Here is a 144,179-nt window from a genome sequence, read left to right as displayed (position 1 = left end):
TCCACTGTAGAAAACTGTCATATTCTTGTCGTGACACTAGAAGCTCCCTCAATGATATTTCCTCATTCAAGTTGGTGTTAAAAAAATAACTTTCCGGAATAAATTTTATACTGAATGTTATCTTCCTTATGGTTTAGATCATGGATTCCTGTTACCTGACTATTCTTATTCTTCTCCTTCTTGGAGTTTGAATTTCGAATGAATTTGGCCCTGTTTTATGGCCAAATGCCCTTCCTGACATCAATCCCGTGCGTGTTTTGTTGTAGTTGATAGTGTGGTGCGTTGAGTGTAGATGAATAGACGTACATTCACGGTCAACTCTAATACACATAACTACCGTAGTGGAGAAATAGCGCTGTGCTTGGCCCGGATAATGTGATACGAGAGCGTGGTACGTAACAGCAATGACGTCAGACCTCGTACGGACCGAACGGGTAACAGTTGACTGCAGGATGAGTAACACACGAGACCTCAGCGCGTTTGATCGCGGCCAGATTGTCGGCAGGAGATATATGGATCACTCCATGTCTGTCGTCGAGCAGGAATTAGGCTTCCCAAGGGCCACCGTATCAAGAGCTTAACGTGAGCACGTGAATCCGGTCAAAGCAACCGCCATCAGGATCAACTGTCGTGGAGTACGAAGCTTTGATGACAGGGGTCACCGTCGGCTAGCTCGGATCTCAATACTGGATAGACGGACCACAGGGCAGTAGATCAGTGGTATTCAAAATTTTGGTTGGCATACCTCCAGAATCCAATTGTTTTACCATCGTACCGCCGAAGTACGAGTTTATTGCGATTATACCATAAATAATAAATGACTGCTGTTGGATGCCAAATAATATTAACTGTAATAATAATAATAATAATAATAATAATAATAATAATAATAATCATTATCCGCAGCTTGATTTGAGTATCTATTCCCACTGAGGCATGCAAGAGTTGTGGCCGGGGATTTAGGTTCATATACCCTTCCTGACACCACGGGATTTTCACCTGAAAATCCCACCCTAACAATACCAGGGATCAAGCCACGGTCACCGGGTTGACAGGGAAGAAGCTAAGCTGCTACACCAACCTGTTCCCAAATAATAAAAATAATGTGTTTCTTTTTTTGCATAAATATCGTCGCTGGGCAAAGGAAACATCGTAACTACTTCGGAGTAAAGTTTACAGAAATAGTCCAAAATTGAACGGTCAGCAATGGCCGGAGAACTGTTGGTGGCATTTTCATCTCTTAACGACAGTCCAGTTATTCAACCACTGGAGTCTTCTTTTCCCATCACAGACAACGCGGTAAGCCTTCAGAAGACAGATGAAAAAATGTGATTTTTATTGAGTGGAATTACGGGATTTTCATCGCCTGGCAACGATACACATACGAGTATAATTATTAATGCAACAATTACTACTGTACTATATACAATGCTAGGGAAAAATGAAGTGAATGAGTGGATTTACAAAAGAAAAAGAGCAATGCAGCTCAAACATTTTTACATACCAGGTCAATGCGAGGTACAAACTGGTACATATTTTAGAATGAATACAGGGTATTTCACTCAAAGTGGGGCCGGCCGTTTGGCTGGCGTAGCGCTACGGGTAGATGGGCGAGCTGAGGTCAGACGAGCACATGGCAACTCGCTGAGCTTGGGGCCGGGAGACCGCCCGTATGAATGGCATGTAAATAGCGTGCACTCATAGTCAAAGTAAAATAATGTCTCAGCTTGTCACAGAAGATGTTGCATTTACACATTTCCGGCTTCATCTAAGGAAATCTTCATTCATACGCATTAGTTCATCTACCGAGATAGCCTCAATATCTCTCGTGATATTTTGTTTGTGTTCATCTAGAGTGTGAAAATGGGAGTGTTGGGGGCAGTAATCTCAGACAGGGTAATAGGGCCTATAGTTTTTGAAACCACAATCACTGGGCAGGGATATTGGAATGACATTCTCGTACCATTTTTTAACAATTGACGGACAAAGAACGCCAATCTGGATATTTCCAGCAAGACTCGGCAACCGCGCACACGGATAACGAGTCATTAAGTTTAATTGAGGAAACTTTTGACAACAGGGTAATTAGTAAGCGATTATGGCCTGCAAGATCCCCACATCTTACAGTTTGCGATTTTTATTTATGGCGAATTTTTAAAAATAAGGTTTATGCAACAAAGCCTCACACGCCGACCGGCCCCACTTTGAGTGGAAGACTCAGTACTTCGGAAAGAAAATTGAAACTGCTTACTGAAAACCATTAAAAGCTACGATAAATTTGCGCACCCCATGAGATGACCCCGAGGGTTACGCGCACAGCACTTTGAGGACCACTGCAGTAGATCACTCCAATGTGTGGTACGAGTGCGTCGTCTACCATATGAGGCAATGGATCCCTCTTGCTTGTAGGGTACATTTCAAGCCAATGGTGGTGGTATCCTCGCATAGAGACCATTTATGTGGGACGATATGGGACTGCTAGTACATTTGACAACGTACCTCACCAGCGAACGTTACGGGGACCTGCTAGCGCATCATGTTCACCCCCTTGTTCGACTCCAGCAACATGGAGGTACAGCAAGACAATGCTCCAGCCTATCAGGAGTGGCAATTGGGAATGAGAAGTAGGGGGACGTGGGGGACAAAAATATATAGACAGCTAAAGTACCCCGGTCTGGAATATAGCGGTGGGGAGCGGAGTCGACATCAAAATTTAAACAAATAGGCATAAAATGGTAAGTTTTTGATGCTCTCTGAGCAAATTTCGTTAGAAACATAAAGGTTGACAGTCCACCGATTTACGCGCGGTAATAATAGTACTATACATTAAAAGTTTTGCCTCCAAAGGAACAATAATTACATATGTATTACAGGAGGTCCCTGATTCGATTCCCGGCCAGGTCAGGGATATTTACCTGGACCTGAGGGCTGGTTCAAGGTGCACTCAGCCTACGTGATTAGAATTGAGTAGCTATCGGACGGTGAGATAGCGGCACCGGTCTAGAAAGCCAATAATAACGGCTGAGAGAAATCGTCGTGCTGACCACACGACACCTCGCAATCTGCACGCCTTCGGGTTGAACAGCGGTCGCTTGGTAGGCCAAGGTCCTTGAAGGGCTGTAGTGCCACGGGGTTAGTTAGGTAAGTTTAATAGTACAATTAATAGAAGTTCGGAGTGATTTTACAATTTAACAGTTATTGAATATTTGACTATACACTAATCGTCTACTAATAAAAAGTCCTTATACAGTTGTTTAACACTTGTATAGTTATACAGTGAATAAATCCTGTATAAGCGTTGTATATTTTCTTATTTATAAACGTAGTACCCATTGTAATACTATACAGCACGTATACACACTTTCCAAGTCGTAGGAATATCTTTCTGCAGTTCACTGACATATTTCGCACGTTCACCTCATTTATGATTGCGTCTGCTGGTTGTCTACGAACAAAACTTTCCGGAAAGTCGCGCAGTAGCACGGCATATCAAAAAGGCAGTGGCAGTACAAAGCGAGGCGCCTGGAAATTGGTTTATATTTATATCAACGTTTCTTCATCTTTCTTGTGTAATGAACGCCACGAAAGAAATGGAAAGCTTAATAAAATATCAAGAGCTCCTAAATGGGATAGTACGGAAAACGTAAGCAACTGTAATTGAATCGGTGAGCTTAAAAGGGTACACATTCCAAAATCCTTACTTTTCAGGAGAAAGGATAAACTGTTTTGTAGCTAAAACAAAGATTTAATCAAAAAAGTTTCTATTAGGCATTTATACATCGTATATTTGCGTATTCAACTACAAAGTATGGAAATCATATTACGAACGGTTTTCAAGTTACACCATTTTTTATGTCAAAGAATATGTCCCTTTTATACTGAAATTTGAGAATGATCTTTGTAAAGGCAGGTAATGTATAATAAACTCCCAATTTCAAAAGTCCTTTAAGCAGTAACACATTATTCCCCATTCATTGTCATTCCGTCTCTTTAAAGTGATTAACTTTACGAAGATATCTAGCCCCCATAACCTTGAAGTGGTGTATGTCTTCTATGTTCAAAATATCGTGAAGACCATCAACGTTATCGTCCATTCATTCAATGTGTGTTCAATGTTAAATGGGTAAGTCGGATATTTCACCGCGATTATATTACTGCAGACATTAAATACTACGAAAATAAACTGCTCACTCGTTTCTTTATTCCGCTACTCAACGCTTATATAAGGGTCCTGGTGTGTATAAGTAATTCAATGAATAACTATAACAGATGTACACACAGGAGGCTTATACACGGATTATTAGTGACGATTTTCACATGAATGGTCTATAAACCTTGCATAAAATGTATGCACCGTTTATTAGTAAGGAGATTAACAAAATAAGAGACACTAGATAGAACTGAACAGTCACATTGACTGACGAGGGAACACATACATGTATTACACTCGGATTCGGTTGAAATTTGGTAGGAATATTCGCGGGAGGCAGTAGAATGCTAAGGTGAAAGCTGCATTTGCCCAGCGCAAGTTTAAACACCAAAATTGAACAAATAAATAGTCGTAAAATTAGAAGTGCCGCGGGAGTATCTGGTTGTGGCGGAGAAGTAGGGAGGAGCGAAGCAGCGGACGTCAACCAAGCAGGCTGTAAGGAGCTGCGCCAGCAGCCAGGCAGCGTATACTTAGCGCGTTCCCCTTAACTTCCCGATCGGATGTGCAAAACGTAAATATGAAAAGAGCACATGAAACAAGTGTACAAAGGACGATGTTTGAACAACGATGCCAATAAGGTTTGAAAAATTACGAGTAACAAGAACTCGGGCGTGAATTTCTCAAACCTTGTTAGAGCCTGGTTGGTTCACGTCCACTGCTTCGCTCCTCCCAAACTCTCCGCCACACCCCGATACTCCCGCGGCACTTCTAATTTTACGACTATTTATTTGTTCAATTTTGGCGTTTAAACTTACGCTGGGCACATACAGTTTTCACCTTAGCATTCTACTGCCTCCCAGGAATATTCCTACCAAATTTCAACCGAATCCGAGTGTAACACATGTATGTGTTCCCTCGTTAGTGCGAATATCAGACACGATACGCGTGGCAAGCGGATGACTTTGGCAAAAGTGTGCCCCTGATACGTTTCGTCGCAGAACACGGTACACATTGCTCCGCGGATGGCGCTGTAAGTAGTATAATAAGCGGGTTCTGGCGCCACCACCACCGCAGGCTCCCAGATGCCTCCTCCACCACAGCCAGAGGCCTCCCAGAGGCCTCCTCCACCACCCGCGGGAAATTTGAATTTGTAAACAAAGCCACGTGCTTTTTGACAGCTATCATCGACAACAACGCATCGCTAACCTCAGTACTGCCATCTTGATGGGCCTAAACCTCAGTAGTACCAACTTAACCTAACTAGCGCGTGGTAAACAAAGCCACGTGCTTTTTTGACAGCTGTCATCCGCCATCTTTAAACCACAGAGCACTGTGCTGCCCTCTTTATCGCAGTAGATGTAAATTCGTCACCTGTCATCCGCAGTGCTGCCATCTTGGCGGGCCTAAACCTTAGTGCTACCAACTTAACCTCACTAGCGTAAGATATGAATCGGTAAACAAATCCACGTGCTTTTTTGACAGCTGTCATCCGCCATTTTTAATCTATAGAGCACAGTGCTGCCCCCTTTAGCTACTTACCTTTGAAATGTGGTGGCGGATAATTTGAAAAATGCTTTTTGACAGCAGCCATCTTTGAGCACCATGCTGCCCTCTTTAGCTAGATACCTTTGAAATGTGGTGGCAGGCAATTCCACATGACAGCAGCCATCTTTAATCAAGAGAGCACCATGCTGCCCTCTATGTGGTGGCGGCAAATTCTACATGCTCTTGTTTGGAAACAAACTCACGCGCTTTTTTGACAGCCGTCATCCGCCATCTTTAATCAACAGAGCACAGTGCTGCCCTCTTTAGTTTGAAATGTAGTGGCGGCAAATTCCACGTGCTCTTGTTTGGAAACAAAGCCATGTGCTTTTTTGACAGCTGTCATCCGCCATCTTTAATCAACAGAACACCGTGTTGCCCTCCTTATGGCTACTACCTTAAGCACGTAGTAGCGGACAATTTGAAAAGTTCTGTTAGCTATCATCCGCCATCTTTAATCAAGAGAGCACCGTGCTTCCATCTTTAGCTAGATACCTTTGATATGTGCTGGCGGCAAATTGAAAAATTCCGCGTGCACTTGTTTGGAAACAAACTCACGTGCTTTTTGGACAGCTACCATCCGCCATCTTTAATCAACAGAGCATAGTGCTGCCCTCTTTAGTTTGAAATGTGGTGGCGGCAAATTCCACGTGCTCTTGTTTGGAAACAAAGCCATGTGCTTTTTTTTGACAGGTGTCATCTGCCACCTTTAATCAACAGAGCACCGCGCTGCTATCATGCGGGTAATTTCGTCAGCTGTCATACGCCATCTTTAATCTACAGAGCACCGTGCTGCACTCTTTAGTTGAAATGTGGTGGCGGCAAATTCCACGTACTCTTGTTTGGAAACAAATTCTATGTGCTCTTCAGCTGTCATCCACCATCTTTAATCAAGAGAGCACCGTGCTGCCCTCTTTGTGGTGGCGGATAATTTGAAAAATTCTTTTTTGACAAGCAGCCATCTTTAATCCAGAGAGAACAGTGCTGCCCTCTTTAGCTACTTACCTTTGAGGCGGTTAATTTGAAAAATTGTTTTCGACAAGCAGCCATCTTTAATCCAGAGAGAACAGTGCTGCCCTCTTTAGCTACTTACCTTTGAGGCGGTTAATTTGAAAAATTCTATTTAACAAGCTGCCATCTTTAATGAAAAGAGGATCGTGGTGCTATCTTGCGGGTAAATTTTACGTCACAGCTGTCATCCACCATCTTGCATTGCTAACCATAGTGCTGCCCTCTTTAGCTACTTACCTTTGAAAAAATTTATTTGACAAGCTGTCACCCGCCATCTTGCATCGCAAACCTCAGTGCTGAACTCTTTGTAGTGGCGGATAATTTGAAAAAATCTTTATGACAAGCAGCCATCTTTAATCAACAGAGCACCGTGCTGCCATCTTTAGCTACCGCCATCTTACATCGCTTACCTCGCTGCTGCACTCTTTAGTTGAAATGTGGTGGCGGTAAATTCGAACAAGTTTAATCACGCATCGGAAAAGCTAGAGTAAGGACGTGCTGCAGTGATGACGTCATCATGCATGTTTAGACTTGTCCGTTTTCTTAAGAGTAAGTCGGTGTAAAGGAATGTGGTAGCGGTAAATTCGAACCAGTTTAAACATGCATCGGGAAAGCTAGAGTAAGCACGTGCTGTTGTGATGACGTCATTGTGCATGTTTAGACCTGATCGTTTTTCTTAAGGGTAAGTCGGTGTAAAGCAATGCAATAAGTACAACATTTTTTGAATGCGATCAAATATTTATTTACAAATGTACTACAACCGTGTTCGTTTTTGCTGCTGACAAGGTTGGTGTGCTTCTTAAGAACGTATGCTTCTGAAATGCCTCCTGCAACATTCAAATTAAACAAAAACATTTAGAAATATATTATACTAAGTATGTTATGCTTTACAGAGAAGATCATATACTTCTTACCTTGCTGTTATTCCTTTTCGGAATCATCATCATCATCATGAGGTACTAGAGAAAGTTCATTCATACACTGTGTACAGTGTTCAATCCTCGGATTTGGTCCATCCCAATCATCATCACCATTTTCTCCTCGATGCTTGTAATGTCGTTCACAAGTTCTGCATAATGCTACTTCGATCGACATCTTACTGTGTAGAGGAAGGATGTCCCAAAAATTATGTACGTAAGAGGCAGCGTACGTATATAAAAATCCTGGTGGTAAGTATTGAATAAGATGTTTCGGCATGGACGGTCTATGTTTATAGAACATCTTAATAGCCTCACTCACTCGTGAAAGATAAATAAGATGTTCCGTATGAGCATGCAAACAGCATGCACATTTACCGTTTTGTTCCATAGCGTACGATGTCGAAGCACCCACTAATGAAAATGATAAAGATCTATTCTTATTTATAGTCTCGTAACAATATTCGTTAGCGGATGGTAAGTAACATCACTCATATGAATAATAAGACAATAAGCTGCTGTGTTAGCAGGAATGTTTTCAGATGTTTCAAATTCTAAACGAATATCAACTGGAGATTCTTTTATAGATTCTTCATGATAAGAGCAGTCTATAACTACAATCGGTGCTTTATTTTTAAATTCTTGAGGTGTAAATAGCGGACGCTCTTCTTTCTGATAATACGATGATTGAAATTTACAAAACATATCATAGAGCTTCCCAAACTTATTTTTCTCAAAGTTAATGTCTATGTTTTCGTAGGGATACGTAATTCTGTTGAGATATAGTCTAACGTGTCTTAATTTACAGTGATCAAACAGTGAGCTATCTTTTTCGTGATTGAATTTACGATTAGTTTGAAATCCAAAAATAATGTACAAGGGCTTCTCAGTAAAACGTGATGTTTTAACAGCCCAGCTATGCTTGTTTGTAGGTGGTAACACAGGATATTCATGCGGCTCCCAACTTCTAAAACGTATAGGTAATGGTGTATCATTTTCTATAATCTTGAGCAATCGAAGTTTTTCACGATCAGATAAGGTTACATGTGGAATCCGCCACAGTATACGATGCAGTGTTATTTTCGATTCTACTGGTGTTTCTACTGCTTTAAGAGAATTGTAATCACTTCGATCACGGATTAGAATAAGCTCTTGTTTTGCGTTGATTATAATACGTGTAAAGTCTTCTGCGAATCCAAAAATATGTTTCAGTGATAACATACCCGTAAAAGTTCCATCCTCATTAATCATCCAGTTGTTAGTAGCTTTTTGACACCATCCAGCCATCCGCAAAAGATTACTTTCTTCATCACAGAAAGAAGGGTAGAGTTTCATTGCACTTGTAATACCAACATTCTTCGTTCGATCTATTTCAACATTATTTACTTCATATCGCGCTTCAGAAAAGAGAAAAGCTAGAGCATGGTTGTTTAGTTGTGAAGTGCTTGGTCCACTTCCATCAGACTTTTCTTGTCGTCCTTCAATATAGAGGTAGCTTTCGTGTGGTAAGGTGTAAACATCTTGTTGATTAATAATAAAATGAATTTCATCATTGTTATTTTATCCAAACGTAAAAGGTTGATAGGGATGAAGCTCACTTCGTACTACACCTTCACGACTTTCTACTGTATTCGTAATGTCTAGCATTTCTTCCATTCTGTTGTAGTAGTGTATATCCTAAATCTTGGAGTATCTGCTTATGGGTATCTGTTAACTCGATGAGTCTCTGCACACATGTAGTATGTCTTCGGAATGTACACCGTGTTTTATAGATGGTTTTCATACTGGTTTAAGATGTAGTTTGTAAGCTACGTACGCGTGCTGATCTAAATGAATAAGCTGATTATGTTTACTTACAAGTCTAAGAGTAGTGTTGCTTACGTGTTTTACAGACACAGGATGATAAAGAACCACTGCTGGTTTCTCACAAATAGTATATCCACGTTCCTCTGTAACAATAAAGTCGTGCAGGACGTGTGAAGGTCGTAGATTACTATTCAAGTCTGTAATAATATTACAAGTAATGTTCACATTATAATCATCGAAGAGTTTTATAGGTTGATCAGACTCGTAACGTACGTTCGGTAGGAGCTCCCTCGATGAAAATCCAAGCAGTGGTCCAATCGAATCAGGTTGTGATTTGAAGCCAATCTTAAATGATGATTCAATAACACATTTATGTGTAATGTTGCTTATAGTGATTGAGAATTTGTAATTATGATTACTAAAACTATCTTCCCCAAACTGATCAATTAACGTACTTTCAATATAGTCGTGAATATCGTCCACTGTATAACTACCTGAGAGTAGTGTTAGCACATACTCATCGTAATAGAACTTGTTTACACCATCACGCACATTATAGATTTTATTGTAGCTTTCAAACGATACTAGTCCAAGACTATGCGGCTGATAGCTAAGTTCGATTGGTGGTTTAAAATAGACGGTTGTTTCAGGTCCTTCTCCACGTACAGCAAACGTTCTTTCACTGTTCGTCATCACGTAGACACTAATGCACTTTCTCTACTGTCTGGGTTTGATATAAGAACATAAGACATAATCGTCCGCACATGCGTGTATTAAAGTTTTGCACACGGTTTTTATTGTAAACAATGTCCGCACTGCTTCCGAAATAACGTATGAGCTCAAAAGGAGGAGGTAAGTCTCCATAGCTAACAAAATACCATACTTTAGATTTACGTTTTACATAAGCAACGTAATGAGTTCCAGGTCCACGACTGTCGTCCAAGTTAATTACGGCACTTTCGCGTTCACGTGGGCGTGCTGGTAACTGATCGCGCATATACACTCCTCGAAAATAATGTATTCCTAGTTGTTTAGCAAACGTAAAAACTTCATCATGCGTTAGAGCTCGATATGGCAGTGCATTCAGTAGACGTTTTTTGGAGAAATGTAGATACCAAGCCCTTTCTTGTATGGCGCTAGCTTCATGTTCATACCTTTGCCTCGTAACGCAATTGCCTCCATCGTCTTGTTATGACGTTCACTCTCTTTCAACTGTTGTTTCGCTTCTTCTACAGCTTTGACAGTTCTCGCTACAGCACTAGCACCACCCAGCAATGATCCTACAGCTGCTAAGCCAGCAAACAGCGCAGGAAGAAATCCTCCTCGTTTTGGTACAGGAATAATTCGTGCACGTTTACTAAATATTGCTCTGCACTTTGGAGAAATTCTCGCTCTTGCTGCGCGTAACGCTTTAGTAATAGCTACACGAGGATTGTATTCCCCTTGAATAGCTTTTTGCGCAGCCTTTATAACATCTTTCCATCCAACAGTTTTTACTTTCTTCTTCTTCTTCTTCTTCTTCATGTCGTTTGGATATCGTTGTTTTACCATGCTGGACACGACTTTACTAGACAAGTGCAAATCATAAACGAACCGTTACCTCTTGTTTCGTTTAATATATATATTACTATTACGTACTTTATGATTCCGTTTTCATGAAGATTATAAAGCAGCAAGACACGCTACCTGTTACCGACATTTACCACATCTCTTACCTAGTTCTAGTACAACTACAGGAAAACGTCATGGAACGTTGTTTCCTTTTACTGTTCGATGTATTATATCAGGCCCGTCGGGATGCGGGAAAACAAATCTTTTACTCACACTTATTACTTCTGTAAATGGTGTACGCTTCGAGAATATTTACGTTTTCGCAAAGTCACTCTATCAGCCGCTATATACTATTCTACAAACTGTAATGCACGATCTAGTTAAAGATGGAATAAGATATTTTAAATTTAATTCGCATGAGCAAGTACCATCACCAGACGATGTGCTTCCTAATTCTCTTATGATCTTTGATGATGTCGCAACAGAACAGCAAAACGTTATTCGTGCATTATTTAGTATGGGTCGGCATAAATATGTTGATTGCACCTATTTGTGCCTAACCTATTCTCGTGTGCCTAAGCAGATGATACGCGACAACGCAAATGTTATTGTGCTTTTTCGGCAAGATGAGCGCAACATGCGACATGTGTATAACGATCATGTTAACACTGATATGACATTCGATGACTTTAAACGTATGTGTGCTAAATGTTGGTCATTACACCGTTACAGCTTTTTCAGTGATGTACAGCATGGACGATATCGCATGGGTTTCGATCATTTTATATGCATTAACACAGAATTACAGTAACTACTTGATTAAAAACCATCATCATGTTAACATCTAGCAAGGAGATCACAAAACATATCATCCAAGCTCGAAACAATATTCGACGGAAATTTAAGGAGCTTAAACGTATTCAAGCAGACACGGATTTATTTTTAAAAACACAACTAAGTATACCACTCAAAGAAATTTTTAATTCTACTTCATTACCGCAGTCTACTTCAAGTTTTGCTTCTATGCAAACATCATATCATAAAGAGAAGCATGAAGAAGAAAAGCATGAACAAGATAAGGAAGAGAAGAAGCAGGATGTAGATCAAGAAGAGGAAGATAAGGAAGAAGAAGAAGAAGAAGAAGAACTTAATGATACATCACCATCTAAGCGTGTTGAGTTTTTAACTACAGATGTTATTGCTGAAACACCTACTACATCGACGCAAAATCTACCATCTTTGTCTGAGGTTATGATTACACCAGAGTATCGCAATCAGTTTAGAACTTTTATTCAAGATACCTATGGATCTCCCTTTGCACCTTATATAGAAAAACTTTTTACAGGACAAACTGACACTACATACGGTATTCGCTACGAAGATGACTGTTTCCGGATAGGAAATTCAAATGTTAAGATTAATAACAACAAACTCATTGTAAAAGGTGTTACCTATAAACCTACGAAATGACTCTTAGAACTTCTTTTCTCACGAATACCTGACAAGGATATAATTTTACAAGATGATCTTAAAAAATATAAAGCAATACGTTTTGCTACTGATGCAACACGACGTAATTACAAGAGAACAGATGCTGTAAATGCGAATAAGAGTTACAAGTATCGTGAGTTTATTTCTAAGCTGTTTCCGACGGCACGTAGTCTTGATGTTATCTACAAGCCTTTGTTACCGTATGTGGATGTAAGATACTGGAATGACCCAAACTTATTCGTTGAACGATTACAACTTTTAAGAGCATCGCAAGAGGCTGGTCACACTGGTCACGGATCAGAAATTCTAGAAATTGAAAGAGAACTACGTTATGCCGGTATTATTTTGTAAAGGCTCGTCAAGAGAAGATCTCACCTGTAAAGGTAAACATCGCACATGAGTTACATAAACCAGCACGTCGCACCTACTGTCGCAGACGCGTTATTACACGAGGAAAAGATGATCTCTTGCAAGCAGACTTAGTAGAAATGATTCCATATGCCTCTAGTAATAAGGGGTATAAGTATCTACTTACTGTTATCGATGTGCACCCGAAGTTTGCTTTTGCACAACCCGTGCGTTCTAAAACAGCAGCTCAAGTTAAAGAAGCATTTAAACATATTGTTGAAGAATCGAAACGCTGCCCAAGGCTTCTTCAAACTGATCAAGGTAAAGAGTTTTACAACAAGGATTTTTCTTCTTACCTCAAGTTACTTGGCATTCAACACTACTCTGCGTTCAGCAATCTCAAGGCAAGTGTTGTAGAACGCTTTAATCGTACACTCAAAACAATGATATGGCGAGAATTTACAGCGCAAGGTTCATATCGTTGGATTGATCTGCTACCTAGACTTTTATCTACCTACAACGATACACCTCATCGCACTATCGGAACGAAGCCACGTCTTGTTACAAAGAATACACCTCGTATAAATGCTATTCATCTTGTAATTAAAACAGCTGATCCACGTCCCCATCGCTTTAAAGAAGGTGATTTTGTTCGCATCAGCAAACACAAGTCTATTTTTGCAAAAGGATACACACCTAACTGGAGCACTGAAATTTTTCAAATCAGAAGTGTTAAGCTTACTAATCCAGTTACGTATTTACATCGCGATCTCAGAGGACAGCCTAATGAAGGAGGATTCTACATCGAAGAACTGCAGAAAACAAAATATCCTGATCACTATTTAGTTGAACGTGTTATTCGACGTCGTGGCAATAAACTGTATGTTAAATGGCTTGGTTTTAATAACAGCATTAATTCATGGATTAATAAAGAGGATGTACTTTAAATCTTATGTGTGTTTTCTTTTAATCCTCTACGTTTCCTTTCTTTTAAGTCACTAGGACATGCTGTAGGATTAAACAACACCTGTAATATGTTTTGACAATTCATATTTATTTTAGAATATATATATATATATACATTTTTATCCTTTGTTTATTTTACGGTCTTTGTCACTCAGTTTTCGTTTTATTGCACCAACAACGACATGTGCTGCTATATTCTTCTGAGGAGCTAAAGCACTAGGTAATAACACACACACACACAGCATAACTTTACGAAGCAGATCTTAACAGCTACACGACATACTCTATGCAGGCAGCATGTAACTACATGTCAGGCGAACGTGTTCTAGGACCGCAGGGGAGATAAAGCACGAAGAAAAGAAGATCAATCACTCTATTGATGAGTCCACGCCCAACATGCTTCCTCATCTTTCTCCCAGCACGTTTCTTCACCTTTTCCTTGTTTACTCTCTCCACAGCCATGATAAGTGTTTATAAGCGAAGACAACTCGTTAGTTTTAGGTCCGTGATACAGTTTAATTAGTTGACATGTACGGCACTGTCTCACAGAAGGTCTTCTACCTAAACTCACGTGTTCATGATGTAAACTACACGCTTGAAGCTCTGACAAAACAGGATCTTGAGTCCACTCACGAGGCACCTTATCCCAAATCTTCTTTACAGCATTCGCAGCTACATTAACCAAAAATGCCTTTGGTAATGCATTTAACTCTTCTTCAGTAAAAGTGTTTAGTTTCTTTTTGCATGCATAAAACTTTACTATCGCCTTTTCAACTGCGTTACACTTAGTATCTGTTAGAAATGACGTGATGTCTTTACTCTACAAATGTTTCCTTTACACTAAGGTTATTTCGACATTGCAGTTTACATATGTTGTTCACTTCCCGGCATGCACTGCAACACAACCAATCAAAGAGCATGCATACATGTTGTAAAGACTGTTTACTTGTTTCTCTACTATGCTCTTTCGGAAGAGTTTTAAATGATGGGCACCCCAATTCATGCATGTCGATAACTTCACACGATGATGGTGGAAAATCACGCAACCATTCTTTCTTTTCACAACCCTTTAAAAGAACAAGATCTGCTCTCGACAAATGTGCATTCATCATTAAAGGTAGAAAACGATAAGGTATTCCTTTTTCTTTTCACTTCAAACCTAAATTGTTTTCAAACCACTGAGTCTGCTTTTTATCTTCATCTGTTTGCAAACAGTAAGGGAACAGTGGACTAAATACTAAACTAACAAGTTTTGGTGCCCACAACACACTGCAATCTAACACAGCCACCTCTTAAAACACAAATTTGTTTCCGTTTACTTTAAAGCCTTGCACATCAACTATTAATGTTTTCGTCATGTTTGCACTCTACTCTCTATCACTGTTTCTCGAAGACTAAAGCTTTTAGTCAACAAACCGGTTTAAACATGCACAAAAACGTCATCACTGCAGCACATGCAAACTCTTGTTTTTATGATGCATACTTATTGCATTCCTTTACACCGACTTACTCTTAAGAAAACGGACAAGTCTAAACATGCATGATGACGTCATCACTGCAGCACGTCCTTACTCTAGCTTTTCCGATGCGTGATTAAACTTGTTCGAATTTACCGCCACCACATTTCAACTAAAGAGTGCAGCAGCGAGGTAAGCGATGTAAGATGGCGGTAGCTAAAGATGGCAGCACGGTGCTCTGTTGATTAAAGATGGCTGCTTGTCATAAAGATTTTTTCAAATTATCCGCCACTACATAGTGTGCAGCACTGAGGTTTGCGATGCAAGATGGCGGGTGACAGCTTGTCAAATAGACTTTTTTCAAAGGTAAGTAGCTAAAGAGGGCAGCACTAAGGTTAGCAATGCAAGATGGTGGATGACAGCTGTGACGTAAAATTTACCCGCAAGATAGCACCACGATCCTCTTTTCATTAAAGATGGCAGCTTGTTAAATAGAATTTTTCAAATTAACCGCCTCAAAGGTAAGTAGCTAAAGAGGGCAGCACTGTTCTCTCTGGATTAAAGATGGCTGCTTGTCGAAAATAATTTTTCAAATTAACCGCCTCAAAGGTAAGTAGCTAAAGAGGGCAGCACTGTTCTCTCTGGATTAAAGATGGCTGCTTGTCAAAAAAGCATTTTCAAATTATCCGCCACCACAAAGAGGGCAGCACGGTGCTCTCTTGCTTAAAGATGGTGGATGACAGCTGACGAAATTACCCGCTTGATAGCAGCACGGTGCTCTGTTGATTAAAGATGGCAGATGACACCTGTCAAAAAAGCACATGGCTTTGTTTCCAAACAAGAGCACGTGGAATTTGCCGCCACCACATTTCAAACTAAAGAGGGCAGCACTATGCTCTGTTGATTAAAGATGGCGGATGGTAGCTGTCCAAAAAGCACGTGAGTTTGTTTCCAAACAAGAGCACGCGGAATTTTTCAATTTGCCGCCACCTCATTTCAAAGGTATCTAGGTAAAGATGGCAGCACGGTGCTCTCTTGATTAAAGATGGCGGATGATAGCTAACAGAACTTTTCAAATTGCCCGCTACTACGTGCTTAAGGTAGTTGCCATAAAGATTGCAGCATGGTGTTCTGTTGATTAAAGATGGCGGATGACAGCTGTGAAAAAAGCACATGGCTTTGTTTCCAAACAAGAGCACGTGGAATTTTGCCGCCACCACATTTCAAACTAAAGAGGGCAGCACTGTGCTCTGTTGATTAAAGATGGCGGATGACGGCTGTCCAAAAAGCGCGTGAGTTTGTTTCCAAACAAGAGCATGTAGAATTTGCCGCCACCACATAGAGGACAACATGGTGCTCTCTTGATTAAAGATGGCTGCTGTCATGTGGAATTGCCTGCCACCACATTTCAAAGGTATCTAGCTAAAGAGGGCAGCATGGTGCTCAAAGATGGCTGCTGTCAAAAAGCATTTTTCAAATTATCCGCCACCACATTTCAAAGGTAAGTAGTTAAGGAGGGCAGCACTGTGCTCTATAGATTAAAGATGGCGGATGACAGCTGTCAAAAAAGCACGTGGATTTGTTTACCGATTCAAATCTCACGCTAGTGAGGTTAAGTTGGTAGCACTAAGGTTTAGGCCCGCCAAGATGGTAGCACTGCGGATGACAGGTGACGAATTTACATCTACTCCGATAAAGAGGGCAGCACAGTGCTCTGTGGTTTAAAGATGGCGGATGACAGCTGTCAAAAAAGCACGTGGCTTTGTTTACCACGCGCTAGTTAGGTTAAGTTGGTACTACTGAGGTTTAGGCCCGTCTCGATGGCAGTACTGAGGTTAGCGATGCGTTGTTGTCTGTCAAAAAGCACGTTGGTGTCAAAAAACACGTGGCTTTGTTTACCTCGCGCTAGTTAGGTTACGTTGGTACTACTGAGGTTTAGGCCCGTCAAGATGGCAGTACTGAGATTAGCGATGCGTTGTTGTCGATGATAGCTGTCAAAAAGCACGTGGCTTTGTTTACAAATTCAAATTTCCCGCGGGTGGTGGAGGAGACCTCTGGGAGGCCTCTGGCTGTGGTGGTGGTGGAGGAGGCCTCCGGGAGGCCTCTGGCTGTGGTGGTGGTGGAGGAGGCATCTGGGAGCCTGCGGTGGCGGTGGCGCCAGAACCCGCTTATTATACTACTGCTGTACAATTCGGTTAGCCGCGACAAACGACTATTTGTGCGTATTTCCTACCAGTACTTCTCTTCATAATTAAATAAATGGACGGAAGGAATTAGCTGAAAGTACAAGAGGGTTTGCACATTTTTTTAAATAATTCCTACTTTCAGGCAGCTAAAATGGAATAAGAACATAATTTTCTCCCCACAAAATGGGCGGGGGAGGGGCACTGCACACATTCAACCCCCACCCCATTCCAGTCGCCGCTACTGTGGCAGATGGCTCCCTAACTGTGGCTGTCTGGTTCGACGAGCACACCACGGATGTGAAGATGGTTGCCCGGTCCCGAAGGAGCCCCGACCTGGATCCCACTGATCACAACTGGGAAGCGGTCGAGAGGAATGAGCGTGCCCCAGAGTCAGGGCAATCTTCAAGTTGTGCCGTGTTTTCACTGGTACAAAATTAGAATCTGGTAATATATTGACATGGCGGACCAAACAATCACCCGTAATATATTATCTTAAAAAACTCATTTTAAAAATTCATTCCCATTTTCACTTCCTTTCACCCCTTTAAGTGGATTTTCCGAAAAAAATACATTTTTCATTATGTTTAAACGAGACCCCAAATACCAATTTTCTCATGTGTTAACTGTTAAGTTTTTGAGATATAGATGTACTTATTTAAACCAGTCAGTCAGTCAGTCAGTCAGTCAGTCAGGACATCTTGTTATATATATTGGGGATCTTAAGTCATGTAATACTACTAATAAAAAAGATGAATGAAATATGTAAATGACGAATCTTCTCTGAAAACCGCAACAGTGGTCAGTGCAATAGCATTGTTATTGTAAATTATTGTAAATGGCAATGGTCACTCCATAGTAACTACATTCAAGACCGAAAGACACTGTTTAGAAATGCAATTCATTCGAGGGCCTCCAGAGTCAAGGAGAAAGATGTTGTAGAATAATCTACGGAGGTAGTCATTCGGATGTTTAGCAATTTCTAGCGCCTCACTAATGATTCTAGGTGTAAATCGTTTTTCTTTGCAAATGACGAACGTTACATAAAAAAATATTATTATTACACACACATATGATATAATTTTGTTTTGTTTGTGTTGCACAGGATGGAATTCCACTCTGGGTAGGATGCATTGTTACTGTAAGTTTACACCGCGCACAGTAACTTAGTCGTATTTGCGGTTTTTAGATGAATACACTCTGGTGGGAATGTATTTAATTTGTGTTACATAACTCTGAAGTAAAAGCAATTTCAGAAACAGTTGCTCATAACATTCGAGTATTATTATTATTATTGCCTCTACATTACACCCAAAAATGTGTAGAGTTACTTACGAATCATCATGTGTATTAAAGACCCCAACCATAAATTACTTTATTCCGAAAGGTAAATCATATAAATGATAACTCGTAATACTTGAAGGAGAGTGATGTGTATTTTTGCTGAGGCTAGCGACCCACCTACCTTGGCCTAGAAATATCATGAATCGTGTAACATCATACTACGCTGGTCCGCAGTCACTAACATTTGCTGAAATTTATAAAATTTTGCGTCGCTCCCAGAATTCATCTATCTGTGGGTAGGGGTGGTAGAATAACGTACACGGTATCCCCTGTCCATCGTAAGAAGAGACTAAAAGGCGCCCCAGTGGCTTTTAACTTCGGAGCATGGGTTGGGTAAAACGGGGCCCATAGCTGAGTCCTGGAGTTGCTATCACTTACTTATGCCAGGCTTCTCACTTTCATCCATCCTATCCGACCACTCTTGGCGAATACTTGTTCTTTCCGAAACCGACGGTATTAGGTTTTCGAACGCTAGGGCGTCTTTCATGTTCACACCCGTCGTGGCCCTAGTCTTTCTTTGGTCGATAACTTCATTTTTCGATGTGTTGGACCCTATCAGTCTTTTTCACTCTGATTAATGGTAATAGAGAAGAGTTGCCCAGGTGTATGTCCTCTTAAAACAATAATCACCACCACCGTTATCCCAGAATTCAACAGAGACAGATGTGATTACCAACTGCTGCAAAATAAATTTGCAATTTACTCTACGTCGCACTGACACAGACAGGTCTTATGGTGACAATGGGATAGGGAAAGTCTAGCAGTGGGAAGGTAGCGGCCGTGGCCTTAATTAAGGTACAAGCATTTGCCTGGAGTGAAAATTGGAAACCACGGAAAAACCATCTTCAGGGCTGCCGATAGTGGGGTTCGAACCCACTATCTGACAGATGTAAGCTCACAGCTGCGTGCCCCTAACCGCACGGCCAACTCGCCCGGTAGCAAAATAAATATTAGTAAGCGAGGAATTTGAACTAAGATCATTTAAACCCGTTTCCTTGACTGAATTGCCAGCGTAGTGGCCTTCGGTTCTGAGGGCCTGGGATACGATTCAAGGCCAGGTGGGGGTTATTATTATTATTATTATTATTATTATTATTATTATTATTATTATTATTATTTATTTCTTATTTATTTACTTTCCTTAAATTGTACACGTACAGTCCAGGGGTTGGTAGATGGATACAAGGAAGTGCCTGCATGCCCACATGTATATGTTCACATAAACTCTACTGAATATTTACAGATATATAGACAATTCAAACAGAGTCAGGTTAATTGCTCTGGCTCGGGAGTTGGGGAGTTTTGAACTTCTTAAAACATATCTTTATTAACATGTAACACATGGCAATACAAAGTCTACCGGGCTGTGCAGCTCAGACGACAGAACGCTGGCCTTATGTTCTCAAGTTGACACGTTTCAGTCTGGCCCAGTCTGATGAAATCTGGAGGTGTTCTAATACGTCAGCCTCGTGTCTGTAGATTTACTGGCACATAAAAGAACTCCTGCGGAACAAAATTCTTATCAGCTCACTGTATCTAAAACAGTAAAACTAATTAGTGCGATATAAAAGCCAAGAGCATTATTATTATTATTATTATTATTATTATTATTATTATTATTATTATTATTAACCTACAAACCACTAGGTAAATACACAATAGTGAATAAATCCCCCCCCACACACAAGTTTGGCATCTGGAAAGGCAACCGGCCGTAAAAGTGGGCTTAATCCATATTAATGCCGACCCCGAGTAGTTGGGAAAAGACCAGGAAGATGATCATTGAAATAATTTGCCTTCATCTCGTAACCTCCACTCAGATTAGCAGCTACCATTTCAGTTGCCGGGTCGGTGGGATTCAATTCCCGGCTGGATCAGGGATTTTAACATTAATTATTTAATTAATTAATTACTAAAGCACTTGGCTGGGTACTTGCACCATAGTCATAATCAGAACTCATCTAATGTAGGACCCCAACCTCCTTCTATACGGCGTCAAATCGAGAGACCTGCAGCAGGCCTCTATGGAGGCCACACGCCATATTTCCGCTTAAAATACTGTAATTACGTATATGAATAAATGAATATGTAATTTCCATATCTTTTTGTAAAGAGATATAGAGGTTGGAAACTTTGAATTATGATGTTTAGTAAATGAAATAGCAGTAATTGATCATACATAAGTTACGTAGAGTTGAGAAGTTCGTAACTCCTTTACTAAATTTTAAAGACATACTAATTTGAATTTAAATTGACAGTTATGAAAATGAATATTCACTAAATAAAATACACAATCGTCGGACCTTGTACTCACACTTAGTTCTTACCTGCTTACTTACACATACGTTATTTGAAGGGCGCCAGGTACAACTCAGTGCAGCAATAATAGAATGAGAATCTTTAATATCTCTAGGGTGTGGGGTAATAAGCTTACTTTAGACAACATAGCAGATAAGTTCTGGGAAACGGAGATTGGCGTTCAGTTTTCCCATTAAATTTGAGGTTATCTAGTTCTGTCATTCTACTCTGGAAATGAAACAATAAATTAATTTGATCGAAAAAGAAATATCCTTTAAATTGTATAGAAAAAATAGTAAGTCTTGCTGCTACAAAACAGATGAGAATATGAAATTATGACATTACAACTGAAAGAAACTAGGCATGAATTTGAATTCTTCATGTCCGGACATTAAACAATTGTACACGAAATTTATCCCTCACTGGTTCACTTGACTGTACCTTCAACACTTTGAGTGTAATTACGACGTATTCCTTTGATATGGTGTTTACTGTAGATGTATCAAGTTTAATTTGCTGATGTATCCTTTTCGTTCCATTGACGACTAAGTATCCAGGTGACTGCTTCTTCTCCATACCATATGACTTCTTGGTAAGTCTGTACTGTATGACTTCGTGGTAAGTGTATCCTTGTATGACTCCATGGTAAGCCTTTCCGTCGGTATCTTCAACTAGGTGACCGACCAACTGTGGCCTCACTCTCTCAATAACCAATGACTAATGACTCGCTGAGTTCTCTCCATCTCGTTCACTCCTTGACTGTTCACTTATCCATTTGACTTCTTCACTGTTCAGCTTCCGTTTAACTAATGACTGATGCTACAAGATACACCCACCTTTTATAGACGTTGGTTGACACACCTACGCAATCTCCAGAAATAAATATGATCTACTCCTACCTCGCGACAAATGTTTCACACTATGGCGAAATCGCACGCAGCACCCAGTAGGTATCTCAAAGAAAGTGAGCTCATCGCTAAATAAGCATGATGACGTAGCGTTGACTTGGTAGTAACGCCAGCAGTATTGCACAATGTAGCAATGTCATATCCACATCTGATATACAGCAACTCTTACTGTACATGTCTTTAGTGTTAATCTACACACACGTATATATTCATACATTTAACTACAATCACGCAAGCGACAAACATTGCAGAATTGAATTGAATTGAATAATAATTATAATACAATAATAGTAATCTCACAGATAAAATAATAATAGTACGGACATAATAATAATAATAATAATAATAATAATAATAATAATAATAATAATAATCTTGTAACGGGATTTGAACCATTGCATAGTACATAAGCTCGCCGGACAAAAATTTAGACACCCGTGGATAAATCATTAGAAGCATCTTATAATACCGTGTAACTCCACCTCTGGACTTGATAACAGCCTTGATTCGGTTACGAAGTGAGTCCACAAGGTTGGGCAGGTACGTCGCATCCACGTTAAGCTACTCGTTGAGGATTTCATAGCGCAATTCCACCAAACCGCGGGGATGCTGATGTCGACGTTTTACCCGCTGTTCCAACTTGCCCCACAGATTTCCATAGGGGCTCAAGTCACTTGACTTTTGAGGCCAATCGAGATGTAATAGGGTGGGGTAATGTCACAAAACCAATCATACATTCCACCAGACTGATGTACTTTACTGTCATCATCTTGAAACATCGGGGTATCAGTAGCATACTCATCATGCAGATGTCGATTGAAAGGCAACACCTGATCATCCAGAATGTTTAAACAATCATGTGGTTCATGTTCGTGGTCACCTCAGTGAGCGGAACCAATCCAGGATACGAAAAACACTCCCAAGACATCGCAGTCCCTCCTCTGGCTTGAATCTGACCTTGCACAAACCAGAATGAAATGTTTCATTTAGCCTTCGGTTCACTCGACGACGTGATTCATTGGAATACAGGCAAAAAAAGTTATTCGTTAGATCACATTACGTTCCACCAGTCAGCTACTGTCCACGTTCGATGATTTCTACCCATTGAAGACTCACAGCCTTATATGCCTGTGTGAGCAATGCCCTCTTGCGAGGTTATCGACTCCAAATGTTCATTGCATGCAGTTCCCGTCGCAATGATCTCTCGCTAACAGGTTGTGATGGACCTACATTCACTGACTGCAGCAATACCTATCAGGTTTGGGTGATAGTTTGATTCACAAGCCATGAAACGCGTATCCTGTCCCTCTCAGTCAGGATCTGCTTCCAACCACAATCCTGACGTCGTGTTTCGTGGCCACGTGTTAGAAACTCTTAACAGTCCGCTACGAAACACCAATAAATCCAGCAACTTCACTCACTTTATAACCATAGGCACGTTCAAACACGATTGCCCCTTTTTGCCATCCAGTCACATCCATACATCTACCCACATTGACGTACACTGTCCGCTTGAAACTTCAATACGTGCCCATAAACACACACACACGCATTCTTTCCTATGTAAAATCGCGGAGTGTTGAAATGGCATGGTTGGCACGCACGAAAGAATTGCGCGTGGTTATATTTGTATTTTCCCAAACACGGTAAATAACTCTCCAAAGAATTTACCAAGTGATACCATGGCAAGTTCCGTTTCCGAGCGTAAAACCGTGAGTCTATGGGCGAAAACTCTCATTTGGCATGTCGTGTAGACTGATACGTTGTCATGTGCAAATTTCCAACGTGATTAAGTCGTTCCTGTGGCACTGCTGTATTTTAAGCATGCAGAATCGAAACAAGCCTGCTGACTAACGATATGGATGAGACATAAAGAAAACGTTGTTCCATTGCCTGTGCCGTAATGGAAGCTTTCGAGGAACTTTCCATCAGACTGTGAATACTGTCTGAAGGAGTTTCATTCTCTCGAGGAAACAATAATATATCGAAATCCAACAGGCTTAATACATACTGGTCTTCACTAAAATAATGACTTTCCAAGACTTGTCACATTTTGAAACTCTTTCCTGCTAGAGCCCTCATATATTGAATTTCTTTTTTTTTAGAATCAAAGTCACGAACAACGTTTGGGTCAACTTACGGTAAAACTCAACAAGAGCATCAAATGCCGTATTCTTTAGATTTCTGTTCACATGTTATTTCGATTTCACCTTCCACAAAGTCGGTTCAGATCTATAAATCTCAACCAATTTAGTCAAAAATTGTCTTTATGTCCCACTAAGTACTTTTACGGTTTTCGGAGACGCCGAGGTGCCGGAATTTAGTCCCGCGGAGATTCATTTACGTGCCAGTAAATCTACCGACACGAGGCTGAGCACCTTCAAATACAACCGGACTGAGCTAGGATCCAACCTGCAAAGTTGGCCTCAACCGTCTGAGCCACTAAGCCCAGCTCACACGTTAACATAAACAACATTTAGCAAATGGTGTTGCGTGGCATATGGCTACATAGCGTCTGCAGTCGTAGCAAGGGTCATTGCAGGGGTTTGTGTCTCTAAATACTCAGCGTTCTAGCTTGGCACGAGTCGACGCCCATTAACAGGCAAAGCACAACTTACCGCGTGATTCGAGACACGCCGCGATTTTACAGAGGAAAGAATTTGTGTGCGTGTGTGTGTGGCCACATCATATCTCACTGATCGCTACTACCTTATGCTCACGTAGGTACAGTGCGCGTGCGTAGAGCATGGGACTCGTTCGCTGCGCCATCTGTACAGTGCGCGCACTAGGGCGACAAATTTTTGTACGTTGAGCTTATTTAGGCACTTTCACAAGATAATGTTCGGCCGTACGCTATGGTTCTCGTGATAAGAAATTGATAATAAAGATATAAAACTAACTAACTCCATGGCACTACAGCCCCGAAGGGAAGGGCCATGGCCTTCTATGCGACCGCTGCTCAGCCCGAAGGCCTGCAGATTACGACTGTCGTGTGGTCAGCACGGCGAATCCTCTCGGCCGTAATTTTTGGCTTTCTAGACCGGGGACGCTATCTCGCCGTCAGATAGCTCCTAATTCTAATTACGTAGCCTGAGTGGACCTCGAACCAGCCCTCAGATGCAGGTAAAAGTCCCTGACCTGGCCAGGAATCAAACCCGGGGTCTCCGCGTAGGACGCAGGCACGCTACCCCTATACCAAGGAATAATAAATATATGTCCTTCAGTAATTACAAATAAACTAGATTTTCCTCTTCTTCAGAGTCGTAATAGAACACGTAGGTAAGAAAGCGACAGTTTAATAAGCAGACCTCGCCTCTAGCAACAGGACTACGTCCAGCTGGGGAAGTTTGCAGCGCACTGCGATCGCCTTGCTTCGAGTTACCATTTATAGTTCTACCTAGTCATACTTTCGTTGTTGAAAGCAGAATGAAGAACATTGTACGGGGACTTGGCATCGTGTATCACAGGTTGCCGAAGCTATGCTACCTGTTAGTCACAAAACAGACGAGGCAGTAAACAGCCCTGTGACGTCACCTCACTTTTCCTAGATCTCCACGCAACACATTTGTTTGCGGAATTTGTGAATCGTTTACTGCAGGTAACAAAGAAAAGAAGGGGTGCTAGGCGTGGGGTCAGTGGAGATTATGAGAGTGAAAATCACGATGCTTAAGAGTAATCGAGCGCGGCTGTGAGCTTGCATCCGGGAGATAGTAGGTTCGAATCCCACTATCGGCAGCCCTGAAAATGATTTTCCGTGGTTTCCCATTTTCACACCAGGCAAATGCTGGGGCTGTACCTTAATTAAGGCCACGGCCGCTTCCTTCCAACTCCTAGGCTTTCCCATCCCATCGTCGCCATAAGACCTATCTGTGTCGGTGCGACGTAAAGCCCCTAGCAAAAAAAAAAAAAAAAAAAAAAAAAAGAGTAATCGATACAATTTACTTTCTGGATTTTCTATATCTTGACTATTGTATTACAAAGTTTTTCGCAGATTATAAACCATTTTGCTATATATTACTGGAAAATTTAATGTATAACGAACTATTTGCATAGAAAATAAAAGTTTTGATTTAATTTGTCAAATGTAAATAATACAAAATAATCAAACAATAATGCATATTCGTCTACAGCAGGGTTTCCCAAACTTTTCCTATCTGAGGCCCACTGAGCATATCGCATGCGTGTCCAAGGATCACACAATATAATACTGCTTTAAGTAAACAAAACAGACTTTTGTAATGATACCATATTTGATAGTATTCTTCTTCCTCTATTTCTTTCTCTATTTACACTCCAGGCTCGAGGGATCCCACCTCTACCACCTCAAGGACAGTGTCCTGGAGCTTCAGATTCTTGGTCGGGATACAACTGAGGGGAATGACACGTACCTCTCTCAGGCGGCCTCACCTGGTATGCGGAACAGGGGCCTTGCGGGTGGATGGGAATATTGTGAAGGACAGACAATGAAGAGGGAAGGAAGCGGCCAAGGCCTTAAGTTAGGTACCATCCCGGCATTTGCCTGGAGAAAAAGTGAGAAACCGCGGAAAACCACTTCCAGGATGGCTGAGGTGGGAATCGAATCCACCTCTACTCAGTTGACCTCCCGAGGCTGAGTGGACCCCGATCCAGCCCCCATACCACTTTTCAAATTTCGTGGCAGAGCTGGGAATCGAACCCTGGCCTCCGGGGGTGGAAGCTAATCACACCCACCTCTATACCACAGAGGCAGACTATTTGAATTTATTCGTATAATTTAAAACTAATATTTACTTTCAAGGCAAATTTAATTTAACTTCACTTCTATAAAGACTTTATATAACCGAGCTCGATAGCTGCAGTCGCTTAAGTGCGGCCAGTATCCAGTAATCGGGAGATCGTGGGTTCGAGCCCCACTGTCGGCAATCTGAAGATGGTTTTCCGTGGTTTCCCATTTTCACACCAGGCAAATGCCGGGGCTGTACCTTAATTAAGGCCACGGCCGCTTCCTTCCAATTCCTAGGCCTTTCCTCTCCCATCGTCGCCATAAGACCTATCTGTGTCGGTGCGACGTAAAGCAAAATAGCAAAAAAAAAGACTTTATAAATGCATAGAAATTATAAAACAACGTGACACTTGGCTAATAATTACAACAGTCTGGATCTGTAAACTTACTTGAAAAATATTACTTGTTACGGGTGGTGCTGTTTTCCAAGCGTAGTCACTCGAACAGAAGATCAGCCTTTACATTAGCTCTGTTTCTATGCTTAGTTTTAATTTTCTGTTAGAGCAGAAAAGGTACACTTACGCTGGTATGTTGTGATAAAAGGCATTAAACGCAGTATGTCCTTTCTAGAAATTGTAGGGTATAGGGGAAGTCATGGACCCCACATACGATCAGAGACGTGGAATTGTCATACATTCATGGAACTTTCTGGAACTAAAGATGCAACTCCATCTGCTTCTCCATCTATATCATACTTCAATTTATTTTTCACTCTATGAAGATACTTCGGCTAGTTGACCTTCCTCAAGGGATGGCAGTTCATGTTCAGTTTGAAAGAAGGGATTTCTGATCCACGAGACTTTCTCAACCAGAGGGTGAAAATATGGTCGGAGTGTGGATACTATCAATTCCAAGTGTGTCACAATTTCATCACTTACACTGCCTTATAGTACTCCTACTTTTTCCGCTTCTAACTAGTACCATCTATCGGCCAAGATTTTTTTTTTCGCTAGTTGCTTTAAGTCGCACCGACACAGGTAGGTCTTATGGTGACGATGGGAGAGGAAAGGCCTAGGAATGGGAAGGAAGCGGCCGTGGCCTTAATTAAGGTACAGCCCCAGCATTTTTCTGGTGTGAAAATGGGAAACAACTGAAAACCATCTTCAGGGCTGCCGACAGTGGGATTCGAACCCACTATCTCCCAGATGCAAGTTCACAGCCGCGCGCCCCTAACCGCACGGCCAACTCGCCCGGTATCGGCCAAGTTAAGAGATGCATTTACTGTATGTAAGTTATAAAATAGCGAATACATAATTACTAAATTTAGTAGAATGGTCTATGAATTCTGTGTGTACAGTAACATTTCACTCTTCAAATACTTACAAATTACATTATTATCGCGGACCTCTTGGTTTATCGTTGTGGCCCCGAAAGTGTCCCCGGACCACACTTTGGGAACGGGTGGTCTACGGCTTTGGTGATACAGCGTGATCACAGGCATACTTTTCTGAAGTTTCTGTTTTGAATTTTCTTAACAAGCTTATCGATATTGGAAAGCAGGAAGTGGCAGATATTCAATCGAATACTGCGTGTTACATTGTTATCTGACAATGGACTTCTTGGTTTGAACCCGGGAAGTTACATGAGTGAATTAAATGCTCGCGGAAATACGTCTATCCAAATATACATAACATTTGAACACCTAATACACAAAAGCCGTGAGCTCTTGGGTGATGTGACATGAAATAAATGGCTTGCACTTCCGTTACTAACGTTGCAGCTCATTGAATTTTAAAGCAGTGTCACAAAGCATGAAGTGTCACATTTGCTAGATGTGATCAGATTCTCCTCGATGCTATCTGAACGATGTGCCAGTACCTGCTCTCTATCATTTATCGATATTTTATGCTATGCCTGTAAGTATGAGTATCGTCAATTGACTATTGATGCCTTTCTCTATATATTGAAGATAGTTTTTTCTTTTCTTTAACTTCTGGGGAACTTCTGGGACTATAGGCCTACACTCTCATACTTGACTATGGTCTATCTATATGAAATATCAACTGTTGCAGAAAATGTATTCAACTCCATTGGTGTATATTCACTTTAGTTAAGTAATTCGTTTACTCAGTGTCTACATTATTATTATTATTATTATTATTATTATTATTATTATTATTATTATTATTATTATTATTACGTCCGACTCGTTGGCTGAATGGTTAGCGTACTGGCCTTCGGTTCAGAGGGTCCCAGGTTCGATTCCCGGCCGGGTCGGGGATTTTAACCTTAATTGGTTAATTCCAATGGCCCGGGGTCTGGGGGTTTTTGCTGTCCCCAACATTCCTGCAACTCACACAACACACTTAACACTATCCGCCACCACAATATCACGCAGTTACCTACACATGGTAGATGCTGCCCACCCTCATCGGAGGGTCTGCACTCGGCTAGAAATAGCCACACGAAATTATTATTATTATTATTATTATTATTATTATTATTATTATTATTATTATTATTATTATTTTCGTGTGGCTGTTTCTAGTCTCTTGTAGCCCTTATAAGGCAGATCCTCCGAAGAGGGTGGGGGCATCTGCCCTGTGCAGGAAACTGCATGTTTTTTTAGTGGAAGATAGCATTGTGTGTGGTGTTGGTGTTTGGTACAGTACAGACACCCTGTGTCGGACTGAATGGCTCAGACGGTTGAGGCGCTGGCCTTCTGACCCCAACTTTGCAGGTTCGATCTTGGCTCAGACCGGTGGTATTTGCAAGTGCTCAAATACGACAGCATCGTGTCGGTAGATTTACTGGCACGTAAAAGATCTCCTGCGGGACTAAATTACGGCATCTCGGCCTCTCCGAAAAGAGGAAAAGTAGTTGGTGGGACGTAGAGCACAACACATTATTATTATTATTATTATTATTATTATTATTATTATTATTATTATTATTATTATTATTATTATTATTATTGGTATTCCAACACTCTCTCCCCGAGTCAAGGGAATTAACCATTTTACCGAGCGAGTTGGCTATGCTGTGAGAGGCGCGCAGCTGTGAGCTTGCTATCCGGAGATAGTGGGTTCGAACCCCATTGTCGACAGCCCTGAAGATAGTTTTCCGTGGTTTCTCATTTTCACACCAGGCAAATTCTGGGGATGCACCTTAATTAAGGTCAAGGCTGCTTCCAACTTAGCCCTATCCTATCCCATCGTCGCCATAAGGCCTAATTGTGTCGGTACGACGAAGAGCAAAATACAAAGAAAAGTTAAATGTCCGACCCGGTTGGAATCCAACCCGAGGCCATCTGCACCGAAGGGCACCTTTCAGACCATTCAGCCAAGGGGCCGGAAATTTATAATAATAATAATAATAATAATAATAATAATAATAATAATAATAATAATAATCTAAAGGCGATGCAAACACTCACTTCTTTCATTGGCATAATAATACCGAGCGAGTTGGCCGTGTAGTTAGGGGCGCGCGGCTGTGAGCTTGCATGCGGTAGATAGTGGGTTCGAATCCCACTGTCGGCAGCCCTGAAGATGGTTTTCCGTGGTTTCCCATTTTCACACTGTGCCACGACCGCTTCCTTCCAACTCCTAGGCATTTCCTATCCCATCGTCGCCATAAGACCTATCTCTGTCGGTGCGATGTAAAGCCACTAGCAAAGAAATAAAAAAAAAAAAAAAAATAATAATAATAATAATAATAATAATAATAATAATAATAATAATAATAATAAAGCAATGTCACCTCCGTACAAGCCATGAAGGCCTTTGTACGAGTGGAAGTTAAAGGCTTCCACCATTGTTAACCTCGGCACGTGATTGGTAGAGTGGTTAGCTCTACGCCCGGCCGCCTTTGCCCCCAGGAATTAACCTGGTACTCATTTTTTGGTGTAGGCTGAGTGAACTTCACGGTCATATGCACCTCCGGAAGTGGAAATCTCTTTTCTTAAATTTTACGACGACCTGACGGGGATTCGAACACACGTCCTTCCGGGCGAAACGAGCACGCCTTTGCCGCCTAGGCCAGGCAGCCCCTAATAATAATAATAATAATAATAATAATAATAATAATAATAATAATAATAATAATAATAATAATAAACTATTAATAATACAACTCGTACTAATCCACTAAAAACAACTACCCCTCTAGTTATGTTATACAATAAAGAAGATAATCTTCTAAATGGTAAGATTGCCTCAAAGTAAATTATTAAACCTTTTCATTAAGAAAAATATTTTTTTTAAATATACCAGTTAATGCTAATACTACTGGAAGAAAAATTACATTTGAAACTGTTTTGAAAATTGTATCTGTTTTATGTATCTCACGTGAACACTAATCTCTTGCTCGCAATCTGGACTGTTCGCAATCAAGACACAACCCTGCCGAAGCCTGTCGCACTCGTACCCGGAGAAAAAACTGTCCCGCCGCCGCTTTGTCCAGCACAAATCTTACATGGGCCGATGACCTTAGATGTTAGGCCCATTTGAACAACAAGCATCATCATCATCAGCACAAATCTCACATGGAGTGACCGGAAACTGAACCACGGAACCCAGCGGTCAGAGGCCGACGCGCTGCCGCCTGAGCCAAGGAGGCTAATAATAATAATAATAATAATAATAATAATAATAATAATAATAATAATAATAATAATAATAATAATAAGATTCATATAAACAAATACCGCACATGAAAACAGGACACAAAATATTTATGAACATTAAAGCAAAGCAAAGTCACCTCCGTACAGGCCATGAAGGCCCTTGGAGGAGTGGAACGTAATGGCTTCCACCATTGTCAACCTCGGCACGTGATGGGGTATAGTGGATAGCTCTACGCCCGGCCGCCTTTGTCCCCAGGAATTAACCGGGTACTCATGTATGGTGTAGGCTGAGTGAACCTCAGGGCCATATGCACCTCCGGATTTGGAAAACTCGTTTCTTAAATTTTACGAATTCCTGACGAGGATTCGAACCCACGTCCTTCCGGGTGAACCGAGCACGCCTTTACCGCCTCGGCCAGGCAGCCCCTATTTATGAAAATTAGCGATTATATAAGAGCAGTGTGACAATTTAATTACAAACATTGGCATACAAATCCACAAACAGATTACCAGATACAACTTTAAACTTGGCATTACAAAGAGCAAAACTTAATAATTGCAATGCGGTTGCATAAGACCCTTAATAAGAAAGAATCCCACATAACTAGCAAGGCAGCGAATATTCATTCTACTTTCAGCGGCTTCGGTGTATCAATGTTACTGATTTTACATCCCACTAACTACTTTTACGGTTTTCGGAGTTCAATGTATTATCATATAAACTTGTACATAAGTACTGCACATTCTTGAATAATTCAACATTTCCAGAAAAATGCTAGCATTAAATATTGTTAAATTTTATCTCCGTCCTTCACTCATTGAGGCACTTTCAATATTTCTATACGTTTAGTTAGCAAACTTAACAGAAATATTTGTAAAAAGATATAAATTCATACGATGTCACCAAACCTAAAATATGCTTAGTAATATGGCATGTTTGTATTATTCTTCTCTTACGTTGTCAGTAAGTATTATTGCTATTATTATTATTATTATTATTATTATTATTATTATTATTATTATTATTATTATTATTATTATTATTATTATTATCACTTGTGGCTGTTGTTCCCTGGTGTAGCCGTTGTATGCTAGGCGGGGTGTTGTTGTGGTAGAGGATAATGTTGTGTGTGGGTTGCATGAACGTTGCTCAAAGCGCAAAATACCCAGTCCCTGAGTCAAGGGGATTCATCATCATCTGTTTACCCTCCAGGTTCGGTTTTTCCCTCGGACTTAGCGAGGGATCCCACCTCTACCGCCTCAAGGGCAGTGTCCTGGAGCTTCAGACTCTTGGTCGGGGGATACAACTGGGGAGTATGACAAGTACCTCGCCCAGGCGGCCTCACCTGCTATGCTGAACAGGGGCCTTGTGGAGGGATGGGAAGATTGGAAGGGATAGGCAAGGAAGAGGGAAGGAAGCGGCCGTGGCCTTAAGTTAGGTACCGTCCCGGCATTCGCCTGGAGGAGAAGTGGGAAACCACGGAAAACCACTTCGAGGATGGCTGAGGTGGGAATCGAACCCACCTCTACTCAGTTGACCTCCCGAGTCTGAGTGGACCCGGTTCCAGCCCTCGTACCACTTTTCAAATTTCGTGGCAGAGCCGGGAATCGAACCCGGGCCTCCGGGGGTGGCAGCTAATCACGCTAACCACTACACCACAGAGGCGGATGGGGATTCACCATTTGAAACTAAAATCTCCCGAACCGGCCGTAAATCAAACCTGGGAGTTCCCTGAACCGAAGGCGACTACGTTGACTTTTCAGCCAAGGAGGTGGACTTCTTGATAAGTAGAGATAAGTGAATAGTACAAATAGCATATTGGACGGTAAACAAATAGCATATTGGACGGTAAACAAACCAACCAACTGACCGAAAATCGCTAAATTGTGAAATTTTGAGTTATATGATACTTTCCTTTTCACTCAGAGCAGGATTACTATGAAATTAATAATAATAATGCTGTTTGCTTTACGTCCGACTAACTACTAATTTACGGTTTTCGGAGACGCCGAGCTGCCAGAATTTAGTCCCTCAGGAGTTCTTTTACGTGCCAGTAAATCTACTGACACGAGGCTGACGTATTTGAGCACCTTCAAATACCACCGGACTGAGCCAGGATCGAACCTGCCAATTTGGGATCAGAAGGCCAGCGCCTCAACCGTCTGAGCCACTCAGCCCGGCATTACAGTGAAATTAATGAGTGTGTTACAGATTGTAATTTAATAATAGTATGAATATTTAGACTCCATTTATTTTCCTTAATAATCTGAATTGTTTATAACATACTTAATGGTTAAATGTATTCTAATCTACCATTTCTTAATTGAAAAACGTGCTTATTATATGGAGAATCGTTCAACAGGTCCCAGTCATATAGCACTCACCAGCCAAATATTTTTACTAGACGGAAACTTGAAACATTTTCCTGCAGCATGTAGTCAGTGAATAGGTCTAAAATTCAACCAAGCTAAACATATCTTCGTGATGTTGCAATTTCCATTTTGAGTAGTGTATTAGCGCCAGCTCGTATTGACCGCGCTAGTGAAGATACGATCTCTTAGCACGTATGTAGCTGGAAACTGCATCCCCATCATACGAGAGCTTATTTGAAATGTTGTTTATATTCCAGGAAATGTATTTAGCAAATGGAGTGAATTGAAATGCATTTAAATACGGTTTTGCGTCATCATTTATTACTTGGCATCGTATTGAGGAATCGTCAAGTAAGAACCTCGGTTCTGTTTACTTAAATAATAATAATAATAATAATAAATAATAATAATAATAATAATAATAATAATAATAATAATAATAATAATAATAATAATATAGAGTTTACGTCCCACTAGTTACTTTTACGATTTTCAGAGACGTAGAGGATCCGGAATTGTTTCCTGCGGGATTTCTTTTATATTCCAGTGAATCTACAGACACAGAACTGACGTGCTTGAGCACCTTCGAATACCACAGGACTGACCCAGCACCGAATCTGCCAACTTGGGCTCAGAAAGCTTGCGCCTTAACCATCTGAGCCACTAAGACCGGCCGTTTAATTATTCTTTAGTGAACAAATGTATCCATAACTCCCTAGTTTTATGACGTATTTTGCAAAATATTTTAGCCAACTATTGAACCTACGAAGTCTGTTGGTATCCAAGAGAGCGTAATGCCAGAGAACTATATCAATCAAATTAACAGCATACAAAATGAATCCGTTACTAGGGAGAATTTTCAGAATTCTGGTATCTTCTAAATCAAAATTGTTGGGAGGAATATCTAACATCATTATTTGTTCCATATCCCCTTACTGGACAGCATTGTCCTAAGGCAACGAACCATGTACTGTATCTGCCCTATGATGTCAGGACTCCTCAGTATTGTTTTCAGGCAACTCACGAATATCGGCTGCAAGGAATAAATCGTTACTGAATACCTGAAATTAACAGACGTGGTTATCAAATAAAATAAAGGAGTGACGGTGTATGATAGTTTATGTTTTCCAGTTAATATTTTATGTGTTGCTAACATAGCATGAACATTTTTATTTTACTTCCTTTCTTATTGCTTACCTTTTCAGAAAGAAAAACATATTCCAAGGTATTCGGAACCATGCATATATTTCCCGACGCTATAGGTCGTCGAATTGAGACATGATTACTGTGATCATATTTCTCGTTTAGGATTTATTTCCTTTTCCGAACAAATAGCATTTAAGTAGACTTGCGAACAACTATGCTCGGATATAATGTTTATATTTAAATTCCCTCATATTTTTTCGTGAAAAAATTGGTTTAAACTTCGAACATAGCTCAGCAGGTAACTTTCGATTAAGCTCGATATTGAGAAGGAAATTCTATCTTGTACAATAATTCTCTTCCCTGCATAGCCATAACGAAAGCGAAATTATATGTTATATGTGGCTGGAAGTTCCGAAAGGTGTAGTATTCGTAGGTGGGACTGTCATAAATATCGCAGTTTAATCAAATGTTATTCTCTTATATCCTTCACGATACTTCATGACCTGAGTTCATCTTTCCGGAATTCTTTCATGTGTTACTTATAACTGGGCTTGATGTAGTTGGAAGCGTTGCTATCATCAAATTATTTCTTTATTCAGTTTCGAAGAACTCTGCAGAGACCGCTAAGAGTAGAATTCAGATGGCATAATATACAGTCTGCATGATGGGTATTATAGGATACTCACACAACTCTCCTTTAGGTCCAATGTGGCGTTGTGTTTGCGGAACACAACTATGAGTGTTCGAGAGTTCTGTCCTCTTCGGTCGAATAGTTTTATATAATGTCTCTTAACTGCTAACAGTGTACATTTAAAAGTGACTGATTAATTGATCAATTGGACTGTAAGTTAGACATTCCTTTGAAATGCCCTCTGAAAACGGAGCTTGTCCTGCATTCATTGGATATTCCGGAAACCATCCTCAAATTGTTTATTCTACTATATAAACATTTCACAAGTGTTTTAACACGCCAGTGTTGTGTTTTTTAACTTCCAGTAAAAGAAATACATCAGTTCCCATTTACAATTAAAACTCGTCTTTAATTGAAACTCAACATAAACACAAACCAGTTTCTATTCGTGACATGATGGTACTGAAAGACATAGTGAAGCATCGTCTTACAAGAGGTAACATCATATCATGACCTCTCAAATAATTTTTGTACGTAACGCTAAAACGAACACTTATCACAACTAGACACGTCGGGATGAGGGGAATAAGTAAGTGTTGTTTCCTCTACGGTATTAGGATGTATTTCGGGTTATTCCATTGTCCGATAACTGAGGAGATTCTGTTCAGAAGGTGCTATTTCCACCTTAAGCAAGTTGTAGGAAAAGCGCAAGAAACACTCCTGGCATCAAGTATGGAAGAAGCTACACACCAACTCTCCTCCCTCAGTGAAATAGCAGCTAAAGTAGGGTTGAGGATTGCCATTAATAAAATAGAGTTCATCACCAACATCAGAGATGCACTCAACTCAATTCCACACGAGGATACACTAATATAGAAGAAACTCAAACAAATACCTCAGAGGATAGGTAACATTGAACGTTAGTGAGGATGTAGCCATGAAAACCAGGTGTATCAAACTGGAGAAAGCCTTTCATTTCTAAGAGAACATTTACAAGTCTAAATCCCTCTCCCTTCTTCTCAAAATTCCACACTATGAAACCGTAATAAGACCTTTCGTACCGTATGCCTCAGAATGCTTGAACATGGTCAGAAAGGGACAACTCAGATATTTGGAACTGAAAGAACGAAAGAACCTGAGAAATTTCATGGTCCCCATCAAACAGTGAGTCTAATACAGAATCAGGCATAACAACGAGCTTTAATAACATTTAGTGAGCGTAACATCAGCCATGAGGAAAAAGACTTATTTTCTACGGTCCCATGGTCAGAATGGTCAACAAGAGACTGACCTCAAGAATCTTCAACACCATTTTTAGGGGGAGGACACGAATGCTAAATGGACGAAACTAGTTCGAAAAGACATTGAATTGTAAAAATTAATCCCAAGGATATATTCAACAGGGGTAAATTTAGAATGCTGATCAGAACATCTGACGCTCTCCAGTCACGGACAGCGAAAACATTGCGTCCTGGAGTGGGAGTGAAGGAGAGGAAAGCAACCCACACTACAAAGATGAAGGAATACTGGGCTCAGAAGAAAGCTCAACAGAGTGAGGAACCGCGTGGTCCACGGGGCTTCATTGAAACAAGAAGGAAAGGCACGTGCAACGTACCCAAGATCGGGTTTGGTACAACGTTTAAAGGATTATATCTTCCTCGTCTTGATTTCTCAAGGCATTCGATAATATTCAACTACTGTAATGCGTGTGGACGTAAAGCTGATTTATTTTTTGGAAGTGGAAATAGCACCGTTTGAACAGATACATCTCAGTTGTCTAAGTTACATGAAAATGAAAACCTACAACCTGTTTTTCAGTCTTTGACTGGGTCAGGGATGTAATGAAAGAACCATATACAGTATAGGCTATTAGTACAATGGGGTCGCCACTCCTGATAGATGGTATGAAATGAGAATGGAGAGAGTTGCTGGAAGGAAGGATGACAGGGAAAACCGGAGTACCCGGAGAAAAACCTGTCCCGCCTACGCTTTATCCAGCACACATCTCACATAGAGTGACTGGGATTTGAAGCACGGTATCCAGCGGTGAGAGGCCGACGCGCTGCCGTCTGAGCCACGGATGCTCTGTCGAAGTTACATATTCACTTATAATTGAAATCACGGCCTCATGATCAACGAATTGCTCAAATACTCCTCGTGCTTTTTTCGCTTACGCAGTGCTATCATTTCGTTGGCCGGCGGACGATGGCTTTTTCTTTGGCTTGAAGTGCTCCCCAACCACGGAGCAACAGCAAGCGAATTACATGCCCTTCATGAGTGAGTGCTAATCCATTAGAACATGTTCTTTTCTTTTACAAGGTCCTGAGTAACGGTAAGTGTGACCTTAATCCACTCGTGTAAAGCGTACTTGACTCTACTCGACTTTGGAACAAAGAGTAGATGATGCCTTCAGAGACTGTCTGTGGTTTGATTCACTGGAGAATGTACTGAAGATCCACTCATTGTTTATATAACAATCTCAAGCTTATAATATGTTTACGTCTTGCGCTCGTGAACGGCGTGATTTATAATTCACTCCATTTATTTGCACAGGAACTTTTAAAACTTCATTGATGGTGAAGTTGTCTCACTCACGCTTATGTGCGAATTAGGAGGTGATGGTTTCGATAGCGGGAAGGTTTTGGATGGGCACTCTGATAAGTTTGCAGGTATGTAGAAATATTCATTGTTGGCCCTGTGATTTCAAAATATTAAAAATTTCCCAGTCCCCGAGTACAATAATATCGGTACAGGAGAGTATTATCATAGATACTTCTTCGCTAGTTAAGTCACAGATATTTATCTACCTGCTCGACTAAGTGGTATGTTTCGATCAGTCAGTGGAGAGATGGCGTGGAATGACATTTTTAGACGAATAAGTTCCAGTGTTAGTTTTAAAAGTAGGCAGGATAATAATATGAAGATAAAGTTGGAATTCAAGAGGACAAAATGGGCAAATATACTTTTAAAGGAAGATGATTTATGAATTGGAATAGTCCGATAAAATTCCAAATTCTTTGTAATTACTTAAGAAAAGACTAGGTAAACAACAGATAGGGATCTGCCACTTGGGAGACTGCCCTAAATGCAGATCAGTCTTGATTGATTGATTGATTGATTGATTGATTGATTGATTGATTGATTGATTGATTGATTGATAAGCGCATAATGCATATTTATGATTTTTTGAATGATTTTAAATTAAATATTCTCTATCAATTGCTAATAATGGTGTTGGCTTTACGTCCCGCTGACTGCTTTTACGGTTTTCGAAGACGCCAAAGTGCCGGAATTTGGTCCCGCACGAGTTGTTCTACGTGCCAGTAAATCTACCGACACAAGGCTGACGTGTTTGAGCACCTTCAAATACCACCGGATTGAGCCAGGATCGAACCTGCCAAGTTGGTGTCAGAAAGCCAGCGCCAAAACCGTCTGAGCCACTCAGCCCGGCTACAAACACTGCTTGTCACATGTCCAACACAGTGTAACTACGCAAAAGTAAATGAAGAGTAAAGCAAGACATAGTTTAATACTTCCTTACAAGAGGTCGCTCAGACTTTGCGTTGGGAAATGTACACCGTTGATTGTTAGGCCCTGAGCAACTAGTTATGCATCTGTTTTTCTTTAGCCGTGCGGGTAGAGGCGCGCGGCTGTGAGCTTGCATCCGGGAGATAGTAGGTTCGAATCCCGCTATCGGCAGCCCTGAAAATGGTTTTCCGTGGTTTCCCATTTTCACACCAGGCAAATGCTGGGGCTGTACATTAATTAAGGCCACGGCCGCTTCCTTCCAACTCCTAGGCCTTTCCTATCCCATCGTCGCCATAAGACCTATCTGTGTCGGTGCGACGTAAAGCCCCTAGCAAAAAAAAAATGTTTTTCTTTGTAGAGATAGATGTAATATGAAAACCATCCGATTCCAAAGACTTGCTGAATTGACAGAAACTTCTAGAGTTTGTCTATTCTTTCTAAACGTCAGTCCTGAAGATGGCTTTCCCTAGTTTCCCATACCGTAATTTCTTTCTTTGCTATTTGTTTTATGTCGCACCGACACAGATAGGTCTTATGGCGACGATGGGATAGGAATATGCCTAGGAGTGGGGAGGAAGCGTCCGTAGCCTTCATTAAGATACAGCCCCAGCATTTGCCCGGTGTGAAAATGGGAAACCACGGAAAAGCAATTTCAGGGCTGCCGGCAGTGGGGTTCGAACCCACTATCTCCCGGATGCAAGACCACAGCCGCGCACGGCCCATAACCACACGGCCAAATCGCTCGATCATACCGTCATTAAGGCCATGGCCGCTTCCTACCCTTTCCTATCCCGTCGTCGGTACAGGAACTATTTGTGTCGGTGCGACGTAAGACAACTTGTAAAAAACTAATTAAATGTGTTTTTACTACGTCTGCTGAAGTAGCATAGAATCCAACCTAACGTATCGGTCATATTAAGTAGAACGTACAGCACAAACTGTATTGAAATAAAGAAGAGATTTGTCTGCTGGAATCCACATGAATGTCATTTTCTCCGGTTAACAATGGGCCACATTAAAGCAATATTTAAGGAAATAGCGTGCTTTAGAACATAGACCTGCGTCTTTAAAATATTGAACCAATAAGGCCACGGTAAATTATTTTATTTACCACCACATCACGAATTACAAACACACAAAATACTGTGGCCAGTAGGCAGAGAACAAAGATATCCATATCTAAAGGCAAACCGAACTGAAGATTACAACACTGTATTCTCTTCCCCTAACCTAATATTGGATAACGAGATGCTCTGAAGGAGTGATAATTTATTATAACGTGAATTTGATAAATGCGTACTGTGAAAATCGTACTGCCGGCTAATATCACAGAGAACGGGAACTTACTGTGTTGATGCCAGTTACACCCGCAACACCTCCCTAGTTCCTGAAACGTTATCCTTGTTGTAGAACCATTCCACATGGAATTTACATTCAGAGTTTGACTCATTTTCCTTTTTATTTTCATTTGCCACATGCAGTACACAATTACGTTGTTATATAACCTGGCGTGTTTCATTAATCTAATAAACTAGTTTATGTGTGAAATTCATCCTCCACTTCGATCTCGATGTTATATTTACTTTCGTGATATATAAGAGATTTTTTCTTCCTACAGAGTCTTATCAGGTGTTCTCATTCATTATTTCAGAACGTAACGTACATTTTGATTTATTCTTACCTAAGCCTTTAGCCATTGTACTAATAATAATAATAATAATAATAATAATAATAATATAATAATAATAATTTTATTGGCCTTATGTCCCACTCACTACATTTTCGGTTTTCGGAGACATCGTGATGCCGGAATTTAGTCTCGCAGGAGTTCTTGTACGTTCCAGTAAATCTACCGACACGAGGCTAACGTATTTGAGAACCTTTAAATTCTACCGAAATGAGCTAGGATCGAAGTTAGGGTCGAAACGCCATCGCCTCAACCGTCTGAGCCACTCAGCTCGGCTTTAGCCTTTGTATAATTTTTCTTACAGTACTTGCTTGTGTGTGTTTCTATATTGTCATACTTTTACCAATTTCAACAAAATTCTGCGAATGTTATTTTGTTCTTACACTCCGATATAATAATTTGCCGGCCCCGTGGTGTGGGGGTAGCGTGCTTGCCTCTTACCCGGAGGCCCCGGGTTCGATTCCCGGCCAGGTCAGGGATTTTTACCTGTACCTGAGGGCTGGTTAGAGGTCCACTCAGCCTACGTGATTAGAATTGAGGAGCTATCTTACGGTGATATAGCGGCCCCGGTCTAGAAAGCCAAGAATGACGGCCGAGAGGATTCGTCGTGCTGACCATACGACACCTCGTTATCTGAAGGCCTTCGGGCTGAGCAGCGCTCGCTTGGTAGGCCAAGGCCCTTCAAGGGCTGTAGTGTCATTGGGGGGGATACAATCATTTGGTTCTCTGTAGCTCTCACTCCGACTACATTTCTCCCTACAATCTTTATTCATTTTGAAATTATCCTAGCAGTCACCCACTATTATCCTACATAACATCATCTTCACCCGTATTGGCCTTTATTAATTTTATACGTATACACCATTTTATGCCGATAAGTTCGTTTAACTTTTTGCTCCCAGGAGTTGGTCCACGTTTCGTCTTTTTAATCATAATGTTTATTTGGCATGTTTTTCCATATCTATTTGCATACCGGTACTTACTTCTTTACATAGGATTCTAACTCCAGAGTTACCGGTAGCTGTGCATTTTTCGTAATCCAATTATTAACGTACCGAATTTCCTTGCGGATATACCTTGCGCTTTATTACGTAGTTTTATATCCCGTATTCTGCCTCATACAATGTTTAGGTTTTTACTATACCTTTTAAGATATGTTTCTTTATTTTCTTCAATAAATTATTTAACATTTTCTTAACCAAGCGTTTTGTACCAAACGGAATGATGACTAACGTCTCTTTAAAATGGTGAAAAGTAGGCTAATTGAACCAAATGGATCTTAACTGAACGAATGCAGATTCAAAACAGTATGCAAATAGGAAGATAGGAGATACAGTAAATTGCCTGTCGAAACGGTCTTATGTTGCTTTATGAGGGGGAATATGAAAAATATAGAAGTTATATGACTAATAAAATCAAATAAATTATTTACAAAGACAAGTATTTTATGTTACATCCTGAATTTACTACTACTACTATTACTACTACTACTAGACGGTAACGACGTCTCTTAGTCCAAATAGGTGTTCGGAGACGGGGAGAGGGTTGGCCTATACAGGAACTGTCCTGGCATTCGCCTTAATGCAGGGGAGTGGAAAACCGCGGAAAACTATTATCATGACAACTGATGGTGGGGATCAGCCCCTCTCCGTCTCCCGAATGCAGAGGCGTAGAGCCACGGCAGAGCAGTGGCCACCCCTCCTCTGCTCGGTTGGTAGGTCGGAGTGCAGAGCCATCGAACCACAGACCAGCCGTGGCTACCTGTAGGCCGAAGACCACGCTGCATCCGCCGAGTCCTGAATTAACTTTGCCCTACCTTAGAACAAAGCCATTGCTTTGCACTTCAGTTACACAATTTTACACCTGAAATCCACAGGTGGAAATAGTCCCTACGGACCCGGTATTTAAGAATTTCCATCATAACCTGAATATGAGCTACGCCATGCGAAACGTTTACTGCAGTACGTACAAGGCCAAGTTTAACGTAGGATTTCTTTTTTATTGCTCTGGAACGTAGAAGCGAAGCTCAATATAAATTATGTATCCGAAAGTCTGTAGACTTATCAGTAGATTGCGCACAGGTGTGAAAGTCGAAACACCAGAAGCTTGGTACACCTACAGTTAAAATATCTTGAAGTCACTAACTGAGTGGTGTAGATCCGCATAGTGATCGGCGGTTTTCTGTGAGCAAACACGGAACCTGTCAACATTCGTAGGAGGATTGTGTCGGTGTAACAAGTCCTACAAATACGGAAATATTGCTCTGAATTTGCTGTGGGTAACATCTGTAAAAGAGAAGATCCGGCCGAGCGAGTTGGTAGTGCGGTTTGGGTCGGGAGGCTTTGAGCTTGCACTCGGGAGGTAATGGGTTCGAACCCAACTGTCGGCAGTCCTCAAGATGGTTATCCGTGATTTCCCATTTTCATACGTGGAAAATGCTGGGACTGTACCTTAATTAAGGCCATAGCCACTTCCTTCCCACTTCTAGCCCTTTCCTATCCCATCGTCGCCATAAGACTTATCTATGACAGTGCGACGTAAAGTAGGTTATAAAAACTAAGAGCCGAGTGGCGTCGATCAACCTCAGACGCATTCATTAATGGCACTCATGAAGTAGTGCGGGAGAACTGGTGTGTAAAACTGACTCAGAGCTGTTTATTGAACAGGACACCACCTTCTGTCCTCAAGGGAAGGAGGTATTCATTTTACGCTATAACAAATGCTTGAATGACTTTGGCGATTATGTACTGGGTAGAAAGATGTGGGAGTGATGTCGAATTAACGTAGTGTTCTTTTTTCATGGCCTGATTTTACCTGTTCAACTATAGAACATTAAGGAAGTTCACGTTTTGACCTGTCCTCGTACGGTATCATTTGTCCGGGAATAATTTTTACCCATAATATAGATAAATGTGCAAGCAAAAGTTGTATCATCTGCGATTTTATTCACAATGCATTTTACTGAAAAGGTATTATCGGTTCAGATAATACGGTCGTATGTGCTCTGCAGGTGAAATATAAGAATAATAATACATAAACTTTGTCGTGTCCTCTCTTAGGCAACTGAGGAGTATTTCAGCTCTTGTCTGACCGACATTATTCGGGAGATATCAATAGTTGAGAACAGGAATACGTAGTGAAGATTGTAGATCAATGCTGAGGGCTGATCCGCTTTTATCGCTTTGAAATGAAAACTTTTGACCACGGATGTCTTTTTGTGAGGGAATGTTCAATACTTCTATTGGTAGGAATCAAGAGGTGCAAACATTGAATGGAGAAGTTGAACAATGATTGGGTTTCCTGCATCTGTTTTTAATGCCACGGAGCATTCTCAGCTATGTGAGTTAACTTTCCGGCTATCGTATGACTGGATAACTTATCTACAATGCATATTATTATTATTATTGTTATTATAAACAAATACGTTATAGTTTGCAGGCATCCGATTGGCAGAGTCTGCTTACGGTACTGTCGCACCATCATTTAGTCCGACTCGTTGGCTGAATGGTCAGCGTACTGGCCTTCGGTTCAGAGGGTCCCGGGTTCGATTCCCGGCCGGGTAGGGGATTTTAACCTTCATTGGTTAATTCCAATGGCCCGGGGGCTGGGTGTTCGTGCTGTCCCCAACATCCCTGCAACTCACACACCACACATAACACTATCCTCCACCACAATAACACGCAGTTACCTACACATGGCAGATGCCGCCCACCCTCATCGGAGGGTCTGCCTTACGAGGGCTGCACTCGGCTAGAAATAGCCACACGAAATTATATATCGTCATTTAAATATAACATAATGCGGTACCCTCGTGCTAATCCACAATGAAATAAAAATGTTGCACAAGTACAAACAAAACACAAATTAGATGGGAATTAAAATGATTTACAAATAATGTAACATGATATTTACAGTCAACAGCATAGCAACCCGCATAAACTGTACATAATAATATTTAAAATATTCCGTTATAAATACCGGATAGTAATTATTAAATACAAAATATGAATACACAGAGGAATGAAAATATTTCCAGTACTTTGACATTATGATTAACAATAGATTTAACGGAACAATATTGCGTTATAGTTAAAATACCATCTTGCAGAAATGTATACAACAATTCACAGGATATCAATGTCCTTACTTTATGCATCTCATTTATTCTTTTCATTCTTTTCATTCCCCACTATCGGCAGCCCTGAAGATGGTTTTCCGTGGTTTCCCATTTTCACACCAGGCAAATGCTGGGGCTGTACCTTAATTAAGGCCACGGCCGCTTCCTTCCAACTCCTAGGCCTTTCATATCCCATCGTCGCCATAAGACCTATCTGTGTCGGTGCGACGTAAAGCCCCTAGCAAAAAAAATATATATTCTTTTCATTCTGAAGAACTTCTGTGACTTCTAGAAGTAATAGATTGTAAGTTTACAGATTTACGAACAAATATTATTTTAGTATAGTGCGTTTTCGATGGTCATCCTTTCACTTTACATGAATGATCGGTTCTAAGTGTGTGGTGGAGATTATCTAGTCGACTTTTGAGCTCTCCCAAGCTCATTCGTATAGGCATCGTAAGTATCATATGGATATAATCTAGCTTTTATATCGAAACGCAGTCGATTCGTACTGTAAATTTTATAACAAAATATCAGGAATATTCCTTTGGATTACGCTTTCTCTCAACCACGTTTCATAATTTTTAATCGTGAATTTTTTTATTTACGAAAGTGTCGATATTTAAATTTTCTTGAAACAGTTCCGACCAGGAACACTGAACGCGGTAGACAAGTACTTAAAGGAAAAGTGTTTCTTTTACACAATGACTTAAGAAATATAAGATCAACGTTTGGTAAATGTCAAAACTTGTGGTAAATTGTTTGTTATTTTCTTGTAGGACATTGATTAATACCCTGTCACTTTTATTGTACCAGATTAAGAGTTGAATATCAACATTACTTGTGATGTGCATTATGTACACAATTCGATAAATAATTAAATAAATAAATAAATAAATAAATAAATAAATAAATAAATAAATGACTCATTGAGGCACAGTATTTGAGAGAAGTGTGACAATTTTTGGGCTTCACTCCTTCAACATATCCGTCTGGTTTTCATTGTTCTTTCAGATACGAATTGTAGTGTGTGTAGCTCACATTTCCTAGAAAATCTTTCACTTTTGTGCCTCCCGTGGCCTTGTCATTCTTCACCAGTTACCTTCATAAAAGCTTTCAAGACATCAAAACCGTTCTTCGTCACCCAGCTAAGATGATGTTGACTCCCGTAACTGTGTAATTAGTAAATTACTTGTTACGATCATGGAGACTTCAATGTCTTAAATTACATGAGCGCGAATGGTTTTACCTATCAGTTTCCATCCTCCTGCTCTAATCTGTTATTCGTTGGTTTTCCGCCATGATATTAGGTTTACGGTACTTGGAAACTTCGTCGTTCTTCTGTGTTTCAGTACCATTCCCTTTTTTTACACACTACGGCCATGAATCATCTTCAAAATCTCAGTCAATCAATGCGACATCAAAATAATTTCTTAGTTCTTAGCATTAAATCCCGCTTAGTCCATTCCCGTTAGTGACTAGAATGTAAATTAATTTCAAGTTCAAGTACAACTCTCTTAATCCTAATGTGAAATTACATGAATTTCATCCAAGTGGGATATTCGCAATTATTTAGAACTTCGTGGTTTTGAATGCGTTTTAGGGAGCCATTTAAATGCATTATGTTGTGCTATAGATAAGAAAATATTTAAGCTTGAATTTTTAAGTGACTGTTATTGTGAACCTAAGTACAAATATCCACAGATCTACGAGAACACCGAACATTTGGGGTATGAAATTTCACTTAAGAATTTTTTATGCTTTGAATGAAATCCTAACCTCGGGCACTTAGTTGGGAAACTGGGAGTAATATCTCATAGATACCTTGCCTCCTTCAGAAATAGTTCATAATTAATCAAAGTTAATTGCATTAAATATCTTCACTTTACCTCTTGCTTTATAATCTAGATAACCCTATTACGGTATGGAGGATATAATGAAGCTTAAATAAATGCTGTGGTGAGGTCTGTAACATGTTCACGGAGAAGTGACAGATGTTTGGAATTTATGAAAATTTCTGAAATTGATTGATTGATTGATTGATTGATTGATTGATTGATTGATTGATTGATTGATTGATTGATTGATTGATTGATTGACTGATTGATTGATTGACTGATTGATTGATTGATTGATTGATTGATTGATTGATTGATTGATTGATTGATTGATTGATTGATTGATTGATTGATTGATTGATTGATTGATTGATTGATTGATTGATTGATTGATTGATTGATTGATTGATTATGGACTCCAAAGACGACTGGTGTAGGACTTCCTAATGTATGGCCGGAGGTGACATCCAGGTCTGAATATGTGATGATGATTATGATGATGATGATGATGATCGTAATGAGGTAAGAAGAAGATGAAATCACATGTCGCCACATAGCCTACTCCTGTCGAATAACATGAAAGTTTCTGCCCATGGCTTAATGCCAACATTCGATGGACGATTCACCATCAGCACAATTATATGGCCTCTCTTCATATGAACACTGCGGAAAGTTTCGCGATTTCACCTAGGATTTTGACACGTAAAAACATTATTATTATTATTATTATTATTATTATTATTATTATTATTATAAACATTATTGTTACGGAAGCTCAAATTCAACGGGTCCATTACAGTCATCAGTTTACCTATCGGCACTTACTGTCCAACAATAAGTCTTATATTACAAATACCATACGTAATTTTGATAATAATAATGTTATTTGTTTTACGTCCCACTAAATACTTTTACGGTTTTCGGAGACACAACGGTGCCGGAAATTAGTCCCGCAATAGTTCTTCAACGTGTCAGGAAATCTACTGATACGAGGCTGACTTATTTGAGCACCTTAAATACCATCGGACTAAGCCAGGAGCGAACCTGCCAAGTTGGGTTTAGAAGCCCAACGCCTCAACCGTCAGAGGCACTCAACCCCGCGCAGCACTTTTATAGTAGCTTCTTATCCTTAATGCAATTTTGAAAAGCATGGATGAAACTACGGTCTTTGAAATTCGTGGCATTTATAACAATTTCACTGAATCTGCGGATTGTCTTCTTTTTTAGTGCCCAACGTTCTTTCATTGACCTGAAAATATTATGAAAGTAGCACAGACAACTCACATTGTCTATTTTGATAAATTCAGCGCAGACTGATAAAATAACAGCACTGAAATGGTGCACCCACTGTTCATTCAGGTATTAACTATTTCTCTTTATTTTTGGATCACTGAGTAATGTCATTGACGTCTTATACATCACACACAGCCGCACAACACTTGATTCCCATGTGTGAGCTGGTACAGATATTCGACGAAACATACTGTACGTAAACGAGTACAAAATAGCATTCGTCAGCAATATGAGAAGGTAAAGGAGTGGATACCTCGGTAAGGATTACATGTACTTCTCACAGCGAACCCTAGACCGGTACGCGAGTATAACAAGTGGTCTGGCGTGTGCTTCTTCATTCTGAACTTGCCTGGCGGCTAGGGGAAGAGCACAGCGACATGAGTTGCCTGCGATAACGAACAGGTTCATCAATGCCTGTACTCTTCTACTGTAGCTCCACTACACGAAAACAGTATGACATCACCGGCGTTTTCTACTACAGCCATTCAGAACACATTAAGTCCTGAAATATTTGGCTCATTTATGGGTAAACTAATAGGACAAGTTAAAACATACCTAACCTATTTTTCTTTACCGAATATCATAAATATCTATACGTATACCCCTAACATTCTGTATATTAATAATAATAATAGTAATAATAATATTAATAATAATAATAATAATAATAATAATAATAATAATAATAATAGTTTGCTATTTGTCATTCCTTTGGCCGATGATTTTCGATATTAGGCCTCTTTAAACAACAAGCAAGCAAAAACAAGTCTCATTCTTTTACGATACAACGACAAGACAGGTCTCATAGAGACGATGAGATAGGACTAGGAAGGAAGAGAAGCTTGGAAACAATCTTAGGGCTCCGGACAGTAGGGTTGGAACCCCTCTATCTACCGAATGCAAGCTCCTCACAGCTACGTGACTCAAACACTGCAACCAATATTCTCGGCATATTGTTATTATTATTGAATTGATGTAAATGCTTTTTTATTCCAAAGGAGGTTTTGGTAAGTAATGGACCTAATACAGTTGGTGACATGTCAGGTGACAGAACATAAAGTTTTCTTTTACGTAACATAGTAATATTTTCCATAGCCTATTGTTGAGTGAAACGGTATGGACATCTGTAATTAAACTAATCTCTCCTCGTGAGCACACGTACATATTGACATATTGTAACTCTGGTACGCTTGCAGTTGCCTCAATATAACCACAATTCATCCCATGGTTGGATACCAAACTAACCGCTAATGTTGGATCGCCTCTTTATTGGAATCCCTGTGGTTTAAACACAATCGCGTATATTGGAAAATGAGAATATGATTTTTTTCTAGACCCAGTACAACTGTCACAGATGAACAGAGGAAATAAAAATGACTAAATTTCTACATAATTGCCTGTATCATGAAGTTGGTCGTTGTCGCCGAGGTCTTCAGTCATCTACAACGTGTGTATTTGCGTGTGTGTGTGTTTGTATGTTTGTGCTATTTAATTGCGACTGTATTACGACAAGTTCAACTAGTCTACGCTAGGGAAGGTGGTATTATATTCCACATTGCTTGCTATCATTGAAACTGATTAGGGTGCGTACGTTAGTTGGCTGGGCATCAGTCATTTTGGCAGGCCAAGAATCTAACGAGGTGGTTGCGTTTCGGGTTTATTTGTTTTTGTAGTCCTAAGAAACCAAGTTTGTAAACAGTGACACATTTGTAAAACTGTACTGCGTGTTATGGCAAGCTCATTGAGAGAGAGTTTATGTAATAAAGGTTTATGTATTCTTAAATTTGCATATTATAGTCGATGGCCGTAGAATTATAGCACCGAAGAATTGATTGCCTTAACTGAACGGAGCGTATCAAAATTCGAAGAATTAGGTGTTGGGATCACAAACATAAGTTGAAAAATTGTAAATCAAACTTGCAGTTTAAGAATATTCTAACTTCAAGGAATCTTCCCCTGTTGCGGAATTAAAATCAGTTCATATATTTGAAGGGTACACGGATAAAATGTGGAATGTTAGTGTAAAACAAAAAATGAATTTACACTACCAATATGTACTTTATGGCCAGGAGGATATTTTAAGACAATGTCCAGTCAAGTAAAGGGAACAGTCACGGAAATATAACAAGTTTCAGAATACATGTACAATTGATGAAAGGGGAATGTCACCACAGAACAAGAAACAAAAGGGGAATGTCAGCTAGGTATGCATCAGCACTCTTTTACACGACGCCGAGTTGAGTTATGTAGAAGAATCCCAATAGTTCTGTGTCATATGAAACCTACCGGAAAATATTCTGTAACAAATTTAATATAAGTTTTGGTTATCCTCGCACTGATACGTGCAGTACATGCGACACTTATGCAGCTGAGGTTAAAATTAGAATGTCAAAAATAGAATCACTTAACAAAGATTGTGCAGAGCGGAAGGAAATAGAATCTCAATTACATCACTTAGGCATTCAAAACAAATTGCATCTTGAAGAAGCTGAACAGTTTTATACACGTAAACGACTTCTGAGGCTCACTTCCAAGAATGATGTTGATAGGGAAGCAATAGCGATGGATTTCCAAAGGAATTTATGCATACCTAATTTATCCATTAATAACGCGTATTGCCGCAGACAGCTCTCACCGTTCTCCTTCAATATACATAATTATTTTGTCTAGTGGACACTTCGTATTCTATACATACCCAGAGATAGTTGCACATAAAGCTTCAGATGAAGTGTGCTCTATGTTACATAATTTTATATTTTGTGAAGTTAGTGACGAGATAAAACACTTCACGATCTTCTGTGATTCTGCATGTGGACAGAACAAGAATTGGACTGGTTTCAGATTTCTCTACTTTTTAGTACATCATGCTAAACTCCTCGATTCTGTGAAAATCGTATTTCCAATTCGTGGGCACTTGTACTAACAGTGCGATAGAAACATTAATCAGAAATTTGCAGCTGACACGCCAGAAGACTAGGTGGATCATTTTAGGAGTGCCAGAAATAAGCCCTTCCCTTTCCATGTAATCGAAGTTGATCAACCAATGATTCGTCAATGGATCACATTTTTTACTCCCTTGTATAAAATAGTTTGCCCTTTTAAAACTAGACCTGTAAGGGAACTTGTCATCTGCATTGAGCATCCACGATTCATGGAATGCCGAGACAATTACAATGGCCATTGGAAAAGGCCTGTTGTAAATGCTCCAAAATCAACTCCACACTTCCCTGAAACACCAGTTAGTGAGTTCGTTCTTCCATAGTAATCTTACGAATGTAAGTACAAGAGTTAGTGTACATGAAGTTGCTCTACATTCGCAAACATGCTGGGAATATTGAGATTTTAAATTTGTAATTTATTTCTATTTCAGTCAGGTTTACATCCAATCTCTGCAACAACATTTTCTGATCTGCACGTCCTTAGATCATTTTGTGGACCAGAAGGGAGATCATTCTTTGATACACTTCCTCACTATTAATTGACAGGGTAATAATGTTATTTGTTAGGTTTTGTTAAAAGTGACATTACTCTTTATTTCCGTGATAATGTGTTCATAAGACTGACATTCCCCTTTATTTTCGTGACAAATGTTTATTTACATCATTTTCCATTTTTTAATTATAAAACTTAATTCTACATTTTCACTATTACCTATATACAATACCAATACATTAGGCTAACCTTACATAATATAATACGTTATATACATGTAATATTGTAGACAGTATTAAAGGTTGAAACTTTCAAATTGAATTATCTCAGTTTGTAGAAAATATGACATTCCCCCTTTTTCCCGTGTACCCTTCATTTACAAGGAAAGATATTTTAATATTATATTTCTTTAAGGGTTGGGCTAAAATATTCAAGAAATCGTTTTCTTATGGCTTCAAAGATGTTCGCAGTTTTGAAGATCGCTGAGGTCCACATATTGGCGAGTCATTCAATGAGAACAGTGGTAAACGATATAGAATTGCGAGGAGATTCTAGTTTCGTTACCAATTGGCATAGAAGTTTACAATATTCTTCTCCTCCCTCTTTGTTACCTCTTCCCCAGTTTATTAGGGTCTGCGCTTCGTGTGGAATTGGCCCAGTTTCAATGCCGTATGCCATTTCTTTTGTCAACCATACGTGGAGGGATATATTCACTATTGGGTAGACGAAAAGGTGTGTACTGAGAGGAACAAATAAACCTAATCCCCGACACTGTGAAATTAATCTTACGCATTTAAAATCCTCGGCCTTTCTGAGAATTGAACTCAGAGCTCACTGAACGGAAAGTCACTACGCTGACCTTTTCAGCTACTCGTGGCGCAACACCTGACTTGTTCATGGAATTCTGGAAAAGAGTTCGAGCTGCCTATGTACAACATTGAAAGCACAGTTGCCCCCACTATAAACGGATCTGTAAACATTCTGAGATCTCACATGTTCGGAACTCCGTATTGTAAAATTCGTTCTACCACACTATTTCTGTAAGATGACATATTTTGTAACCTCACAATCTTTATATTGTCAATTCTGGCAACCCATAATTGCGGGAAGTTGTTGATTCATTTAATAAATAAATAAATAAATAAATAAATAAATAAATAAATAAATAAATAAATAAATAAATAAATAAATAAATAAGTAAATAAATAAATAAATAAATAAATAAATAAAATATGCAAGTGTATTTATGTAAGTTGGAAGTACAGGGTGCAACAAAAGATCTGACGTTTTTGGAATGGATGTAGCTTCGTTTAAGAAAGGAGCACGCGGACGGGAGTGGATGGGGTGAACTCCATTCCCCATGCCATTTTATTCGTGATGGAACTATGGAACGCTACGCATCGGGCGTTTCTGAGACAGGGGACTCTGTAACTGTTTCGCAGCGAAGATTCCGGCAACATTTCAATGTGGATCGACATAACTGAGTTCCCTGCCGCAACACGATATTTCTGTTGGTTAACAATTTCAGAACAATTGCATCGGCATCCAAACGGAAATCAATTGCAAAGCCAAGAACGGCTCGTATGGCTGAGAACATCCACTCAGTGAAGCAAGCATTTCGGAACAGACTTGAAAGTTCGTCACCCCGTCACGCCGCTGCTCTGAGTCTTTCTGAAGGGTCGGTGAGGAGAATCCTTCATTAAGATTTGAAGTTCCGCCCTACAAACTGTTGGCTGTACAGAAGTTGATTCTCTTGATTACAAAAATCGAAGAGCTTTCTCAATGAAAATTATAAGTGAAGGCATGGTTACCACGATCAGCAGCGAGGCACATTTGCATCTCTTCGGTTATGTGAATCAGCAGAACTTCCGATGCTAGTCAGATACGAATTCACACATCCCGCATAAACGTCCCCTTCACAGTGATTGTGTGACAGTGGGGTGCGGTGTGAGCAGTTTTGGGAAAATAGAACCATACATTTTTTCGATGAGAATGATCATGGTTTTACGGTTAATTCGGATCGCATCATTGCAATGTTAAGCAATTTTCTGGAACCGGAACTACACAGAGGTGTGATGATACAGGTGAACTTTGGCTCCAGCAAGATGGTGCGACAGCAGACACATTTAGGGTTTCAATGGTAGTTCGAAGCCATGTATTCCCATGGACGTGTCATTTCCCACCATAGTCATTTTCCATGGCCTGCTCGTTCGCCGGAACACAGTTTTTCTTTCGGGCTACTTTAAAGGGAAACCTTCCAATGTCAAACACCACACAACGAATGAGCTCAAGGAAGCAATTCGACTTTACATTTTGGTGATACCTGAAGATACGGTGCAGCGCGCTATGATGAACTCAGAAGCAGGCTCGAGAAATGCGTGAGAAACAATGGATATCATTTGGAGGATGTTTTTTCCAAAACTTATTTTTTGTTCAAGGACACTTCTTCTTGATCATTGTTAAATTGTAGCAATGTTTCTTTTCAATGAACGAATAAATACCATCATACATTTAAGTGCATCTTTGGTTTTTAAATATCAATATATTTGTTTACAAAATGAGATAATTCAAACAAGGTATACTTGGTGCTTCGCTCCGGCTTGGAAGTCTAAGATGTAAGATAAAAGACTTCGTCCAGTGGAGCGTTACCGGAAACAAGCCCATAACGCTGGCAAAATTTCCTCGTTGGATAGTAATTCCTAACCACAGCCTCAGGAATTCTGTTGAAGAAGAGTCTTCAGTGATTGCAGATAATTGTTTGCCAATATCTGAAATCATAGCCTCAAGGCACCATGTTCCCATCGCTTCGACTTCGAATATCACGACGATGTAGTTGTCCGTCAGTGCTCTGTATTTCGCCCTTTTATTGCGCACGGCTAATTCCGCAGCAGAACCAGAAGCCTTGCAAGTGTGAGAGAAATGAGATGGTGCTAAGGTATCGACACACGTGGCATCCCACAGGGGAGATCTGCCTTTGTTCCATGGGTCAAAACCATCGTATCCTATTACCGGACCCTGTACAGAATTAAGCTATATAAAGAAAATCGTACAGTGTTTCGTCTCAAAAGCTAATTATAATTACTTCTTTCTATAAGTGTGTATAAAAATTCCAAACAGTATGCGAGGAAATAATTTTATAGACAACTCATTTCTGAAGTTATATGGTACCTTAATTATGGTATTTATATCCCATCTCAATTAATGAAGTAATGCCGATGTGGTGTAAGGTAGATTCGCCATCTTTGCTGTGGCCTTGTGACCTTGGACAGTTTGAAACATACAAAGGATGCATTTCCTTCCTTTAGATAAACTGTAAGTAGTATAAGTGGACAGTTCAGCAGCCACTACAACCACAGGCCCCCGGAAGAGGCCTCCATCGCATTGACCTCTGGGAAGGTCATGCTTGTAAACAAAGCCACATGCTCTTCTTTGTAAACAACGCCACGTGCATTTTGACAGCTGCCAAGCTGACAGCCACGTGCTTTTTGACAGCTGCGATCTTTAATCAACAAAGCATCGTGCTGCCCTCTTTACGGCTTTTTTGGCAGCGACGTGTTTTTTTTTACAACTGTCAATCTGACAGCCACGTGCTTTCTGACAGCGGCCATCTTTCATCTACAAAGCATCGTGCTGCCCTCTTTACGGCACTAAACCTTATCGTGGTGGAGGGGAAATTTAAAAACCACGTGCTTTTTGACAGCTGTCATCGGCCATCTTGCATCGCTAACCTCAGTGCTTCCCTCATTACGGCACTAAACCTTATCATGGTAGCGGCTAATTTGAAAGCCACGTGCTTTTTCACAGCTGCCATCTTTAATCAACAAAGCATCGTGCTGCCATCTTTAGCTACTAACGTTGAAATGTGGTGGCGGCAATTTCTATGTAGTTTTTTGACAGCTCCCATCTTTAATCAACAGAGAATCGTGCTGTCCTATTTAGGCGCTAAACCTTATCCTTAGGCACATGGTGGAGGGCAATTCCATATTCCACTTGCTTTTAAAAGCCACGAGCCTTTTGACAGCTGTCAGCGGCCATCTTTAATCAACAGAGCATCGTGCTGCCATCTTTAGCTACTACCCTGGTACGTGGTAGCGGGCAATTTGAAAAATTCCACGTGCTTTCTTGACAGCGGCCATCTTTAATCAACAGAGCATCGTACTGCCATCTTTAGCTACTACCTTTGAAATGTGGTGGCGGCAATTTCCACGTGGTTTTTTTACATCGGCCATCTTTAAACATCAAAGCATCGTGCTGCCATATTTACGGCACTACCTTTGAAATGTGGTGACGGCAACTTCTACGTTCTTTTCGGCAGCCGCCGTCTTTAATCAACAGAGCATCGTGCTGCTATCTTTAGCTATTACATTATGCATGTGGTGGGGGGTAATTCGAAATTCCACGTGTTTTTTAAAGCCACATGCCTTTCGACAGCGGCCATCTTTAATCAACAGAGCATCGTCCTGCTGTCTTTAGCAACTACGTTTGAAATGTTGTGGTGGCCATTTCCACGTGCTTTTATGACAGCTGTCACCTTTAACTACATCCACATGGCTTACTGCTACGGGACAAGCAAGCAAGCAAGCTGCCAGCAAGGTGTCCTTCTCAACATACTATTATTTTTAAACCACGATGCTGTTTTCAACACTCTAAGACATACTTACGAAGCTATATCAAGTGTTTAGAACATGTGTAAGAGGGATACGTTCGAACAGACTAGAATCGAACAACAGGTGTTCAGAACATGTGCAAGAGACATTTCTCTTAGTTTTTAAACCAAGCTGCTGTTTTTAACACTCTAAGTACTGTTCAAGTTTGAGGCTCAACCTAACTAGACATGATCTAGGGACATTGGTGCTGAGAGCTGACAGGGAGATTGAGTCTGAACTACTGCGGGGCTGAATTTAGGACGTACACAGGGATTAGATCGGGTGCTAAAATCAAATTGTAACAGGAAAAGCGTGGAGACATGAAATAGCGAGTTCATTGTTTTCTACCTAGCATGCTAAGACTGCACAGGCCAGTTGGAAGTATTTGCCGACACATGGAATACAAAGTTCATTGTTCGTACAAGTTTGCGACACACAGGAACATATCTTCATACTGAATACCTAATGTAGTGCCGGAATTTATCTCTTTACGTTCGATAATCCTGCAGGCCTAACGTTGCGCTGACCACGCATTAACCTCCTAGGACTTAAAATGGTACTAGAGAGATTATGTATGGCGTAAAGGGGTATCTGATAAGGAAGAGGTATAGATTCGTCCTTTTTTACATTCTCTACCTTATTGATGCAAACATCATATAATTCCAATCAATAAATCTACTCTTCCTAGTCCTGTAGCCGCTATATTTCTAGGATTTGATGCCATGTTAATCTTTTTAAAACTTATGCATAGAATAATAATACTTACCTGTAGCATAGTAAATAATAATTTCCGCATAGCTGTGCATATGCTGAGAAGCAGGCAGGAAGTTTTACGTAGCAAGAGATACTTCTCTTAGAGATAACACTTTCTTTCTTAACATACAGCCTCTTCTTCGAGTATTTAACTAAGTTATTGAAACTTTATTTTGCAAAGAACAGGAGGGGAGCGGGAGAAGGTAATACTCAGGCGGACAAAGGAATACGTAATCTAAAATAAAAGAATATGCCAATTCTACATTATTTATTACATCTTGTATTTACAAGTTTCATTTTAAATCTTTTGTTGTAGTCATTTCCGCTTCATATATGTACATCTTACAATGTCGGTGTACCTTACCCTTCTTAAATAATAATTCAATTCTCTCAAGTTAATGATGCCAATTCTTATATGTACAAGTTTCAACTTGAATCATTCGCTGTACTACAATCATAGTGTACCCCTCCCTTCTCCCTATGTTTACAGATCTTTTATACAATATGTACAATTGTGTGTGAAGTAAGACAGCTTAGCGTATATATTACAAAGTACGTAGCTCTAGCATAATATTCACACACACACACACACACACACGCACACACACACATACGACTGCTTTAGGTGAAGTAGTACCTATCAATACAACTGTGTCCCCAGGATAGTGTGTTGGTAGAATTTGGAATGACAGACCATTTACAGTCTTCATTCTTAAGTGCTACCTTATTAATTAAATGAGTGTACAACTGATGCTTCTTGCTTTTAATAACAGCCATTTGTTTATGTAAAATAGGTGGACTATTATTAATACAATTTTTATAATTTTCTAAACTTAGCTCATTCTGAACTAAATTCTTTTTAATTCCTATCAATCTCTTTATTTGTGGTTTACTTAAGAGCATTATGCAATATGATTTACATATAGAACCTACAAATGAATCTATGATATTTCCAGCACATTCGTCTTTCATTTTACCTGGAACGTTTTTGTTTACTAGTGGTAGATTATAATCATTATTTTCAGGACAGTTACCAGTATCAAACCTACCTAAGTCTGGCTTTATATCATTGTAATAGTCATCAGTTTTGATTAGGTAAATAAACGAATTGGTATCTGTGTAGAGCAATTGCACATTATGGGCGTTCTTCTTCATCATATAATCGTAATGGAATTCATACATCAGTGTTTTATCTAATTAAAGTGCAGCAAAGCCAACATATGTAGGTTTGTCGTACTTAACCTTAACACGATTCATCTGTATTGTGAATAAATTTTCATGTATAATAGTACAGCTATGGAAATTCGGTTCACTTATTAAATTGTTAGCACCATACCTTTGCTTAATATTTTCCCAGTTTGTAATCAATTTTACATCAACGCGTTTGTCAACATTTTCCATGGTCTTACCAAACACATTGTTATTCATGAGCTTATAGAAATCTTTCTCAAACTCGTTAACTGCATTTGTTGTTAAATCATTGCTGAGATCGATATATGGTTTTAGCCACGGTGACTGATAAAATTCTAGTACGCGATGAATTTTGGTTAACTTGCTACAAACACTGTTTTAAATTCCGATAATGAATAACATACTTAGATTTGTCATACAAATTGGCGATTAGCAAGTGTGTTGTTGATGTAATGTACGGAGACTTGATATTTTAGGGCAGAACGGTAAGTCATTATGAGAAGTGTGTAACTTTTTAGGATACTGTAATTCGACTTCAAGAAAATGCCCTTTATTAGCTTCATCGTCTAGGGTGTGCAGCTGTAAATCGTCAATACCGCACTGCGTTAGCCAGCGGAAACTATTTAATGGTATATGCTGACTCATAACCCACCCATACTGATTGTTAGAATCAAGATAAACAGTATACTGAGATTGCCGATTAGAGTCAAAACTTGGCATGTACTTATTATTTGCCTTAGAATACCGCCCACTACACTGACTTAAGCCACCTCGAATAGACGATTTTATAAAGTGCATGATATCGATATCTGTTAGCAGTTCTAAATTTACTTCCGTGTATTTTAATATGGCATCCCAAATTAACCCAGGCACTGAAAAATACTGACATGGATCAAGGCTGTATGTTACCTTGCACACACAGCGAAAATTTTCGAAGATATCAGCTAACAAATGTTTATCCGTCTTTATATATAAGTCAGAGTATTCGCCTAGCGTTTGAATGTGGAACTGCTCCCAGATACGTTGTGCAGGTGTGTTGTCTGCGCACCACACGCCCCCTGTGCCAGCGGCAGTTGTATAGGAGACCTTGTGGCTGTGCATGTGACAGGTGTAACATGGAACGTCATCGTGAGCTAACACCGTTCGAACGGGGTATGGTGGTCGGTGCCCGACGGATGGGAAGTGCGATTTCGGATATGGTGCGGGAATTCGGCTTCACAAGATCAACCGTGTCCAGGGTGTGTCGTGAATGGTTGAATGCGGGTGTCACTGTCCACAACAGACGAACAACCGGCCATCCAGCCACCCTCGATAACCGTGACCGGCCACATCTGAGACGGATTGTCAATAGTGACAGACGGGCAACCATGCAACAAATCACGGCTCAATTCAACACAGGCCGAGATAACACGTCTCCCAGTGGACAATCCGTAGGAATATGGGTTCTATGGTGTATAGGAGTCGGCGCCGCATACGGGTGCCACTGTTAACCCAACGTCATCGGGCACAACGACGCGAATTTTTTCGCCAGTCACCAGGGATGGACGCTGGAACAATGGCGTAACGTGATATGGTCGGATGAATCACGATTTGAACTGCACCGATGGAAGGCACCGTGTATGGCGCAGACCACATGAAGCGATGGATCCCGCCTGGCTCGAAGGTGTGGTCCATGGCGCTGGTGTCTCTGTTATGGTCTAGGGTGCACTTTTCGTGGCATGGAATGGGCCCGCTAGCTGTTCTTGAAGAGACTTTGAATGGTACGCGGTATGTTGAGCTGCTCGGAGACCATCTCCACCCATTTTTGGCCTTCCAGCGCCCAGACGGTTCTGCGGTGTTTCAAGATGATAACGCGCCGCCACATCACTCCCGCGTCGCTCGGGAATGGTTCCAGGAACATGCAGCGGAGGTCCAGCGACTGCCATGGCCACCCAGGAGCCCCAATATGAACCCTATCGAGCATATCTTGGATGTCCTGGAACGCAGGCTCCGTGCCATGGATCCTGCACCCACGAACAGACCAGCATTGGCGGCCGCTCTCCAAACGATTTGGTGTCAGCTGCGTCCAGAGAACTACCAGGGACTTGTCGACTCACTTTCACGGCCTCTCACTGCAGTTCGCAGGGCCAAAGGAGGCCCCACACGCTATTTGGTGACTATTCCATGACATTTGCTAAGTCAGTGTAGTCATCATCACTAATATCAGCTGAATTCAGCCAGCTGTAAAATGATTGTTTTGATGGTAAGGCGCGTTCTTCGAGGCGTTCTAAGCAGTCAATATATTCACAAGAGAAGACATCCTTACGCCGAATTAAATTAAACTGCTTTTCTTCAGGAAAAACACGTCGAATTTCTGTGAATTGTTCTGGTTGCAAATTACTCGAAAGGTTATCAAGGCTACTCGCCATAAAGCGAAACGAGTCAATAAATCTCAATTTTATAGTTCGCTCCTCATCTACTTTTTCGCACTTTGTAAATGCAATATACCGCTCTTTGTTCTGAGGGATTATATCTATTTCTTCATCTGAAGCTCCAAATTGTGAAATAATAAAATGTGAGTCGTAACCAGATAAGTTATGAGAAATGACAAGAATAAAGTTTTGAACTATGTACTTAACCCTCTACTGCATGAATTATTTTTCGTTCCGTTTGGTGAAGAAAATTTCAAGCTTTAATATTCAACATACGCTCAGTGGTTTAGATATACCAGCAATTCTTAACTGGGCCTAATAGCCTAACACTCGTATGTGATGTGGATTGCCATACTGGAATATATATACGATTTTCCACGATTTTACGCTAAGCTTTTAACATTCAAAGACTGAACATTACTGCCTACTGTACGACCGTAGGTCGGTAATGTCTTTGAGGTTGAGCCAGAGGTACTCCAGAAGCCTGTGCCTGTGGTAATATGATGGGGAGGGCCCACATAAAATAAACGGTGGTTGGTTCGCGTGGATGTTGACGGGGTGGAAGGAGTATCTTCGGCTGTAGGGCTGTTTTGTCTTAGGTTATGTAAAAAAAAACAAGGCATCACTGGGATGTGTGTTTAATTGACTGTACAGTTGAAGGTGTGCCGTAAAACTACCTCTGTCTATAATATTTATCCATTTACACAGGTGAAAAGTTATTTGTTGCCTAATGGCAACAGTATGCAGTAGAGGGTTAAGATTACAGCTATTATGAGCTGGGCATCTGTACAAGTCGCTAAACGGTCAAGATCGAAAACTTTAGGGTTTTTCCTGAAAATTCGCTATTACAAATACTACACTTTGTAGCACGTTCATGTTCTTGTAACTGAATTTCGGTGAGTGCTTTCATGGAATGTTAGTATTTAGTATGTGGCTAAGACGCACTGCATCACTTTCAAGTCTTTCTAAAAATACTCTAGAAGCATCAGGTCGTCGATACAGCTCTAACGTTTTAAGCGTACTATCATAACTACACTTGATATAATACGCGAAGCTATATGGGGCATGCATGTGTGTAGTATTAGTAAAAGTGTTGTCCGGATTAGGCGCGCATGTGCTAAATGGTTTGAGGATGGCTTCAAAGTCATGTAAATGAAAAACGGCACCCACAGCTGCTTGTTATAATTCGTAAATTTCAAAACAATATTACCTGTAGTAGGTATCTCTGTACATGCATGGTTGCAGTCACTTTTAGAATGTTTTTTTAACTGATCTTCAGTTCTAAAATACTGCAAGCATCCGTCACATAACCACTTTTTACAATCACGTTTTGACAACTGACTACCAAAAAGTCTACTCAAATTTTTAATCCAACAAAAGTGACTATTCTCACTATTTTCTATATAGAGTAAGTTAACATGAGTACTCTTCTTATTACGTGTATAATACAGAGGACCTACTACAGACATTTTGTCTACGCCATACACATTAATGCTAATATTATATAGCTGTTCAAAGCACTTAATATCCTTTAACTGCATACGAAATTCTATACCATCTAAATTTAGTTGTGTTAAATAGAGTGGATACGATGACTTTCTATTCGCTACATACGATTTCGCAAGATTTAAAGCCGACACGACAGCCCATGCAAAACACGCCTCATCATTGTTTTGGATTTCACAGCAGCTTCTTTTCGCTTAATCCATGTCGGCAGCTCGATGTATGAAGATCCTCGGAAGGGATTGTAGTTATTGATGTTAACTTCTAGATACAAAATTTCAACTAAAGCACACCATGATTCTCTTCCTTGAAATTCCTCGCTCTTAGTTGAAATAACGTTTCAGGTAGCCCTAGATACATTACTGAAATTCGCTGACTCAGTCACTACAAAATTCTTGGTATTAAATGATTCAACATCAGTTATTTCACTTTCATCTGTGCTCTTAATATACAACGCAAAAAGTTCAAAATTAACATTAAATAAATTATGATTAGACAAAGTATTGTTAAGAAGCTGTTGCAAATCCGGTTTAACGCAATTTAAAAAGTTTTCATTGCTTTGAAACTTCTGACTAGTATGAATTCTGTAACTGAAAATCCTACTTCGAAATACAGTATTATTTTCTTCGATGTTTGTATTACTACTACTTCTACAAGCATTGCTTTTATGTACATTACTTCTTAAGTGACCTTCAAAATTTGAACATCTTAGATTAGTGTTACAGTGTTATCAGTGTATAGTTTGAAGTTCTTCAGTAACTTTATGTTTCCTTGGTTTTTTCTTACAACAGCTTTCTACATCTACATCAGTATTTACGCGCTTTCTTCGCGTAGCCGGAGAGTTATAGTCGCAAGTAGATACCTGGTGTACTTCTACTAAGTGAGCCTTGTATTGCTCTACATTAGAAAAATATTATCCACAAACTTAAAATAAAGCAGATGTTATGCTAGGATGTTTTATTTTAATACCACGTGCAAGGCTATCCCGTCTTGTAAACGTAGCCTCACACTGTCCGCAGGGGAACATAGTGTTATTGTGTTTAGCATCTTTATGTCTGACAAGAGCGTCACGCCTTGCAAATCCCTTAATGCATGAATCACACTTAAACATAGTAGATGCTGATAGAAGTACTTCAGTTAACTGTTGCAGCTTATTAAATCTCTGCGAAAAACAAATACATTAAATTAATTATTCGCGAGCTACTTTAAGAAAGAGAACAACCATTTATCAGTAGAGTTTAGACCAAAGAGTAAATAGTTACGTATAGTTGAAATGTTCAGAAGAGACCAAGTTTCAACCTATAGAGGTCAGATATTGTCGCGAGTTTGAAGTTACAAGATTACTAATAAAGATTAAATGTAAGAGTAACGGAGACACACATAGTTGTAAAGTTTAGAAAAAGAAACAAGTTCTAACCCATAGAAAACATGTATTATCGTAAGTTTAAAGTTAAAAGAAGCAAACAGAGAGATTAATTTTCTATACCTAACAAAGTAGAAGCACTAGTGCAGATAACGATCGATTAGGGTATCACTGCCGTTGCTGAGAGTAATAACACACGCTGTTAATAACCCATAATTTAAATAGCAATACAAAGTACAAACGTGCGCATATTTTCTTTCCTCATTCAGGCCGGACAATAGCATGTACAAACACCTGCATCTGAAACATGAAACTTCCTGCCTGTTTCTCAGCATAATTTGCGAGCCTAACACACATTAACTGCTTTGCTCTATAACAACGTAAGTAATAAAGACGTCTTTATTCAAGATTTTGTAATTCCCACCTTGGTTCAGGATGTTTATTATCATTCTGATCAGCTAATTATTACGAAGATTAGCAGATATAAGGTAGTAAACCCGATTGTATATTTGGGAAGCATCATGTTGAGTGAAGGTACTTGCAGAAGAACTAGGAATAGTACTGTATGACATGCCCTTTATTGATTGGAACAGCCCTTTTGCCCTTTTAACTATTCACAGAAGAAGAAGAAGGCCCGGAGTTCTGTTCACTATTATGCGTGTGTAGCATATTTTTTAGTTCTAATAGCACAGTAAACTTTTCGTTTTCAGCGGCTCTGAACTTTACAGCGTGGATTTGGTGTCTACAGGAGCCCTTTGATAAATCCTGACAATGCTTCTACTTTTATCTATCCCATCCGGCCTTCCTTGTTCTTCTCCGGCCCCAACGCTATTAGGTTCACAAGGGACTAAAAAGGTTTTTCACGCCTTTCGTAGTCCTTGTCATTCTTTAGCTAATATCTCGCGCGACAACCTAACCCCCTAAGAACTAAGGTCGCATTTTACACCATCCCTTTAGTACCATGTTAAGTCTTGGGTTGTTAATGCTTGGTCAGCGCAACGTTTGGCCTGTGTAGTGAAGTGTAGGTAGGAATTTACGTTAGTATTCGGGGAATTATAATAATAATAATACACGAAATCCTGCAGAACAAGTCCTAGGGGGTTAATGCGTAGTCAGCGCTACGTTAGGCCTGCAAGAGTATCGAACGTAAAGAGCTAAATTCCGCGACTACATTAGGTATTCAGCTTGAAGAAAACGTCCTGTGTGTCGCAAACTTGTACGAACAATGAATTTTGTATTCCTTGTGTCAGCAAATACTTCCAACTGGCCTGTGCAGTCTTTGCACGCTAGGTAAAAAAAAAAGAACAATGAACTCGCTATTTCATGTTCCACATTTTCCTGTTACAACTTGACTTTAGCACCCGATCTAATCTCTGTGTACGTCCTAAATTTAGCCCCGCAGTAGTTCAGACTCAATCTCCCTGTCAGCTCTCAGCACCAAAGTCCCTAGATCATGTCCAGTTAGGTTGAGCCTCAAAGTTGAACAGTACTTAGAGTGTTAAAAACAGCAGCTTGGTTTAAAAACTAAGAGAAATATCACTTGCACATGTTCTAAACATCTGTTGTTCGATTCTAGTCTGTTCGAATCTATCTCTCTTGTACATGTTCTAAACACTAGATCTAGCTTCGTAAGTATGTCTTAGAGTGTTGAAAACAGCATCGTGTTTTAAAAATAATAGTATGTTGAGAAGGACACTTTGCTGGCAGCTTGCCTGCTTGCTTGTCCCGTAGCAGTAAGCCATGTGCATGTAGTTAAAGATGGCAGCTGTCGAAAACGCACGTGGAAATTTCCGCCACCACATTTCAAAGGTAGTAGCTAAAGATAGCAGCACGATGCTCTGTTGATTAAAGATGGCCGCTGTCAAAAGGCACGTGGCTTTAAAACGCACGTGGAATTTCGAATTGCCCTCCACGACATGCATAAGGTAATAGCTAAAGATAGCAGCACGATGCCCTGTTGATTAAAGATGGCGGCTGTCAAAAATCACGTAGAAGTTGCCGTCACCACATTTCAAAGGTAGTGCCGTAAAAATGGCAGCACGGTGCTTTGTTGTTTACAGATGGCCGCTGTTAAAGAAAACCACGTGGAAATTGCCGCCATCACATTTTAATGGTAGTAGCTAAAGATGGCAGCACGATGCTTTGTTGTTTAAAGATGGCAGCTGTCAAAAAGCACGTGGCTTTCAAATTACCCGCTACCACAATAAGGTTTAGTGCGGTAAAGAGGGCAGCGCTGAGGTTAGCGATGCAAGATGGCGGATGTCAGCTGTCAGAAAGCACGAATATTTTAAATTACCCGCCATCACGATAAGGTTTAGTGCCGTAAAGAGGGCAGCACGATGCTTTGTTGAATAAAGATGGCCGCTGTCGAAAAGCACGTGGTTGTCAGCTTGACAGCTGTCAAAAAAAGCACGTGGCTGTCAAAAAAGCCGTAAGAAGAGCAGCACGATGATTTGTTGAATAAAGATGGCAGCTGTCAAAAAGCACGTGGCTGTCAGCTTGACAGCTGTCAAAAAGCACGTGGCTTTGTTTACAAACCAGAGCATGTGGCTTTGTTTACAAACATGACCTTGCCAGAGGTCAATGCGATGGAGGCCTCTGCCGAGGGCCGGTGGTGGCGGTGGCTGTCGAACTGTCCACTTATACTACTACTGTATTTCAACTCATGTAGCCACTAAGTGCAATCCATTAGAGGTTACAATTTGCTTTACGTCGCACCAAAACAGCTGGCGACGATGGGATAGGAGAGGGCTAGAAGTGGAAAGGAAGCAACCGTGGCTTTAATTAAGGAACAGCCCAGCATTTGCCTGGTGTGAAAATGTGAAACCACGGGAAACCTTCTTCAGGGTTGCCAACAGTGGGGTTCGAATCCCACTATCTCCCGAATGCAAACTGATAGCTGCTTGACTCAAACCGCACAAACACTTGCTCGGTCCATTCGAAGTTAAATACTGCCAAACAAATCAGGTCATGCGTGTGTTGCACTTGTGTTGGCACTCGGATTGCTACCCTATATACGTTCTTAACATCCAAGTCCTTTAAATCTGAATTGTTATACGACACACTGATTTAATCCCATATTAAACAAATTAAACAAAACAAATTAAACAAAACAAATTAAACAAGAACACTGGGAACACCCTGTGTTGCCTATGATATAAATTCGATGAATGTGTCGCCGAGCCCTTAAGCTAGCTTGAGTAGAGTATGTTTACCTTTGATTTAAAAACTGCAATGGGGATTATAACTAGAAATAGGGCGTAACACCAACACAGCTTTGGCTGCACGAGTAATAACTCTAAAACTATTACGTTGAGTCTTCAATGATGAAAGGAAGCTGGAGCACATTTTCGAAATGTGAAATTTTACTTAATTACATCTCGACATCTGCTTTATCTTATGGAGGTATAATCACGCTATAGTAGAATAAGAGGGGTTACTGAATTGAGGCTCATTGGCAGTGGTTATTGTTGAAACTTGTGAGATGGCCGAATTCGGCACATTCAGTAATCCTTGAGTTCTCACGGTTAGGATCACTAAACCACAGTGGTGTATGATACGTATTTACGTAATTGGAGCAAGTGCAAATCCTGTCTGAAGGAATGAAAAATATGTGAGGTAGACGACTGAATATCCTCAGGGAGGAATTCCACAGAATCTGATGCATTTATCCTTTAACTGAAAGCAGAGCCACGAATCCTCCGTTTATTTTTAGTCTCCACTGTTGTCCTGCCGGTAGCGATGATTGGGATCTAGATAGAGGAAGATACTCCTGACTTCAAAACGGGGAATCATCTCAGCGTTTCCATGCGAACTTTGAGCGAAGTATCACCAGGAGTCAAACTTGTCATACACCCGTGGTCGTCTGTCGAACTCTGAACACTTCGTAGGCGTATAGATCTTTGGCGTTCAGAGCTTTGGCTAATTACTATGCACGCTTGACACATCAATTAGTTTTCATCTCACGTAATAACTTCGACGACTGTACGTTAATGAAATTAACTTCTATGGATACTTTGTCTTTCGTTGCGATTGAACAGAACTTGTACACATTTTCTAAGAACTCAGAGAATTCTTATCAAAACCTATTTCTAAGCATCAGCTTGATCTCATCACATCAATGCAGAAGACTCGTCGCGTGTCAGTGCAGAAGAATAGGCAACAATATTTCTACGCCAGGGTCTCATGGGACTTCTCGTACACATCATGAATTTAAAGTTTTTTTTTTTTGATACAGAACATGGAGTGGGCTATATTAAACGTGTGGAAAATTAATATATTATCTGGAACTTCTCCAGTGTTCTGGCAGCTGAAAGAATTACACTTATGCTACTGAATTATTTGTCACCGATGTGTTTTGTGACCTCAAATCTTTCATATCGATGTACCATTTTCAGAGTGAATTGTATGAACACGTCCTCTCTGCACACTACCGTCAACAAATACCGTGCTCAATGTTCTCTTGTCTTTCTTTACTTCTTTATTTTTATATCTGCACGGAAGTTTGGCTTTATTTCCTTTCTCTAGCTTTCTCTCCTGTTTATTGCTCACTTACTGGCACTCGACCAACCGAACGCTTCTAAATTATAGAGACGACGACCCGAGCTAGATATCGAATGAGAAATATTCAGCCGCTGATAAAAGATGAGCATAATTCTATAATAAAATGTTAATAATCAATTATATTTGTGTAAATGATTCAGTATTTGTGAAGTTAAGATGCAAGTGGAGGAATACAAACACTTGTAAATAGAGTTTAGAACGAACTTTCCAGCCTCATTATGTGTGGGAATGTAGAATAATGATATTGTAAGCTGTTATGGTAATAATATAATTTTATTGTAGAATTCTCTCGTAGTTTTCAGCCTAAACACTTCTCAGCCTAGGAGTTAAAAAAATCTCTCTAGTACTATATTTTGTTTCTGTGATCGCACGCTGTCTCTTAAAGCAGCTTGCTGTGAATCGGTGACTAGACTAAAACATTTCGTGCACTTGCGAAAAAATACCTGGCCCATATGAAAGAGCTGATTTAAATTCGTAATGGCGAGTTACTTATCTTTTTTGCAACAAATGATTTTTTCCGCATTCAATCAAGTTACAATAAATAATGTTATAATATAAATTAATGTAAATTGTATTGTATTATAGTGGATAAGTTCTCATTTCCGCCAGTGAATCACAAAAATGGACCGGTCAGCTCACAGACAAGGAATGTCTGTTCCGATGGCGCTATTTACATCCTAAGAAAGTTGTAGAAAAACGCAAGGAAACATGAAGAAAAAGGCACATGGAATGTACCCATGATCGGGTATGGTACTACTTTCAAAGAATTACATCTTTGTGCTCTTAGCTTGCTTATGGAATTTGACAGTATTCAACATCTGCAATGCATGTGGTCGAAATACTCAGATTTCTTCACAGACGTTGGCTAATGATGGAACGCACATAGCATTGGTTCCCGCATTGTCAGGCTTATAACTATCAATCACTGATCAGTTGTTCATGAAACCACATGTATTCATGCTCAAAGAAGTGCGCTTAAAGAACGCAGGAGTGACCACGCCTAAAATAAGAACGTCGCTAGTATAATCATACTACATTTTTCTAGTCCATCGTACCCTGCTTTTCCCGAATCGTAGAAAATGTCATTGAGGGAGGCTAGTTCTGATCCACTTCTCACTTTAAACTGAAGGTAACATCATTTATTGTTTCATATTTGTTTCTCCAGATTGGCTTCAAGCCAGTCATAGAGATAAGCAGGAAGGACTGGGTGGAGTCAGGTGTTTGCTAAATGAAGAAACATACGGAAGGAAAAACACAATTGCGATCGATTGCGAAAGAGGTGGTACGTCGTCTAAACGCCATGTCAGCTGGCTTTATTAGACTGGAACATGTGTCCAACTTAGAAATAAATTACTAATTTGGCCTTGCACCAGTTCTGGAGAAAGTGTGCTAAAATCGACTAGGACAGTTTTATATGTGCTGCGAATATATATATTTTTGACAAGCTGCGTTACGTCGCATCGATAGAGATAGGTTTTATAGAGACAGGGATAGGAAAGGGCTAAACGTCGAAGGAAGCAGCCTTGGTCTTAATCAAGATACAGCCCCAGAATTTGTCCGGTGTGAAAATGGGAGACCACGGAAAAACCATCTTCAGGGCTGCTGACAGTGGGGTTCGAACCCGCTGTCTCCCAAAGGCAAGCCCCCAGCTGCGCATCCCTAACCACACGGTGTTACGATTGCTTGGTAATTAGAGTAGTAATAATAGAAATGATTCCTAAGAAAAGAGGGAGGGGATGACTCCCATCAACCATACGCTAATGTGGTGTGATAGTACAACAGACCAAGCAGAGTGCAGGGAAGCGTGAGGTATGAGGTAACTACGCCGTCCGATTATCGTGATCAAGCAACCACAAACAATAAATGTAATATCGCAAGACGTCAGCGAAGCAACGTATGAAATTATATTTTGGGCCTTTTCCCGATAGGAATTCCGTAGTAGGTACACTTAGAATAAATGGTAGGGGATACAAGAATGATAACACCCGAAACAACAGGTTTCAAGTAACAGATTGTATTATGGTAGCACCAAAAAAGAGATAACATGTATTATACTAGAGTGAGTAAAATAGAATATCTTTGGTATACACAGGTACAAGAAAAACGGGAACAACAGACGATCAAACATAAGTTATCATTAATATTTTCTTTGTTAAGGTACAAAATGACTAGATCAGAAGAATTTTATGCGAATTGAAGTCATTCAAAGTCGAACTACGAAGAAGTTTTGAGGAAGCGTAAACAATTTTTACACAAGTAGAATGAAACATTCCCTAAGCTAGTAAGAGACCAAGTAAAACAATGTCTTATTCCCCCAAATAAACACACTTTGCTTCAAATAGGAAAGAAGATAGAGTGTTTCACAAGTAAAGAGAAGGTACACTATCTGATTCGCAGACCACGATTTTACCATTGATTAGCTTTTAAGATTTTCATAAAGTAACATAGAATGAAAGGAGGGAGGAAAGGACGAGGAAAAACACCAGTAAAAGAAAAATAAGGAAGCGAAAGAAAGGGAATGGTAAAAATAGGTAGGGATCAGGCTGCAAAGTCCCAGTTCAAATGATGGAAAATGACGTTCACTACACCACACGAAAAAAGTTGCATGTCACTTATGAGGTTGGCGATCCACAACTCCTTTTCCTTGACACTCCGAAAATAGGTCAGAGAAGCGAGATTTAGTGCACCATAAATTTTTGCTGAGTCCTGAAGGGACTAAAGTTCAGAGTCCAAAACAGTGGCAGAGCCTATCGAGGCAAGAAAAGGGCAAATATAATAATAATAATAATAATAATAATTTCGTGTGGCTATTTCTAGCCGAGTGCAGCCCTTGTAAGGCAGACCCTCCGATGAGGGTGGGCGGCATCTGCCATTTGTAGGTAACTGCGTGTTATTGTGGTGGAGGATAGTGTTATGTGTGGTGTGTGAGTTGCAGGGATGTTGGGGACAGCACAAACACCCAGCCCCCGGGCCATTGGAATTAACCAATGAAGGTGAAAATCCCCGACCCGGCCGGGAATGGAACCCGGGACCCTCTGAACCGAAGGTCAGTATGCTGACAATTCAGCCAACGAGTCGGACAGGGCAAATATAAAAGCATAATAATAATAAGTCTGCTCACCCGGTCTGAAGAAGAAGATTGAAGTCAGGTTAAAACCAACACGGACCAGCCGTGCGGAAAGCAGAAGCTCCCCCTGCTTAATTACAAAATGCGAAGCACACCTGACCGCCGGTCGAAGGGAAGCGGCGAGTATATATATAGGCCAGGGAAGGCAGGCCTAGAAAGCACTGGAGACAGATGACGTCACGAAATGACGCGAGGAAGGGCGAAAGCCCAAGCAGTAGTGAGGGAGACTAGCAAGCAGACGGAACGAAAGCAGAGCAGTATAATGTTTACAGGAACGGAGCGATGAAGTATGCACAAGGTAAGAGAAAAGTTGAGATCGGGAGCACGTAACAACGGACAACTCGCTTGGTGCTGCGAATCAAAGCAGTGCGATTTACAAAGATGGACTGTACGTTGGAAGTTGTCGGAGAGAGTGCTAAGGGACCACCTAAGCGGTAATATGCTGATACGCTGCACATTAATGCGAATTGTGTAAGTCTTCGTCTCCACATGGCCGACGATGGAATAAAATAGACATGGAAGATCCATACAATGGATCCTGCCATTAGATGGGCCAATCACTAATGAACCTGACGGTAAATAATAAAAGGAAGGAATTTAGGCATCGAAACTGTATGACAGATACTAAATAAAGTATTGCTTACAATTGATAACTCATTATTATACAACAAAGTCCTCTATCTCTGTTGAAGCAGGATAAAATAGGTTTAAAGGGCAGGAAATTCCCTACAAGTTCATGTCCAAATGTACTGGTATTTCATTAAAAAACACAAGTACGTTATTAAGAAAATAGGGAAATAAATATTCTTCTTCTACCGCTTTTCCCACATCTGTGGGGTCGTGGGTACGATGTGTGTTTCACATGTGGATTTGGACCTGTTTTACGGTCGGGTGCCCTTCCTGGCGGCAACCGTATATGGGGGATATGTCTCTGTGATGGTTGGCATTGTTAGTGCATTGTCTTAATATGAAGAGGATAGTGTTGTGACAAACACAAATACCCAGTCCTCGAGCCAGAAGAATTAATCAAACGTGATTAAAATCCCCGAGCTGGCCGGGAACCGAAGGCCTCAGCGCTGACCATTCAGCCAATGTGTAAGTAAGGAAATAACTGCAAGGATTAATTTCTAAACCATTATTCTCTCAAGTCGTGAGCCTGGGGGACTGAGATGTACTAAATTATAGCATTCCTTCTTCAACACACGCCCTGTATTATTTCAATAATTCACAACATGTGTCGCGATGTTTATCATAGCATAAAATGGGATATTGCATGGCTTGGTGAGGAAAAGTGGTGTTGAGCATAGGCAATATTGCGATCGCTGGCATCCTAGGGATTAACGCTCAGCTCTCTCTCTTTTTCAACGATACACGCACCAGTTGGTCAATTGCATTGGAGAACGAATTTGATATGTTTGGATGACTACTCACTTCTCTCCTCGTCTTCTCCATATGTTCGACCATCCGTAAATGACGACACCATTTCCGCACTTGCTGGGCATACAAAATATGAAATCTATATACACGGTTTGTCCTCAGATGCCTCAAGAACCATATTCTGCTTAATATACCCGGTTTATCTGGAGTCACTCGCGTCTCACTTCTTAGTCTATAGTTTCGCCAATACAGCCATGGCTTGGTGCACAAACATTGTATGTCCATTTATGGCCAATTTAGACTTAATACCATATTTGGATGTGTCTCAAACATACCTAGCTAATTCACAATTATAGTATGTCCAAATATTGCGGAACATGCTGATTTCCAAAGTGCAAGTATTACATGTCCTAGTAAAATCAACAACTCTACTTCACGATTGTTGTATGTCCCGTTTAATAACTTTATCCTAGGTATGTCCATTTGGTTTTCATTTCACTTGAATGCGCAGATATTTTATGTTCGGACATACTATTTTGCTGTTGAAAATTTCAAGTTCTTACTGCCTTTATGGAGCACAAGTATTGTATGTCCTGGACACTGTTTTGAAAATTTTTAGACATATTTATAATTGAACAGTGATTGTTCACCTTTATTTAATAACTTATTATTCATACCTTGTGATTTTCTTAAGAAAATAAAATCATTTAATAATAAATGATGAAAAAGAATGTTGAAATCAATTCCTATGGGAAATACAACGTTTGTGCTTTGAAGTTCCCTTTCATATTGTTAGTGTCAAATATTGTAAGTCCCAGCCTTCCATTAAAATATAGTGAATAATTCCTTTACTGATGCACAAAAATGTGGTCAAGTTCTTGAAATACAATTACAAAGAAATAATCTACAGATCAGTAACACTGGCTACAGCTATATTATTTGTTGCAAGTAACTGCAACTTCATAAACTTTCAATTTGAGTTTTCTCAGAATCATGATTTTGGACATACAAGGTTTGTGCACTAAGCCATCGATATATAGCTAGAAACCCACACAACAATAATACTATTAACAATATACTGCATCCGATAGCCCAAGTCTGTCATTAAAATGACTAAATTTGCATAATTAAAGTGAGTGTATGACCTCAACATTATACAGAAATAATTCGCTTTGTCCTGTAAAACCCAATATTTCAAAGATTCAGGGAGTAACTTCAATGTGTTTATTGTTCCAAGGAGTTGATAAGCTTGTAAGTAAGTCCCTCTACTGCGCTCGTCAGCGCCAGATAGTACCAGATTTCAGGACACAATTCCTGCTGCGAAAGAGGAAAAACAAAGGACTAAGACCCGTGGAAGGAAAGAGAACGCAGTTTGGACAATCCTCAGCCTAGGACATCACGTGGGTTTCACCAATTGGGAAATTAACGATCGTCATTTGTTATTGACGGCAACCAGAAAATTTTAAAGTCGACAACAGTTAGCAAATATGAGCAGGCCGCATTATATGCTGTAAATTAATTGAATTTAAAGACTACAGTGCTGTATTAATTCTGAGTTAAATTAAGTAAACCACAGGATTGGCATACTATTGCTAGGCAGATGCCAGTAGTTCTCCGGAGACGCAGTGGCACGTGATAATACACTGCCTGAGAAAAAAAAATTAAGCACCCAGAAGTAGAGGTCCACTATTACCCTATTTCTTTACACATGCATACTATTGATGTGTGAGTAAATTATTAGATTTACAAGGATCTGTAATGTGTAGAACGCCCACCAGAGTGCAATCGTGATGGCACCGTCCTGTTGTTGATAAGCTGTTACCAGTCAACTGCTGTGAGACGGGCAGAGAGGACTACGTAACGTACGAAGCATCCGCGACGCCTCGCAAATGACAATTGACAACATTTGGTAGAGGGCGTATTTTGGGACTGCATAAGGTTCGTTAGTCGTGTTGAGCAATTGTCAGACATGTGGGCCATTCAGATGTCACAGTGGTCCGATGTTGGACTTAATAGGTACATGAGGGCACCGAATCACGTCGCGCAGGTTCCGGTCGACGAAAAAACACCACCCCGAGATTGAACCGTCGTATGGTGCGCCAAACATTGTGGGATCCCATAACTTCGGCACCCGTCATACGTGAGCATGTACCGGAGACTCTACAACATCCTGTGAGTTTCTGCACAGTGTCTCAACGACTCGCTTCCGCTAGATTGGGGTCCTACCGCCCCATGCGTCGGTTGCCGTTGACACCAGAACGGAAACGCCTGCGTTTGGAGTGGTGCCTTGTCCGGGGGGAATGGATGGAGGACGACTGGCGTCGCGTCATGTTCAGTGATGAGTTCCGCTTCTCCATAACCTCCTATGAACACCGTGTGCGGGTTTGGCTTCGTCGAGAGCAGAGGGCAGTTTCTGCCCATATTGTGGAAAGACACCCAGGCGCAAACCCTGACATGGTGTGGGGACCCATATGATATGCGTTCAGGACTTCTCTAATAGTGCTTCGGCAGACTTTGACGGCACAGCGATACGTCACAGATATTCTGCATACGCACATCCTACCCCTAATGGCACAGCATCCTGGGACAGCGTTCCGAAAAGTTAGTGCACCTCCACGCACAGCATGTGCGCCTATAGAGTGCCTAAAGCATGTTGAGGTCCTCCCGTGTCCTGCAAGATTCCCCGGACCACTCCATCATTGAACACGTTTGGGATGACATTGGAAGGGGACTTCATCCCAGTACCAACCTGAGGGATCTGCAGGGACAGCTGCAACAACTGTGGACGAACTTGTCTCAGGAGAGGATCCAAACGCTGTTTGACACCATTCCGAACCGAAAAGGGCATGTATTACGGGCAGGGGGAGGGGGGTTGCGACACCCTACTAACCTGGCGCCAAAACTCTACATGTAACTGCAACCGACCTTCCCTCTTTCGTCCCATATTGTAATGAGTTCAATAAAGGAACATGGTGTTTCAGCATATGTCGTTTCATTCACTTTCAAGCACTATTTCTGGGCGCTTAACTTCTTTATCAGGCACTATATTTGAGTGGTGAGGGTCGACCGATCAGCTGTGTGGCGCTTTCAAGACTTAGCTAGCTTCTTCAAATCTTGACGAGTCACTACTCATTCTAACTGTCCAGTAAATCTGTACGTGTAAATTATCTGTGCAGAAGTAAAAGTTTGTCAGTATAATCAGTGATTTAGTAAGTGTGCTGTTAGCGTTGTGTTCATCTACACATATATATTTTTTTTTTTGCTAGGGGCTTTACGTCGCGCCGACACAGTTAGGTCTTATGGCGACGATGGAATAGGAAAGGCCTAGGAGTTGGAAGGAAGCGGCCGTGGCCTTAATTAAGGCACAACCCCAGCATTTGCCTGGTGTGAAAATGGGAAACCACGGAAAACCATTTTCAGGGCTGCCGATAGTGGGATTCGAACCTGCTATCTCCCGGATGCAAGCTCACAGCCGCGCGCCTCTACGCGCACGGCCAACTCGCCCGGTCTACACATATAAAATAAGAAATTTGTCTGTGCATTGCTCAGAATATTAAAAAGAATGGTATTTCTGTATCGGACATGTCCACATCAACAAGAAAATGTACCTTTTTACTTTTCCGTAATTACTGTCTGTCTGTCTGTATGTATGTATGTATGTACGCGCATCACGAGAAAACGGCTGAAGAGAACTTAATGAGAATCGATATGTAAAGTCGGGAAATGAGGCACTACAATCTAGGCTACAAATCATTTTATTCACGCTGAGTGAAAAGGTAGTTTAAGGGAAGGCCTCAAATTTACTTCTCAAATATTTCTGTTATTACTTGTCCTATCGATAAACACTACATAACTACTGTTACATAGAATTACATTCCCGATCATTTTTATCTTATACATTTTTACCGTACCGGCTATGATAACGGAAATATTCATGAATTTGTAGTTTTCTTTGTAAGCCCATATCAACACCTAGCCACGAGGAAATGGTTATAAAATTGTATAAAAATCGGTATATAGAGTCGGAGAATGAGAAAATACAGTCTAAGCTATAAACAGTTTTATTCAGCATGAATGAAATTATAGTTTAGGGGAAGGCGCCTACAATTTAATTTTTAAATTCCTATGTTTTTGGTCCTATCGAAAAGTACTACATAACAAAAGTTATAGAGAATACAATTTACGAATATTTATGTTTTATTCAGTTTTGCCGTACCGACTATGATAAGAGTGGCATTTCAGAGTCAGAAGAAAACTAAATGTGAAGGTCATCGGAAGATCACATAATTCATCAACAATAACATTATATTGACCATTGTTGTTGTGATATTCTTTGTCTCTAATGCTGCCACTCATCTCCAATAGATGGGATTACTGCTGCGTACCGAGTATAACAGCCTGCCTGTGTATTGGCGGGAAATAGCTGGGGAGTTAGACAACTTTCTTCCTTAGCATGCCATTACTCTGGTTCCTACATTTTCTGATACTAATGGTACGTAACACACTGGTTCATCACAGTATTCCAGTTATTCAATCCTTACTCTGAGGCGCTGATTGGAATGAGCAGCGACCACAATTAAAGGAATAATAGTTGAGGAGTGTTCACGTCTCACGGCTGTCTGTGGCCTGGTCATTCCAGCTCTGGAACTTTGGACTGGTAGATCGGCAGCATAGTATTTTTCGTTAAAAGTGAGAAAATGTGTGGTTTTTCATTTGATCGAGTATTTCATATGGCAGCATTGTTTTTAATCGCGGCATTCCTAATGGTGTCATTGTAATGACCTAAGTAGACCTCAGTTCGGAAAACCACTAAGACAGTCTTTCTGAGGATGTAAAAAGGCAGGTGGAGAGCGAGTGTCTGCCATTATAATGAAAAATTCCCAACTTGATCGTGACTGATGGTAGTCAAGAGGTCCTACCATTACAGTGAAAATTCCATAACCCAGTCTCCACATACGAAAAGACGTTTGGTGACTTCCCCGTCGCGTTTCAAGGATAAAGTTAAGAGCTATGCAATTTAATACAATGTTAGTCACAACGTGTACACCACCTAACAGAGAATTCTGTACACAATGTAGAATTCCGTAGCGAATCACGGGTACATCAGCTAGTTAGTTTTATATATATATTATACACTGACTGACAGAGCAAATGCAACACCAAGAAGGAGTGGTCAGAACTTTATGCCAATTGCAGGGTAGACTGAAGTCACTGAGGTATGCTCATGATGTGAAATGCGCCGCTGTGCTGCGCACGTAGCGAACGATAAATGGGACACGGCGTTGGCGAATGGCCCACTTCGTACCGTGATTTCTCAGCCGACAGTCATTGTAGAACGTGTTGTCGTGTGCCACAGGACACGTGTATAGCTAAGAATGCCAGGCCGCCGTCAAAGGAGGCATTTCCAGCAGACAGACGATTTTACGAGGGGTATAGTGATCGGGCTGAGAAGGGCAGGTTGGTCGCTTCGTCAAATCGCAGCCGATACCCATAGGGATGTGTCCACGGTGCAGCGCCTGTGGCGAAGATGGTTGGCACAGGGACATGTGGCACGTGCGAGGGGTCCAGGCGCAGCCCGAGTGACGTCAGCACGCGAGGAGCGGCGCATCCGCCGCCAAGCGGTGGCAGCCCCGCACGCCACCTCAACCGCCATTCTTCAGCATGTGCAAGACACCCTGGCTGTTCCAATATCGACCAGAACAATTTCCCGTCGATTGGTTGAAGGAGGCCTGCACTCCCGGCGTCCGCTCAGAAGACTACCATTGACTCCACAGCATAGACGTGCACGCCTGGCATGGTGCCGGGCTAGAGCGACTTGGATGAGGGAGGGAATGGCGGAACGTCGTGTTCTCCGATGAGTCACGCTTCTGTTCTGTCAGTGATAGTCACCGCAGACGAGTGTGGCGTCGGCGTGGAGAAAGGTCAAATCCGGCAGTAACTGTGGAGCGCCCTACCGCTAGACAACGCGGCATCATGGTTTGGGGCGCTATTGCGTATGATTCCACGTCACCTCTAGTGCGTATTCAAGGCACGTTAAATGCCCACCGCTACGTGCAGCATGTGCTGCGGCCGGTGGCACTCCCGTACCTTCAGGGGCTGCCCAATGCTCTGTTTCAGCAGGATAATGCCCGCCCACACACTGCTCGCATCTCCCAACAGGCTCTACGAGGTGTACAGATGCTTCCGTGACCAGCGTACTCTCCGGATCTCTCACCAATCGAACACGTGTGGGATCTCATTGGACGCCGTTTGCAAACTCTGCCCCAGCCTCGTACGGACGACCAACTGTGGCAAATGGTTGACAGAGAATGGAGAACCATCCCTCAGGACACCATCCGCACTCTTATTGACTCTGTACCTCGACGTGTTTCTGCGTGCATCGCCGCTCGCGGTGGTCCTACATCCTACTGAGTCGATGCCGTTTGAAATAAACATCAATTATTCGTCCGTGCCGTCTCTGTTTTTCCCCAACTTTCATCCCTTTCGAACCACTCCTTCTTGGTGTTGCATTTGCTCTGTCAGTCAGTGTATAAGGGTGTGTACGAAAATATGTATTACTGGCTGTTACCCGTGGCTTCGCTCGCGAGGATTTCGTAATTTGATAAAATTAATCGTTCCCCGGTACTGCTCTAAGACATTTCTGAAAATCCCAGAAGAATGACAACTCACCGAAAAATTTCGTTTCATTTACCCCACGTAAATCACGTTTCTGCTATCACCTTTGGGGACTGAGATGACCAGGCTACTGGCAGAGCTAACTCTGGAACATGCGACATGGAACTCTTCATGTGAGAAACAGTCCTCTCTCAAATCGAAAACACACATAAACGAGTTGTTTTACATTTAAGGGCGATTCCAAATATATATTTCCATGTCTGTATCATCTTCAGTTTTTGAGAAATAAGTATCGTCATAAATGGAATTCAACTCCTCTTTCGCTTATTTTTACTCCCTTAAAGTGGATTTTTCGAAAAAATACATGTTCCTTTATTTTCAAAAGAGATTCCAAATACTAACTTTAACGTCTGTAATATCTCCAGTTTTGATGATGATGATGATGCTTGTTGTTTAAAGGGGCCTAACATCGAAGGTAATCGTCCCCATTTCCAGTTTTTGAGATGTAAGTATCCTCATAAAAGGAATTCAACTCCTCTTTTTTATCCACCCCTATCCCCACTAGGTGGACTTTCCGAAAAAAAGTACGTGTTTCTTTATTTTTAAATGAGATACAAAATACCAATTTTCAGGTCTGTAAGATCTTAGTTCTGTTGATAATGATACCTACAGTACGTCTAAAGAATTCAAATTCTCCTTCACTTATTTCCACTTACCAACTTAAGTAGATTTTCCGAAAACAAAAATGTACGTGATTTTAATTTTGAATGAAGATCCCAAATACCACTTTACACGTCTCTAACATGTTCAGTTTGTGACATATAGTGCACCGGTAGATATACGTATTTTAAAAATACACCCGCTTTTTCCTTTCACCCCTTCCAATGGATTTTCGAAAACAAAAATTACATGTGTAGTTTTAAAGGAGATTCCAAGTACCGATTTTAACGTCTGGAACATCTTCAGTTTTGGAGATATATGTATCGTCATAAACGGCATTGAACTCCTTCACTTCCTTTCACGCTTTCCCCCATTAAGTGGACTCTCCGAAAACAGAAATATGTGTTTCTTTATTTTTAAAGGAGGTTGCAGATACCAATGTTCACATTTGTAACATCTTCAGTCTTTATTATATAAGTATCCTCATAAAAATAATTCAACTCCATCCTGCTCCCCACCCCAATTCCCTGAAGTGGATTTTCCGAACACAAAAATGTGTGCTTAAAAAAAAAGGAAATTCCAAATATCAGTCTTCACGTCTGTAACATTTTAGGTTTTTGTGATAGATTGGAGATGTACATATTTTACAAAAATTTACACTTTTCAACTATTTACACCACCTTAAGTGGATTTTCCGGAAGAAATATGTGTGTGTTTATTTTTAAAGGAGATTTGAAATACTAATTTTAACGTCCGTAACATCTTCAGTTTTTGAGATATATGTATCCCAATTAATGGATTCAACCCCATTTTCAGTCCTTTTCACCTCCCCCTCCCCTGAGTGGTCTGAGATGTTGATATAATAACTTTAAGAATTCACCCCTCCCCCTTTGATGCCTTTAGCGACGGAATATCCAAAAATCCTCCTTTAATTTCTTTCGCAAGTTGCTTTATGTTGCACCGACACAGATATGTCTTATGGCAACGATGGGAGAGGAAAGGGCTAGGAGTGGGAAGGAAGCGTCCGTGGCCTGTCTTAAGGTACACCCCAGCATTTGCTTGGCGTGAAAATGGTAAACCACGGAAAACAATCTTCAGGGCTGCCGACAGTGGAGTTCGAACCCACTATTTCCCGAATATTTGATACTGGCCGAACTTAAGTGACTGCAGGTATCGAGCTCAGTACTTTCCTTAGCGAACACCTACACGGTAATATAAATGAGTCCCAAAAATTTCATTTCTTTATGTCCAGTAGTTCTGGCTCGTCGATGATGAATTTGTCAGTCAGTCAGGACATGTTATTTTATACAGTATATATAGGTAGATGCATATTTTTGACATGCGTGCATGTAAATGCATAACTCAAGTTTTCTTCCCGGGCTGAGTGGCTCAGACGGTTAAGGCGCTGCCCTTCTAACCCCAACTTGGCAGGTTCGATCCTGGCTCAGTCCGGTGGTATTTGAAGGTGCTCAAATACGACAGCCTCGTGTCGGTAGATTTACTGGCACGTAAAAAACTCCTGCGGGACTAAAATCCGGCACCTCGGCGTCTCCGAAGACCGTAAAAGCAGTTAGTGGGACGTAAAACAAAAAACATTATTATTATCATTATTATTATTATTATTATTATTATTATTATTATTATTATTATTATTATTATTATTTTTGCTAGGGGCTTTACGTCGCACCGACACAGATAGGTCTTAAGGCGTCGATGGGATAGGAAAGGCCTAGGAGTTGGAAGGAAGCGGCCGTGGCCTTAATTAAGGTACAGCTCCAGCATTTGCCTGGTGTGAAAATGGGAAACCACAGAAAACCATGTTCAGGGCTGCCGATAGTGGGATTCGAACCTACTATCTCCCGGATGCAAGCTCACAGCCGCGCGCCTCTACGCGCACGGCCAACTCGCCCGGTGTTTTATTATTATTATTATTATTATTTTTATTATTATTATTATTATTATTATTATTATTATTATTATTATTATTAAAGTTTTCTTATTATTTCATATACAACAACATACAATTTGATATTCAAATCTGTACAACAACACAAAGGAATGAATATTTAAAAACTCCATTCGCCGTCGGAAACCTGTGCAATGCATTGTTGTTGACAGACCACATAATTAGCAAAAGCTTGACTATTTTTCGTTGCATTTTGGTATTCGGTTTAAAAAGTGGAATCATAGAAAAAAATTGTTTTACGGTATCTGTAGTAGGAGAGAGGAGAGATCCTGCCTCGACAGAAGCCAGGACCCAGCCCAACCCCTACAAAAAATATTTTTACTTAGAGTACGTAGAAGAAATAAAATCGAGACGGGCTGAGTCTAAATAATGCCACCATTTTCTATGTTCCTGTGGCTTTGTCACCAGCCTGACCTGACAACTCCACACCAATTTTCTTGTCCAGACCAATATTTTGTAGCTCAAACTTATCTATTACCTGACGCATTATTCAGTTTCGATAATGCACCGACGTTGGCATGCCCGTTCAGTGCATTGCGAGCTCGCCGGAGCCGCTGCTATGTTGGATCTCTAACCTGTATTTTCAGCTCTTCGTTGTCTAAGGACCAGTAACTACCAGCAATCATGCCAAAAGAAAAAGCATCTTCAGCGGTGGATATTGAAGAGCCAACCTTTTACATAGCCGAACAACAAGTATTTTCAATAGTATGCAATAGTGCATATATGAGTGCTTATATTCCTGGATTTTAGTGCAGAGATGCATCCAAATTTTGCCGTTTTAAACTGAATATGAATCCGCCCTCTAGTGGTAACATATATGATCTCACCTTTAAAACAATAGCGTTATTACATTTTAATTGGGTTTTGTCAATTTACGGAAAATAAGACATTGTGAATCAGATCCCTTGATTATTTTAATTTCAAAATGAATTTCATCATAGTCAATTGGTAAATTTTAAATTATATTTCATCTCGTGCCATTAGGTTCCGATGACCTAGATATCCGGTCCATTAAAATAACTGTCCCCATCTCTCAACTTACAATGCTGGCTGGTCACCACATGGCCCTAGCTGTGTCTGACATTGTTTTCATTTGATTACGCCACGTTCCTCTCTTTCATCTGCCCCATCTGACCTCCCTTGCTGAGTTTATGACCTATTCTGACCCTGAAACTGTTAATTTTGCAAAATCAACGGAGTCTCTTCAAAGCTTTCATATACCTTCGCTTTCTTTCGTTGATATACGGAGGTCGAGTCATAAGTCATGGCAACTATTTTTTTTTTCACGCGAACAGGAGACAACACGGAAAATCTAAGATATGCATTTGGAAACGTACGGTATGTACTTGCGTATGATGCCACTAGATGGTGTATCTGAACAGCAGTGTGGGTCTAAGCATGTTCCTAAGTTCAGTGTGTGAGTGAGAGCGTCACAAAGTGGAAGTCAACAAGCAGGAGCAACGATCGTATATTAAAATAGCAGTTCTCCGCGGCAGAAATGCACGCCAATGCCATGCAGAGCTGCGGGAAGCATTAGGTGTGTGACTATGGTCTAATCCCCAAAGTAAAGAAGCCATTACGTAGACAACGGTTTGCTAATAAAGAGGACATCGTAACAGCATTTCGGAGAGAGGCGTCACACGTTAGCGATACACATGCAGCGAATGGTAGACAGCACCTGCCCCACCGCTGGCAACGCACAGTGGAAACCTTAGGTGATTATTTCGAAGGTCTGTAACCAGTGGAGACCTTTCCTTTGTACGTAGTCTTGTGTATTTGCTGTCTATACCATAATAAAACAATGTTTACCGATGGCCTGTGTTCCATCACTTTCCTACGAGAATCTCCTGAAGACAGAATTTGTCTTCAGGCACTGTGCATAAGTACATGCCCTATATTTACAAATGCATATCTTACATTTTTCATGTTGTCTCCGGTTCGCGAGGAAAAAAATAGTTGCCTTGACTTATGACTCGACCCTCGTATTCATTCTTCCAAGGATCGGACCCCTTCCTCGTTCCTTTTCAGATTAGAGTTTTTTCTTGCTATCAGCTTGCATCGCACCGACACAGATAGGTCTTAAGACGACAATGGGAGAGGAAAGGCCTAGAAATGGGTAGGAAGCGGCCATGGCCTTAATTAAGGTACAACCCCAGCATTTGCCTGGTGTGAAAATGGGAAACCACGGAAAACCATCTTCAGGGCTGCCGACAGTAGGATTCGAACCCACCATCTCCCGGATGCGAGCTCACAGCTGCGCGCCCCTAACCCCACGGCCAACTCGCCCGATGATTAGAGTTGATAGGGGATGATCGCCGTGATGGATTTACCCATAAAACAGTAATACAATCGTCACTAATATTTTTTCTATTTGCTTTATGTCGCACCGACACTGGCAAGTTCTAATGGTGACGATGTTATAGAAAACTGGCAGGAATTACGAGGAAGCTACCGTGGCCTTAATTGAGGTACTGCTCCAGAATTTGCCATGTTTAAAAATGGGAAACGACGGAAAACCGTCTTCACGGCTGCCAACAGTGGGGTTCGAGCCCACTATCTCCCGAATGCAAACTGACAGCGACGTGATCCAAATTGCACATCCACTCGGTCGGTCATCATAAATTAAGGTGCTGCTGCTGCTGCTGCTGATGATGATGATGATGGTGATGATCAGGATCAGGGCTAAGGTTTTATACACCGAAACCTTCAAGTGCACGACAATGGGACTATAGATACCACATCAAAACCACGCTCATTGGCCAGAGCAGGGGGGGGGGGGGGGGGCGTGACTCTCTCTGAGTCCCGCCTTCCCCTTTAAAGGCAAGGAAAGAAAACAGTTCATGATGATGACATGCATAGGGGTGGGAAGGCAGTGAGTGGAAGGATGAAATACTGACGGTGGTGTGTCACACAACGCTCGTCCACTCCAGTTTCCCGATACTCAGAATGGCACTTAACCCATAGCCTTTATTTTGGTCTATAAACGCCTCTACATATTAATAATGATAATAGTACGTACTACTAACCATATTCACAGATTCTGTCGCGCAGGATTTCCGTTATGTGCCTGTACATCTACAGCTGGCGTTCTTGAGCAGCATCAAATACCATCGTTCTGAGCTGAGATTAAGCACGACATCTGGGACTCAGAAACCCTCCCAAACCCCTCAGGTCGGCAATAATAATTGTACCAGGGGTGAATCTTCCGTGGCTATTTAAACTGCGCGCCTTCATCACTATGGCCATCCCCGACAGTGATTAAGAACTCTTAAGACTTTGCAAAACTTGTTTCTCCGATAGTTAGATGGCTCTGGCATCCATTTTATAGCGATCTCTGGTGGGCTATGCCCCAGTTAATCTACTGGGAAATTTAATTTGATGTAGTTGGTAAACCTTATTCCCACTCTAATGTAATCTATCACATGCCGGTAATGAAGTTTTCTAACCAGTCAGAACACAGGTTAGCGAACGGATGTCAGCGCTCTGGTTCCTAATATAGTGTGGAACATTCCCCTGGGGATCTATTTAAGCTGTGCGCATTAGGGCCATCTTATCTGATATTGCTCGGATGATTTTGTGCGAGACTTAACGGATGTTAGTGTGGGAAGGAGGCATGGGGTGGCCGGCTTGAAGAAGATCCAGAGCTAACAGGTAAGGACAGAATAAACCTAAATATATAATCGTGCTGGCGTGTGTTCTGAGCGGAAGACATCAGCGCTTTTCTTTAAAATGTAATATGTAAGCTTTTCATTTTCGTTGTAAATTAGGTCGTTCTGCGCAGTCTTCCGAATCCATTTTTATTCCCCGCTGGGGAAAATTATTTAATGTAAGAGAGGACGAGGGTTTACCCTCGGAACTCTTCCCTTTAATTTTTGAGGTGGGTGACTAAAGTTTTCAACCTCTGAATTTGGAAATTAGTCTCGGCATCTAAAGTTCCCCTTTAGTCACCCTTTTCAGCATGGAATTAGCCTCTGTGTCGTTCGGCCTTAAGCCCACTTAGGTTCTTATAGTCTCCAGAATATTCTTTTGAGGAGTACTGGTGTTTCGCTTCCTTGCCTTTTGTTAACAGACTGTATTTGTTTTAACCTTTTATTTTTCCTTCGCAAAACCTGGTAGGATGGGTAATATGTCCCTGTATATGCCTTATGGTTTTGCGGGTAACCGTGTATACATTTAGGTTCCTTTGTGGATCACTACTCCAACTGTTTGTAAAATTTAATAAATGATAAGCAAACTGTTTATGAACACTATGAATTGGTATTACCAGTTGGTTATCAGTGTAATTGAAAAGGTAACAAGCGACATATTGCTTTATTTAAGCCAGCCTCTATGCAATAGGAGCTCAGAATCTATAATGTTGTACCTGCTAGGAGCAATTTGCTCTTCCTTATATAGGTTAATAACTGGGAGTTTTTTTCCTATTAAACTTTTACCTGATTAAGCGCTTATAAGTCCGCTCTATTGTTGGAGTTGACAAGCTCTTTGTTATATGTTACTTTTCTCAAGTAATTTTTCAACTCCTACTTTTTATGGTTCTTGTTAAATCATTAAATTACTCTATTTGGTTTTTAAAGAGAGGAAAGAAAATTTACAATTTTTGTTAGAGTAATGTTTACTCTCATTGGTCCTCTGTCCAGCCATTCACCCCACGCGCTTGCTTACTCTGCGTTCCATGATACATCCGTGTAACAAAAATTACAACAATAATTTAGGGAAAAATAATCCCCTACCGCTCATTTTCCAACACCCTGGTGGGGTTGCAGGGGCGATCTGTTGCACACATATGGACTTAGCCTTGCCTTACAGCCAGATGCCCTTCATGACCCCAGCCCCTTTCGGAAGGATGTATTCACTACTGCCTCTCTCTGCAGTGGTTCGTAGTGTAGTGCATTGTGTTCATGTGAAGTGTGGCGTATTTCTGGCCGTAACTGAACCCACGACCAACGACCCTATGTACCGAAGTCCAAGATGCTGACCATTCTGCCGAAGAGCCGGATATTAATATTAATTTGTCTTGATGTAATGGCATTTTGTAGAGCACAAGTTTCTCTTATAAAGCTGAAGCGACACCCAAGCGTAATTATCAGCCAGCTATACAGCTGTGCTTAACATGCTGCTTTAAACCTTGGTGGAAGTACAAGTTGAGCTCTTGGTTGAGCACATCATTACATAGCAATGCCACGGTCTGCAGGGTTCAAGAAGCGTATTTCTGTCTGACAACACAGATTATTTCAAGCATCACAACTCCGTCTGCTCTCTTCCTCTCCAGAGGATTTCTATTTTTTCTCCGGAGATGAAGTTGCTCTAACTGCCTACTCTCATTAACACTTCAACTTCGGCGATCTCTGTCTCGCTTCATGTATATTGCTTAACATCGGACTAATACCGTTAGGTTTGAGGGGTGTGTGTGTGTTGTGATTCTTCAAAATACGAAAGTGATGCTGATTGCCAGGAAGACAAACTTGTAATTTAATATGAATTTGAAAATATAATATTAAAATAATCACATTTAAAATTAATATATCCCAGTTCATGTCAAGGGATTGCGAAATTAAATTCTGATGGTAGGCCTTACCTCAATAGTACCTGTAAGCGTGATTCTGAGGATAGTATTGGAAGTTTTTTCTTCTTCTATCGTCTGTTCTACACCCTAGTGGGGTCGTGGGTGCGGACGTGTTGGACATGTAGAGTTGGCCCTTTTAACGGCTGTTTGCCCTTCCACCCGACGCCAACCCTATTTGAAGGGATGTATTAATCATTGTGTGTTTCTATGGAAGTTCGTAGTAATGTTTGTTGAGAGCGAATTGAAATCAAAAATCCTTAATCATTATCAACGGGCAACGATTATTTCACACTTAATTCTGTCAGCTCAGTCATACAGTATGTGTCTCACTAACTGGTCGCTGGACGGCAATATAATTATATTTCTCATCGTTGAGCAGCTTGACGTACGAGGTTTGGTCCAAATATCTCAACTGCAGAAAAAAACCAACCATAGGAAGTCTTTCTTTTATAGGTGTCGATATAGCGTACCTATCTGTGATCTTCAATCAAATAATTTATTAATAGGGCTTTAATTAGGAATTTAATATATTTTTGTTCTGTAATTAAGATAATAAAGTCCGCCTCTGTGGTGTAGTGGTTAGCGTGATTAGCTGCCACCCCCGGAGGTCCGGGTTCGATTCCCGGCTCTGCCACGAAAATTTGAAAAGTGGTACGAGGGCTGGAACGGGGTCCACTCAGCCTCGGGAGGTCAAATGAGTAGCGGTGGGTTCGATTCCCACCTCAGCCATCCTCGAAGTGGTTTTCCGTGGTTTCCCACTTCTCCTCCAGGCGAATGCCGGGATGGTACCTAACTTAAGTCCACGGCCGCTTCCTTCCCTCTTACTTGTCTATCCCTTCCAATCTTCCCATCCCTCCACAAGGCCCCTGTTCAGCATAGCAGGTGAGGCCGCCTGGGCGAGGTACTGGTCATTCTCCCCAGTTGTATCCCCCGACCAAGAGTCTGAAGCTCCAGGACACTGCCCTTGAGGCGGTAGAGGTGGGATCCCTCGCTGAGTCCGAGGGAAAAGCCGAACCTGGAGGGTAAACAGATGATGATGATGATGAATTAAGATAATAAAATAAAATATTCTGTAACAAAAATTGTTACCAGTCATTGAATACCAGTGTTTTTAAGTCACTTAGAAAGAGAGAAATAATAAAAAATAATATAAAAGATGGAATAAAGTTTTAAAATAAGGGGTTGGTGCGCAATGAACCTGGGAAACCCGCGTAGAATTCAGGAACGCTGATTGACTAGAGCAGTGGTGCTATAGACGCTCACACACTAATTGAACAGGTATGCAGGCTGTGAAAATTAAACTATGTAATGGAGTTGGTAGTGATGTTTGTTGTGAGTGAATCGAAATAAAAATCTTCTATCATTATCAACGGACAATGCTTATTTCATACTGAATTCAGTGAACTCATGAATATTATACAGGGTGATCGGAAACAACGTGAAAGGGCTGCATGAGCGTTAGCGTGTTGGTCATACAGATAAATAATTGGAAATAAAAATGTGGATGTTTCGCGCCGTTGTTATTTTATCAGCTGCTGAAGTTAGCCAATCAGATCACTTCACGGGCGACTTCAGATGGGCTTTGCGAAGCGGTGTTCGTAAATCTGTGCGTACTACGCTCTCGGGTGGACTACACATCAACAAAATATCATTTTCTAACTAAAACATGATATCTTGGTATCAATATTTTCATTTTTGCAATTATTTTGGTGGAGGTCTTTCCTGAGGTGCGTGTCGCTATTTTTTGAGAGACGGCAAGGGTAAGTATTGCTTTACAGCTATATTCTCTAAGGTTGATTCTGAATTCTAACGGCCAGCTTCGAGTTGAGGAGTAGCAAGAATGACGGTGTGTGGCGCTCCTGTATCTTCGCATTCGCACCTTGATTCATGGCTGCTACTGCGTCACGTGAATAGTTTTTCTACGACATTTTGTTCTTGTTTTAATGCAAGTTAATATCCATCATATCCACAAAGGAAGAAGAAAGTGTCGTGCTTGTACGGCAGAGTGGAGTGAGAATTATTTTGTTACTGAATTAGACGGCAAAGCATTGTGTTTATTATACAGTGACACTATAGTTGTACTAAAATAGTACAATAAGTCGGGGTGAGTAGCTCAGACGATTGAGGCTCTGGCCTTCTGACCCCAACTTGGCAGGTTTGATCCTCGCTCAGTCCGGTGGTATTTGAAAGTGCTCAAATACGTCAGCATCGTGTCGGTAGATTTACTGGCACGTACAATAAATCCCGCGAGACTAAATTCCGGCACCTCGGCATCTCCAAAATCCGTAAAAGTAGTTAGTGGGAGGTAAAAACAAATACAATTTTTAAAACAATTGTGGCTTGTAGATGCGCTGTTTTTCATCGGGTTTTTCGGGCTAGCTGTCGTTGGTCTCGAACCTGGTGGTAAGATCCGCATTGTACCGGTGGGAAAATTTCGGTGAAACGTGAGTGCTTCTCTCATCGTAGAGACTGCGTACCTGTTCATACATGCTTCAGTACAAAGGCGATGACAGATCTGCCCATGAGATGACGAAAGTTCCGTTGTTCACCGTGTGAACAGGTTCACAGAACATCGCCAATAGTTTCAAATAATCTGTGCCTGCGCTGACAGAGCTTGTTTTTTGGGGCACTATCTGTTAAACTCTCTGCACCTAACGCAGAGTACTTGTTACAATAAATTTATTTTACAAGGAGCATATTAATACAATGGTTAATGATTCCTATAAGAAACTGTATTTCATAATTAGAAATTCAAGATATTTCACTAACACGTATGCACTTACCTTATTTTTCAATAGTATTGTCCGATCATAACTCCAGTAATCATGTATAATTTGGTCTCCATGTTATGAATCTTTTCGAAATCAAATTCAAAGAGTGCAGAAAGACTTTTTAATATATATTTATTATAAAAAATATAATTATTCCCTTTTAGAAATTATGTTTCATATGGATTTTTGTTGAATTAATTTAAATATGTATCGCTAGCCAGTAGGCGTGTAACAGCTCAACAAATTTATCTCTATAACAATGTTATCCATTAATTTACGATAATAGTTTCCTTCACGAGTAATGCTTTAATGTTATAAAAGGAAATTTAAGATTTCGGCAATTGCTTATAACTCCATTCTTTAAAACTCCATTTTTAAGAACTCACCGTTTATAAACTTGTGTGAAACATACAATAACTTAATTAATAAGTATCATATAGATCTTGAGTTTGCTTATGAATATGATACATATGTAAATATATTAAAATAATTTTACTCGTTGAAGTGATTTGTTTATATGTAAATATTCATATTTTCTTCTTTTTGGTATTTCTGTATTATTTGTGTCAAATTCTTTGTAAAAACTACCTATAATTGGAATGTGTGTCTGCTGGTGGCATATTTATTAAATAAATAAATAAATAAATAAATAAATAAATAAATAAATAAATAAATAAATTTTCAGTAACATTATGTTCTTTTTTTGCTAGTTTCTTTACGTCGCACTGACACAGATAGGTCTTATTGTGACGATGGGACAGGAAAGGGCTAGGAGTGGGAAGGAAGTGGCCGTGGCCTTAATTAAGGTACAGCCCCAGCATTTGTCAGGTGTGAAAATGGGAAACCACGGAAAACCATCTTCAGGGCTGCCGACAGTGGGGTTCGAACCTACTATCTCCCGAATACTAGACACTGGCCGCACTTAAGCGACTGCAGCTATCGAGCTCGGTAAATATTATGTTGGCTTTTCAATCATATAATTGAAGAACCGTAACTAATCCCATCCGTTCGACGCAATTGAAGCACCAGTATCGAACGATTTGTGCATTACTTCATGTTAGAAGGAAGCATTCATTAATAGAATGCCATAAAATTCATAAATTATATTATACTGTTAAAGTGACCATGCCTATCCTCATTCGGAGGCGAAATTGGAAACTGAATCAAGGCATTGACTTCGCAGCTTCTTACGTTAATCCTGGATGAGATCCCGTAACTACTTTCAAAGTTTCGATATAACCTCCGCGGCTTGAACTAAGAGCTTGCAGATTAATTGAGTATACACACTTGAGACCATAATTAACTTGTCATACTTATCGATAAACTGACGGGAACCGGAACGATGTTTTACCCTCGGGGTATTCACGGGTGAGGTAATCTGAGGGAGGATTCATTCCTTTTAAATTTAACTGTGGATACTACAAGCAGACGGGAAGAAATCTATAATGCTATTTATCTGTTTCCAAATTTACCGGCAATCAGTCCACTGGGAAAATGTCTCTCCAACTATTCTGATATAAGCTGTTGTTATTCTTGTCATAGCTCTGGTAGACAGCCAGCGACATGTCGCTTCTCTGTTAACGTCAGCATGACTCACTGACGGTCGACACTCAGTGCTAATTATATCCTTTTGTTTTTATTAGAATGTTAACGGATTTACAAACTCTCATGCTGATGGATATTCACTTTATAACTTAACTTCCAAGTGTGCCATACTACGATCATTCAGCATGGCATTTTCTTATAGATCGAGCTCGGGCGGAATTCTGTGAACGTAGTGCAAAGGTGCAAAAGTCTCCAGACGCAATTTTTCAAAACGGAGCTTTAAACATTCAAATATTTCAAATATTCAAATATTTCCATTCCATTTAATAGAGGATTTGCAATGTCTAGATGCTTGATGATGATGATGATGATGATGATGATGATGTTATTTGCTTTACGTCCCACTAACTACTCTTTTACGGTTTTCGGAGACGCCGAGGTGCCGGAATTTAGTCCCTCAGGAGTTCTTTTACGTGCCAGTAAATCTACCGACACGAGGCTGACGTATTTGAGCACCTTCAAATACCCCCGGACTGAGCCAGGATCGAACTTGCCAAGTTGGGGTCTGAAGGCCAGCGCCTTAACCGTCTGAGCCACTCAGCCCGGCGTCTAGATGTTTATTAGGAATATTTGAATAGAAATTGACGTAAAGAAACGACGTGACGGGATATTAACTTTTATAAAGATAATAATGTATTGCAGCCCGAAGGCCAAGAAAAGATAATAACTGCACCCTTGGAGAGCCAAAATGATGGGTGCATAACATCCACAGAACACTTATTACATCTTACTATAATGTGTTAATGACATTTTTCTTTTAGTACACAGTGTTAGGGGATATCTCTCACATTCCTGATCACACAGCTCACATACAGAATACAATTTTCGCTAGGATTTTGATACGATTTGGTCGCGCATATTTTGAGATGAAGGCCATGGATGGCGTATCGGGTCACAACCTGTCTGAGTTCCTGACTTTTCTTTATCCACTTTCTCTCTAGCATACCGCTTGTAGCGTAGAAGTCTAGGTCTACCTCTTTACTCTTAGTCATTATTCTCTCCAGATGCTTTGCATATTGTTCAGTAGATGGCAGGAACAATTATTTCCTCAGGTCCTCAACATAAAAGGTCTCCTTGGCTAGTATATAAACCGTTCTTGTAGGTGCTGATTTTTCCACTGCCAGTGCATTCCTAGGGAAGCGTGCTTTGACACCTTCTATTTCTGCAAATTTCCTAAGTTTGAGACGTTCCCAAATAAGTTCTAAGCCATAAGATACTATAGGGGATATGGTGTTAAAAAGTCTCATAGCTGTAGCTAAGGACAGAGCTGGGTGGCTCTTTAGGGCTGGAACTGCTTTTGTAGCTGCTATGGTTTTTCCTCGGATATGGTATCTAAATTATGTTGTAGTTTGCAGGGTAATTCCAAGATATCTAAAGTGGTTGACGATTTTCAGAGTTTCTCCATTGAGAGTAAGAGAATCTCTACCTCAGATTTTACCTCCCTTTTGAACTGTCATTTGGACTGTCTTCTCCAAATTTATTATCAGGCAATTTTCCATTACCTACTTCCCCAACTCTATTAATGCACCTTGTAGGTCTTTTCTATTGGGTGACCCCAACACCATGTGATCTGCGAAGAAATTTTTGATCGAAGGAATTAAAAGTGTTAACATAATTAAGTGCACATAAGCAGTTTTACGTAAATTTAATCAATCAATCAATCAATCAATCAATCAATCAATCAATCAATCAATCAATCAATCAATCAATCAATCAATCAATCAATCAATCAATCAATCAATCAATCAATCAATCAATCAATCAATCAATCAATCAATCAATCAATCAATCAATCAATCAATCAATCAATCAATCAATCAATCAATCAATCAATCAATCAATCAATCAATCAATCAATCAATCAATCAATCAATCAATCAATCAATCAATCAATCAATCAATCAATCAATCAATCAATCAATCAATCAATCAATCGTCTGAATTTAGGGCAGTCCCCCAGATGTCAGATTCTCTATCAGTTGTTTGCTTCATATTTATTTATAATTGTTTACCTAGCTTTTAATTAATAATTACCAACAAACTTGGAAATTTATCAAATATTTCTCTTGATAATTTATTCCAATCCCTTACTCCTCGGCCTATAAATGAATATTTGCCCCAATCTGTTCTGTTAAAGTACTTATACTTATACTTATACTTATACTTATACTTATACTTATACTTATACTTATGTCATTCCACGCCAACTCAACCACTGACAGCTGAAACATACCACATAGTGAAGCATCTCGTCTCCTTACTCCCGAGTCTTCCAAGACTACTCCTTTGTCGGAAATCACCCTGTTTTAGCATTAGTGAACGACGCGTGTAGATTTCTCCAAATGAAAAAATTAAAACTATTGTACGTTTTTGAGTTAGAGTGCACTCATACAGATTAATTTGTTCATATTCACTCATTCACTCACTGAGGAGTATCTGTCCTGCTTATGTCACAGGCTCTTCTAGTCGACTGCATTATACATTGCATATAAATGTGTTCGTTTCCTTCTAGTCCCCAGTGACTCCCACCCAAAATGTTCCATCATACTTGTCACACTACTTCTAGGATTGAAATCTTTAAACACGATGGTCTGCCGCGTTTCCTCATTTCCACACCAGACAAGTGCCGGAGGAATGGTCGCTTCCTTTGCTAGTCCTATTCCTTTGACATTCCAGCGTCGCCGAAAACCTCTGAGTTTGTGTGGCGTTTAATCGTAATCTACTAACAAAAAGTATTACGAGACTGGTAGTGGTGTTGCTATTATTACCTAATTAAAAACACTATATCGTTTGGGCAAGGCGGCAGTAGTGTTTATCATCGGGCAAGTCATTAGGGGCGCGCAGTTTTGAGCTTGCATCCGGAAGATAGTGGGTTCGAACCCCACTGTCGGTAGCCCTGAAGATAGTTTTCAGTAGTTTCCCATTTTCACACCAGGCTGTACATTAATTGACGCCACGATCACTTCCTTCCCACCCCCAGCCCGTTCCTAACCCATCGTCGCCAAATGACCTACCTGGGTTAGTGCGACGTAAAACTAATTGTAAAAGACGAAAAAGAAAAGAAAGGGGCCTGGTAGCACGCATGCCTGTGGACGGCGTACAGTCATCATACTGTATCGCATTACAGACATGACGAGATGAATTTTAGAGAACAGTTATTATTATTATTATTATTATTATTATTATTATTATTATTATTATTATTATTATTATTATTATTATTATTATTATTATTATTATTATTATTTTGCTATTTGCTTTACGTCGCACCGACACAGATATGTCTTGTGGCGACGATGGGATAGGAAAGGCCTAGGAAGTGGAAGGAAGCGGCCGTGGCCTTAATTAATGTACAACCCCGGCATTTGCCGGGCGTGAAAATGGGAAACCACGGAAAACCATCTTCAGGGCTGCCGACAGTGGGGCTTGAACCCTCTATCTCCCGATTGCTGGATACTGGCCGCACTTAAGCGACTGCAACTATCGAGCTCGGTTGAGAACAGTTTGAGAGTGTTGAAATTGCAAAAACAATATGGATTAACTAAACAAAGAAAATACATGTAAGTGAATAAGTCAACAATACAATATATATAAATCCATACAACGTCTGAGCAAAATTAACCCCTATACTAACAAGAACTGATTAACTGAGCAGTCATAGATTTAGTGCGCCACTGTAGCGTACATTGCACGGAGTGCTGCACGGAAACAAGCAGTACAGTAGTTCCTGGCATGGCTGAGAAAATTTTTTTATATACAATACAGTATCTATCATCCGAATAGCGATCAGACGTATATTCGTTAACCAAAAGCATTGCAGTCGGCAAATTCAAACCCGCGCGCCATGTAAAAATTCCGCAAGTTGTTATGCCGTTCGCATTGACGACTAAACGTAAACACGTTCTCATGGTTTCCGATAAAGTTAAATTAATAGAGCGGTTCAAGAATGGTGCTAGTGGATCAAGCTTAGGTCGGGAATATGGAGTAGAAAGGTAACAGTATCGGACATAAAGAGAACAGTGATGCCATTAAAAGTGCGACCGATGTAGTTGGCCTCTCGGTTAGGGTCGAGTAGCTGTGAACTTTCAGTCGAGAGATGGCGGGTTTGAATCCAACCGTCGGCAGCCCTGAAGATGTTTCTCCATGGCTTATTTTCAAACCATTGAATGGTGGGGCTATACCTGAATTATGACCACGATCTCTAACTTCCCAATCCTAGCCCTTTTCCATCCTTACGTTTCTGAAAACCTTCGGTGTGTCGGTGCGACGTTAAACCATTAGTTTAGAGTATATTAAATAAATAAATAAATAAATATTCTTTTTCGCACCGACACAAATAGGTCTTAAGGCCACGATGGAATAGGGAAGGCCTAGGAGTGTGAAGGAATTCATTGTGGCCTTAATTTAGGTACAGGGCCAGCCAGCATTGGCCTGGTCTGAATATGGGAAAAAAATGAAAAACTACCTTCAGGGCTGCCGATAGTGGGGCTGGAACCCACTATCTCCCATATGCAAGCTCACAGCCCCTATCCACACGGTCAATTCGCCCGGTAAATATAAATAAAAAAATAAAAAAATAAAAATGCATTGCTAGTGTACTTGACGGTGAAGATAGAAGATTGCCATCGAGTGAGCGAGTATTTCACTGCCCTGAGATGGCCATGGCGTGGTTAGAACTAGAAGAAGAATAATGTGGTGCTGTGCAATTGGTGTCTTTAAATGTAGTTCGTGAGATTTGGCAGGGCAAAGAATGTCTATCGGGTGAGTTGGCCGTGCGGCGCGCAGCTGTGAGCTAGCATTCCGGAGATAGCGGTTTCGAAGGCCTGAAGATGGTTTTCTATAGTTTTCCATTTTCACACCAGGCAAATGCTGAGGCTGTACCTTAATTAAGGCCTCGCCCGTTTCTTTTCCACTGCTAGGCCATCGTCTACGTAGGACCTGTCTCTGTCGGTTCAACGTAAAGCAACTTGTAAAGGAACGAACAAAACGTGCGGGTCTCAGCTCTGAAGAATGAAAATTTGGGAGTTCTTTTCCAAAATTGTAGGTCTACTTTAATGTATGCCTTTATGTAAGGTTATATGCAAGACGTGTGATCAGCGTTGCACGCCGTTCGGTTTGAACCGCACTTTTACGGATTTCAACCCTCTATGTACGGTGTATGGTTCGAATGTCAAACTGTACGCGTTATCTACGGTTCTGCGAAAATTTGAAAGCACCTTTCTTATTACTGGAAATATTAAAAATTTTATATGAAAAATTATTATTTTCTCTTGTTTGAGCATACCTCATTTCCTGGACATGTTTGACATGGCCTCCATTTCTCCAGGGGACTCCCGAGCTTTGAATGTTATGATTCACCTTTGAGCTTTTTTCAGATCAACCAATGAAGAGCCGGAATTTTTCTGTCTCACTCTGCGACCGGGATTACCCTAATGATGACTTTATCGACTATGGATCTCGTAGTTTTTTTTTGAAATATTTTTTTCCTTTTTTTATCTATTTCTCTCTTTGTTTTTCTTGTCCTTTTTTATATTTAAGGACAACACACACACACCCAGTCCCCGGTCCAGTGGAAATAACCAATTAAGGTTAAATCGCCGATCCGGCCGGGAATCGAACCCAGGGCCCCTTGAACTAAAGGCCAGCATGCTAACCATTAAGCCATGGAGCCGGACAAATCGTACATTGTTCACAGTCATACTCTTGAATCAGCCCACACCGAACTCCGTCACTCGTTTCTAAACCAGTGTGAAGTGCAGCGTGGGTAGTTGTAAATCTTATGGATAACGTGATTTCGTCAAACTTATGAATAATATTGTTACGTACTTACAAATTCTTTGGTTGACAGTTCTGTTCTTCAATTTCTTTTTGGTTAGCTTACTATGTATTAATTAAGTATATATATATTATTCTATTTGCCGTTTAATTTGAATGTTAAGTACGTAAAGATGCAGTGAATTTTTATTCCAAAAATAAAGCAATTCCTTCGACACACAAAATATTAAAAATTTATGTTAGACCGCCCAGAAGGAAAAAAATTACAGGCAATCGCGGGAGAGTGTAGAGGACGTGGCTGCGTCCTGATCCAACATGTGAAAAAATGGCAAAGTGTATATGTTGCATTTCCTTACTTCTAATAATACGTCTAAGTATTCCTATTTGATATTAATTCTATTTGCTATTATTGCACGCTTGGATTTTAGTGAATTTGGGTGAATATTACTACGGTACGGTTTTACGATAAAGAATACGGTTTATTTTGAATTTCTATACGGTTTTTCTATTTTAGGAGGTTGTCAACGCTACGTGTGATGCAAAATATGTGCAGTTTTGTGTTTAAAATATTTTTTGGTAAATGATCCATTATCCGGTAAACCATTTATCTGAACACCTCAACTTCCCAAATGTTTCGGATAATCTATTATCTACTGAAATACCACTGTTCTTGCAAAGCCGGTTACCTTCCAGTCTCCTCGAGGATTTCACGGACTGTATGGAGATGGCATGTACATTACCTAAACGACTTGCGACGTAAATTCCCTTAATAGCGTATTCTAGCACCGCATTGACATGTTATGTCGACACTATAAGCACGTGATCTTCTACCTAATAACCGCCTCAGCATTAAATGAACACATGGTAGTCAATCAAGCAAGTAGTCAGAATATAAGCTGTTGAAAGTTATATCTACCCATTCGTCTATCAATAAAGATAATACAGTGAAGGGGATTTAACGAGATATATTGTTCGAATACCTGTAAACCGTGGGACGAATTATGTTGCATTAATTTGTAAATATAAGTATACCTACTTCTATGAAATGACTCAATGCGCCAATTCAACCCAAACGTTCAAGGGAGCTTAGAAAAATGTATATTCAGTATGAAATTTAATTTTACATTCAAAATGTTAATATGTTTGTGTTTTTCTTGTGTGATATCCCTCTTGCTTCAATAATGAAGTCACTGTTCATTTTCTTTCAGAAGCTCATTCGTGTCCCAGGACAGCTGTTCCCTGCTTCCAAGAGAAACGAGAACGGGTGAGTCTTTAATTAAATATTTTGAATTTTCGTGCTTTTGGTTTTAGTGATAGATCTCTTCATTAGAGTACCATTTTCTCCTAAAATCATGGAGTATACAGTATGTACCTATTCTATTCGTACGGGCTGTTTGCTTCAGTACTACAGTGCACTGCCAGAAAATAATGAACTGAAAGGGATTTTATTCACTCAACATACATTCAACAAAGCCTTCAGAAAACATATATCTACTATATCTCTCTGCAATCATGTTAACAAAACATACAGCTTCTAATAAATAAAAGCGCGCCCATAATCTTGTATCATTCCTATTCGTACAAGCAAACTCAACACTTGAATAAACCAAAAATTAGGGGTTCCTGGAACATGTTAGTATCTAGTGGAATGTCCCCAAGACTTTATAACTGCCTGACATCGTCGCCGCATAGAATACACTAATTTCTTGCACATGTCGGGGCTGATTTTCTGCCATTCCTGAAGAATCACACTTTTAAGTTCCTCCTTCGTACGCATACGTTGCCTACGGAGATTCTTCTTCAACGTAGCCCAAAGATGTTCGATGCGATTTTAATCCGGAGACTGGGAAGGTGTTCTAAGCTGCTTAGGAATGTTCCAGATCAACCATGTCTTTTTAATATCAGCAGTATGTTTTGGTTCACTATTATGCTGGAATATATAAACAGGTGGCATCCCCATATTTTCGGCACTCTGCTTCACGTTTGCCCACAGGATTGCATTATAGCCCTCCTTGTTAATTATTCCGTGGATTAAATGTATGTTACGCACACCTCTGGCTGACATACAGCCCCTAAGCATTACAGACCCAGCTCCATATTTTACATCATTGTCCCTACCAATTTTTCTCCATATTCTGTGGATATTATCTGACCCAAGAAAGGTTTATTTTTGTCTCATCAGACCAGATAACATCATTCCAGAATTCTTTCTCTATATTTATATGCTCCTTAGCGAATGTCAGTAAAGCCGTCCGTTTTTTATACTTACATATGGCCTTTTCCGAGGGATACTTCCACAGTACCCATGCCGATACAGGATCCGACGAATGGTGGAGCTGCTGATCTTCTTTCCAGTTCGTTTCTCCGTGAGTTGCCTGAATAATGGTGCACTTAATTTGGAATCTGACTTTATAAGCCGAACAACAAGCCGTTTTTTCCTTTCAGTTAAACACTTGCTCTTGGGTTTCCTTGGCGTGTTCTTAATAGTGCCTTTGTATTTAAATACATCAAGCACATATTGCACCGTAGAATGTGTTCTATTGACCAGCTGCTCAATCTTTCGTAATGAAAGTCCTTTTAAGTGCCAGTTTAAGTATAGTGTTCTTGAGCTCCGTACTTAAATCTGCACTCCACCACAGATACACTAGGAAGGAGACTATCGCACTTGACCAGTCGTATGCCGTCACTGAGACTTTTCCGTGCATCGCAACCCAATGGTGGGCATCATCCTGCCCATGTGTACGAATACAACTGATACACCCATTTGTTGATGCCGGCACATGAATATCAAATATTCTTGCCTGTATGTAAATAAGTATGGTTTTCACTAACGAATTGTCATTGACAAACCATGTTTCTACTCGTAATGTACGTTTTATTTCACTTTCTCAATCGTTAATGTGAATATACGAGACTTGATAAGAAATTGAAGCCTGTACGAATGACAGAGACACATACTGTATAATGATAATTGTCTAACTAAGATTTTATCTTCGAAGCCTCTTGAACATTTGTCCAGGTTTTGTCGTATTTCAACACGGACGTTTTCCTAAACATTAGAGATGTGTCACTACTAGTTCTTGTCGATATTCGATACGATTATATATTTTCGTCTCCATACTCGATACCCTGATAGTTAATTTCTTGAAATAAAATACTACAAGAAGTTTCGAAATACAATATTATTTAATAAATAGGCATTTTATGATAACACTTCCATAGCTGTACAATTGTACCTCGTAAATTAAATGAAAATATAGTATGGCATGTACTTCCATTTAGTAGTTAGTTACGCATCTTTCCACAATCTTAATGTTAAAAAGTACTCGATACTATGTACAAAATAAGGGAATGTTAGGCATAAAGCAATAACTTAATTGTGTTATAAGATCTGCTTCATTTTCTGTCACATGTGAGTCCAGCTTTGTTGAAGAGTCTCTCAGAAACATACTGTTGAGGTTGGTATACATAAATATTTCACAGCTAGTTTTCGCAGCTTTGGAAACTTTGTATAGGCTTTCAAATAATCGAAAACAATTGAAATGGGGGATAACAGATTTTCTTTCAGATATGTGGCGATTTCATCTTCAGAAGTGTTAAATTAACGATGAATTTATTGTGTCATTTTGTTGCATAATATCCCCGTACAAGCACCACATATCAGGAAAATACTTTACCTCTGAAGAATGAATCATCTGAAATAAAGATTTAAAATGTCTTTGTTTTCAGTGATTAGTTCATTGCAACATAATTTATCCAAAGAGAAACAGTATTGTGACCGTGAGGCCACAGAGTGAACAGGTGTTGGTGCGGCTTGTGTTTGCTTGTCGGCGAGATGGGGTGCGCGCGACCTTGGACAGGGGCGAGAACGAGTTTTTTTTGTGCAGAGAGCGGCCGACTGGCTAACGGAATAAAAAAAAAAATGAAGGTTGGCGAGTGAAAGAAGGAGGCCAGCGCGTGTCACCTGTAATTGCGAGGAATGAAATGAATGAAATATTTGTAATATCTTTGGTGGCGACGTGCATAATTACGGAAGGCTCAAGGACTAAAGTAAAATAAACTGGATAAAAGAATAGCACATTTAGAGGATATAAATTAAAAACTGAAATTTTGAAATAATTTGCACGACCTTGTGGCTAAGATGGTGATGAAGTTGTAGATTCGTACAGTAGAAGAATCTAGTTCCTAAATTGACTTTACTTCCGTGCATGTGCACCAGACATGATATTTAAGTCATGTGATACGAATACTCGTTCTCACACACCCTCTGGCGTGTCTTGGACTATCACCTTCAGTCGCTCAGCGTGGAACATCGTGAATACTGGCTTCACTCCTGTGCTCTACACCTCCGATAATTGGATATAATTTAGGACAGTGCTGTGATCAGACGTCGAATGTGCAGATAGTAATCCCTTAAGTACGTGTCATTTCTAAAATACAGTTACGTGTGTGTTTGGAGCCTACTCTAAAGCATTTTGTGTAAGTTTCAGCTTTCTTACGAGTGGACGCGGAAGACGTGGACGTGAATATTTCCAGAAGAGGACGGAATCTCACATCATGGATTACCAGTGCTTCACCATGAAGTTCTAAACTAGCGACCATCGTCAGCGGCGTCGGGATGCAGATTCTTTCTTCCTGGCATGGCTGATTGAGAACCCAGACTTCCAGACATGAAGATTTCTCTATAAGTTAAGTCGATTACGTCTCATTTATATCTGTTCTATGTAGTTTTGTTCTATTCTTTCTTTCTTCTTAGTAAGCTATTTTGACACATTTTATGGTTGTTTATTTGCTCGAATACGTCGTAAAACTGACACATGTGATTATTTAATGACCATGTGGCCATGAATTTGACAGTGAAGGGTTCTGATAGAGTTATCCATGTGATATCGACACCATCTTTGCTTATTGAGTAAATTTCGTCACGAATATGAATTAATTTATGTCTGATAGATTTAATGGTAGGATATTTCGTCCATATTTTCTATATTTTCCTTGTAATGGAACTTCTACTTGTACCTCGTGTCTGAGACAACGTGTCATCGGGATATTGAGTCCGAATTCTACGTGCGAATTTAATGTGAACATGTGCATTGGGAGCATGTGATAATTAGTTGGAGAAATTAATCATCGAGACACTTTTAAGTGGATATTATGTATTTGTAGGACGATGGTAGGTCCTGGTATTTCATGGCTACACATATTTGAGATTAAGATGCGACAAATTAGAGTCGTCATTGTGGTACACTGTACGTGTAGAGTATATGGAATAATTGGCATGAATCTTCGTGAAACTGAGCTTTTCACATGTTTATGGATTATTCGCGATAAATGCAGTGTAGCCTAATGTTAGTGTCTTCAGATGAAGAAAATGAAAGTCCATGTTAATCCATGTACTTTTTAATTCGTGGGAATATCCCAACTTTTCTCAAGTAATCCGGTAATTTCAACCTCAAGGTACAGATGAATGTTCAAGAAGGCCTTAGGTCTAAAGAACAGGTCTTCAACGAAATATCTAAATAATATCTGATTCGTGACTATACCAGCTTATTCGTTGGTGCAGTTTTTGCTCCCATGTGATAACTCAATCTTGCTGTAACTCAATAAATTTGTTAATAGGAGAGTAATACGGTTGATCGACACTCGTCGACATGTACATAGTGTAGATATTTTCTTCTTAGTACTCACAGTCTTCTTACCAATTTCCGTAGTTAGCTGTAGAAGTAGTAATTTATTGGTATTTAGAGGATTATTTTTTTTATGTGTTCTATTCTGAAACATGTGACACTGATGTTATCGATTGATAGTGGACAGGATTTCCACATGGATGGTATTATCCCCATTTACTTACGTTTGCAAGTCCAGGAGGCGTTTTATTTTGTTTAATTATTGGTCAAATACTTAACGTTCAGTATAAATTCTCACGGAAAGAGATGTGAGACGACGTGAACAGGTATATCCGACGTCTCGGATTAACTTAGAGAAAACCAAGGCAAATTCAACTTTTCATTTTATTGTTAAGATAACGACTGTAAATTTTATTTTTGTCATGAGTGTTAACTTTTGAATCTTGGATATTTCTTTATTATACTCGTTCTTACAATTACTGCATTTTTTCCAAATTATCGATGAAGGCTTGGCCCAGACCTCATTTTTCTGAATGAAAATTTTTAATTCAACTTTAAACCAATAACTTAATAACTTTGAAGACGATAAAAAAAAATTTTTACAATGTAAATACTCTGTTAGAATGTCAGGGAAATAACTGTCGTGTACCATCCCATTTGTTTGTGCCTAGGTTTGTTACATCAAGAGTCATATTAAATTCCGTAACGTAACGATCATAATCATAATCACAGATTTCAGGATGGCCAATATTGCATTTAATTAAATAAAAGTGTCACATTTGTTCTATACTTGGAACGTGCTTATTTGATGAACCCTATGATAATCCTGCCACATTCATTTATTTTATAAGCCTACAGCCACCGAACTGAGCACCCCTGGGGTGTCTCGTGTTCGTAGACTGACTACGACGGGCACAGTATATTGAAATGGAGTAACAAGTTATTGATTCAGGACCCTCCTGTTGATTAGATGTTCGTAGCAGCAGTGAGAACATCCCATAATACTTGTATCCTGTAATGACAGTCTTACTGTCGCAATTTATTAACCACTGTGTTATGGCTTCAGAAGATGACACTGTTCACAATAGGGTTTCTCTCGGACAAAATTATTTGATGTATTGATAAATAAATCCACATGTTCCCATTGCGTTACTGTATGATTTACTGGGAGGGTGAGATAGACAGATCCGAATAAAATGGCTCTCTCTTGTTCTTGAAGTCATTTTAGCATAAATGAAGAGTTGAATTCCATCGTGTAGTTTCACCAGGAATCGGGTAGTGTTGTGGTAGAGAAAGTTTTTCTCTGCAGCTTTTGCGAATCTTTGTACATTTTGAAGACTGTTTGAAACTTCCTATTAATTTTCTACATAACGTAATTAGATTCCCTGTTTCAGAACAAGTTGTAGTGGTATGAGCTACACACGGTTAATGAGCACATTTTACCGATGCTACGAATTTTACGACCGGAGTCTTGAATCACAGCCACTATTTTATCCATTAAAATGTTTCTAATGTCACCTTCAAGACATTTGCAGTATCTTCACCCATGTGTCTCTTTTCCTCAAATGGTATCACTTCACTGCACATACAGCATGCTCAAGTTTCTAGTCCGGGAGATAGTGGGTTTGAACCCCACTGTCAGCAGCCCTGAAGCGAGTTTTCCATGGTTTCCCACTTTTACACAAAGCAGATGCTGGGCTGTACCTCAATAAAACCACGGTCTATTTCTCACACCTACGTGACCCTAACCAAACGGCCATTTCCTTATATTAACACCTAGGTACTTATAGTGACCCCCATGATTTACTATCACTCCATCAACATATTTATTAAAATTGAGGGGACATTTTCTCTTCGTGAAATTTACAACTTGACTTATCCCGTTTACCATCATACCACTGTCTGCTGTTCATCTCACAACATTGTCGAGATCTTTCTGTAGTCACTTATAATCGTGAAACTTATGTACTGCTCTGAACAGTGCAACATCATCCGCAAAAGCCCTTGTCCTACTATTGGGAATTTCACTTAGTAAGAAAATCAGAACGTGGAATAATCTTTCTTGTGTCCGCTAAACAGGTTGGTGGTAAACTGGTGCAACTGGGAAGTCTGTGAGGGGTATATAAGTTTCCGACGTACATTTAGTTTTTTGATCCGGTCGTAGCGTTGGTTTTGGTATCAGGTCTCTAGGTCTTCCCTAAGTGATCTTATAATCTCTTCTGGATCTACATCGATACAGTCTTTAAATGTGAGTCCCAAATATTTAATGCTATCTTCAGTTCCCTTTACGTTTATATAAAAATGGTTATTCCAAAGGTGATAATCCTCTAATAACTGACCTTGAGGTATATTAATTAAGTAATGACTGCCCGTTCAGGTCGGACCAACCTGCTGAAGTTAAGAAATTGTCATCATGACTGACTACTGCGCAGTATTAATCGAATTCCCAATTACTATTACGTCATCTGCAAAAGAAGCAACTGATAATCTGACTTATTATTTTCGTGGAAAATATCACACTTTCCTTTTCAGGTTTGTTTGATGTATATCTATCGAAGTTGAGCATTATCTGCGGGAGCAAGGAGTGACGTACGTTTTTGTGCTAATAGTGACGTCCATTTTCATCGGTGCTTCAAATATTTTCTAGAAAAAATCCGACTAGTCCATGAGGGATACCGTTCTGTTACCACGAATCTATTCTCTTTAAAGCTATAATCACTATCGCAGCTGGCTCCGTTAAAGGTTTTATCATCGATCCGGCTATAAGAATAGGAACAAATGAAGTGAAGCTACGTAAGATACATGAGAAAGAGAGCTTCACTCGTAACCCCATCTTATTCGTTGTAAAGAAAATGCAAATGAAAGCATGCTCTAGTCACTAGATGATTTATTTGGGCCTGTTGTGTGAAGAACACTTAGCAATTGTTTATACGAAGCTTTCTGTGTACTAGAAGGTTATCAAGTAGGTTTTTTAATGTTAATAGATGATAATAAGTTGTAATAGGACATATATTTCATAAGTCTGCATAATTTGTGTATTTATTGACAAGTATGACCGAGCTCGATAGATGCAGTCGCTTAAGTGCGGCCAATATCCAGTATTCGGAAGATAGTGGGTTCGAACCCCACTGTCGGCAGCCCTGAAGATGGTTCTTTGTGGTTTTCCATTTTCACACCAGGCTGTAACTTAATTAAGGCCACGGCCGTTTCCTTCCGACTCCTAGCCCTTTTATGTCCCTTCGTCGCCATAAGACCTATCTGTATCGGTGCGACGTAAAGCAACTTGCAAAAAAAGATAAGTATGAATCTTACATTGCCCACAAAAGGTTATGCAAACAGCGAAACGGAAAAAAAATTCTCATGAGTGAATCCAGTTGCGACCTTTAAATTGCTTTAGTTGTGTACCCACCCTTGACGGGTTGGTGTATAGGATTGCATCAGTACTGTGGGGAGAAAGAAGGTGTGCTATCATACTGTCGTGATAAGTGTGATCTGCAATCGTACTTTGGTGTATAATATGATATTACCAATACCGTAGGGAGCTCTGAGTATCAAAGTACAGTAGTGAGCTAATACAATATGGATAATAATAATAATAATAATAATAATAATAATAATAATAATAATAATAATAATAATAATAATAATAAATGATTTAAACCAAGGAAACGCGCAGTAAGAAGGAGCTAGGCCAATAGGAAGACAAAAAAATTAACAATATGAATAGAATATATTTAACAATCAAACATGGTCTGAAGATAAGTTAATCGAAGTGAAATTTAAACAAATGGTGAAAGATAAATATACAAAAACTAGATAAAAATCGGAAAAGTGTGCCACATTTACAAATTGAATTTTCCGAAAATGCATGTAAGAAAAGCCTATTGAACAAATACAAGCGTGCAATGATATACAGAAACTGAGTAAGAAAATGGGAGTAAAGCCCTGAAAGAAAAGAAGTACGAAAGGGAGGGGAAAGGGAAGTGGGATAGGGATTAAAACGGGGAAAGGATTTTCTTCACCAGGTATACCAGAATTTACCAATTGCACAGGTCTAGGGAGACATCTTAAATGATTATATGTAATTTCATATTGTCCGTAGCGCAGTTCGTGTAGAGGTGCAGTCTTTGTTATGAGCTTTTTAAAATGCAACGTATTAACTCGACGGAAGAAAAATTCAGCAGGCAATAGCTCAGATGAAAATTTAAAGTCCAAATGAAGATAAATAACGATAAATCTTGCTCACCAAATAGCTTGAAGATATAGTCCGGATGGAATTGACATAATACAAGTAGCACAGTATTTTGGTGCTCCACCACTCCGTGACGAAACCCGACTCAAATGTGGAGCAGCGGAGTGGGAAATATAAAGTGGTGTAGAAAATTCCAGAAAACGTGAGAAGGCTACAAGCCAGCAAGTTCGAGAAACATAACATCACGTGTTCACACAGCACACAGGCAACGAAGAAAGCGAAGTGTAGCGAGGATGACGTCATAGTCACGTGATGATTGGCGCTGGCAGAGCACAGGTGAGCGGAGTAGTGGAATGCTTGATGCGGCGAGGAAAAGGTCGAGGCGAACGACAGTATGCAAGGTAGGGAATATATGCAGTAAATACGGTGATCGTAACAGTACTGCCACATAACATAGATGAGTACAACAGAAGATATTTAGAACCCCGCAGCGTACAACATTGGCCGGTCAGTGATGTATTACAAAAGTTTTAGGGACTTAGGACATTGAAGGCCATCACATTTTGTTTCCTTCTGGCTAGGCTATATTTCAGAATTTGAGACCTAGGTTTTCAACCCCTGGTTTTCTGATTTCCTTTTCCCTCATCCTCCGAATCATCGTTCCTCCTTGTTTTCCTTCTCATTTCGGCCGCTGTCTTTATTATCTTCCTTATCAATGGGACTAATGACCAAGTGGTTTTGTAGTTTATAAAGACAATCATAACAAACACTACCATCACCAGCAAGTTACTTACTATGATGATTGAACATTATTTCCACGTGGAATAGTGTATGTGTACTGGCGTGGAGTACTGTATGTGTATTAACGAGGATTACTGAGTGGTCTATGTGTACTGGCGAGGAGTACTGAGTACTGTACGTGTACTGACATGGAGTACTGTATGTGTACTGGCGAGGAGTACTGAGTACTGTACGTGTACTGACATGGAGTACTCTATGTGTACTGGCGAGGAGTACTGAGTACTGTACGTGTACTGGCGTGGAGTACTGTATGTGTACTGACGTGGAGTACTGTATGTGTACTGGCGAGGAGTACTGAGTACTGTACGTGTACTGACATGGAGTACTCTATGTGTACTGGCGAGGAGTACTGAGTACTGTACGTGTACTGGCGTGGAGTACTGTATGTGTACTGACGTGGAGTACTGTATGTGTACTGGCGAGGAGTACTGAGTACTGTACGTGTACTGGCGTGGAGTACTGTATGTGTAATGACGTGGAGTACTGTATGTGTACTGACGAGGAGTACTGTATGTGTACTGGCGTGGAGTACTGTATGTGTACTGGCGAGGAGTACTGAGTACTGTACGTGTACTGGCGTGGAGTACTGTATGTGTACTGACGTGGAGTACTGTATGTGTACTGGCGAGGAGTACTGAGTACTGTACGTGTACTGACATGCAGTACTGGATGTGTACTGGCGAGGAGTACTGAGTACTGTACTGACGTGGAGTACTGTATGTGTACTGGCGAGGAGTACTGAGTACTGTACGTGTACTGACATGGAGTACTGTATGTGTACTGGCGAGGAGTACTGAGTACTGTATGTGTACTGACGTGGAGTACTGTATGTGTACTGGCGTGGAGTACTGTATGTGTACTGGCGAGGAGTACTGAGTACTGTATGTGTACTGACGAGGAGTACTGTACGTGTACTGGCGTGGAGTACTGTATGTGTACTGACGTGGAGTACTGTATGTGTACTGACGTGGAGTACTGTATGTGTACTGGCGAGGAGTACTGAGTACTGTATGTGTACTGACGTGGAGTACTGTATGTGTACTGGCGTGGAGTACTGTATGTGTACTGACGAGGAGTACTGTACGTGTACTGGCGTGGAGTACTGTATGTGTACTGGCGTGGAGTACTGTATGTGTACTGACGTGGAGTACTGTATGTGTACTGGCGTGGAGTACTGAATACTGTACGTGTACGGACGTGCAGTACTGAGTACTGTGCTTGTACTGACGAAGTGCTGATTAATGCATGTGTACTGATGAGGACTATTTTGTACTGTACGTGCACCGACGAGGATTATTGAGTACTGTATGTGTACTGCCGTGGAGTACTGACCACTGTATGTGTATTGCCGTGGAGTACTGAATACTGTATGTGTGCTGCCATGGATTACTGAACACATGTGATACTTATCGTTGAAGGACATGGAAATAAAAATTTTAAATGTTGAATATATTCTGTATTATAGCTGGTATGATACAAACGCATCACATATGAAAAATTGAAACTTGGATTTGCTATAATTATTGTTATATGCAATTTTCATATTGAACTAATATATTTGAAGATATCATTGTCATTATTATTATTGTTATTGTTACCGTGTTTTTGTGGTAGTTATGCATGAAAGAAGGTGCTGGGTGGTGAATAGGTCTCAAGCTACTAAAGTGAAATTAATTTTAAAATTTAACAAGGTTATATTTTCTTTTCAAAATTAGGTAACAACAAATAGAACAGGTACTTAGTAGCCGAAACACGATTGAAAAATACATTTACATAGGTACCCCATTTGGGGCTTCAAAAGTCAGAAACATAATTCTTGAGCAATGAGCCCAACCTTACAATGAACACCATACAACAAAGGGGCCGAAAACCCCCAAACATGCCAGAAACATTTGCTTCCAATTACACCCAAACGCCTTCTTGAGGCAGAGACACAATTTTCAATAAAGGGCAACTTCCCCTTAAAATACAAGCCTATCATAGGCCACTCCGAACTCCACTTTTAAGCTGTCCTCCAAGGACGTATACACAGGGGTAAAATACCCAACCTACTGAGGTCTGTTAAATGACAAGAAAGTTAATACATGACCTCTAAAATACAATTTGAGAGGAGGCGAATTTGCACTCCTAATACACTTTGCTTAAGACCTACTTGGCACTAGGCCGTTAATACAAGGGCTAATCCCATACTACAGAGGTGACTTAATAGCAATTTACATTACATTACGGAAGAATTGGTTGAGAAAAATAAGTTCACCTCAAGACGATGTGAGTGGGAGCTCGAGAGGGTTAAGCACTCTCTATCCCGATATGTCGTTTTAAAAGGGAATATATGAAAAGAGTAGTTACATTTTAGGAAAAGGTTACATGGTTGAACGCTTAGAACCCGCCCCGAAAGTTAAACTGCTGAGCTAGCAAAGAAAGAAGTTATTAATCGGCCATTACCTTGTTGTTGACCGCTGCCGAAGAAAGAGGCGCTTCCCGCCCCCTGCTATGTACTTAACACACTGAAAGATGGAACAGAAGTGGCGCAGAGACCCGAAAATCAGCAGTTTATATCCTCTCGCGGAAGGTTCTAGGCGTTAGGGGAAAGAAAACACCCTCCCACAAACTCTTTATTGGGTAGGACCCCGCAACAGATTCAAGTTGGGGGAAGATACACCAGATTGGTCAGAAATTAATAGAAGAAATTCGGGATTGGATACATTCATAACAAGGGGAAGAAAGGGGTAAATATTGCCAACTTAAACAATGACAGAAAGAAATTTAACAAAGAACAAACTCTTGAAATTAAATTTTCTCCAAAAAAAAGTTCTTTGACTCCGCACTAGGTTGCACTATTGTAGATCTTCAGTAGTGTCCTCTAGAAGAGAAAGTTCACACTTCTTACTTCAAGCGAAACAAAAACACATCAAAAGTGACACAGTTCTAAAACTCCAAAATTTACAGGTAGTGACATCTTCTGAGAAAGTAGAGAATTAATAGCGTAGATAAAGTTCAGACTTCCTCCAGCAGAGGAGTTTCACCTGGCGCAATTTTTAAATTAGCGGCGTGGAGGTGTACCGCACGGTACAGACCTCCCCCCCCCCCCAAAAGTTCCTCCAGGGGTAACACATGAAATCTGTTTGAAACAAGGTCCAAGTTATGCTGTGGATATGAAGATTGATTGCAGAAGCCTTTATAAGATTTCTTAATTTGGTTTGATTTAGTTTCAAAATTTTGTTGTTGCAGATGAAGTAAAGTCTTTATATTTGTAGAAGTTGAATTTCTGAAGATAACTTTTAATAATTAAAAGTGATGAAAAATTTTGCATAGTGCACCAAATATTGCAGTTAAATTCCCAAGTGTAGTCATTACTTATAGTAACTGTTCATGTAGTTGATGGTGATGAAGTGGGATGGCCAGACCGGCCGTTGCGGCTTGCGTCCAAAGGAGGCCGCTCGGACCCCTCAAGTACCCTGAGATACCGCTCGCCCGCACTATGAGGGGAGCAGAGGTGTTGAAGCACGCCGCGCCCGCGGTGAACATATACAGGCTGCGGGCAAGTAGCAGGTCGTGCGCCGCACATCAGCCTTGGCCGGGAGGAGAGCTCCGGCTCGCCGCGCACACGTCGTCCTCGCTGGGGCCGAGGGGGCCCGTCCTCTGCTCCAGTTGCTGCACGGCGCCGCGCGGCTGCGGGGGCACTGAAACATTAAAGCTTGGCGGCAGAATTGTGTTGGACCATCATCTTTTTTGAGGGTACAGGCTTGTGGAGAGGTTGAGGGGCCAGCGGCGTGCGGATATCCATGGCATTTACTCAAATCAAGCCACAGTGTGTATTGAAGCAGGAGACGGGAGCGTGGTAATGGCCGAGGCAAGGACAGAATGGCAGTTTAACGGATCGGGGAAGGTTTTACACGAGGCTTACATATAAGACCAAAATATTATAGAAGGGGCAGAAAGCCTTAAAAGTTGAACTCAAAAAAAAATATAACCTTCATATTCCTTTCAAATTATATGAAGCAAGTTGACACAAAATTTACACTGGTTTCACCTGTGACAGGTGAACCCTAAATATCCTCTCGGTGGCTGGATTGCTTACTAACAACGTAACTGGCGTAAGGAAATCGAGAATAACACATGGCCCATGGAATCTGGGGGCAAGCTTGCCCGCGGGAACAAAATTTTTGACCATTACCTGGTCACCTACATTCAAAGTGGTGGGTCTCCGTCCACGATCATACTTTTCTCTAACCTTTTCATGAGATACCTTAAGATTGGCTTTAGCCTTCTTCCAAAGATCTTTAATATTATCCGGATCTATTGTCTCGGGTAGAATGTCACTCAGAGACCAAAGGTTAGAGAGTGGCGTGTTGGGAATAAACTTGACATCAAGGAAGCTGGAGTGAACTTATGAGATTCATGAACCGCCGAATTCAAAGCAAAAGCTAACCAATGCAGGGACGTGTCCCACCTGGAATGATCTTCATGATGATAGGCAATAAGTGCGGACCTGAGATTACGATTAACCCGTTCAGCCAGAGATGGTTGAGGGTAATAAGCAGAAGTAGTTACATGAGAGATGGATAAGTCAAAACAGAATTTACGAAATAAATTAGATGTAAAAGCCTTAGCATTATCAGATACAATATATTGGCACGGACCAAACGAAGCAAAAATAGAATTTAGGCAAGTAATGGTGGACTGAGCGGTAGCCAGCTTAGTCGGAAATAACCAAGCAAATCTGGTAAAACCATCTACACACACAAGGATGAACCTGTTGGCATTACCCTTTGACTTGGGGAATGGCCCTACGTAATCAATATACAGGCGTTCCATGGGGCGCAACGCTTGCTGAGAAGACAAGAGGCCTACCTTGGTGGACATGGTTGGTTTACTGAGCAAACAAGATTTACAAGCTTTTACAAGTTCACGAATTTCGCCGTCCATACCTTTCCAGATGAACATTTCACGAATCTTTTCACGGGTTTTAAAGATTCCAAGATGCCCCCCTAATGGGGTCTCATGATAGTACTTGAAGATCATAGGCACAAGAACAGCTGGGACGACAACCTTCATCATCTTGTCATGCCTCGAAGGGCAACATAAAACACCATTCCTCAGAACATAAGGGACAACATGTTCCCCAGAAGAAAGGGTTTCCATTATCGGAGCCAGCGTCGGATCTTCATGTTGGTATTTCTCGATATCCCTAAAGAGCATGGGGGCATCAGTTAAAATGGCATTAACATCAAATAGTGTGGACTCGGGAGGTGATGAACGGTCGACCGGTTCATGGTTCTCAACGTCGTTTGAAAACATACGGCTGAGTCCATCAGCAACAACATTTTCAGTACCTCTGATATGCCTGACATCGAATTGGAAGGCAGAAATACGGATGGCCCAACGGGCTATACGACCAGTACGACGCGGCCTACCTAAGACCCAGCTTAAGGCTTGATTATCTGTCTCCAGGTCGAATTTAACATGTTCCAGATAGAGACGGAACTTCTCTAAGGCGAATAAGACTGCCAAACCTTCGAGCTCATAGATGGAATACTTGGCTTCTTGAGCCGACAAAGTCCTAGATGCATAGGCGATGGGTCGCCTCCCTACTTCAGTCTCTTGAAGAAGGACTGCAGCTACTGCTGACGACGATGCGTCGGTTTGGACAATGAATTTCTTCGAGAAATCAGGCATAGCAAGTACAGGGGCATTACAAAGAGCTAATTTAAGGTCTTCAAAAGCGGCTTGTTGAGAAGGTCCCCACTCGAATTTGATGCCTTTCCTACGAAGAAGGTTTAAGGGCGCCGCTCTATTAGCGAAGTTAGGAATAAACTTCCTGAAGAAATTCACCATACCAATGAACCTGGCGATACCTTTAATGTCCTTGGGAGGTTTAAAATCACGGATGGCCTGTGTTCTAGAATGATCGACTGCTACACCATCGGGTGACACAATATGCCCTAGGAATGACATAGAGGGCTTAGCAAATGCAACCTTGGACAACTTAACAGTTAACCCAGCCTTACGAAGGCGATCGAGAACTTCTCGCAGATGATCTAGATGTTCTTCAAAAGTCTCTGAAAATACGACGACATCATCCAAGTAGTGATATAAGTACTCGAATTTGATGTCGGAGAAGACCCTATCTAGTAGCCTAGTGAGCACAGCTGCTCCCGTCGGGAGCCCGAAAGGCACGCGGTTGTATTCATATAAATTCCAGTCCGTGGCAAACGCTGTAAGGTGTTTAGACTCTTCGGCAAGGGGAATTTGATTATAGGCCTGATTCAAGTCCAAGATGGTGAAGAACTTGGCCTTACGAAACCATGAAAAACAAGAATGAAGGTCAGGAAGGGGCACAGATTGCAACACCACCTTCCGATTGAGAGCCCTGTAATCAATGACAGGCCTGAAGCCTCCTTGGGGTTTCGGGACTAGAAAAATAGGCGATGAATACGCCGACTTAGAGGGCCTAATAATACCATCCTTCAACATCTGATCGATAATTTCTTTCAGAGCCTTCATTTTAGGTGGAGATAGCCTATAAGGTGGAAAACGGACAGGAATCGAATCCGTGACCTCAATTTTGTATTCAATAAGGTCAGTAACACCAAGAGTATCAGAGAACACCTCGGGAAACGACTGACACAGTTTGCGAATACTATCAGCCTGCTCCTCAGGTAGATGTCTAAGGTCTAACAACATCTCATCCTGGGTAGGCGAAATAGAAGAACATGACACAGAATTACACTTTAATAGTGGTATTTTACAACTAGAAGCAAATTTGAATGTGCACGACCTAGACTGGAGATCGAGCACAAGACCAGTGTGAGAAATAAAGTCAGCTCCCAATATAATGGGGCAAGACAATTGCTTGGCCACAAACAATTTAACTTTCCATGTAAGCTTAACAATACGAATTTTGACCAGTAGGGAACCTAGAATTTCTAATGGAGATGAATTAGCCGATACGTATTGAACAGGAGAAGAGACATAGTCAGGAAGTTTACAAACCGTTTTCAATTTAGAATACCATTCAGCCGAAATAATCGAACAAACACTTCCTGAATCTATGAGAGCTGTTATAGGCTCGTTATTTAACTCAATCTTAAGAAAAGGAACAGGTGCGGGGGTATCCGCCGCAATCCTAAGACATTCTTTAGGGCATTCAAAAGATGAATTTGAAGGCTGATCGTTCTCTGAATTTACAACCTGTTTACTAGGGGCTGAGTCTCGGGAAGATGGATTAGTCGACTCAGCCGAAGCCACTAGTCACTTTTTATTATTGGCATAGGTGGAATTTGCACCAGAAGTTGAGCAGGAGGGGGTGCTATTTGAGTTGGGACAATTCTTTGCGATATGTGAGAAAGCCCCACATTTAAAACAGCCTTGTGATGAAACCGCTCCATTATTTGCCCTACTAGTTTTGACCAATGGACATTTATTGCGAAGATGGTCAGGCGACCCGCAAGCATAACATTTACGGGGTGTGACTGGTCGGCGAGGTGGAGGCCGAGTGTTACTAAAGGAAGGCGGGGGTTCTTTCGCTACACGCAAAGAATCGGCGTATCTAACTCCTTCCGCTGAGACAGCCAACGCTTCAAGTTCAGAGAAAGTTTGCGGGCACGCCGCGAAACACAAGTATGACCTATAAGATGGTGAAATGCCTTCCACAATAGCCTGTACAATCTGATCTTCAGGAAAATGAAGGGCAAACACCCTAGTGTAAAACTTAATGTCCTGTATGAAATCAGCCAAGTTTTCATCCAAGCGCTGTACACGATAATAGTACTTCTGAATAAGGGAGGACCTGGCCCTAGCCGGGATGAAATTAGCTAGCAAATGGGCATGGAAATCCTCAATAGATGATTGCTCGGCGATGGCTCTTACGATTTTATCTGAGAGAATACCAATAGCATAAGGATAAATAATTTGCAAAATTTGACATGGAGAAAGAGAAAAAACAAGGGCATGATCCTGAAATTCCACTAGAAATCTTAAAAATGAAATTACATCACTGGTGGTATTAACGGAAAACTTAGAGATACCTCTGAGCAACATTGCCAATGGATGAGGCAAGCTGCTAAACCCGGGTGACATAGTAGGTAAAGGTTTCAATGGCAAGGAAGTTAATTCAGAACGGATGTTACTCAACGATGCACGGCGTTCAGGCTCGTTGTCCAATGGGGCAGAGATAGTTTGGGCAGCAATGGTTTTCCTATTTACTTCTCCCTTAGGAGGTTCTTCCTCGCTACCTGCATTCACTATGGTGGGTTGATCAGATTTGGGAGGAACTTCCCCAGTCAACAATAGAGTGACCTTACTAGATAATTCGGAAATATTTTCCAGGAGCGTACTAGCTTCCTTCCTCTGAACGTCATTCAGTTTTAGAGACAACAGATCGTTAACCCTATTCGAAAAATGATATAGCCTGCCTTGCACACGCTTAATTTGATTGGGAGAAGGATCATTTTCATCAAAAAAACTAACTACAGAAGCTAGCCCAGTAATATTCTCCGTGATCGTGGAAAGAGAGTCGTCAATTTCTTTCTCTCCCAAATTGGGGATGGAAATGGGCAAATCTAGGGACTCTCTAAGCTTGTTAGTGTCTACTGCAACCGTGCCTCCAGATTGCACATTTCTGATAGTTAATTCATAGATCAACTCCTCTTTGCGCAAATAATTAAGATGGAGAACATCGCGAGGGCCTGGCATGATGACAGAACAATTTTGAAAAAGTCAAAAAATTCCAGCAACTGGGAAAATAGTTAGAGTTCGGAACAAACAATATTTAGCCGTCAAAAGGGGCTAAATTGAGACCCATTCAACCACGCTCTGCTACCACTTGTTACCGTGTTTTTGTGGTAGTTATGCATGAAAGAAGGTGCTGGGTGGTGAATAGGTCTCAAGCTACTAAAGTGAAATTAATTTTAAAATTTAACAAGGTTATATTTTCTTTTCAAAATTAGGTAACAACAAATAGAACAGGTACTTAGTAGCCGAAACACGATTGAAAAATACATTTACATAGGTACCCCATTTGGGGCTTCAAAAGTCAGAAACATAATTCTTGAGCAATGAGCCCAACCTTACAATGAACACCATACAACAAAGGGGCCGAAAACCCCCAAACATGCCAGAAACATTTGCTTCCAATTACACCCAAACGCCTTCTTGAGGCAGAGACACAATTTTCAATAAAGGGCAACTTCCCCTTAAAATACAAGCCTATCATAGGCCACTCCGAACTCCACTTTTAAGCTGTCCTCCAAGGACGTATACACAGGGGTAAAATACCCAACCTACTGAGGTCTGTTAAATGACAAGAAAGTTAATACATGACCTCTAAAATACAATTTGAGAGGAGGCGAATTTGCACTCCTAATACACTTTGCTTAAGACCTACTTGGCACTAGGCCGTTAATACAAGGGCTAATCCCATACTACAGAGGTGACTTAATAGCAATTTACATTACATTACGGAAGAATTGGTTGAGAAAAATAAGTTCACCTCAAGACGATGTGAGTGGGAGCTCGAGAGGGTTAAGCACTCTCTATCCCGATATGTCGTTTTAAAAGGGAATATATGAAAAGAGTAGTTACATTTTAGGAAAAGGTTACATGGTTGAACGCTTAGAACCCGCCCCGAAAGTTAAACTGCTGAGCTAGCAAAGAAAGAAGTTATTAATCGGCCATTACCTTGTTGTTGACCGCTGCCGAAGAAAGAGGCGCTTCCCGCCCCCTGCTATGTACTTAACACACTGAAAGATGGAACAGAAGCGGCGCAGAGACCCGAAAATCAGCAGTTTATATCCTCTCGCGGAAGGTTCTAGGCGTTAGGGGAAAGAAAACACCCTCCCACAAACTCTTTATTGGGTAGGACCCCGCAACAGATTCAAGTTGGGGGAAGATACACCAGATTGGTCAGAAATTAATAGAAGAAATTCGGGATTGGATACATTCATAACAAGGGGAAGAAAGGGGTAAATATTGCCAACTTAAACAATGACAGAAAGAAATTTAACAAAGAACAAACTCTTGAAATTAAATTTTCTCCAAAAAAAAGTTCTTTGACTCCGCACTAGGTTGCACTATTGTAGATCTTCAGTAGTGTCCTCTAGAAGAGAAAGTTCACACTTCTTACTTCAAGCGAAACAAAAACACATCAAAAGTGACACAGTTCTAAAACTCCAAAATTTACAGGTAGTGACATCTTCTGAGAAAGTAGAGAATTAATAGCGTAGATAAAGTTCAGACTTCCTCCAGCAGAGGAGTTTCACCTGGCGCAATTTTTAAATTAGCGGCGTGGAGGTGTACCGCCCGGTACAGTTATTATTATTATTATTATTATTATTATTATTATTATTATTATTATTATTATTATTATTACGATAAGAGCGCAATAAAGTATAGATAATTACATTTTACGCAATTTTCATGATGTGCTCTTTTGCAATATATCTAATATGAAATTTCCTGTTTTGGATAATTTATTATTGCTACCGCCACCGTGTGCTAATCAAATAATATAGCCTAGTATATAAGTCATTTATCCGTGTACTTAAATATCGAGTTTCGGGAATTCTGTGAAGTCACTGGCCAATTATATCGTAACAGACAGACGGGTGGACAATATTGAACTGAACCTACTCCCGACATTTTTATTCGTAATCCGAGGTAGAAACGAAGTATTAGGCAAACATTTGAAGAGTATAGAAAAAACGTAATATTATTTATATACAACTAGCCGTCATGGACGGGACAATCATATAGCATGTGCAAAGTCCTCTAACTCCCCAGCTACCTTCCGCCATTATTCAGCCATGCTGTTTTACTCGGGACGCAGCAATCATCCCATCTATCGGAGACGAGTGGCAGCATAAGATACAAATCACATCACAACAATGGTCAATATGAAATGCCGTGTGGCATCAGGAGAGGTCAGGTGCAGGTCTTTTGATTTGACTCCCGTAGGTGACCTGCGCGTTGTGATGAGAATGAAATGTTGATGAAGGCATATACACCTAATCCCCGTGCCAGGGAAATTAACCAATTATGGTTAAAATTCCCGACCCTGCCAGTAATCGAACCCAGAACCCCTGTGACCAAAGGCCAGCACGCTAACCACTTAGCCATGGAGCCTGACAGTGGTCAATATAATGTTATTGTTGATCAGTTTTATGAGCTTTCGATATTGTAGGCCGTCACATTGAGTTTTCTTTCGACTCTGGGATGTTAGAGCATCTGATGTAAAGGCGGTCCTTAACACTTTCATGACACCCTTTTATCTAATTCTTCAAGCGGTCGCTCCTTTACGATTTTTCTCATATTTTATAATCATCTTCACATTCTTCATTGTCGATATGAACCGATAACCACGCGGTCTTACACCTTAAGACAATCAAGACAGAAACCATCTCCAGTGAACACTATCAAACAATAGTTCCGTGGAAACAATGCTTGGCGTTGGTATGGACTAAGCAGCAGGAGTCTAAATTCATCTATTTTCATAGTCGGTGCGGTAAAACTGTATAAGAAATAAATGATTGGTACTTTTATTCTCTATAACTTTTGTTACGGTATGTAATAATTTTCGATAGGACCAATAACATAGGTATTTTTAAAAAAATAGGCACCTTCCCCTAAACTACCATTTCATCCAGCGTGAAAAGAAACTATTATATCCTAGAATATAGCACCTTATTCCCAGATATTACATACTAATATTAATTAAATTCAGTTCAAACATTTCCTAGTGTTTCAGCGTCGATATGAATTTAGTAACAGAAAACGAAATTCACGAATATCTCTGTTATCATAGCCGGTACGGTAAAAATGTATAAGACATAAATGATGAAACATTTAATTGTTTATAACTTTAGTTATGCAGTATTTATCGATAAGACCATTAATAATAATAATATTTGAGCATTAAATTTTGGGCCTTCCCCTAAACTACCATTTCCCTCAGCGTTAATAAAATTATATATAGCCTAGATTGTAGTGAAACGTTCCCCGACTTTACACACCGATTTTCATTAAATTCTCTTCCACCGTATCCTCGTGGTGCCCTTATATACATACATACGTAAATAGAGACAGATAGACAGACAGACAGACAGACAGACAGAGATGATGGGAAATTGAATGCATTTTCTTGTTACTGTGTACACGACCGATACAGAAATACCATTCTTTTTTTTAAATTCTGAGTAATGTACAGGCAAAAAAGCTATAATTTCTTTTGGAAATTCTTAATTTATTCCTCCGAAATAAATCTGTATTCACTTATATTTTATAAAAGCTAGATATTTGGCTATAGAAAGTACCAAAACATGTTTCACAACACGCATCAACTCACAATTTTCCTTACATTTTGCAATTCTTCAAAATGTTCAGGTTTTTTACGTTTTACCTTCATTTGGAATTGTTATTAACTTCATGACCAAACAAAAAGTCATTGTTGTACTGCACTTTGTGATGAAACTCATCACTAAAAATGATAGTTCCTCCTGTAACGTCTATGACGGCCAGTAAACGCTCGCGTATACATGTTCAATGGGATTTATGTCTTTATGCGAGTAGATGTTGATTCCTATAGGGAACCTGCAATGTTTTATGATATGTAATAGACAAAGACTCCCATAGTACATTGGCACTACCGATGGCTCCAAATAGCCTACGCAGAGGCTTCCACGGGGTCTTCAATCGATATCTCTGAACTGGATTGCACCGGACTCCGTCGCAACATCAAATCATTTTTGTTCTGCCGGGTGGCTCACCATCTATAACTTAGCTTCCCGCCGATACAATCAGTATATTGGGCCTACACCTAGTTGGTAGTCAGCCCCCTCCCCACCCCACCCAGCTCAATGTAAAGCTGCGTGCTCCATGATATCGATCCCGCCCTTTCTGACCAGGACTTACTTCTCAAACTCCAACTGGCACACGTCCCCGTCCCAGCCCGAAGCGTCTCAAGGATACTGCAAGAATTCCTTCCTACACGTCGGGTCCTGCTACATTTCCATCCAGCGGAAGCCATTCCACATTTCATCACAAACGGAATCTACTTGGACCGCCAGATCCAACGAAGCGCCGAGGAAGCACCACCACATTGGGCACCGCCCAAACCATCTTCCTCTCGGTCGTACACTACTTCCAGCACCACCACCATCACCACTACCGTCACAACGACCACCGCGCCCTTCATCCCTCTCTATCCTTCTGTTCCGGTTACAACTGTTGTAACATGCCATCCTTCTCCTCTCATGAGTTCTTCCCTCCCTCTCCGCCCTACCCCTGAAGGACCTCAACCCCCGTACCAGCCCACTGAGTCATCTCCATCTACAGCTGCAGCACTGTCTCCGTCACCATCATCTACGTACGCCGCCTACACAGCAGCCTCCACCGCACCACCATCCACGCAGTCCTCATCGACCTGTCACACCATGTACGGTTGTGTGATCCGCGGAGTGGATCCTGCTCTCTCAGACCGAACGATTCTCCAGGAACTTCAAGCCGAAAGCGCCCCAGTCCGTCGCGTCTTTCGGATCAAGAACTCCTCCGGCCCGACGTATATGGTCCGCGTCCACCTTCCAACTGCCGAAGATGTCCAACGACTTATTGCCAATGGAGCCTACATCTATCGCCATCGTCATAATGTTGAGCCCTCTCACTCCCCACCTCAACCTATTCGCCAACATTTCAACCCACCATATCGCCGCCCCCGGCCAGCCCCTCCTTTTCCACCTAGTACACCCGTCTCCCGACGCCTATCCCCACCTAGTTTCTTCCCCAACCACCTCCAACGCTAGATATCATCCGACTCCTCATCACTTACCTCAGCATTATCACAACAATTTTGCAACTCCTCACATTCCATTTCCACCCTGCTACATTCATTTAAACTTCACTCCTAGCGCACAACTCCTATCATTCCCATCTCCCAAGCTAATCAGACAAACCGTTACTTCACCATGACTTTTCACATCGCTATACCCATCTTCTTCTATAATACCTCCTAATTCCTTTGCCTTCTCCCGGCCCCAGAGATCGCGACACGATCTAGGGGGCCCGCCCCACCCTCGTAAGGGGAATGAAAAGCTATCAAGCAAGCCTCCACGGGGTCGGTAGATGCATAGTCGGCCTCGGCCCATAAGTGGCCACGGCTCTGTACTCTGACCGACTAACCGAGCAGAGGAGGGGTGGCCGCGGCTCTACCGTAGCTCAACGCGTCTGCATTCGGGAGGCGGGACGGGGCTGGACCTCACGGCTTCCCCAACCTCCTGAGAATGGTTTTCCGTGGTTTTCCATTATCCTACACTGAAGCGAATGCCGGGACAGTTCCTAGTATAGGCCAAATCTACCGGCCTGAGAGACGGCGTTACCACCTAAGAAGCCCGCCTCCCCCTTCAGGAAGGAATCAAAACATTGTAATAATAGTAGTAACCTCCACGGTATGCACTAGTCATGCGTCTTGGTAGTTGTGCTATTTATCAACTGATGAGCCCAATTTAGCACACTGGCGCGATACGCTGGCAACCAGGAACGAGTTAGGTGGAAAATGTATAATGTTGAATAACAGGCCAACTATATTGGCATTATAAATTTACTCATTCGGGACAAATATTACAGGTTCCGTATGGGAATCAACATCTGTATCATCTAACTTTTATTGTCACGAAGTGATTGCAGTCTTTTAACTTATAGTGTGCATTTTAAAAATGGTTTCACGTAAGTTTATTACCGCACTACGTCTGTAAGTTGGAACTCTTAATACAGGTTGATACAAAAGTCCGTTAAAATTTGACGAGGAAATACCACCAAACCAAACCTCGTGGCTTACAGCCCCGAAGGGCCTTATCCTACCATGCGATCGCTGCTCAGTCCGAAGGCCTGCAGATTAAGAGGTGTCATATGGTCAGCACGATAAATCCTCACCGCCGTTGTTCTTGGCTCTCTAGGCCGGGTCCGCCATCTCACCGTCAGTTAGCTCCTCAATTGTAATCACGTAGGCTGAGTGGACCTCGAATCAGCCCTCAGATCCAGGTAAAAAGTCCTGACATGGACGGGAATTGAACCCGGGGCCTCCGGGTAAGAGGCAGGCACGCTACCCCTGCACCAAGGGGCCGGCGGTAGACAGCAACACGTCCGCCATAAAACCCCATGACATGCCAATTATTACCTCTCTACCTCTAATATTCCGTGTATTGCCTCGTCACATGCTAACGGACTTTTGGGTCATCCTGTACTATGCCGTAGGCACTCTGGTTCATTCGGTTGTTTACCTGGGGTGGAGTGGGGACGTCGGCAGATATAACGTTGGATCCCTTTCTTAACAAATGATCCTTTTTTTAGGTGAAAACTTACCGTCGAGTCATTGCAATTTGAATTTCAGTTGTTAGGGAAGAAAGCTAGCAGCTAGCGCCAACTACGACCACCACTATATTCGACGTAGATTAAATAAATAATACAACTGGAAATGAAACTGAATAGGCCTATATAAATAAAGAAGAATGCATGCATTTTCAAACAAATGAATACACTACTTATATATTTTTCCCACGAACCTACTTCGCTGGCTTAGCAGGGGGAGAGGTGATACTCCCACGTGGCGCGTCCCAGGTGGCGAATAGGGGGATCCTAACCGGCTTGCCGGCGGACTTGAGGGAAATAAAATACCTCGTGCGGACCAAACACACAACTCCTGTGGGTGGGGGACTCATACGAGGATACACACGTGGTATCCCCTGCCTGTCGTAACAGGCGACTAAAAGGGGCGACCAAGGGATGATTGCATTAGAACCATGAAACGACTTGTGATTAGTACCACCACGCGGGGAACACCATGAGTCGCTTTTACTTGCGCGTACTACCATTATGTTCTGTACCAAATAGGTTTGTGATTAGTAGCAAAAAAGTGCATTGCGGCTGTTACAGTACCTGTGATTGGTAGCACTATATGAGCGATACCATGGGATGAGCGACACCATGGTTCTGGCTTGCCTATGATTAGTACCCACTATATGAGGAACACCAAGGGATGGCGCGAGTCCCTGTTGCTAGTACACTTACGTGATTAACACCATAGGTTTGCGTTGCCTGTAAATGGCGCCGCAAAGTGCAAAACCCCATAGGTCTGTATTATATGTGCGAATGTCATTACCTGTGAGTAGTGCCATAATGTATGGAATACCGCGAGTCTACGCTACTTTTGATTAGTACCGTAACATGACAAATGCCATGGTTATAGTTTCCTAGCGATAACTACCATTATGAGGGGCCGATGACTTGGATTTTGGACCCCTTTGGACTAAAAACATCATCGATTCAGTATTATGATATAGACGCAGTCCCTTGGTCAGTAATACAATTACTTCACGTCAGTTTCTGTGAATGCGAGACATTGCGTGTCGGATCCACTGATTGTTTTAAATTCATATCCATCCATTCATACTTCGTCCTCATGCTTTGAATTCTGGTCAGTGGAAGATTTTGGACTTTTAAATTGTCATTACATTTCGTCTCATTTCGTACCATTAGGGGCCGATGACCTAGATATTAGGCCCCTTTCTACAACAAGCATCATCACCATCATTATCATATATATTTTTCATGGTGCTCTCCGTCTTTCTGTCCCTTTTTATTAGTAGTTTGAATGTTGCGCTAGCATATCAAAGGACTCGGCGACGCAAGGATGGGAAGGGCTAGGATTGAGAGGGAAGCAACGTGGCCTTAATTAAGGTAGTGTGAACATTTTTTAGGGAGGCACCGGACAATCAACTTCAGTGCTAATGGCGCTGGGATTCGAACCCACCGTCATCTGATAGGAAGTTCTAGGTGACCCCATCCGCATAGCTAACTCACTCGATTGTACTTTGTTTGTGAATATTTAAACATGAAGGTAGGACCTGTGTATCGATATGAGCAGCGTCAATAAAGCGAATACATTATAAGAACTCATGGTATCTCAAAGTGGTAAAGTGTTACAGGCGTGTACCGTGGAAAGTTATTTTACACAATAATATTCATTTCACCGAGCGAGTTGGCCGAATCCGCCTCTGTGGTGTAGTGGTTAGTGCGATTAGCTGCCACCCCCGGAGGCCCGGGTTCGAATCGCCGCTCTGCCACGAAATTTGAAGAGTGGTACGGTGGCTGGGACGGGCTCCACTCAGCCTCGGGAGGTCAACTGAGTAGAGGTGGGTTCGATTCCCACCTCATCCATTCTGGAAGTGGTTTTCCGTAGTATCCCACTTCTCCTCTAGGCAAATGCCAGGATGGTACCTAACTTAAGGCCACGGCCGCTTCCTTCACTCTTCCTTACCTGTCCCCCCATCCCTCCACAAGGCCCCTGTTCAGCATACCAGGTGAGGCCGCCTGGGCGAGGTACTGGTCATTCTCCCCAGTTGTATCCCCCGACCCAAAGTTTGAAACTCCAGGACACTGCCCTTGAGGCGGTGGAGGTGGGATCCCTCGCTGAGTCCGATGGAAAAGCCAACCCTGGAGGGTAAGCAGATTAAGAAATAAAGAGTTGGCCGTGCGTTTAGGGGCGCGCAGCTGTTAGCTCGCATTCTGGAGATAGTGGCTTCGGACCCCACTGTCAGCAGCCCTAAAGAGTTAATCCATGATTTCCCAATTTCACACTAGACAAGTGCTGTGACTGTACCTTTGTTAACGCCACTGCCTCTTCCTTCTCATTCATGGCCCTTTCCTATCCCATTGTCGCCATAAGACCTAGCTGTGTCGGTACGAAGTAAAGCAAATTGTAAATATATAGACCCTATATATATCTATTTGACAAACCAAGAATATGCAACGGGAATTAAAAGAAATAGACTGGCGGAAGAAAAATATCCAAACACCAAGGAAGAGTTACGCCAGATTAACCAAAGTTGGTAGGCGTATTTATACGTCTGAAAGATGACGTTGATTTAAATTTCCCGCAAATCGCACTAGCGTTGCGCTAGTAGCGGGCCCATCAGGTTTGCTTTATATACGGGCCGCACTGTGTGAGAGCGTTAGTTACTTGTGAGATTGGACGGAGTGACTGTGAGTGGGTCAAGAATGCTTTTACGATGACCAGTATCAACAGTTCACTGCGGTTGAATGGCTACGTGTAGGTGGATTTTCCTTCCGCGCTATTGCAGAACGACTTGACAGGAATGTCACCAGTGTCCATGCGTGCTGGTAGCAGTGATCACGAGAAGGTACGCTCTCAAGAAGACCGGGCTACGGACGTCCCCGTGGCACCACCGAGAGGGAGGACCACCGTATTCAGTGTAGGGCCTATGGCTGTGGCGCAACGGACCGCGTCTGCAGCAGCAATTGGAACGGCAGTTGGCATTTCATTGACGCTACGAACTGTTCGAAATCAGTATGTTGAAGGACAGCTCCGAGTCAGACACCCTGAGGCGTGCACTCCACTTACCCCAAACCACCGCCGGCTCCGCCTGCGACTTCAGTGGTGTCAAGCGGAGCTCATTGGAGGATGGAGTGGAAGTCCGTTGTGTTTTCCGCTGAAAGCTGGTTCTGCCTTGGTTCCAGTGATGACCGTGAGCGCCTGCATTCCACCTTCCTGCGGCGTCGACAAACTAGACCTACAGTACATTGGGAGTTCTGGTCTGGGGAGCAATTTCCTATGACAGCAGGAGCATTCTCGTGGTTATCCCACGCAACCTGACTGCAGATGTGTACGTCCGTCTGGTGACTCGACCTGTTGTGCTGCCATTCATGAACAGCATTCCCGGAGATGTTTGTCAGCAGGATAATCCACGCCCCCCATGGCGCTGTTGTAACCCAACGTGCTCAAAAAAGTGTGGGCATGTTGCCCTGGTCTGTTCGATCCTCAGATCTGTCCCCAATCGAGCACGTAAGGGACATCAGTGGAAGACAACTCCTGCGTCATCCACAACCGGCATTAATCGTCCTGTATTGACCGACCAATTGCAACAAGCATGGAACTCCATCCCACAAGCTGACATCCAGCACCTGTACGACACAATGCATGCATGTTTGCATGCCTGCATTCAACAGTCAGGCGATTACACTGGTTATTATTGGCCCAGCGTGGCACATTTGCGATGGCTTTTCTCACGCATGTATTAACCTGTAGTCTTGTACCTTTAATCAATTAACGATGTTACCTCGACAAATATATTGACGAAATGTCCGTATTTTACATTCCTTGTTTCATGGTGTTTAGATATGTTTCCGCCAGTGTAGGAAAACCTGCCTTAATTAGAATGTAAAGGAAGTGGACTCCTTTGTGTTATTAAAGTAGAAATGTTCTGCTACTAAGTACAAATATTATGCACATATACGGCTGCTATTATTTCCAAATTAGTCCAGAGACTCAAACGGAGGAATGTCTGTGAAATTGTTTTCATTGTGTCAGAAATAAAAAGGTATGTACTAGTTTTAGACATGACCACGGAGGAAGTTCTATATTTGTGCAAATGTTATTCGATGATTGGAGACGTGCAGAAAGGCAGCATCTTTCACTATGAAGTACTTCCTTACATTACCTTCTTTGAGAAAATTGCTGTCTTTACCGTTCACATTTGTACATTCACTTATACGACTAATGGAAAATATGCCCGGTAAATTTGAATGTAAGTTGGAATTTACGTACATCAAGGGAGTGAATATGAGCGATAGCGTGATGTTTGGTAAAATTGAGCCCCTCACAGGCCAACATTATGCGTTAGGTTACCATCTATGAGTGTATAATTTCTCCTACTTTAAACCATAATTCCTTCTATTACCTGGCGCGATTTTTTAGTGATTTCGCTACTACTTTCTTATAACAAAGCGACAACATGAATCCCATACATTTGGCAGTTTTCGCTTATGGTCTTCTCATACTTCATACCATCCCTTGTGATTCACATTAAATAATTCGCAGACGTTTAGTCATATCTGTTTATATTAAACATACTTATTCAAACTAGAAGCAGTCTTTAACAAAGGCATAGTCATTTGGCGAAGTTTTCCCTGCTCTGGAGTGAATTCCCTAGCCTCAGTTCAGTTCTCCATAAACGCATTCTTTCCCTGTGTCAGTTGGGCTCTGTGCCTTCTTTCCCCGTTAGTTATCTATTTTGTACCACTACTTTTTACTGGCTCACTTCATTTCCCTTTCTTTGTGTTGCTTTCCCTGATACGGCGTGAGCGTTGCAAACGACGCCTCCATCTCCTCGCTACTTAACGTCAGGAAATGAGGCGGCCTGGCTGCTGCTCCATGACGTACATTGTTCAGACTCATTGATAACCGCCCGGTATTAGCCCAGTCTAAGACTGAATCCTATTTAACTCCTCCTACGCTGCTGCTGTCAAACATAGTGACGGCCTGGTAGTGGTGAGATACTGTTACTCATAAACTACTGTAGAGTATTGCATGCTCAACACAGGTCACCAGGCACATTTCACTCAAAAGTTTAATAACCAGAAGTGAATATTAAGCACTGAAGCTACTTATTACTTAATGCGTCGGCCTCTCACCGCTGGGTTTCGTGGTTCAAATCCCGGTCAATCCCTGTGAGATTTGTGCTGAACAAAGCTGAGGCGGGACAGGTTTTTTTCGGGTACTCTGAATTCCCCTGTCATCTTTCATGCCAGCAACACTCTCCAATATCATGCCATCTGTCAGTCATTAATCATTGCCCCAGAGGAGTGCGACAGGCTTCGGCAGCTGGCACAATTCCTATCCTCGCCGCAAGATGGGGGTTCATTCATTCCATCGCTGACCCAATCAATTGTAGGTTTAAAAGGTTTAAAAAATTATTTATTCATATTTACTTTTTTTATTTATTTATTTATTCATGAAAGGCCCCAACGAGCAAAGCTCGGTTTAAGGGGTTGTATACATTGGGCATATGCATTACATTCAAACTGTAAAAACATCGACCTTATTCAATATGTCATATGTGTTAGTTACAATTGAATTTAGAATGGAAACTGTTACAATAGTACAAATAATATTATTAAAAACGGGAATAAAATTGAAAGCCAATAAATTGTAGACTAACTAATAAGAAAAACAATGTTACATGTTTTAATTTAGTAATTTACAGATTAATTTTTACACACTTTTTAGACCAAGTAGGACTGGGATAATAATTTACTTAAATTAAGTTTAAATTTATTAAGTTTTGAAGTATATTTCATTTCACGACGTAGTTCGTTCTATATTTTAAACAAATAATTCTTCGACTCTTTGTTCCATACGTTACTGTACCTGATTGACATGTTTAAATATTCCGATTTTTTCGTGTGCCATGTTGACGTATATTTCTATAATATTGTATGATAAGATTGTTATGAATTTTATTGCTAACATTTTTGTATGAAAATGTCTGATTATAGAGAACTTTATTTGGTCCTATTAACAATTTTCTAATGACACTATTCTGTAGAACTTTCATTGTTTCAAATCTGTTTTAAACCTGTGACCCGAAATGATAATGATATAAGTTATGTGAGTATGTATGAAACAATAATACAATGAACTCTGTCGAAAAATTGATAGGACTCTTTGAGTCGCCTGGAAAGACAAATAATTGGAGCAATCCTATCACATAAACTAGATATATGCTGTTTCCAACTTCAGTTATTATCTACCATCAAGCCCAAGGTATTCAGTTTGTTTACTTCCTGAATAATATTGTTTCCAATTAGTACCTTGTTAGAAATCGACATGGTGGCTCTAGGTTTGTGAAATATCATAATTACCGTCCTTTTGGTGTTTGGTGATAAGTAGAGGCTGTATTTCCATGCACTGTCAAATCTCAAAATATGCATGCATTCATGCACTATCATAGGCAAAACATGAATAATAAACTGAAAAATATGCACTGTCAAAATTCGGTTCCTTTTGAAACTTTGTACAACAATTACCGTAATTTGTCTTGAATTGAGCTCATCCGTTTAAGTGTCAGCACATTCTTAAGCACACACAATGATCTTTCTACGCTACAAGAAATGACGGGTGCATACTGAAATGGAGACATTTGCGGCAAAGTGAAGTCAAATTGTACGTCTGTTGCATTTTCACCACAATGCGTATTTTATAAGCTTGACGAATTCAAAATTAGTATTTGAACGGATCACTTTGTTCAACCTATTTCTAGCTCCTGCAGCTACTTTTCCGTGCGATGATTGCAGACACATTTGAATGTCCTCAATAGCTGGTAACAATTGCCTGCTGCGGTAACAAAGACGTGTGACAGGTGACAGTTCCGGGTAGGAAAGTCCAGGACAAGAACGGAAGAGGGTTCAGTGCAAAAACCAAGGTCTGTAAGTCGCTATATCATTAACGCGGTGTCACGGAAGAGTGATACAAGTTCTGTTTTGTTCGGTTAACATAGAAGAACAAATAAACACTGAATTTAGTGGCATATCCTCGTAGACTTTGGTATGGTGCCTAGGTCACAGTAACGCAAGAAGAATGTGAGCTCAGTAACCTCAACTTCTGCAACTCTAGCCTATCAATCTTACGGGTAAGTATACATTATTCCTCCTTGCAGAGTTCCAGCTCTTTGTCGGAATGACCAGCGTAGTAGCCTTCGGTTCATAGGGACCCAGGTTCGATTCCTGGCCAGACTGGGGATTTCTGGCTCATGGCGTTCATTCCTTTAGTTCGAGGTTTGGGTGTCTGTTGTAATTTCTTTTACGTCGAACCGACACAGATAGGTCTTAAGGTGATGATGGAATGGGAAAGGACTAGGAGTGGGAAGGAAGCGGCCATGGCCTTAATTAAGGAACAGCACCAGAATTTGCCTGGTGAGAAAATTGGAAACCACGGAAAACCATCTTCAGGGCTGGCGACGGTGAGATTCGAACCCACTATCTCCCGAATGCAAGCTCACAGCTGCGCGCCCCTAACCACACGGCCAACTCTCCCGGTATGGGTGTTTGTGACCGTCTTAATACCCATCATTTTTACCCACAACACAACACATCACACCACCAACCACCACAGTCTCACGCTATTGTAAATACAACCCTCCTCATAGGGCTTGCGTCAAGAAGGGCAAGTGATCGTAAAACTGGACTTAATCCACAGTACTGTCAACCCTAGATTACTGTAAAAGAGGCCGAGAAGAAGATGATTCCTCCCCGTAGGTATTTGTGATCGTGTTTTAGGAACATTCGCGACGGAATTCAGTAGTGTTGTTTACGATGTTTTGAACTACTGTGCCGAGTTTTGGAGTTACTTGGGTCAGCCTTCGGGAGGATCAGTCACCACTGACCTGCATTTAGAAGGGTCGCCCAGGTGGGAGATTCGCTATCTGTTTTATACCTAGTCTTTTCGTAAATAATTGCAAAGAATTTGGAAATTTGTTGATCATCTCCCTTGGTAAATTAGTCCAATCCCTAGCCCTCTTCCTTTAAACAAATATTTACCCCATTTTTCCTCTTCAATTCCAAATTTATCTTCATATTTGACCTTTCCTACCTTTAAAAACTCCACTCAAACTTATTTGTCTGCTAATATAATTCCACGCCATCTCTCCACTGATAACTCGAAACATACCACTTAGTCGAGCAACTCGTCTCCTTTCTCCTAAGTCTTCCTAGCCCAAACTTAGCAACATTTTCGTAACGCTACTATTTTGTCGGCAATCACCCAGAACGAATCGAACTGCTTTTCTTTGGATTTTTCCAGTTATCGAATCAAGTAATCCTGGTGAGGGTCCCATACACTGGAGCCATACTCCAGTTGGGCTCTTACCACAGACTTATGTGCTCTCTCCTTTACAATCTTACTACAACCCGTAAATACCCTCATAACAATGTGCAGAGATCTGTACCCTTTATTTACAATACCGTTTATGTGATTACCCCAACGATGGTCTTTCCTTACGTTAACACCTAGGTACATACACTAATCCCCATTGAGAACTTTCACCCCATCAACACAGTAATTAAACCTGAGAGAACTTTTCCTGTTAGGATGGGAAACGTACGCAAATCACCAGCCTGGGATACGACACGACAGCTTGACTCACTTTGAACAATAACATTAATCTAGTGCTAGCAATATCAAATGAAAATCCTCCGCCTGTTTCCAGTATTTCGACCGGGTCAGGAATGTAATGAATGAAGGCCCCATACAGCGGCGAGGATAGGAATTCTGCCAGCTACCGAAGGCTGCTGAACTCTTTTAGGACAATGATTAATGACTGACAGATGAAATGAAATGATACTGAAGAGTGTTGTTGGAATGAAAATAGACGGGGAAAACCGGAGTACCCGGAGAAAACCATGTCCCGCCTCAGCTTTACCACCACAAATCTCACATTGAGTAACCGGGATTTGAACCACGGAACCCAGTGGTGAGAGGCGAGTGCATTGCTTAGTTAGCATATCTACGAAATTTCAGACTCCTACGATCATTACAGCCCGTGCTGTACCGCGCTGAATACCATCATTTTAATTGTGGACACCCGGTATTAAAACATTCGATCGTAATGTTATGACTAAAATCTGATTTCCCCAAAAGCAAATCACACATGCAATTCATTTTTCCAGTTTGATATTTTTACTGCCAAGAATTTTCTCTGTTGAATCATTGGTTCTATTCACATGCGCCTTAAAATGAATTTGAAATACTTGTCAGTCAGTAATTTAATACAGCTATTACATATACCTTCAGTACGTTCGTTCATTGGAAAAAAAGTCAGATAATTTGCTTCTAAATCCATACGTGCTTTCCAAAAAAAACTATTTTCAAATGCTCCCGATATTTTGGCAGACAACTTTCCCCCACACATATTTGGAAATATCATTTTAGAATTATCATACTTCTCCATTTCTATGTGCAAATTTTCCATATTATAATCATTATCATATGATGACAATACATCCCTACACTCAACATGGGGAAACTTGCAACATGCCCAATCCATAATATAATGGGTTGCATTTTCCTGTATTACATCATCGTCATAATCATTTACCTGATCACTTAACTCACACTGTTTAGTGACCCTAGTTTCAATACTCTTCACATCATTATGAGTCAATAGAAATTTTGCAACATAAGATTCACAATTACTGTCATCAGAAGCACAGAGCAATTGATTTACCATTTCGCCTCATATGGCACTGCGAAATTTTGTTGTATCAGGAGTTACATTGTTAGGTGCCTCCTTTTGCTGGAATTGTCGAAAAAAATGTTTTCAATCCAGTCATGGATGTTCCTCCTTGTTAACAAACAATGGAAAGCATAATCATTGTGTAATTTTGATCTCAATAGTTTCAGTGCAGAAACACCACAAGAAAGTATAAATGCTCTTATTTTATAAGATTTTTTTCTGCAATTCTTTTCTCTGAAGTGGTCCGAGCACACTGCATAGCCTTTATTTGAATATTCTGGTCCTTTGGTCCTCACAAGTTCATGAAAATCTATTAATGCATAGGTTTAATCATAATAATGTTTTAAAGAAAGTACATTCACATAAATAGAAAAATAGAGGCACATAAACATTAACGGGTATACTCACAGAAGTTTGTTTTTTAATCTGTCAAATGACTTGCAATCACTTTGTGTTTTGTAAATAAAACTCCAGTACATAGCACAAATACCTCCTTTTCATGCCACTTCCAAAATAGTGTTACGTAACAAGCACAAAACTATCTGAATTACAAATGTGTTACTTATACGCAGCTGACTGCAGTAGCAAGTGTAGTTATCTCCTCGAACCGCTAGATGGCATGCAGAACCAGTGTCACCGGTTTCTCGCAGGAGTTTCCACTATTTTCATATTAAGTTATTTGATAGATATTTATTGAACAAACGAGTACAATTGCATTACATTCCTTCAATGTAGTCACCCGCGAAGCCCTTACCTTTTCCAAATGTTGGGAAGCCGTTGGGTACGGTTGGCAAGGCGTTCCTTGTTCATGACAGCGACGGAGCGCCCTATTTTGCGGAGTACAAATACCTCTACGGATAATTTCGGGACAGTCCATCGATGGTCTACGAAAACGAGACTACTCACGATGTCAGTCTTATCCTGAGGAGTGGACGGCCGACCTGTGCGGTTCAAATTCGCAGTCTCACGCCGATCCACACGAAGAGTCTTGACTCATCGAGCAACCGTCCTATACGGTAATGCATTCGCGCCACAGGCTTCACGTAATCCTCGATAACATTCTGACATATTTTTGCCACGAGGAACCTCAATTCTGAGCCACGGACGCTGATCACCTCTTGAAAGTATGTTTTAGAGCTGAGAAATCGACACTCTTCACTTCAGCGCCACACAGCAACAACACTCCCAACTGTATGGCCGTCAAATGCATGGTACACGTCAACAACAGCGCCACCTGTCCGCTCCCATATTCTGTTCGCTTATGCCCGATCTCCTGCGAGTGTCTGGACTATGTTGCCTCTACTTTACTTACAGCCCTCGTATTTAACAGATAGAAAATTTCTTAAAATATAACTGAATTCAAGTATCATAACTGATGTTATGAAACGCACATAGTTGTTAACGGTTAGAATTATCCATTGTTATAAGAATGATAATTTTCTTATCTTCAGATCTTCTACAAATATAAATGACCACATATGGAATGAAATGAAATGAAATGAAATGAAATGAAATGTCGTATGGCTTTTAGTGCCGGGATATCCCAGGACGTGTTCGGCTCGCCAAGTGCAGGTCTTTCTATTTGACACCCGTAGGTGACCTGCGCGTCGTGATGAGGATGAAAATGATGCTGAAGACAACACTTACACCCAGCCCCGTGCCATTGGAATTAACCAATTAAGGTTAAAATCCCCGACCCGGCCGGGAATCGAACCCGGGACCCTCTGAACCGAAGGCCAGTACGCTGACCGTTCAGCCAACGAGTCGGACACCACATATAAAACGTGCATTGCTTCATGAAATAATCCCCTGAGGTGCGCAAATCAATGTTTGATAATAAATAGCCAAAGGTATACAAAACCTCCCACTAAGAATTGATAAGAGCGTACTTGTTGATGAATATCTGGCAAACATAAGCCTTATTCATAACAATACATAGAGAAACTCATTGTGTAGATATAATTGGTGGTCCATGCATTGACATTTTAAAACTATACACTCGTAGTTTAATATGCATGAGATAAACGCATTGTGAAAAATATTCCGTTGTGCTTCTGAAATTGGTCCGGAGAATTCATACATAATAAACACCAGCCTTCAATTATACAATCGACCGCGCGAGTTTGCCGTGCGGTTAGGGTCGCGCAGCTCTGAACTTGCATTCGGGAGATAGTGGGTTAGAATTCCACCGTAGACAGCCTTGGAGACGGTTTTCCGTGGTTTTCCATTTTCACACCAGGCTAATGCTGGAGCTGTACTTCAATTAAGGTCACGTCTGATTCTTTCCCAGTCCTAGGTATTTCTCATCCTTCTGTCGCCGAAAACCTTCGATGTGTTTGTCCGGCTCCATGGATGAATCGTTAGCATGCTGGCCTTGATTCCCAGCACGCTCGGGAATTTTAATCATCATTGGTTAATCTCGCTGGCACGGAGACTGGGTGTATGTGTCGTCTTCATCATCATTTCATCCTCATCACGACGCGCAGGTCGCCTACGGGAGTCAAATCAAAAGACCTGCACTTCCCGAGCCGAAGATGTCCTCGGACACTCCCGGCACTAAAAGCCATACGCCATTTCCTTTTTTGAATTCTCTACATTTACCCATACTTACTAGAGATTCAAGTTACAAGTATTGCTCCAGTGCATCTATATAAATAAATTAATAATTTTGTCCGCACACCTCAAAGTCTGGCCTCATATTTCGTTCTCCCTCCAACCCCCTTCTCGGGTTAGGGATACAAAATTCGGAAATAAGATCAGTGAAATTTTCATCTGCCTGTTACCTGAAAACGAAATAACTAAATTTCTCGAAAGTCTGTATTTATCATCAGGGTTACAACCGGCTTGGACACTAGGCTATATTTTATTTAATTATTACTCAGTGGCGTATCAATATTGAGTGTTCTAAGAGAATTAAGGTATTCTCCGTTAATATTAGATGTATTGGGATATTGTACGTAATGAGAGTTGGGAGAGGTTTTTTTTTTTGCTAGGGGCTTTACGTCGCACCGACACAGATAGGTCTTATGGCGACGAAAGGATGAGTTTGGCTTCAGAACAAATGTAAGAACATACGTAGTAATCTTGACTTTACGTCTGATGGAATGGAATTAGGACAGACAAAAAAATGAAATGGCGTATGATTTTTAGTGCCGAGAGTGTCCGAGGACATGTTCGGCTCGCCAGGTGCAGGTCTTTTGATTTGACTCCCGTAGGCGACCTTTGCTTCGTGATGAGGATTAAATGATGGTGACGACACAACACCCAGCACCGTGTCAGCGAAATTAACCAATGATGATTGAAATTTCCGACCCTGCCAGGAATCGACCCCGGTAACCCTGTGGCCAAAGGCCCTCACACAACCATTTAGCCACGGAGCCGGACTAAGAAATACAAGCCGACGTACATGGCGTTTGTACATCTAGAAGAGACATTTGATTGAAGCTATTTGAGATTCTGAAGGTGGTCGGGGTCAGATACCGGGAAGGATATTTTATCTAAAATCCATATAATGTTCAGTCTGCAACTGATCAGAATCGTGGCCATTATAAAGAAGCAGCAATCCAAGAAGGAGTGAGACAGGGCTGCAATTGGTTATTTCATCTAAGTCTGCTGAAGATTTGGAGAAATTGCTGGATGATTTAGAGACAGTCTTGGAAAAGAAGTACAAGAATCCGCGAATAGGGAAAATGCTAAAAAGAAGAAAATACAGAGATTTGTTGGACAAATTCCTCTTCGTGCCAGTAGCCATTGAATCGAGCTGTACCTGGGGTAATGATGATCTCAATTTTATCAAGCAGTTTGGCCAACGAATTGCTCGGATATCCGGCGATACGTGATCAACTGCTTTTCATATTCAGCGCATCATCATAGCTCTAATGCGTGGGAATGTCACATCCATTCTCGGGACACTACCACCTGGTAAAGAGCTGGATGAAGTTTTCTTATTTAAGAAAACAAAGAAGAAATATTTAGATTCAAAACAAAGGTAATGGAGTGCAGGCAAAGGAAGTCATGTGATGCATGAAATATTAGATTAGGAAATGAAGTCTTACAAGAAGTAAATGAATATTGTAACTAACGATGTCAATCGCAAGGAGGACATAAAATGAAGACTAGCGCAAGCTAGTAAGACCTGGTTCATCACGTCGACGGCCAAGCCCGTGTACGCCTTAGGCTATGGCACGTAGTTGTCCGGTCGGGCGGAGACAGGCTTGTGAAGGGGTTGTGATGGTCTGGGCGATGTTTTCATGGGATATTACTGAGCCCATTATCCATAACAGCTATACAGTATCTGTCCGTTCGTATTCGTAATAACAGTATTTCCTGTTAAGAAACCGCTTCTCCAATTCAAGTCACAAATGTTCGTTTGAGTTCAAATTGGGAGCCACGGCATTAAAGCAAATTCATTGCCATGTTCCTCCTTCACAATCCTAGCAGTGTTGCATGGCGTATTATCCTGTTGGAACTCGCCGTCACTTCAGCCTGGGAAACTGTTCGAAGCGACCGTGGGGCCACAGTTAGAGAAATAGCCAACAGATACAACCGGCAAATATTTCCCAGCACACGGTACATCGAACATTGCTGCGCATGGGACTGCGGAGTCGACGACCCAGCCGTACCCCAATGCTGACTGCACTCCACTAAAAGCAGCAGATGAGGTGAGCCCAGAAACATCGCCACTGGACTGTGAATGATTTGAAAACGGTCACCTGGTCCGATGAATCCTGATGGTGACGGCCAGTTCCAATCAGCTGAGCACATACTCTTTGAATGTGAGACGCTGGAATGAATTAGAATCTCCACACTGGCATTACCTGGTGAAGAGAGAAGAAACATACGAGAAGACCTAACAAGGAGGACCTACAACTTTTTGAAGGGAGCAGGTATAACTAGGCTGGGATGAAGGAAAACACATGATAACAAAACATCTTCAAGGTCGACACTAAAAAGGAACTTTAAAAAGACCCCATGAATAAAGTAAAAAGGAAGAAGAAGAAGGCATTGAGTATTTAAACATTTCTTGCTTTGCCTGGCGAAATCACGGAAATCCCCAGGCGTCGTCATGATTACATGAAATAGTCGAAAATGTTTAGCCTCTCTGATTATTTCCGCATCTTTTTCTGGAACCATTGCTGGCCACACGTAGCACCTGTTCTTGAAAACAAGGAGGTAGTATGAACGTCATGTGAAGATGCTAGCAATAAGGACTTACCATTTTGAATGGAATAGGTTTCGAGCCATTCTTACAACCGAAGTATCACTATGACAAACTATAATAATTATTGTAAACAAAGTTTACACGCAGTTCACTTTCAACATATGGCAAAGGTTGTACCTAACACCACCAGAGACACGGGCTGACTTACTACCTTCTCCATGCCAAACCTCGTGGACTTAACACAGGTTCCGTCTTGCGCCTATCGTAGAAACTAGTCTACTGTACCCGCTGACTTGCTATCTTTCCCATGTCATTGGCATGAGCGTTTACTTCGTTCTACATGAAGAATCTAAATTTCGATTTTTTTGTGACTTACTACTTTCCCCATGTCAACGCCTCAATTGTTAAACATTGAAAGAATGGAACCGCAAACAGATCGCTGAGAGTGCAGGATACGAATTGGATAGGGTTACCATGATTCCACTTCCAGGTTCTTGTGACCTAATGTGTTGGCAACGTGGTTTGAGTCACGTAGCTGTTAACTTGCAGTTGGTGGATATTGCCTTCAAACCACAATGTCGGCAGCCATGAAGATGGATTTCCATGGTTTCCCTTTTTCACACCAGGCTGTACCTTATTTGGTGATGATGTTTCTGATGCCTGTTTAAAGATGCCTAACATCTAGGTCATCGGCCCCTGTACCTTATTTAAGGCCACGTTCGCTTCCTTCTCAATCCTAGGACTTTCCTCTCCTATCGTAGCCGTAAGACCTGTACATGTCGGTGCGATGCACAACAAATAGGAAAATATGTGTAATCCTGGTCCTGTGTCAGGAAGAGTTGTGACCAACTGGATCTGCAATACATAACATTCATGGATTCTTAAAGATCTGGAGACAGTACGGCACTGAATTATTGTTAATGCAATTGTGACCATTCTTGTTGCATCATGGTGTACCCCAGTTCGAACTGACGCAAGTGAATGATTAATCCATCATGCCCTACGGAGTTAAATAGGGATTAGTTCCGGTGACCCGGTGGGCCACTGTAAAGTACATCGTCGGCCCCAGTTGTGAGGATAATTCATTTCTAAACAGGACTATATACCTTCCGTTGGTCCAGCTTATATTTAGCGGACAACAAATCAGTTTTACAAGTCAATATTGAAGACACTTAATTGTCAGTTGAACTGCAGAAACACTGCACCTTAAGTCAGCTGTTTACAAATTATTCTCTGTTGTTTGTCACACGACGTGTGGAGGCCATAGTAGCGGTTTCTCACGGGCGTTGTTCGGGGATCCTCCAGGCCCCACTGATCTCTACTAACCTTCCGGCTGAACACGTACCAGGTCTAGGAGTAGGTGTGCCTTCATTTGACCGCTGCTGCAATACCCAATGTACCGGAGATGCATATTCATCTGCACGTGCAGTTCAATTCCTTATAGACAGCCCACTCTCGCACAGACTAATTACACGATCGCTCTCAAACTGCAGTAGTTGTACACATGCATAGTGCTCTTGTCTGTCGTCGAGGCTTGTTTGAAAGGGGGTCACTTCGTAGACTGTAAGCCAACTAAGCCCTGTTGTGTTCCGCATACTGAATGTGAGTTGTTCGCAACTAATGATGCGGCAAATGCACTATAAATAATCCAATTGGCTTGAAACTTGTGTCGTTTACATGACACAATTCCTTATCACCAAAACCAATACGAGCAACCAATTAATTCTTGTTGATGCCACTTTCATTCATCTCTGTGTAGTGTTTTTTTTTACCCCATATACTGTGCTTGCAAAGAAATAAATTTAACAGTGTCAATGTACCTATAAGTTAGTTCCTCAAATCTCAAAAACTTAAAAGTTAACAGACGTAAAAATTGGTATTTAGAATCTCCTTTAAAAATTAACAAACGCGTATTTTTTATTTCGGAAAATTCCCTTGTGTGGGTTGAAAATAGGTGAAAAAGTGCTTGGATACCTTTCATGAGGATACATATATCTCAAAAACTGAAGATGTTGCAGACATGAAAATTGGTATTTGGAATCTCCTTAAAAAAATAAGTAAACGCGTATTTTAATGTTTGGAAATTCCAATAAATGAATGGGGGGAGGGGTGAACAATAGTGAAAAAAAGGGTTGAATTAAAAAATAATATATCTACAGTATATCTCAGAAACGTCAATTGTTACACATGTGAATATAGGCATTTGGAATTTCCTGTAAAAGTAAGAGAACATAGACAATTTATTTTTGGAAAATTCACTTAAGGGGAACTGGAAAAGGAGGTAAAGTTTTAAAATGAGAATATCTACAGAATATCTCATAAACGTAACATGTGCAAAACGTAAAAAATTGTATTTTTAATGTTTTGAAAATAAAGAAACACGTATTCTTTGTTTTCGGAGAACTACTTGACGGGGGTGGGTAAAATGACTGAAAGTGGTTGAATTTTTTATGAGGATAGTGATAACTCAAAACTGAAGATGACACAGAGGTGAAAATTGGGACTTGAAAACTCCTTTGAAAATAAACAAATACGTATTTCTTTGTTTTCAGAAAACCCAGTTTTAAGGGGGATGTGAAAGAATTGAAAATTCTTTGTCTGAGGATACTTAGATCTCACAAACTAAAGATGTTGCAGATGTGAAAATTGTTATTTGGAATCTTCTTTAAAACTAACGAGACATGTATTGTTTTGATTTCCTCAAATCCACTTTGGTGGGGTTGGGGTGAGGAGGTCTGATAAAGGGGTTGAATTACTTTTGTGGGGATACTTACTCAAAAACTGAAGATGTTACAGACGTGAAAGTTGGTATTTGGATTCTCTTTTAAAAAGAAACTAGGGTCATGTCATTTTTGTTTTTTTTCGACTTGTGAGTAGACTGTTTCTCATATGTACATTTCTATGTCGCATTGTCATCTTAGCCCCAAAGGGCAATACCACAAACGTGGTGTACAAAGAGTTTCTTGGCTAAATGAAACTCAATTTTTCGGTGAGATTTTATACTTTAGGGATTTTCAGATTATGTCTCAGCATACACAGAGGAAGGATTACTTTTGACAAATCCGCGCAAGCGAAGCCGCGGGTAACTGCTAGTACTGCATATAGATATATTAGTGTACCATATGGTTTCATTGAATTATGTTGTCAAGACTTCAACAGTAAAAACCTAAATAGTTAATTTTCGTTATAGTAATTTTAATGCTATTTTGTATTAAATTTCCTGAACACTTTCCGTTATAAAGGCAGGGAATGAGCACATATAGGCCTACCTCTAAAACACTTTTCTCCTTGTGGTAGTTGGCTTTACTTTCATTACAATATTAGACGATTCGATACGAACCTCTTGGTGCATTGTCTTAGAAGGATAATGATGACCATTTCCTTTCTGATCTAAATGTTAAGATATATGAGAATTAGTATGTCAATTACCTTGTGACGAAATTTTTAAAGTTCATGCTCTAAAGGTTCGTGTTCTTCTACAGGAGCATGGAGCTTTACTTTAGAACAATATGGTTTACAATCGTGTATAACTAAACTTCCGTTAAGCTTATACAGTAGACTTTATGCCCATAACATCTTTCACAATTGGTATATTGCCATTATCATTTATCGTCCAGTAAACAAGAAAACACATCTGAAAAACTCAATGATAGATTGATATATCAGGAGCAAATTACGTCTTTTCGGGAATCTTTTTGTAATTTTATATGAATATATACACATTGCCGCAGGCAGACTTTCGAGGAGCCAATGACAAATGGCAGTGCGGTAGCAGTACTAAAGGAACACCTAGAGAAGGAAATTGCGTACTCTACCGAATACACGAGTGTCATCCATAAATTAAGTTTCCCTATTAGAAAAAAGGCAACATAGTAATATGAAAAACTTTATTGGCACCCGATACAGCAATGCTTGAGCTATTTAAAAAAATAATTATCACCATAATTGAGACACTTGCCATAATCAACTTTTGAATGCCGGTGTCATAGAAGTCTGTCGCCTGGGAATGGAACTAGCTTGAGCCATACGTCTTCAGCTCTTCGTCCGTATAAAAATTTTGACAGGAGGACAGGAATCTTTTGAGGTGAATGAAAATTTGAAAGTCACTGGGAGCAGGATCAGGACTGTACGGTAGATGATCGAACATCTCCCAGCCGATCTCCTGCAGAACAGCTGCTGATCGCCAAGCCGTATGTGAGCGAGTATTGCCAGGGATCAGCCCAACACCTGCACTGAGCATTCCATACCTCTTGTTTTAAATGGCCGATCACAATTTTTGTAGAAACTTTATCACAGACCTAACCTCGCATGCGGTGGGAGAAAGAATACGAGCCGCCATTTCGAGCCACTGCTGCTGCGCTACTGACACCAGGAAGAGCTTTCTCGGCCGGTATATGATTACTACGTTATATCTGTTACAAGAAATCGAGGTATCCCCATTGTTCAGGTAGCAGCAAGCCGGCAACTCGCCGCTGGGTTCAAATCCCGATCACTCCATACGATATTTGTGCTGGACAAAGCGGAGGTGGGACAGGCTTTTATCCGGGTACTCCGGTTTTCCCTGCCATCTTTCATTCCAGCAACAGTCACCAATATCATTTAATTGAATCTGTCAGTCATTAATCATTGCCCAGAGGAGTGCGACAGGCTTCGGCAGCCGGCACCATTCGTATTCTCGCCGCTGGATGGGAGCTTCATTCATTCCATTCCTGACCCGGTCAAATGACTGGAAAGCTGGTTGTGGATTTCATACAAGGAAATGAGTAGGGAAACTAAATTTTTGGATGGCCGATGTAGAATCTACATGGGACGGAAATATATTCCAAGACGCTTCTTTAGAAATTTACGCAGGAATTATTGTTCTTCAGGTAGATAGGAAGCATTTGCGAACTCAAATAATTACATATATCGCCTATTTTTCAGTTGAATCTTCCACGGACTGTAAAAATTCTATTATTTTCTCCGTCCGGGATGGAATTTACCGTTTGTACGGCGCGCCGACACTGATTGACCTTATGGCGGCGATAGGACGGGAAAGGTCTAGAATTGGGAAGTAAGCGACCGTGGCTTTTAGTAAGGTACAGCCCCAGCTATGTGACCCAATGCACGTGTGGTTTGTTCTACGTAGGCCTAAATTACGTTCAGGTTGCCGACGTTTCGAATAGATTACAGTATACTTTATCTGCGTAGGAATCTGATCTCGGATCGAGTAGTGGTACATAAATCAATTTATAAGAAATATGGTAACGTATTCGAAATATCGACAACTTGTTTAACGTCACACTAACACATTGAAGGTTTTCGGCGACGGAAGGATGAGAAAGGGGTAGGATTGGGAAGGTAGCGGGCGTGGCCTTGATTAAGGTATTTGCCGGTGGGAAGATATGGAAACCACGGAAAACCATATTTCGGGCTGCCAACGGTTGGATTCAAACTCACTCTCTAGTTGACAGCTGCGCGCCGCTGACCGCGTGGCCTACTCGCTCGGTCCAGTATATAATGTACGTAACGCAATGGCACGGTCCAACTAGGACAAGGAGAGAAATAGTAATCTATTTTTAGTTAGCTTCATTACACATAAATGACGAGTATAATAATAATAATAATAATAATAATAATAATAATAATAATAATAATAATACATAATGATTTACAGCTATATAGCCCTCGTAGGATGACCGTTCTAGCGAAACGGTTACCGTGTTACACGATTTCGAAATGAGGAGCATTTGAGTGGGAGTGTCTTCCATTTCAGTTTAAGTTTGGCTGCCTATGTGACCAACTCATGATCCGACGACTGTGGAATTAATCCAGACCGGAGTTGTCGAATTTTGAAGGGAGGGAAATGATCTTGCTGGCTTACTGCTTTTCGTAGTTATGGGCGTAGTAAATACATCCGATGGTACACCTAGCTTCCCCGAAAAAGGAACTACTCAGAAATCGTCTTGTTGTGTTCCATTTTCACTACTCGATAGCCGTGTAATTGCAACGTCGGAAATGATACATGGGATGCCAAAATGACTCCACTTCGTAGCTGAGGACATATGACGACGACGTCAATACAAATAATATAAATAATTATGAAAT

This window comes from Anabrus simplex, chromosome 2 (genome assembly GCF_040414725.1).
Source record: "Anabrus simplex isolate iqAnaSimp1 chromosome 2, ASM4041472v1, whole genome shotgun sequence".
Taxonomy (NCBI): domain Eukaryota; kingdom Metazoa; phylum Arthropoda; class Insecta; order Orthoptera; family Tettigoniidae; genus Anabrus; species Anabrus simplex.
This window is presented reverse-complemented; position numbering follows the sequence as displayed.